The sequence below is a fragment of the Molothrus ater genome, chromosome 8, assembly GCF_012460135.2.
Source record: "Molothrus ater isolate BHLD 08-10-18 breed brown headed cowbird chromosome 8, BPBGC_Mater_1.1, whole genome shotgun sequence".
Lineage (NCBI taxonomy): Eukaryota > Metazoa > Chordata > Aves > Passeriformes > Icteridae > Molothrus > Molothrus ater.
The window spans coordinates 27,376,570-27,520,748 of record NC_050485.2 but is presented as its reverse complement, the minus strand read 5'-3'; the positions used below and the strand labels follow the sequence as shown (position 1 = coordinate 27,520,748).

Below are 144,179 nucleotides of genomic sequence, written 5' to 3'. Positions count from 1 at the left end.
AAGGCATAATGAGATCCAGTGATTGAAAGCTGAAGTTAGACAAATTCAAACTATCTTATCTAGGAACTTGGTAGATTCCCCATCACTTTTGAAGCCTTTAAGAAGATATCCAGTCTTGATGTAAAAGATATGCTCTAGATCAAACAGAAGTTATGGGTTTGATGCGAAAATTATTGGGTGAGGTTCTGCAGTCTGTGTTATGCAGGAGGTCAGGCAAGAGAATCATAATAGTCCCTTCTGGCTTTAAAATCTGTGAAGCCCAAACACGACTTCAATAAGGAAAAAGCAAGCCACCCTGACGACCTCTTCTGCCCACAGAACTTTAATTTTGGAAACAGAAGCTGGTTAAAGCAGTTCATCAGCCTTACCTGGACTCTGCTTAGCAGACTATTCGTAACACCTCGGGATCTTTCAAAGAAAGAAATTTAAAAACAGTCTAGTTTCTCTTTAATAAAAGAAGTTGGAAAGTGCTGACTGGTTTCTCAACCAGCTATTTCTTTTCAAACTGTAACAAATTTGCTTTAAATTTTCACAGCAAGACTTTTATGTTGTTTGTCATAATTATCAGCATTTATTTATTTGATACTCCTTATGACATATTCCTGCAAATGAAAAGGAATTGAACTAATTAGGCAACATTCCTCCATTTAATAGTATTTGTATAGCTGTTAGATATGGAATAAATAATGTCCTATAACCACATTATTTTTATTGCTTTTCTACTCTGTAGCTAAGTTACAAAATAACTTTAAATTTGAGTCCCAACAATACCAGCTTTCACAGTTTTATCTTGAGTCCTGATAATTTTCCCTAAATTGCCAGCTCCAGGAATCATATGAATATATGAAATTCTTGTCATTTCTTAAAAAAAAATAGTCTCTCATAGTGGTTGCCAGTAAGGTTTGAAAAGATGATACTCACTCCTCAAAAGACCTAAGCAAAGAGCTAAGTAAATAAGCAACTCCAATTCCTTTTTCATCTTATAATTTTAAGGCAAATCTCCTGATTCTGGAATTTAAACATTTGAGGTTGGCAGTCACCCATTCTACTGAGACTTGACTGCTCCCATGGGGAAGGAAAATCTGTCTGGGCTAGAAAATGCCACCTCAGTTTAACTGACTAGGCTTAAAATACCTATTTTTCATAAATAAACAATCTAAACCAAAGACGAACACAAGATGAAACCCTGGACCAATCTGATGGCTTTGTCCAGACCGGGGACTTGGTGTGGCTTCTCTGACAGCACATTTCCCTCTGGTTTGGTTTGGAGGGCAGCCACTCAGCTGGCCCTTTGAGCCATGATGACAATTTGGGCAAAGATGCAGCAACACACACCACAGCCCTGCCCCATTTCTGCACCACTGGCAGCATCAGCCAGATGTTTCCTCACTGCGGACTTAAAGTTTTCAGAGACACAAAATGTTTTGCTGACGTGGGGCTGCTGCCATTCTTCATGCAGCATTTGGGCAGGGGGTCCTGTAGGTGTCCAGATGTGTGGGGGGCAGTGCAGGGTGTGCCCACAAAGTCCTGGGAGTCATCACTGCATGGGAAGGGGGCTGTGGGAGACAGGAGAGGCTGTAGGTTGCAGGAGAGGGTGGTAGTGGGACTGTCCCCACACTGGGGCTCCAGATGCTATCGCAAGATTTAGGCTGTCAAACCTTTGTTTGAAGGATAACAGTGTGAATCAGCAGCAAGGTGGACAGAAAATCAGGGCTTAAACACCTTCAATGCCACGTGAACCTGCCCACAGTGGCAGCAGCAGGGCCTCCAAATGGGCTGTGATGCAGAAGGAATGTGAAAAATGGCAATAAATGTAAAAGCCTCCTTAAAATCTCCAGTCCTTGCAGAGGCACGGACACCCTGCCAGCTCTCCAGCTCTTTTCTGTTGTCATCTCACTCCAAACTGTCACAAGATGTCAGTGTTTTCAGATACTCCTGCTATGGCCGAGCAAACAGCCTCTCCACACTGCCTGGCTGACTTTCAATGGCATAAAATTCATCCATAAAATTGAGCCATAAGGTTCTCAGCAGAGTGGCAGTACGACAAAGGAACTTGGTGCAGGAACCACAGCAGCCTCTGACAGTGGGATCAGGTGCAATTGCAGTTCACCCTTGTCCCTGGGGTAGCTGAAAGGCACCTGGCTGCCCAAGCTGAGGTGGTGATGCTTATGAGGATCACTGAGTTCAATACAGCCCTGGTTTTGAACCAGATCTTTTTTTTTTTTTCTTTCCTCTCCTTGAAAAATTCTTTTAGAGTGTTCTGGAATGTGAAGTTTGTTTTAGCTGGTAAATTCCTTAATCCGAGGTTTCCCTGCATGACACACAAGTCACAATATCCTCTGGTGGGTAGTTCAAAATCCTGTCTATTGGCATTTTCCAAGTTCCTTTTACATCCAAAGACCTTAATCCAGACCCCTCTCTTCACTCATATGTACACAGAAGGATTTTCAGGGACCAATGTCATCCACACTTCCCAGAAAATACAGCATATGCAATTTCTTATCCCCTAGTGACCCTGCTACTCTGAGGCATGGGAATTGTAAAAAATGGTGTTTTGTGGTGAGAGCCCTGGGCTTTATCCTTCCAGTGAGTTGTTATTTCTACAAATGTTAAAAATCCACTTGTAAAATTTAAGAGGAACACCTTAATATGAAAGGCATCCACAATTACAGAGCTATCTTCAATGTCCCTATAAAACCAACATTTTTATGAAATTAGTGTGGGATCCTACTTTGGAAGCTTTGAATTACCTTTTTAAGGGGTCACTCATTGCCATCATCTAAATAAGAATATTCCACTAGGCAACAGACAGACTCCAGCAGCTGGATAACACTAATGTCCCCTTGTCATACCAGACCTTCCTGGCAGTATTCAGTGATCCCTGCAATGGGGACAAATGGTGCTGTATAAGAATTTTTTTCCCCATCTTCTTCAGGGGAGCTTTGTCCTTTTGCAGACTAAGAGTTTGTTTGTTCTTGGTTTTTTGTTTGTTTTTTTTTTAAGAGACCTTTGTGGACACTGCCTGTGATAATTAGCATCATTTCAGATGGGAGTGTGTTATGGGGGGGGGGGGGGAACATCTGGTCCCATTGCATAGAAAATTCCTAGGAAAAATGAATAGGTTACAGTAATGTTTGCAGCTCAAACAGACCCATCTGAGTCGAGCCTTTTGTGCTAATACCAAGGTGTTTATTTCAGAGAGATGCTCTAGGTAGGCTGTCTCTGTATGAGACAGCTGATTTATGCCGGGATTGTTTGCCACCAGCAGTCCTGCTGCCTCGCAAGCCACACCCTTTGCTGCCATCCCGAGGTTTGGATTTGATTTCCCTTGAGAAAGAAGCTTCTGTTCACATTCCCATCCACCTGTGTTGCCTCAATACAGCATTCTATGTTTCCTGCTTTTTTTACCCTCCCCTCCCCACCCCTGCGAATTTGCTCTCATTGAGTGGCATGAAGAAAAATAAAAATAAAAAAAAAGACCACCTCCTACTAAGAGGACTAAGACCTGGGGAGCCAGCGAAGAGGAGAGGCCGTTGCCTCTAAAGTTCAGAAATAAAAAAAAAATGACTTGTTCTTTTGAGCTTGCTGTTCCCTGATGTGACACTGTGATCAGTATCAAATGCTTGGTGGCAAGGATTTTTGTCAAGCTTTCCCAGCTAAAATAGATTTAACCTACCAGTTGCTCTTTGTGGGTTTAACAATGTGTGTGACAATAAAGGGCTGCTGCCGCTGCATTGTTAACACATGAATAGTCCCCGTTCTCTGTATTTACTATTGTGCACTGCAGATTTCCAGGAAGGAGTGTTTGGCTCTGGCTATTGATACATGTCCTGTTTTGCAGAAGGAGCTGAATCAGCCCCTCAGTGATTAGGTGATGTGAAGGGGCAGTTAGGATTTAATTGAAATTAAGGAAAGCACCCGATTGCCTTTGAACTGCTCTCTGGGCTTTCTCCCCTGGTCAGAGATGATGTGCCTGGGTTCCACACTTTGCTGTCACTGCCTTTGCACATGAGGAGTTCACCCTGAGGGCAGGAAACTTGCAAAATGCCAAAATCAAGGAAGAAATATATTCCTTGATAGCAGTTTGTAGTTTGTTCTTGGCTAGGGCTGGTCAGCAGTGCTATGGACAAGAGGAAGAGGCAAAGAGAAAGAGACTGATATGCTCTGCTCTTCCAGGAAAAGCACTGTCAGACAGGACTGAATGAGAGGGAAGCTTCAAGAACCCCCAGGGATACTGCTGGTGACTCCTGTGCATGTAGTTTTGTTCTCATTTTATGTTACACAGCACCATGAGCACGCAGGCTGGGACTCAGTGCCTGGGTTGGAGAAGGATGGTGAAGGCAGGAGGGCAGGGTGGGATGAAGCAGGATGCTGGCAGCATCCCCCATCACTCAGGAGGGTCACTGACTCCTGCACAATGGTGGAGGCGTGTTCCCACAACTGTGCCCTTCTTCACTCACCTGAAATACCCTCACATCCTCCACAGGGCAAGGGAACTGCCCTTGAACCCTGGCCAGCCCCAGTGAATGTCCCCTCAGGAGCAAACCTCAGCAACACCTTTTCTCCATCCAGCTTAAGGGAGCCCTTGTGGGCAGCGGGAGCCACATCTGGCTGGGTGGCAAGAGCCAGATGCAGCCTCAGGTGACCCAGAGTCAACCCTGGGCAGGAAAGAAAAGTTGCACTCAGGTGCTGAGAAAAAAGAAGGAAAATCCCCAAAGGGTGAAACATCTCTCCATTCTGGAAGTGATCTTTGCCGGCGTTTCTCTCCGTTTCATTTCCGTAACAATCAGCCACTTATTATTAAATCAATGCTGCTGGGGAAATGGAGTTAAATTAAGGGAGATCAGAGGCAGGAACGGAAGCGACGTCTATATAAATATCTGCCTATATTATATAGAGTACTGTAGTTAATCAATCCTGAGAACAAAGGGCTTGGCTTGAACCAAGGAACAGCCTCAGCCAAGTGAAGGAGCCCTGCTGTGGTAAGCAAGCAAACAGCGCTATCGACAAGGAAAATGTTTATAAAGACTTCTCTCCCACTGAAGGAGTTGAAAAACAAGGGTTTCCAGTCCCTGGGGCAAGCACTGGTCCCCTGGCTCTTTGGGCAAGCACTCCTCTGAAGGTTAGCTAGCACAGGAGCCAGATGAGGGGACAGCAGCTTCTCTTAACCGAGGCAAAAATCTTATTGATTATACGTTCAATAAAAGGTCAAAACTCCCTTTGAGGGTCACCACAGTTTCAGTAAAGCTCTCCCCAGCCCCAGCTCCTCTCCCTGTCTGCAGAGTGTTTTGTGCCAGTCTCTCCAGGTGGACACCTGGGGTAAAAGTGAGCTGCAAATGAGCTAATCATCATTAATGTGCCGGTAGAACCTACCAGCCTGACATCCCTCCTAATGGCTGACAAATGTCAGGGTGACTTGTATGCTTTTTTTGTTAATTGAATTGGTTAATTAGGTCCCAGAGGCCTGGCTGCTAATTGTGAGCTGCAGTGGAATATAGGTTTAAAAAAAAATGCCACAACAACAAAAAAACAAAAACCCCCATAAAATCCAATGCAAGGAAGTTAAAACAAAAGGGAGAGATGGGGGGGGGGGGGAATAACACCCCCCACTCAGTCACTCACTCACATGCACACACAAAACCTCCTTTGTGTTCTTTACAATCTGTACAGTTACCTTCGCTTAATTTCTGACCTGCCACATGCTACTGCCTTCTTGATGTGTTTTTAAAAGGAGGGTTAGAGAAATTCCAAATCTGCCTTTTTTGACGAGAGCATCTGCTCAGTCAGAAACCCAGTCATTAATTTTCTGCCAATTAGCAAAAAGAAAAAGAGAGAGAGAGGGAAAAAAAAAAAGAAGAGGGGAAAAAAACCCCTCCAGATTTGCATCTTAATTTGTTACTTTGTAAAGATGTTGGTTTTTTTAAAAGTTAAATACTCCCTCCGGTTTGCCAGCCATAGAAAGTGAAGAGATGATAGCAACTTCCCACCAAGAAAAGGCAATTAATCATTATATTTTGCACTTCTGTAGCAGCTTTCATCCCCTGATCTCAAAGCACTTTGTGAAATTATTGTATTAAGTCTCCTGCCAAGCCCCGGTGAGGGTGGCAGTGTACCAGCAAACTCCTTGGGGCCAAGGTGGTCTTAATCTGCATCTGCTGAAATATGCCAAGGACACTAATAAACTTTATAGGAAATAATTACTAGTTTACCTGTTTCAGTGAGGGTTAAGCAGAGGCTCACGGGGCACTTGGGGGCTTCCTGGAGCAATACAACCTAGAGCTGGAGGGGACATCTTGAACCACCTTCCTCCAGTCTCAGCATTCCCACTCCTTCTTTATTAACAGCCTCAACTGGCAGCTACAGGCAGAGAGATCCCTGGCATTGTGGGCATTAAAAGTATTGGATCTAGAGTTGCTCAGGAACTGGCTTCTCTTCTGTGCAGAATACCCCACAGACCATGAACACCACATCCACTCTGTTCTGAAACAAAAACTTGGGAATTCAACCATTTCCTTCCAGGCAAAAGTTGAAAAACTAATGCCCAATCACTTGAAACATCTTTTCATAAATGGCATCACTTTGCACCATGTGTCAGCCTTGAAAACTTCTCTATTCCTTCCCACCTTGACAAAAGAAAATTTATTTTGTTTCAAAAATCAAAGCTATTTCTTCTGCATGAATGAAATGAGGGTATTGCTGTTCATGGAATTTGCATTGTTTTTAATCAGATGCTTCCCCTCTATAACTGATTTAAAGTAACATGTCAAAATCCATACTTTTCTTCAGAAAAGGAAAAAAGATCTAATTATCATTGAATGATTATTGGTCCTACAATAGTCTTTTCCTGAGCCAGCATTGACGTGGGAAACCTAGCTGTTAGCCTATTTCCATGTGTATTTTAGATTTCTGTGTATTCTTCTTCCTTCACATAACAGAGGGATGCCAGTGACTCAGAAAATGGGAACCCAGGTGGTTGCTCCCTGGTGCTATTCCCTGTGCAGGCTGTCACAGCAGCAGGAGTCAGCTTGCCTCAGTTTCCCCTTTCCCCAGGGGAAATGGATGGTGCCCCAGGTGCCTCCTTGGCCAGCCAGGCACATGCCTTTACTCTGCTCTCTCTCCTCACCCCAGACTCCCACGGGCACCTCGGGGCTCTCAGGAGGGGCAATTTGTGGATGCTGGCAATGGACTCGCAGCCCTCAGGTGAAGATAAAATGCAGCGATTATCCTGCTCGCTTCCCCACCCCCCTACCTGTCGGATAGCAAAGTTGCCTCACGAGTTAAAATAAATTGCCTCACGCTCCCCACTGAAAGCATTTTGACTTTGTCTTGAATCGCGTATTCCAGTAGTCATTATACTTCAGCTCCTTCTTCTTCTTCTTCTTAGCATATGACATACATAGCAGTTCAAAAGTTGCAGCGAGCTGCTGCCAGGTCACATTCAAAGGAAAGTATCTGGGAAGCTGGCAGCTAAAAGTATCTGATAAGTTGGCACTGTTACTGCTCAGCAGGAGGAGGGAGAAGTGAAGGAAGGAAGGGGAGGGGGAGCCAGGCATGGGGGAACAGGGAAGGGGAGAGATTCAAAGGGCTTTTGTTTCTGGATCAGATTCTTCCAGACTCTGAAACTTTTGCAGAGATGTATGTGCCAGGGATTTTTTTTTCCCCCTTCTCTTCCTCCTCTCCATAGTTTAATGCATTAAAATAACCTATTAAAAGGCCTATATTTGCTTTCAAGCAGACTCTGAAAGGCGCTCAAGATGTCACTATTAAAACCGGCGCTGTGCTTTGCAGGCGAAGGTCTGTGGTGAGGAGAATAAAGCAGAATTGATTAGCTGCTCCGACTTTGCCAGCCTCACAAAGCCTGGGGTGTGCCACAAGTTGCTAGAGAACAGATCAGCAGCTTCTAACCAGCTCGCCTGTACACAAGGGTGCGTCACTTTGAAATCCAGCTTGGCTCTGCAGAGCCTGGCCAGCCCGGCGTTCCCACAATGTCCCCACATTTCCCACTTCCCCATGTCCTATTTTCCCCCTTTTGTGAGTCATCTGGGAAGAGTCCAGATTAAACCATCATGGCATTGCCTCTGAACCCAGAGAACAAAATGCCCCCCTCCTGGGAGGCTGTGGAGGGTGTTCGATCCGAGGAAGCCACAGGACCCCAGTGCAAACACCGCGGCTGCTGCCCCAAGAGTCTCGTTGCTGGCTACTTAATTGACAATGAATACTAGAACAAACAGACTGGAAAATGTTGGAAAATGCTGCAAATGGCCAAAAGCATAAAGCCAAGGCACAAAGGTAACGAGGGGATCGGAGCCCTTGTGCTCTGCATAAAAATGATCCACTCTGCACCTTTGAAATTAGGGGATGGTGTTCGTGTCATGCCGTGCATCAATCTGACAATCCACCCCTGAGTAGTCATTGTCATTATACCACGGGTCACATTTGTTACAACTCTATTAATGTGTATGAAGTTACTTCTAGTCTAACACTGGCCTAAGAAAATCAGGCTTAATTAGATTCTCCTTGTAATTAAATGCAATTTATTCTTATGCTTTGTGTTATGCTTCTGGCTTGCCCGTGCTATTGTCTGCTGATTATTAGAAATGTATTTATGAAAGGTGTAACAACTGTGTAAGAGCTGTGTTTTTAGCCAACATGCAATTAGCTTTGCTTGTATCAACCCCAGCACAGCAGGGCCTTGGCCCCTGAATGCAGCTGGTGTTGGGAGTACTGCACAAATAAAGAGAAGGCACAGGCAAGACTGATCTCATTTACCTTGGTAGGTTAAGGTTATTTCAGATAAAATCAGGCTGAGGCTCTGTGTTCCATGTTTAGGCCTATAACTCTTCCCAAGGAAAGCTTTAACTAGCCCTGACTAGTGATTAACTTCAGCTCTGCTTTGTCAGAGGTTTGCACATGATTAACCTGGCCTGTTAAAAACAGGGCCGCTGACTTTAACAGAGATGAGAGCAATAAAATAAGCATGCATCAGTCCTTTAGGGGCTCAAACTCTGTACTATTCAAACCTTTGCAACTCATCAGGAAAACACCCTTTTCCCCTTTACAATTATGCCAACAGCTGCCCAAGGTACAAGCAGAAGAACAGGTCCAAGGAGATACAAGGCTGCAAAAGCAGGTTCACATCAACAGCTGCTCTATCTGCGTATCCCCTCACCAAAACTTCCCAGCCACTGGATTTTCATTCTTTGTTTTCAGGGAAGCATTTGCTGAATGGTTCTTCCATGCCTATTGAGGTCAATAGAGTAAATTAAAAATAATCCAATACCTTCAGTAATTTCAATTTAAATCAATGGCAAACTAGGTGTAAAGACCAAGCCAGGTTCCCTTGCTGCTACTTAAAATAGTTTTAATAGAGGGGAAACATCTTTTCAGGTGAGCTAGCTCAGGGAGAAAGAGAGTCTGAAACAGATTGTGGGAACAGTGATTTCCCCCACCACCACCAATGTTCTCAAATAACCTGATTATTCTCATTAGCACTGCATTCGGATGGCTGCAAACGAATAAAAGAAAGCAGGGGCAGGAGCGGGTAGTAAATCCTCCATATATGAATATGATGAGGAGTTTAGGCAGCTCCCTCCCACTCCTGCTAAAAAAAAGTTTTAATCTTGGCTGCTCCGTGCATATTGACTGGCTGCATATTGACAGGCCACCTGCTGAGGCTGCTTCAGCTATTGATAACCAATGCCATCACACCAAAAGTTCAAACAGCCACCGGCGGCTTTCATGTTTGTAAACAGTATTGATCTGCATAAATCAGCCTGCCATTAGACTGCCGGATTAAACAAGGACCAAGACAGAACATTTGTGAGATTAAATCCGGAAACAGTTAATTAAAAGCTGAGCAATAAACCCAAGCTGTAAACAGCAGGCAATTAATTCAGGCATCTGTAGTTGTGTGTGCGCAGTCCTTCGCCACGTTCCTGGCTGTGCCCCACAGCCCTGTTCCCTGTCCCCACACCTGCCACCTGTCCCCAGCACCAGCATTCTGCCTCCTACACCCACCACCAACACCCATGCTGGAGTGCTCCCTCACCACGCTGCTGCAGAAGGATCCTGAAAAGGAATCTTGAGATGTAGGGACATTTTTTTGTGAGGGGGGGAGATGGAAGCCTTCAAAGCTTTCCTTTGCTCAGCTTGGTTGAGTTGTTCCAATGTCAGGACCCAGGACATTCCTCTGGCTGTCCTGGGTGATTCAAGACCCTGGCAAGGGGCTCAGAGACCTTGGCATGGAGTCAAAAACACCTGTGCCTTCAATTTTAGTCCATGGAAAAAATTACCAACTTTGTGTGAAGAGTTACAAGCTACAAGAGTTTGAGTAGAATGGTAGTTAATTTGTCACAGGGTGAAAAAGTAGAATTTTGGGGTTTTAGAATAGGGGTTCAAGAAGCAAGATGGAGGAATCTGGGCATGTCCTGTCTTTCTCCTTCTCCTTCTTGTCCTCCGTCTTCTGCTGTGATGGTGGCACTTCTGGATTGGTTTAGAGTAGAGACAGACTGTCTAACATAGGTGATAGGTATTGGAAAAGTATTGCAAATAAAGTACATGTAGCTCTTAGTATAAAAACTAACACCACCCCAAGGATGGACAGTGTGCCATGAACTGACCTGCTGGACAGATCTCAGCAGGTCAAAGAAAGAATGTAATAGATAAGAAAATATAAACAACCTTGAAAAGCAGAACCGATTAATCTCTTCTTCTACGGTTGCGGGGCTGGGAAGGAAAAGACTTTCTAATACCTTGGGGGTCATCTCAACCACAGACACCCGAGAGCAGAAGAGCTCACGTGGCTGCCTTGTGAGCAGTGATGGCCCAGACCTGGGAGATGAGACAGGGATTCCTCTGGTCTAAGCATCTTTTCTGACACTGGCCCCCACCACGTGGCCTCAGGGTCATCACTCTGGTGCTTTACTTCAGTTTCCCCAACTGCAGTGGAGAAGATCAAGCCTGGGCCTCTTCAATTCAGCCATACTTTCCAGTGACAAACAACCCATTTGATGAAACAGAATTTTCTGGCATTTACATAAATATTCATTTTTGAGACAAGCAAAAAAACCAGCCCAATGATCTCAAAAAAATAACCAGCAAGGTTTGAGGATTTCAGGTTTTCACTCTTCCCTATTGACTTTCATCCCCTTCTTTCCTTCACTTCACAGTGAAAAAATAAGAAAGACAAAAGAAGGAGAGAATTAAGGCTGCTTAAAGGAGGAAGGAAAAGTTCATTTAACTAAAAGCAAACAAGTAAATTTGGATAAAAATAAATGCAAAGGTTATTTTTAATTCTCCCTTGAAAAGTTTCCCACATTTTCTGACCAGATCTGTTAGTTACATGTCCTTAATCCATGCCTTATAGAATTACAGTAAAGTTGGCTTCATTACAGATGATTTAATGGTTATTTTACACTGCCTGTGGAGAACTTGGAGGCTCTAAAAACAGTGCAGTGTGACTGAGGCTATAACTGTGTGGGATTTATAGGGTCATATCCCTCACAACATTCAAGAAGGTTGTGCATTCCCCAACCAACTTTGCTTTCAGAAGTGAGGAATTAGGGCACAAAAATATTATGGAAAACCAGAAAACGAAGTCAGACCTCTCAAAACCTTGTCCAACACCATGACCAATGAGCTATCACTAGCAGCAAGCAGTGTGAACTGTCAGCAGATCTGCACTAGCCCCAGGGGCTGTTCTGCTGGGCTTTTCCTGTCCTGGTGCTTCCTACACAGTCTCATGCTGATTTTATAGAGGGGAATTGAATCCTGTTATTTGTAGATGGGCAGATGAATGTTTCTTACAGGGGCTGGCTATAGTCCTACAAATGGTCCCAGTGGATTGTAACTGGCAGCAGAGGATGACAGAAACACCTTACTTCTCCAAAGGTGGATTTGTGATGGCACCAAAGCCAAGGGTTCATCCAACACTGGCTCCAGGACCATGGTGTGCTCTGCCAGGTGAAACACCTGTATCTTAGAACCCCATCCATTTTCCAGGTGTAATCCAAAGCACTGCTAACTACTCCCATTGAGGTTTTCCATTTACATAATTTTCTCTCCCCTGGGAAGAGAGGAAGAAAAAATAGCCATGATGAGCAGCTCTTGAAATTAAATGCCTGCTATTCATCTTTCTGCAATGGTGTTCTGAGATCATGTCCCTAGTCCTCTGCTCTGGACCATGGCAAGAAAATAGTAGACAAAATATTGTTTTGTAGGGATTTCAGTTGCCTATCAAGTGTATAGGCAAATAACATGCAAAAGGAAGATTGCACAGAAGATGGGTGAGAGCTCTTTCTTTGATACCCAGCATCGGGAATTGGTATCATCACATGAGTAGTTTTAAAATGGTGAACAGGCTTCAAGGGCATAGGGAGTATTATTTGTATAATAAATGTAAGATTTTCCCAGCCTGCAGAAATCACCCCACTTTAGTAAGCAATGCCTGTGCTACCAGCATCTCACCTGGTTTCATAAAAAGGACAAAAAACAAACCAAACCAACCCAAAAACCAGGAAAAACCCCACCAAAACAAACAAACCAACTAAAAAAATCCTTTATTTTGAAAAGTTTAAAGTTGCTAACTGCAAAAAGCCAGCTTGCAGCATAATGCCAGGATGCTTCACTGGTATAGTTGAAGAACTCTGAGGAGGAAAGAGAGAAATGGTGCTGTGAAAACTGCAATGATTCTTCTGGGATAAATGGCAATGACTTCAACATTTTGAATCCATGTTTTGCTGCTAATGCTAGTTTGTGTGATGCCAGAGCTGCTGCCCTAAACCTCTGGATATCAGCACATATGTGCAGTATGGGCAGCCAGAACCCCTGGGGACACTGTCACAAGGTACAGCACTCTGGAGCTATTATCAAAGCCAATGGCAAATAAAGAGTAAAAACCACATTTGACTTTTTTTACCATTTGAATTTGGTCTTTTTGATTTCCCCATTTTCAAGAAAGGATTTGGAGTCCTTATAAATCCTTCCCACAGTGAGTCAGAGAATCAGTGGTGGGAGCAGTCTGGTCAGTACAAAGGATGTGTCTGTTCTGCTCCCTGCTCCACAGAGATCAAAGCTCCCCTGGAAGAACCTGGCTGGAAGTCAGATGTTCAGCCAGCAGTGACTCCTTCCTTCAGTCCAGGCCATGTGGGGCTGTGAGCTATTTGTTTAATGGACAGAGACCCACGTGCTGGGAAATTAACTTTTACAAGTGGATGTGTTGACAAATGTGGTACAAATTGCTGTTGTCAGCAGTGACCTGTTCCTCCTTACTGGCCCTGCCCAAGGCCTTCAGCTAAAGGGAGAAGACAGTCAGGGATGTTTTTGAGACCTAATAAGCCTCAGCCAGTCACTGGCTTTGCTTTTGGCATCCCTGAACATGAGCAGCACTCAGGAAATACAAATACAATGCTAAATCATGATATGATCTTGAAATGACCAAACCAGTGACAAGACCTGGCACTGCTCTGGATGGTCAGAAGGACATTGTGCTGGGCAGGAGGGGAAGGTGTAGGGGCTCAGCAAGGCACAGACCTTTCTCCCTCCTCATCCCACCCCCAGGTGCTGTGACCACACACTAAGCAAGAGCCTTGTTTCTTTTACACGTCTTCACTTCACTTAGGGTTGAAGACCACGTACAATGCAGAATCAAGAGTAGCAGGGGGCAGCACAGCCTTTGAAGACCCTTCCACTTGGCCTCCCTCCAAGGTTTTATTGCTACTTATTACCTCATGATGTTATTACTGGTATTTAATGATATTATTTTGGCACTATAGTTGCATGTCAGACATCTGTCCTGAACCAGAACCCGACTGTATTAGATGCTGTACAACTCCATGGGAAAAATAAATGCACCACTTGTCCCCAAAGCTCAGAGCCTAAATACAGTTCAGCATTACAGCCTTTTCCCTTCATTCAGAGCCTTGTTTTTATCCTCCTGGATTCAGCTTGCAAATTCAGGTGCAAGGACTGTTTTTTTCTTATAAGAAATCAAGTACTACCAGTGATGACCAGGAATGTTTTTGCTGGAATTACAATGCTGCTGCCTGCAATGTGCAATGGAGCCCAGCCACGTTCACCCACAGCAGAGCAGGACCTCTGAAATCAATAGTTGTTCTTACCTGGGTAGGGTCAGGCTCAGGATAAGACAGGTCAAGGAAATTTCAGACACCAGGTATTGGATAAGACAGCAGAGAGTTAAGGATGCTGCTGCTCCCCAAAGGCCACGAGTAAATGAATTCCTCTCCAGCTGGAGACTCTCATAAATGGCCTTCAATCCGAAGAACCAGGTCTGTTTAAATTACAATGTACGTGTCACAGTATGTAAGAACCTGCTCAAATCATATGGAAATAACTATTCCTGGAACACCCAGGTCTCCTGACATCACTTCCTTGAGAAATAGATCCAATTAATTCCACTGAGAGACCAAAAATATGGATGGGGAAGGAGGAAAGGAAAAGAAAAGCTCTGTCAGTGGAAGGTCAGAAATGTCTGCAGGTGGAGACTCTCTCTTTTTCTTCTTTCTTTTCTTTTTTTTCTTTTTATTTTTTTTCCTTTTCCCTTTTTATTTTTTTTTTTTCAGAATTGTTTCAACTCTTCAGCATAGAGGAAGGAAGGATGGCCTGGTGGATAAAGGTAGAGGAACTGCTGACAGTTCAGAGTTGGCTCCTGTTCCACTCTGCTGCAGACATCCTGTGCAACCCTGAGCAAGTCATCACCTCCCAGTGCCCTTCCTCCTTCCCTCCAAAATGGGTTTGAAACCATGTTTGCTTGTTTCTGGGAAGGACAAATGGCTTGGGGCTTCTTCCTCTCAAAGTCTGGAAGGATCTTGCAGAGAGGGGAGGGAAAAAGCATCAGGATCCAAATTGCCAGCCAGCAAATGCTGGAGCTGCCTTGTGCCCTGCGAGGGAAGCAGAGCTGAGGAGTTGAGCTCTTTCTTTCAACCCCACATCCTGATGTTCAGCCTGCTCCAGAGGTGCTTGCAAGCAGAGGTGATGCAACGTGACTTTGCTTTTGGTAGATGTGTTCAGCAAGATAAAAGATGGATTGAGACGAAATATGTTCAGCAAAAACTATATGCCTGAGCAGCACCAGGGCACAAAACTTCCTGAGCAAGGCAGGATTCTGTGTTACCTCTCCACAAAGTAAATACTACCATATGTGCATTAAAAGGCTCCTATTATTTACAGAGTGCTGACATGCAACCCCCTGAAAGAGTTAGTATTTTGTTAGGTAAACGTTTTACCCTCTGAGCATTTTCCTCTCCTCCCTCTCCCCTCCCCCTCACCCAATAACTTACAGATGTTAGAACAATAAATTGAATGAATAGTTTCCCACACTGGAATGCCTGCATGCTGAAGAATGCAGAAATGATTTCTGGCCAGTTTCTGACACTGATCTACAACTACACTGCATATATTCTGTTGCTCTTGTATCAAGTCTTGAGCTGCTCCCTGCCAAGAATTAAGTGCTTGTTCCATAAACCTGGTGTAGATTATCACTTAGCTGTATAGATGTATCTAATAGAATTAAATAGTTTGGCTCCTGACCAGTAACAGATGTGCTACATATAATGCAATAATAATGAGACTGAAAGCACCATGTTATGCCAAGGGAACATTGTGAGATATCTCACATTTCTTCTGTTGCTCAGTCAAAGCTCTGTGAAAAATAAATTGAAAGTCCCATATTTATATGAACAAAACAAGCTTTGGTTTTCCTTCTTTTTTCATTTTAATCTTACAATGGGTTTGTTATCCAGCCCATGCACAAAGACGAGCAAGGGGTCAGCTTTCGTTTCGATGGAGCAATGGATTTGCTTTACCATAGTTTTATTTTTCACTGAAGTTCTGCTGTAACTTAAATGGTTATAATAAAATAACGTTGAACCAAGACATAACTATCTGCCTGGGACATGTGAGCCCATATAATTTGATCCATTGGGGACAGAATGGGCTGGGTAGGAGGAAGGAGGGTTCAGCTGTACACATAAGCTGACCTTTTATTTTCTAAAATAAAACTTAAAAAAATTAACAAATTAATTTTCTAAATTTAAAACTAAAAAAAAAATAACTAAATTAAAAATTATCAAGTCAGATCATACTCCTGGGATGAACTATATGGTTCTTACAAAGCACCCAAGTTCTTTTGGATTTCTATTGCAGGGGAGGTTCTGAGTACTCCAGCAATGAGGTTCTTCCAGCTTTCTTCAGGGAAGAGAAGGGAGGGAATGCCCTGGAGGCCAATGCCCATGTGGAAAGCCTCGCCAGCAGAGACAGAGGGGCCACATCCACCTTCCCACACCGCCACTGCCTCACTTCAGGTCACAGCAGAGGCTCAAAGAGGAGCAGTGGCACTGGTGGCAGGGACGTGACCTGCCCACCAGCTGAAATGAACCCACATTGTCCACCACAGCTTTTGATCAGCTTTGCAGATGCCTGGTGGCAGGGCTGGGGGAAGAAACTGCCCCGCCTGAAACCGCAACAGGGCGGATGGGGGACATCTCTGGAAGGTGCAGAGAAGGTGCCAAAACAAGCTATTGCTGAATGCTGGCCATGGGCCTGTGTTGTTTTTGTTCTTCAAGTGTGGGCATGGTTAATGAGGAAGTTGTGAAGGGAAGCGAATTCCCCGAGTGCCTGACAGTTCCAGCCTTCCCTGACCCGCGCCGGTCTGGGTACAGACAGAGAGGAGCACAGAGACTGCACTGCACGGGCAGCCCAGGTTACAGATGAATATCAGGGCTCCAAGATGTTATTGTTAGATCTATCAGCTGTCTTTGATGCCCTGAGGTATTGTTGAGTTGCTTTTGATCCTCGGCAAGAATAGATGGGACTGTGCTCTGCTCACTTTTCCCTCAGCTTTCAGAGAGATCTCAGAAGGTAATTTTGGATAACTGCCCCAGTTTATTGACCTTCAGGGATCACTGCCTGATGTTTCATCAGTAATGTACACAAAAACAGTGGGGGTGATTAATGAATTGATACTTTTTTTGTAATTCTCTTGGACAGACAGAGCTATTATTAGCATTGGACAAGTGCCTCTGATTATATATATTCTGTGACCGTCCATTCAAATGCAACATGGAAAGGCCAGGCTGTCATGGCGATATTCAGATAAAACCAGTCTCTCCAGCTTCAGTGGGAAGACCACAGAGGGGAATGTTAAGAGGGCTGGTGCTGTAACAGAGAGGAGCTGGCCCCTTGGGAGAAGAAGTTGAGTTGAGTTCTCTTATTGCTAGAGCCTGCATTCAAGCCCTGGAGAGGATGATCCAGATGAACAGATGTGACTGCTCCTTCTCCCTGCTTTCCCCCTTTGAAGGGAAGCACTCTGGGTGACAGAAACATGACTGTGACCACTTTTTAAAGAAACAGTTATAGAAAATTCAAGCAAAACTGGATCCCCAGAGTTATGACTGACAGCAACAGTGTGGCCAGGGCCATGATACTCCACCACATACCTGATTAAAGTGAAACCACCCTGCTTGATTTTTCAGGATCAAATGGCTGTAATGCGTTGTACAGACCAAGAACCAATAATCAGTGATGAGAAATTCTGGACCAGGCATCAGGCTCAAACTGTGCTTACAGATAGTTCTACAGGACAAGAAGCAGCAGCAGCAACAAAATTTGGTAAATAAATGATTCACACAGCTCCATTAAAAGCAAAAGAAAAGGATAGAAAATAGCCATCTGGCAAACAAGGAAAAGCTCAAGACAATTATCCTTACTGTACATCACCCTTGCAATCATACTCAGGGAGAATGTGACAATTGATTAAAACTAATTGGAGGTTAAATTAAATCATAATTAGCATTAATCAATAGCAGTGTTGGCATGCCAGTGCATCCCTCCTTTAGGCAGTTCACCTCCAATCCCCCACACTCCAATAAGGCTGGTGACCTGCGAGCCCAGCATGTGCTGCTGCCATCAGTAAGGAAGCAAATCCCAGCAGCACTGACCTGCAGGGCTGGAGGGAAGAGAGCATTTCAGGGAAAGGCAGCCCTGCCAGGACTGGGGATGATGCTGCACCTCTCCTGCAGCCAACATCAAAGGCTGGGGTGCCCTCAGATGATGGAGGCTGGTAACAACAGCTCAGTGCCCGCCTGCTCTCGAACAGCACATCACAAAGAGCCTTGCCTTTAGCATGGTTTTGATAAGGATGCTTGTTTCTCTTCCTCTCTCCATTTATGGGGTTTTTTTGTGTTATATCGTTGTGTGGCCCGCAAGGAATAGCCATGGAATAGCACAAGGAATAGCCATGACTGTACAAGCCCCAGTGAGGCAGTGCTGCCTCTTCTCAAAGGGCTGGGTGACTGGGAGCTTGGGGAGCTTTCTCCAGGGGTGGCATGTGCAGACACAAGAGACAGTGAAATTTTTGCTCTATTCTCAACACTAGGTCCTAATTTTTGGATGTGTTTAAGGGGAGAGGAAGAGCCATTTTGTCATCTGCCCAGAGCTGTGGTGCAGCTTGAATAAATAACATGCAGGCACCTTCTGAGAGCACTTGAACAGCACCTGTATGCTGTGTGCTCAGTGCCCTGCACACATCCATCAGCTCTCCAGACCCAGCTCCCAGCAGATGCTGGTGACTCCCAGTCTGAGGCAGGAGGATTTAGGACCAGCCACACATCCATTGAACTTCCACCTGCCTACAGTCCAAGAGCTGCCAGTTTCCACTGCACTGTTGAAAATAAATTCTTCTCAGGAGGCTTTGAGCAAGGATTTGTCTAAACACTGTCAACATTCTGATGCCAAATTAGAACAGTTCTTGGGAGACTCTTTGGCCTCTCATGCTTCCCCAGGCGTCTCCAGTTCAGACCCTGGAAGCACAAGGTTGTGCTGAGTGGACACTTGCAGGAAAATGAAAGAGGAAAGTGTTTAAAAGCTGCTCACATCTCACACAGTGCTTTAGGGTGAGCAAAGGGAAAGGAAGCACAACTGCTTCCTCTGACTTCCATGACTTGTCCCTGCCAGGAGCAGGTCTGGAGGGCAACAGCCCATGCACAGCCCCCAGAGAATATCTCCCCTATCAGTTACCTTTGTTTTCTGACGTAAGCAATGAACAAGGAACATTTATTTGAACTCAACTAACTTCTTGTCTCTGTCCCCAAAGTAAGGGAACCAGGAGAATGAAAGAAAAACTTACCTGCCTTTTGAATTTTCATCAGCACAGCTCATAGAAATGTATGCTCCCACCCAGTGTAAGAAATGCCAGTATCATCATTTTTATGCCAATGCTAGGGAATTTTGTTGATTTCACAATGCAAAACTTTTTTTTGGGGTGTTTGCCAATCCACATGATATAAGGTGGGAAAAAAAAATCCCAATTTTAGTTGATGCCACTATGCTGTGAGAAATCCTGATGCCACTCAGTAATGGAAATGCAATCCTGCTGGTAAGGGTGGCTCATTCCTGCACTTTCAGTCCTTGCATTTCTGCCAACTGCCCAACTTTCCTGTGGACCCCCACATGGTCCTGTCCTTGGGCAGTCACCCAAAAGCACTTCACACATGACTCTGCCATGGTTTTGGGGACCATCTCTAGTCCACCTGTCCCAGTTTGGGAACTGTTGGGAATGGATGTGCTCTGTCATCAGAAGAATGCTGTTGCCTGTAAAAGACCATTTACCCTAGGTGGAATTGCCACTGCAATGGTCCTCAATTTTAGCTTTTTGGTGCATATTAAGACATTTATGGCTGTAACCCTTGGCTGTAACCCTTGGCTGTAACCCTTGTCCTCTCCGTGTGTCATGCACACTGTTGCTCAGCCTCTCCCAAATGAAGGCCATAAACTTTCATTTTCTGGTGTGTTGTGAAAGAAAACAGATGTTGGAATGCATCTCTAGGCAGCACACCTTGGCAAACTCTTCCCAAGGCCTGAATGCCTGGAGGAACCAATTCAACTCCAAAAGCTGGGGATCTACTTCGTCACACAGCAGTCCTTGAGCTCGCAAGTCACCTGCTGAGAACAGACTTACCAGCTCCAGTAAAGTCCTGTGTTACACACCCAACTTCCAGTTCAGAGCTGAGCTGCTCATAGCGCACAGAGCAAGTGCAAATTTCTCTGCAAAAGGCTGTGGTGACCTACAGAGACACCAACCCAATCTTCTCTGCTCCACCAGCATGAAAAGGAAGGGCCCGTGCAAGTAACAAGACATTTAGATTGCACCCAAGATAATGGGAAGGGGACAAAGATAAACATCTCTCCAGCCTAGAGGAGAGCATGGCTTCCTTTGCACTGACCACACACATCAAGCATCTTTGATCAGGGGAAAAGCAGGTGGTAAAAGACAGTATATAAAAAGCTTGGTCATGCCTAACACATCCCTTTCCAGATCAATACACTCTTGTGAAGATATAATCTTCCTGCTGTAATGCTGACAGGTTAATGACAGCATGAGTTACCCACTATCTAAATGCCTGCATCAGTACCTGAGTTAGATTAACCCCTGACACACTTAACTCCATAGCCTGTCATCACAACACCCTCACCTGTGACTTTTCCTGCCTTTTACTTATTAAACCATTCTGCTGCAGGCCCTCACCTTCCCCTGTCTGTGCAATGCTGGGTGTTGGGGTGGCCAGGGAGTCTCTCCATCTCCTCTGAGCTGCAGCCTGGGCAGGTCTGTCTGCAAGATGAGTGTCTCCAGCAGGGACACTCCAGTGTAGGCACACCCCTGGGTGGGATGGACCCTCTTTGCCATGGGGAGGAATAGAAAAGTGGAGATATCAACTCTGTCAGTGCATCTGAGAAGTGAAATAAGAAGCAGAGACCTGATTCTATAACCACCCCAGCATGCGGCTCTTGTAAATTTGAGTAGATACTCTATTTTAAAAATTAAGAATCAAATTTCTGTCTGTGCATTTTACGGGGTTCAGGTTTTAAGTGCAATCCTGTCCTTCCCTGGCCCCATCCCCCCTTCCCCCCACTCCCCCCCCAAAAAATACAGACAGCATGCTGCAACATTCAGTGGGCTGGAAGAGGAATGAAACCTGGCTAGGCAGCATCCCCAGGATCCTGCCCTGGCTTTGGCCCAGAATTTGCAAAGTGGATTACTACAACACATAGCTGGGGTCAGGATCCAGTAGCATTTGCAATGAGTGGTCTGCACTGTTGCTGGCTTGGGACTCAGGGGATTTAGGCTTTAATCCTGCTTCTGGTCTTGACCTCCTGGATAATGTGGGAGAGAAAGGCTGAAGGTGCAAAGATTTAACAAGGTAATTGAAATCTATTGGCTTAAATCTCATCAGAATAGCCCTGCCACACTCCCATCAGCTGCCAGAGGAACGCCACTGTCAACTTCCAAATTGCCTCGTGTGCTCCATTTATAAAGCAGAGACAAGTGCAGAGAGCGCCTGGCTGGGCCTGAGCGTGTCCTTTGCACTCTAACATCCAAAAAAGACAAAGAGGGCAAGTGGGGATGAGCAGGGTGCAAACATCTGCCTCGCCTGCCTGCTGTGTTTGGGCTGGAAAGCTCTCACACTCTTGCCTGGGAATATTGGTAGTTCAACTTGTAACTGAATTAGCGGCGGGAGAAAACAAATCCCATGTGACTGAGTCTTCTGACAGAAGCAGCTTTGATGTCCTTCTGCTCAGGCTCTGCCTCTGAGCCCAGCCACCCCCCACCTGCACCCCACCCCACCCCGTCAATAAACTGTTTGTTTAGCCTTACACAGATTATTCATTTCTTGGCACGCAGCTCTCAGCTCCAAAGAATTAACATTTGGATTGTATTTGCTGGCTAGTAAAGTACCAGCAACACAGCTGGGATTCGTTGCACAAACTATTTTGATGGGGGAAATCAATGACAAACTGAGAAGAGGAGGATCAAGCAGTAAACCCTTTTGCAATCCTTGTTTGAAAACTTCATGTTGGTGATATTTGGGGTTTCTAAAACTGGGATGGATGGCAAATAAGGTTTGGCAACCTTCTCCCAGGTCATCTTGCTGACTTCCATATGCAACAAACTGACCCCAGCCCAGTCCTAAAATAGGTTAGTCACAGAATATTTCATTTTAAACCCAAGCTCATGAGTTTTTTCCCCTACAGAAGAGGAGACTCTCTGAATGTTTATTGCTGTTTTGCTGGAATTTCTTTTTTGGTCAGAGAGGGATTTGAAAACGAAATACATTTCCTGTTGGAGGCCAAGGGCTGTGAGCTGCAAGGAGAAGCATAGCCTTTGGCTTGCTTCAGCAGTAAATAATCACTTGTGTTCCAAAAAGTCATTCACATTGGCAAGGGATCCCAGCACCTGCAGATAGAAGTGCCCGGGGCAAGTCCAAGCACTTCATTTAGACTGTCCCTTATTAGGATCAATCAGACCCCATTCCTTGTAGCCAGAGGAAATTCTAGGCTTAACACACTTGCCTTTTAAAATTAAAAAGGTGGAAAGATGTGCAGTTAAAGACACAGAAAAAGATACAGGAACAGAGGACTGTTTTTCTATGTTTGCATGAGAAACTTTCTTTTTTACTTTCCCTGTAAATTGTAAGCACACAAAACCTTCATTTTATCAGTATTTTGAGCCTTGGAGAAGTCTAGTAGTTTTCCTTCCTCCCCATTCTACCTGCATGGTTTTTTGTCACCTTGTTTTCCATAATACAGGCACTGAGAGGATATTTTATATCTTCATCTTCCTATTTTTTTATGTTGAACTTTTGGTGCTGCACGAGGTAGCCCTTTTGGCAAGTTCTCAGTAAAATGTACAAGTGGTGTCAGAGCCCATCAGGCAGCATGTTTGACCCTAACTTTCTAGTGAAAGGCTAACACAGCAGGACTATTCTTTTCTGGGGAAAAAATAGTTAACAACCAAATAGTTAAAAGAAAACAAAAACCAAAAAACCCAAACAGCTGAAGTCCTTTATATCTCAAACCACAGCAGTACACTGACAGACTTCAGCATCAGGACCTGACAAAAGTCTGTGAGATGTGTGTATGTGGATTACTGCACGAGCAGGGTTGGGGGTCACATCTGGCTGTGCTCAGGATACTCTCCCACTTCCTCACATCCTAACAGAATTCAGTTTCACACAATGTATTTCCTAGCCCAGGTGTCACAAAACAACAAGTGCTGCCAGCAGTCACTTAGGGCTCTGCTATTGCTCCTTCTAATTTCTAAGCTGTTGCCAGAAGAGACAGTATTTTTTAAGGCAACAGAGTGAATTGTTTGCATGAAAAGCCCTGGAGCTTTCACCACTGCAAGTCTGAACCATCTTCCTCTCCTGACCACAGTGCTGCAGAGTCCAAACTGGGTGTGGGCTGCTCTCTGTCACAGATGGAGCTCTGACTAGCCCAGAATCTTTCAGTCCTGGCTGTGCCAGGGACACTTGGTGCATCCTGGTGCTATTTTTACCAGCACTAGGAACATTGAGTTCAGGCTGACTCTGGCACCAGCCAAAGAGGAGCTGGCAACACCTCTGGGAATGTGACTCAAAGTACCTACCTCAGCACTGTGGTGTCCCTGAGTACCAAAGTAACCATGGATGTAGGAACATCCCAGGCAGAGACAGGGAGCCATGATTCACTGAGATCACACAGTGTCAGGTTGCTTTGCTGTACAAAGACAGTTCACAGCACCATAAAGCAGCATCTGCTTCTCCCCAGCACGCCAGAGATGCTAAAGGATTGTAGCCTGGGACTGCAGCCTCACTTAATCTGCTGCTGGATTTTGTACTAATGCAAACCTGTCACTGCAAGTGCCTGGTTGTGCATGTACTGCACCACAGCTAAAGTTCACTTCAGCAGGCCACTGCAGGCAATTAGTCTGAGCAAAGCTCAACCTCCATCTGAAATGCAACAAAAACACCAGAAAGGCAGCGCTGGGTCCCACTTGGGCAGACTCCACAGGTTCCCCTTTAACCAAAGCCGGGTAAGTGGAGGCTGCCACCACCCCTGCTGCTCCGTGGGCATCGGGGGCACTGTCCATCAAAGCAACACCTGAGGAACAGCCCTGTGTCAGCACCAGCTGCCAGGACAAGCAAACTCTCATCCCCTGCTCAACAATACAAAGGGCTGCTTTCCTCCCCCTCCACTAAGTAAACTGTTAAAGACCATGACCCCTGGAAAACATAACAAGAGCAGAGGAATCTACAGTCACATGTTGCAGGTCAAGGCATCGAGCGTTTCACAACCTTGTGATTCAGCTAAAAGATCCTCTGTCTGTCTGCTCCGTGCAGAGGCAGCTCCCATCCCCACAGACACTCATACCCATGGATTCACAGGGTAAAGAGGGTAAATGAAGGCTCAGCTTTTGGTTTTTTGACATTCCTGCCATAAAAAAGTGGCAAAGACATGAACAGAAGGGCAACTTCCTCACAGAGCGCTGAAAACATCCAGTGGGCATTTGCAACTATGAAAGTACATGTCCCATCATACAGTGCCTGAACACAGCTTATCATGAGGTCAGTGCTAAGAGTCAGTCTAAAACAGAACAGAAAGTGGACATTGTGGCTTCATTTGAGATGTGATGGGGAATTTCTTGGGCTAGGAGAGCTGAGGAAAGCTGGAGCATCAGACCAAGGGGGAGCCAGGTACAAACTAAGCAGAAATGCTTGGGGCATGCTTGGGAGCTTCCTCCTCATTTCCATTCAAACAGTGCCACAGGGTGGATCTGGGCTTCCCAGCTGAGCCCAGCACACTCACCTTGGAGGGGATACTGGGAATCTCAAACCCTTGGACACAGCAGCCTTGCATTAGCAGAATGAACACAACACAAAGCAGGGCTCAGATGTGGGCTTTGATCTACTTTTACAGACCCTAAAAGGGAGGTTTGAGTAGAGCAAGTAGTGTGAACAAGTTAAGAGCTTTTTAATTGTTTGGGCAGGACTATTTCATTTTAATGCCTTATGAATATTTGGGATAAAGTACTTCTGTGCTAGGGAATGACACCCATAAGAAAACACCAAGAGACTTCTTTACTGACTTAGAGACGAGGTGTTTGCAGTACTGCGAGAGCAAAAAACTGAATTGCAAATCTCCCCTTGAAGAAATAAAACCTTGTTATTTTTCTACAGTGCGACATAAATTAACATTTAATATATCAATTAAAAATATTTATATAAAAAGTAAGTCCTACTCAGTGATCTTTTAGAGTTCTTCTAGAGCGCTGTTGTATGATATTTTCAAACCATTGTGGAAGTTTTGTACTGAAATTTAATACTTAAGACATGGTCATGTCTGGATTTCAGACTGAGAGCTGGACTTAGGTACATCTAGGTGAGGAGGGATATATTTAAAATGTATTTGTATTTATATTAGTTATAGGAGTTAGAGGACTAAACATAAGATTTGATGTATAGACCCAAGGATGCACCACCCAGGATCAACAGATTCTTAAAGCCAAGTTAGCCAACTCCCTTTGCTCAGGCCTCTCACAACAAGCACAGGCAGGCTGGCAGCATGAGCCCATATTTTCATCCCTCTTGCATCTCAAACTTCTCCATCCAGCAATTACCAGTAATAACAATTCTAGCTGCAGCCAAACAAGAGGCCACTGCTGGCTTAAAGCAAAGAGGAAGCAGAGCCTGTTCTCACAATACAGAGTCTGCAGCAACATTTGCCAAAGTCCTCAAAGGAAATGTGCTGGCAGCATCTCAAGGGCAGAAAACACCTCCATGTTCTACTTCCCACCTTCCCCTGCAGGCACTTACAGACATACACAGAGCTGGAAAGAAAGAGGCAGATTGAAAGAGCACTGACAACTCCCATTTTTTTAACAGCTCTGTGTGATTCCCTAATGCCTTGGAATATCTGTGGATACTACTTTGGAATGCCAGAATTCAGTGAGGAACCCACCACCTGAAAAAATCACTAGAGCAAACTCAGCATTGTATCCCAGCTATAAGACCAAACTCCCTCCTCAGCATTTGTTCAAGTTTGCCTCCAGATCCAGTTTTCCTCTAATTTCACCCACTCCTTGCCCCAAGCCTTTTAACATGAGATGTAACCCAAAACCAGAACAGAGAGCCAGAAGCAAACTTCTGGATGGTGAGAGGTGTCATATTTGATTTTTCCAGCTAACAGGAAAGTGAAATATTTAACGCTCCCTTTCAGATCCCTTTTCTCTGTTTCTTTGCCTTTATAAAACACGGCTGCATGGGGAAGAGGCCAAAAGAAGAAAATCGATTGTCTTTCTCAGTGCAGAGACCTTTTCAAAAATGGTGCCCTGTTCTGCAGGAGCCCAAATGTTTTTTTAAAATGCTTCTGGCAGAAGAGCACAGAATCCTTCCAGGACTGTGCTTTATGTGGTGAGATGGCTGTCTGTGGAGTTGAGGCAGGGAGGGCTGCTGTTAAACTTTCTTTTTTTCTTTCCCTTTCTGTGACTTTTTGACAAGAAGAATAGCTAGGGAAAAAAAAAAAAAAAAGAGAAGAGAAGAAACAAAACAAAAAGCAAGAAAGCAAGAACATTGCTGTAATGCAATCATGGAGCTCCTGCTCTACAACTTTCTGGAGGTCTTCCTCTTCCAGGCCACTTTGGACTGCAGTTGGAAGTACCTCTATGAATATTTGAAGAGTTTTGGAGCAACAGGTGTTTTTCCTCCCTATAAAAAAAGAATTAACTAGTCTTTTCTTTAAATTGTCTAAGCAACAATTTAAAAAAAATCTGAGAAGGATGTTTCTGGCAATATATTACAAGCAAAGTCTGTCAGAGGCCCTTGGTCGCTCAGTGATAGTTCCGTCATAATAAATAACAGATTTCTGGTTTTATGGTTAGGTATTTTCAAGGCAATTCAGGTGATTTGATTTTACTGTCAACACAGGGTACAGCTGCAGCCTTAGGATCAATTTTAGGTCAATCCAGGGCAGTCTACCACCAGAAGAGGCAATCCTGCCCTCACTCCTGCTGCTTTCCTCAAGAATGTTCTGATGCTAGTAAAAAAACCTGATCCTCCATGAGAAATTATTGCTTTCTGATGGATCACAAGCTGCAGGACAGTGTTATATTTTCCCCCTGCAGTTGTGCACATGGAGCTGCTGCAGGTGGGTGGCCCTGAGGCCATGGGCTGCCAGGGGCCTTGCCACCTGCAGTGGGATGACATGGCAGAGAACTGCACCTTGGACATCTACACAGCAGATTGTGTCTGCAAGCACTGAGATTTGGAGCTTAAATTGCTGACGTGTCTTTAAGATCCTTTTGTCAGCCTTAGAGATTTTATTTGTTGGTGGTCTTCATTTATAGGGCAGGCTGGCAGTGGTGTGGGACTCAAGTGTGGAGAGAAAAGAAGAGCAAGAGGAAGCTCTTCCAGCTCCAAAAGATTCTCCTCTTTGGTTTAGGGTGAACAGAGGTCAACGTGAGTCTTTCTCTGGATTTCAGGGAGCTTTGGATCAAGCCCAAGGTGCCTCATTATCCCATGACAGAATAAAGACACATACTCATTTTTATGAGTGAAAACTATTCTTTCTCTCCAGTGAATGGCTGAGATCTGAACACAGCTGCTATTTTGCTCTGTGCACTGAATCACTTCTGATTCTTAAGTATTGAAACAGTGACATGCATTCCCCCCGCCTAACATGGGACCTTTCTCCATTATTGTACCATGAGAAGAATATAGTAATTCATGCTGTCTTTATTTTTTAGCTTTATTATTGTTGGGACTCCTTTCACTTCAGGCTGAAAAAGCAGGCAACCGGGGCAGAGAGGAATGCTGATGTTGTGTCAAAATATGAAATTTCTGAGAATGGGAGATCCCCAAATGTACGGGAGTACTCAAGCATCTCTTCACCAGCTCTTAGGCAGGAAATGCAGAATGGTTTTATGTGAACTAACAAAGAGATGTGGCCCAAAAAAAAATCCACTTTATATTAATTCTTAAGTTGTGGTAGGTTTTGCTCTAAGGATAAGTTTCTGGCAGAAGGGGCTGTGCAGAGGAGCCTTCAGCCTCCTCCTCGCTCTGGCATGTGCCAGGGATTCGACAATATCTGCCTGATAATTCTTAATATCCCACTGCAAGAAAGGATTGTGGAGACTGTAAAGCATTTAGGAGAGATAAACAGGAGTGATCAGAGACCTGGGGAACAGAAGATATGAGGAGAGACAGAAAGAATTACACTTTTTCTGTCTAGAGAAGAGGAAGTTTACAGGAGACAGCCACAGGAAAATAAGGCTAAGGGGGATCTTTGGAGGTCATTCAATCCATTCCTCTCCCCTGAATTAATCTCAGCAATTCCTAAATCACTGCTGATAGACATTGCTTTGACCTGTTCATAGGGATCTCCAGTGGTGCACAGTCTACAAGCTCCCAAGGCACCCTGGTTTACTGCTTCTTGAGTGACACTACTAAAGAATTTTCTTATCAGCTGATTCTGAATCATTCTTTCTTCAGTTTAAGGCCTATCACCTTATCAGCCATTGTCAATTCCTAAACAAAATCAGACTTTCATTTCTGTTCACCACTCCTGTCTAAAAGGAAATAAGATTACATGATTTTTTTCTTGACAAACCCACACTGGCTGTTATTCTTCTTCTTTTCCCAGATGCACCCAAACAACTAAATTGCTTGATATTTGCTGGAGCTAAAAATAAAGATGAGCTGGTGTGTAATTCCCATGTTCCTCTGTTTCCCCTTGTTCTGTATGAAGATAGGTTTGCCCTTTTCCAGTTTTCTGGTATCTTACTTAGCTTTTCCTGGCTTCTCAAAGGTAACCACAGGTATCTAAGATCTTTTTAGTCCACTTTCAAAATATTCTAGGATGAAGATCATCAGGTTCAGCCAATTATAAAACATGAAGCTTATCTAATTTTCTCACTTCTTTCTTTATTCTGTGCTGAACTCCCATCCTTTTTCAATTAATTTTCCAATACTGTTAGCCTCCTGCTCTCAAGTGATCTTTTAAATGAACACTGATACAAAAAAAGGCTTTAAACACTTCACCCCCTTGGTATCATCGGGCGATACCTTTCTCTTTTCATCTTATGATAAATGTATTTGTAGAACAATTTCTTGGTACTCACTCTTCATATATGTAAAAGAGCTCTGCAAAGAGAAAAGAAACATGCTATTCCTCACAGCCACCAAGGGCAGGACAAGAAATAATGATCTTCAACTGAAGGCTAGACATTAGGAAAAGTATTTAACCTGTTAAAAGGGAAAATACCAGGAATGCATTATCTTGAGAGCTTGCTAAATTTCATATCATAGGCAGTCTTTAAGCACAGGTTACACAATTAATTTTTAGCCTTTCCCAGTCTGTGAACTCCTAATGTTGCATCTCACAGGGCTTCACATACAGCTGGTATAGCCCAGTGTTACTGAGATTTCTCATGTTTAGATTTGCCTGAGACACTCCCCCACATGCACCTCCTCCTAGAAATGCTCTACAGAAAAGCAAGGATCTGTGGTTTGCACTTTAGGAATCCATGGATTAGATAAACTTTTGTCAGGAGCTGGGTCAGGGACTCCTGCCTATCTGCTTTTCTACAATTCAGTGATCCCAAAAATCCCATGTACTGTAGCTGCATCATTTGTGATGTCTCAGAAGTGAAACAAATGTTGTTTGCAGTTTCAATGGTTCCCTTCACTGAACAGAAGCTCTGAAATGGACTTCAATTTTTTAAAAAAACTTGATAATAACTGTTTTATCTGCCTTATAGACCAACTAATTGGTGACTATCAATGTCCAGCCTATTACCTCCACTTTATAGTGCTGCAGGTCATGGAATGATGCTGTAGCAGAGCAGAGACAGATCTTCTGAACTGGCTTCTCATCCTCCAATCTCCAGATAATTTTCTTTAAATCTCACCCTTTTGTATAACTGCACTGATGTTTGGATAATTTGCATATGCAAATCTGAACTAAAGAGAAACCCTCATGGCTACTGCAGAGAGGCGCCTGTTAAACGCTGTAAATTGAAATGCTTTCCTCCCCAAGCTAAAATGAAAAGTGCCCTGGAGGGTAAATTTCTGAAGAGTTTGTGACTAACCTGATTAGTCACTCTAAATTGTGATAGATGGAAGGAAAAAGCAGTTGTCAAACAAGGAGGAAATTCCAATAGAAGAGTAAATTTAAGGATGACAGTGATGATAAATTCTTACAAGCCTTAGAAAAGATCAGCCTTTTGTGTAGCTCTCATAAGGAGCATTGGGTGCTCACTGTATAATGGGCTGCTTTTTGGGTAACTGTGGGAATGTGGTGGTGATTGGTATTGAAAAGAAAAAGAACACCTCATGTCCAGATTATTCTGCATTTATTTTAAGGTACCTGTAACTAAATTTTATGAACTCCCCTTCCTTGCTCTTCCTGAGCTTGAGACTGCTGGGCCAGGGAGATGTGCTACAAGAAAGGACAGTGTTCAGGGTTAAATAATTTCAGATGAAATCCAGGCATACATTTTTATCTGCCAGTATTGGGGAAACTCAGCAAAGTTTCTGCTTAATTTTTGTCACTAATGATTTCTAAATAGAAGTCAGATGTTTTCTAGTGGATGTGTTCTATTTGCAACAGGAACTGGATCTGTGAAGAACAGAGATTGAACAGTGAACTCTTCTAGGTTGATTATTGCTTCATGCTTTCTTCTTACTGAAATAAATAAATAATTTTCATTTTAAAACCTATCTAAGAAGGCAACCAGTGTCCTGTTCCACTCTGAACAAAATTTATCCCCTGGAACTGGTTTAACAGGACATGGAAGAAAGGAAAATAAAATATATCCCCTCCTCTGTCCAGAAATGCATTTGTTTAGCTGGCTGAAAACTAAAGGGAAAACACCAATACATTTCATTGACTTTTTTCCTGCATTTCAAATTTTCAAATATTGCTAAAACTTAACAATTCCAGCCATTTCTCAGATCAATATCACATGGTGAATACAAGGGTCTGATATTGCTAGTGTTGATAGCAATCAATTAGTTTGGGACACATACAGAAGAACTGCATGAAGAATTGATCTGTTCTGTTTTCCAATTAATTTAGTTGCTTCAGCATTTAAATTTTCACCAGTATGTGCACATTAATAGCACCCAGGAGCTTCAATCATGGGACAGAAGATTATACATTACAAAAAGGCAGCCCATGAGCCTGCCTGGCTGTCAGTCAGCTTGGCACCAACTCTTAATGGGTCTGGCTAGTTCCTGGCTGTGAATTATGTGAAGTTCCAGCCAGAGAAAGTCTGAAATTTTCTTTACTCACGAGTCTTTCCTCAACAGTTGAACTCTGTATCTCTAGTAATGTGGTAATTTCTAACCAGCGAGGTCAGAAGTGGCGACCTCTCCCATCCATGACAATGAGTTTTATTTTGAGCAAGCCACGGTTTCTTTTAGGGAATGGGAAGATTTCAAAATGTAGAAGTGAAATTGTAGCAAGATCATAAATGAATCATGCTGTTCCAGGGCTTGGAAACAACATCATCCTCAGGTACTGGTGTTTCCCACTACCTGAATATCTCAACCACCTGCTGTTCCCTCAATTGCTTTTTTTCTTTGTTTTGGGAAAAAAACATATCATTCTATCTCATAAAACTGCTACAGTGTTGTCAACACACAAAAGCTGTGGACACTTGTCACAATGGGCAAAATACTTCAAGCATCTCTTTGGAGATCAGGAACACCACTACAACCCAAACACAAGGGTTCTCTATTATCTTGCTGACTTAGTCTGAATCAGGAAGCAGATCAAATCTCACAAGAAGAGCCTGGTTTTGTGAGATTTCGAGCCAAAAAATGCATTTTTAAGAAGTGTGTGTGCACTCAGCTCCATTTTCTGATATGCTCACCACAATTCCAACCATTGGTTGGATAAACTGATAACTCTAAAGGATTCCTTCAACTAAGCCTGGCTCTTGGTTAGATGGGATAAGTGCTCTGTTTCTGCTACTGCATGTACATTTTTGAACAGAGAATTAAAACATCATGAGTTTCACTCCATCCAAGATTTGGCACAATCCCTGCAGAGCAGTAGATTAAATCAGGATTTCCCAGACTTCCGGCTAGATATATCCTGCTCTAATAAAAGCTTTTTTTATTTGTTTATTGCTTTAGCTCATTTCCACTAAGAAAATGATACTTTTGTCTAACCATAAATCTTTCAGGACTGCAGTGTGAGGATTCTATCTACACACTGATAGACTATAGGAGAGAATTTTCTCATGTTTTCTGTGGTAACATTCAACACAAACTATAAAACAGGATCCATGGGATTTCCTCTGTCTTTCAAGGACTTACTGTATGTGTCCTTTCCCAAGAATAATTCCCCCTGAAGCAAAAAAATTTAGCAAGAAAACAAATGAAAGCCAATAATATCTTGGTTTATGTGAGAACATATCAGATACAGGGGTGGGCATCCTGGGTAAAACCTCATTGCAGATGTTAACTGTAGAAATGTGTATAGACATGCTACTCTACACTAAAGGAGGTGTCAGTGAAGCTTCACCCCCCTGATTCAAATACCTTTGCAGCAGCAAAAGACCTGGATTTTGGCTGAATTTTTGTTGTCTCCATTGGTCTGCAAATGACTTTGTCCATCTTTGTCTGTGGAGTGGTGGTGGTGGTTACACTTTGCAGCAAACACTCTGAGGTGTGACCCATCTAGTGAAAATATAAATTATTTCCTCATCTAGTTAGATGTCCCATAACTCTAAGAGCATGATAAAGTTCATCATGTAGTCATGTAAAGTCATGTGAAGTTTCATTACTGATGAGTGCAGTGCCAGGCATGGTGGGAGGCATCATTCCAGCTCCTCATGCACATGACTGGTTTCTAAATTAACTGTGGCCACTCTGGAAGATGACCAGGGCATCACTGCACAGACTTAAGTGGAAACTTCTGCTCCCTGTACAGGAGAGAGAAGAAAATACATTCTTTACAAATACAGGCCATGAATTCTTAACGTGACAAAATTGTCAACAGGACCTTTCAGGTGTTTCAGGCTTGCTGGATTAGCAACCATATTTTCCTAATCACGGAATTCCCCCTCTAAACTTTCATGCATCTTTTCTGAACTATGAAACATCCTCCTCCCACAAGAGTAGAGCATGGATTGAACATGATGGCAGATAAAATAGCAGCAATCATGTATTTGGTAAGTGACCAAGATACCCCCATCTGTGCTCAAAAGTCAGAATCTTGCTTTTGCTAAATGCCTTGACTCCAACACATTTGTAAGCCATTCCCTGGCAGATAATTGGGCATGGAGAGGGAGGATTGCTGCATACGCTGACCACAGCAGTTCCCTCCATCAGACCTAAGACCTCTGCATAGATCTTTGACAAAAAATTCATCTTCCTTACTGAGTGTGCAGAAGAGATGATACATCCTTGAGCAGCACTTTGTTACAACAACATGTCACAGGAGCTAATATTGCCTTTAGCAGTGCATGCATTAGAAGTATGATAGTTATGATAGTATGATAGATATGCTAAGTGATTTTTTAATATACCTTGTTAAACATGTTAGCTTCAGAGACCTCAAGCTATCTATCACTAGAGCAAGTAATTTTTTTTGTCTTTCTAGGGCTTAGCAAAGCGAACTAATTTTTTTCTGTAGATTTTCTGTACACATTTATTTTCAATAAGACCAGGCCCTCTGAGAGGATGTCCTCTCACAATCCTCCTCTACATGGCAGTGGGAACTCCCAAAAACATCACCTGCAATTGTAACTGCAATAAGCCATGAGGGGAGATGGAACAATGGATGGAGTGTGCCAACTTAATTAGGGAAACTAAACCGAGGATAGGACAAGAATATTTCAGAGAGGTAGGAGTTTGCCAGCAGCTGGAACAATTGAAAGCCTGAGGAAAATGCAGTCTGCTTTCCATCTTGTGGATGAAAGCCACCTCCTCCTTTCCCACTCATGTCTTGGTTTAAAGACTCGTTTAATGTTTATTAAGAGCACACCACACTACCAAGGCTGCAGCTCACCCCTATATGGGAATATGCCTGTCCTCCCCACTTCCACAGCTGGCAGTGTTGCTGGAAACATGGTGGGGTGGGTGAAACTGTATTTACACTGAGTTTTACAGCTGAACTCAGAACTGAATTCCAGTGTGGACAAGTTCTGAGACAATAGAAGAGGGGAGGAGGTAGCCAAGAAGTTCAGGATACTTCTTCTCAAGGGGCAGCTAGATTGGTGGTGTCTAGGGCAAATCATCCCCCCTAAGGTACAGGACTTCTGGCTTTTCTAGCAATAAGCCAAAGCAAATGGTTTAGAAACAGAAGTAGGAATTCCCTTTAAATCAAACAAATAGCCTGGATTCCAGTACAAAGGGTCGGGAAAGAGGGTTTACTTCTGGTCCCTGGAACTGATAAAATACCCTGAAACTATATAATGAAATGAGAGGAAAAGATACAGTTTCCCCACTACTGCTGACACACAATTAATATAAAATAAGGAGCTTGTTTGGTGTTGGTTTGCAGTGATCCATCCCCATGGACACAATGAGGGCTAATGAACTAAATCTGAAAGCATCAGCATAAGATTTTGACAAATGCATTGTTTGCCTATTGAGAGGGTAGAAAATGATTATAAATGACAAGCTGGGCTTGTTTTCAGGCATGGACACTCCAGGAGCAGTGGCATTATGGCCTCAGTTGGCTGTTCTCTGTGTAAATGATTTCACACTTCTGCTACTGAATCAATTGGGTGTTTCTCCATTTAAGAATTGCCAAAATAAAATATCTCCTGCTCCACAGTCAAGGCATGTTCTTGGCTCCCAGGAAGGAAGAACAGTTTAAAATACCTGCATTTTTTTATTTTAAAGTGAAGCATTGGTCACAATGTAGTGCACTTTCACTGCTCAAGATTCATGAGGATATTGAAAATTTTAAGTAATTATTAGCAAACATGGTGGAAACACAGACTACTGTACTACAAAGTTGAATAAAAACCCATATTTCATGCCTTTTTTTTTCCTGAAAGGACAAGAAAATATGTATATTTCAATATTTTAGCTATGAAAAGTCTGGACACCAAACTAAGGTGAAGGTTCTGGTAAAAACTACAGATCATATAATAGTCAAATGTTATTTAAATTCTGAAATCTCTTATTCCAGAATTTCTCTCAAAGAAGATAATGACCTACATAGACATCTCACAACCTAGCTTTGCTTCTTGTTTCTCTGGTCTGCCAGTTCTTGGTCAGAAAGTCTGTAACAGTTAAAATTCCCCAATGAGGTAGAAAATGTTATAGAAAGAGCAGGAATGAGAAGAGTTTTGGCTGATTTACTGCTCCCCATTGCTCAGTTCTGCACACATCTGTGCCATTATAAACATAATGAATAATAAATCCAAGCTCATTTTTAGGGCTGCATCCATTGCAAGTATAAATACACAAAGGCAAAGGATTTCCCCTTGGAAAGTCAGCGAGAGAGAGTTTTATGTAATTCTTATGAGACTTAATGAAGCCCTGAAGATGAAACAATTTCCATTTTGCCTTCATGGGCGCAGACTGAAGTGAAACGGTGCCTTTCATTCCTCTTTACAGAAGGAGGTTCAGAGCACCAGCAGGTGGGCAGGCTTAAATCAGCACAGTGCAAACCTGGCAAAGCCTGGTGTCTGGGCTCAGTGCAGCATGAAGCCACATGAAGTTTGGATGCTCTGAACTGCTGTCATGAGGTGTCCTACATGCTTGTCCAACCTCCAGACTCCCAGGGGATGGATTCCAGTGTGGGGACTCCTCTGGGCTGTGTGACTCAGCCAAGCCAACCTACAGCTCTAACCCCAGGCATGATGTTGTTGCATGTGTGGTCTCAAATCACCCTGCTCAATGAGGCTATTAGCATTATTCTTCATGCAAAGAAGCAGAGCAAAGACCCCAAAAAGAAGAGATCCACTTTTCCTGCACCCCAGTCTAGATTTCTGCTAAATTCCTCTGCCCATGGATTTCCTATCACTGGCAACTCTTGACGTCTGCTTATCAAGGAGACTTGTCACTGCAGCTACTCTTCCCTAATTTCTCACCAGGGAATGCATTTCCAAAACTTCTGTACCTGTTTGCTCAGGGCTTTACTGTCTGTTGTACAGGGAGAGGAGGGTTTTTGGAGTCCATGTGATGTTGAAGGGATCCAATGCTAGCTCTCAAATGCTCATACACCCTTGGAGATACACCTCTAAAGATATCTTCCTGCAAGCCACAGGTGAAGCAGGCCTGGAGAAAAGGTGTGCTGATCCTTTGTCCAGCAGTCCCTCTAAATGAGGATGCTTAGTAGCATGAGGAATATCCTTCTTCACACCTGTGAATTGGCACTCTGTGTTTCTGGCAAGCCCAGGTTTTTCCCTGAGCCAGCACACAAAAACGCCCAATGTGCAAACTAAGAAACACTGGCTTTGCTTAGCTTTAGGTAGTGCAAATTCAAACAAAGTTACTAGTGTGCCATTTGGGGAAGAATTAGGAGGATAAACTACTGAAACAGTTTTTCAGGACATGTGCACATTCCAGGAATCCAATGAGGTTGAAATGAGTTTTCCTCCTCCCTGCAGGGTGTTCTCAGAGTACTGGTGTCACCCAAGAGAGCAGAGGTGGAAACCTCTTGGCTTGACCCTCAGGCATAATCCTACAGTCCCCAGGCCAAACTCTATCCTGACAAAGATAAAATGGAGAGAAGAATTTTTTCCTACAAACCTCTGGCTGTTTCTGACTGTTGCCTATTGTCTCAGGTTCTGACACAGAGTCCATTTTCTTACCCCCCTCTCTCAGCCATGCAAATCAGGCAAAGTGGAGCGCACAATGGAACTCCAGCATCTTTTCAGATCAGTGGTTCTGAGCCCCCTTGAGAAATCCATAAAGGCCCTCCCTGGAGTATTTAGCAGATAATGCTCCCTCTTTCTGCCTGCGGTGTTTAGAAAAGTGCAGCCCATAAAATGTGTCTGACATTGTAGAGCCAGCCCAGCTTCCCCGCGAGCGCCGCGGCCTCCGCGGCACCAACACGGCTCCCATTGTCAGCCCTGACCTGCTGAATGCAGCCAGGCCAGGGGAGGTTTCTATGCCCTGCACAGCAACAGCACATGACTTGGAAGGGAACTTCTCAAGGAAAGTACATTTGATCAGCCATAAAAACCTTCCCAGAGATGCGTGCTGAACTCTGTGTGCGTATTACAGCTGGCACTGTTAACACCTATTGCTATAAGCTTGCGTGAGATTTTCCCACACAAGACCTGGTTTGGTCGCTTATAACCTACTTGGTCAGGCTTTAACAGTTTGGACTGATTTTTTTTCCATGCAGAATAGTTGCTTCAGGAGGAATATATATTGGAAATTTCTGCCAAGACAGATTGGTCTTTTTTCAGAGTGAGTTTACAGGGAAATACATTATTTTTGCCCCTGTTAAATCTTACAAAGATTTTATTGAAGAAATGGTTTTTTACCTCATTGCTTTGGTATTTGTAGGGAAGGTTTCTGTACTAGAGATATTATTGTTAACCCTCTCTTCCTCCCTGTTATACTTGGGTCAAACTGGGAGCTTACTAAAAAAGAGCAATCTCTTCAGACATGCTAGAGATAGGCAAAGGGTATCTCAGAGATTGGACAGGATTTTAACTATAAATATGTCAGCTGAGGTGTTCCTGCACACTAAAACAGAGAGCTGGCACGCACAAAGTTCCTCTTGCTGCTGCCCAGGCAAGGACAGTGCCCAAAGAAGAGCTGGAGTTTTGGGAAGAGCTTTCACTCAAGGAAATTCTCCTCTGAGATGGAGTATATCCACCTCCAAACACAACACCTGCCCTTGCCCATCCCCAATTCTCAAACGGAACACGCAGGAGCGTAAGACGAGCTCGGGAGGGTCAGGGATATCCTTCCTTCCACCTCCCATGCACTGCTTTGCCTCCCCCATATCTCAAGTCCATAAGCTCTATCAGCAATGGAACGAATTGCATGAGAAAGTGCAGGGGGTGGCAGGAACATCTGGGCCACATACTGCACATGCCACTGCGAGTTAACCTCTCACACGCTGTCGGATGCTGCGCATGTCAGGGACACAGCTGTGCTCCACACGCACAGCTCCTGCAGGCAGGACCCACCTCGGGCTGCAGAGGAGAAGAGGAAGAGAGAGAAAAAAATGAAGAAGAACATGGAGATGGGAGATGGGAAGATGGGAGGAAGGCAAGGCAAGACAGGATGGATCTTTTTGGCTGATCACAGCATCACAGCCAAGCAATGCAACAAATCCTTGGAGAAACACCCCTTGCACACCCTGCGTGCAGTGCACCAGCAATGCTGTGCATGAGCCAGATTTGGTTTAAATGGAGACAAAAGGGGCAAATCCCAGTGGAAAATGGGAAGGAGGGAAGGGAAGGTGCAAAGGGAAAGAGACTCTCAGAGCACTGAGTTTTTGCAGGCTCTCCTCGACCCAGATAATCAGCAGAGCTCAAGCTGACAGCAGGGGATTTAAACACTTATAGGGGGAGCTCAGCTGGATGTCTCAAGGGAAAAAGGGTTGGGAAATGCAGTTCTGTAGAAAAGACAGAGAGAGAGAAAAGAGCTGTTAAGTAGTGAGAGAGACATCTGCAGCATAGCTGTTCATTTTGGTTACACTCTGCACTGAGCTGGCAATGGGAATGCATGAGGAAACACCTTCAGCATCCTGAGTCTTTTGAGAAGAGACAAAGGAAAGGGCCCAGGCAGAAGGTCAAGCCAAACAGGCATCAGCAGCCCCAGTTCTGGGCTGATCTTAGGTACCAGAGATGCCGCCTTGCAGAAAGGACCTCCCAAGTTCTGCAAACTGATTAAAGATGCTTCCCACAGGCCAATGTCCCTGTTTTAGTCTTCCATACTCAGATGGGCCAACACACGAGGTCAGGAGGGATGCAGAGAGGCAAAATCCAGAGCACAGTGCCTTAGGAGGAACTCTAAAACAAGCCACTTGTGAAATCAGTTCATCACGAGGATGAAAAATGGTCCCACTTCCAGGCACCATCTGATGAGAGGCCCTTCAGTGGCAGTGCTCCATAATACAAGTCATGTAAATTTGGACAGTTAAAGATGGTTTACTTAGAGATGGGATTAATGTCCTAATTTATTAACAGGCACACAGACATGTTCTAAGCAAACAGGCATATCTGCAAGGAAGAGAAAATACTTTCAGAACCTCTGAAGGCTGTTTAACCCCTGAAACTGCACCCTGGGTAAAATAAAATTCTCTGTTCTCCTGGTAGCAATGGCAACAGAGGATTTTCATCCTGCTCCTGCCATGCCCACTACCAGTTATGTTCTCTTGAGTGTCCTCTGATGTCTTCTGGAATCATTTCCTTTGCAAAAATCAATGGGGTTGAAGAATAGGTTAAAAACAGAGACACCCATCCTAGGACATTTTTTCAAACAGCACTTTCTATTTCAGAAACACTTCAGGTTTTAGGGACCCTCAGTCTTTTAAAACTCTGTATCAGTTACAATTTATTAAAAGATTTTTAGATATTTTATTACCTCTTTAAGCATATCTTTAAAAGTATATGCCCTTAGAAGAATACAGGTTTATATATGGCATTTAGGATCCACTATGCAAGTGGATCCAGATATGGGATTCTTCTCACATTTCTCTGCTTCAACAACAATATACAACTCACAAATGCTCTAAAGACAAACTCTGCAGAAGCACTAGACAAAGAAAGCACCAGAAGAATTTACACACACACATGCACAGTTAATTTTCTGCTTGTAAAGCAAATGAATGCTTTATTTACTTGTCCTTTCTCTAGGTCAAATTACTCCACAATGCTCATTAAATCTGACTTTTTCTACCCAGGGTGTTTTAAGGAAGCACAACAAAAGGGCATAGTGACCACTGTTAGAGAATTACAGAAGCATTTGGAAACAGCAGCTGGGATTTGCAGTAGGGTTGTTGGGCAAACATGGGCTAGGGCATCCCAAACTACTCTTTCCAGTCCTTTCCATGGCCATCCAGGCCATGGGGGCAGGATCGGAGCCTGCACGAGGTGGGAGGTTTCTCTCTGCCCCTGCAGCCTGCTTCCTCTGGAGGGTGTGTGGCTCACCCTCGGGGCTTCTGGAACACCCTGTAAATGTGACCTACAGTGCTGTTCTTTAAAGACACCTTTATAAAGCACAAATTTGCCTAAATGCTTTTGCAAACAAGACTCCCACCTGCCCACGGTGCCATGGATCAGGCCTCACTCCTGTCCCAGCACCAGCTGTGACCTGGCCCAGCCTTTGCTGGCTACCTGTTGGGCTCAGTCACTCACTACCACTGCAAAAGTGTTTTGCCTGTCAGTGGGGTCAGCCAGTTTTCATGCCACAAGAAGGGAAGTAATCCATTTACCAAAAGCAACACGTTTTTATAGCTTCTGGAAACACTTCTGTTGCAAAAACAATAAGGTGAAGGAGCAGGAGGGGGTAGTCCTAAGACATTTTTCAAACAATGGGCCTTTTCTTTTAATAGGTGTTTATAGAACGCAAATCTTTCAACGCTGTGTGTCCCAAAATATATTAAAATGCACTGCATGCAGCTAGTTAGGATTTTTTATTTTCTACTTGTTTAAGTTATTTACACTGGTGCCTATTGATACAATGTGAGTGCATCAGGTGCAGACTCCACTCTCCATCCCCCAAAGGCCATGGCGCTGCTCTTCCCTGCTCAGTTCCTTTCCAAGGGCTAGGTTAGGTTGGGCTGGTAATGTCATGCAGATTACCTTCTTGGTTTAAGAATTATTTTATATTATAATGACTGAGGTAATATCTCCCTTGGCCCCTGGTGTCCATGTAAGGATTCTGCTGGCTGTACCCAAGGTGAGCATGACAGCATCCATACAAGGAGTGAGCAAGAGACAAAGTGTATAGTGCCAAATAATTTAAACCAAATAATTTAAAGATTAAACACATATTGCCCAATCCTACAATAAAGGATTACCACTATTCCTCTTACCACTGACTCTAAAACCCTTTATTCTAAAACTGCACTATCTAGGGTAGGAGATTTGGAACAACACACTGTTATTTTGGGATCTAAGAGCACACACACACAAGGAATTAATTCATCAGTAGTTAATCTGAAATGATGTCATGTGCGGACAACTCCCATTTCTAAGACTGTGACAAATATGGGGGAGAAGAGACTGTGAAGTGTCTTTAATTCCTTTTTCTCCTACTCCCTGTATCCTGCAGCAGTTCCATCCCATCCTTCGTGCCAGTGAGAGTTTCAACAACAGATGCTCACTCCAGTGCCTGATGTGCTCTGCAAAAAGAACAAACCGCATTGCCTGGCAGTCTGGGGGTGAGGAGGAGGAGGGGGGCTAAGGTGGGGGTCTTGCAGGAAAAAGTGAGTGGGGAGGTTGGAGGGCAGCCTTTGCAAGAGACTTGCTTAGGGGCCACTTTCCAGTGCTCCAGGGAGGGCTCCAGAGGAACCAAGGGCTGCCTCTGGCTCTGCAAGGTGGTGTTTGGAGACACGTCCCCTCAAATGGCCACCAAACCTGGAGCAAGCCATTTGTTAAAGAGGAATTTTTTTTCCAGTGTCCAGAGGAGCATGCTGGGCTCCTCTGCTCCTGGGTAGTGGTGCTTGGGTTTTATTCCTCCCCTTCCCTGTGCACTTTGGGAGAGCCCCAGGAAGAAAGAGAATTGCTGGTGTGGAGGCAGCTGGCTCTATCTCTGTTTACAAGTCAGGGGGTGTGCAGTGCCCAGCTACCTACCTCCCTGAAAGGGAAGGCTGCTGTATAATGGGGACCTAACAGACTGCATCTGTTTTGTCTTAGTCTGAAACATTCCTTTCTGGTGCTAACTGGGAACAATTTAGCTGGAATTTCCAATTGAAATGTGCTTTTTCAACTTCTATATTGACAATTTAAGTTCTTAGGCAGGGGATCTGCCGTGTGTTTTACAAATAGGCCAAACGAAATCTTGGTGTTTTTACAAGTTTTTATTCAGACCAAATCTATTTTTCTTAAGTACTGTTGTTTTACTCAAACATGGATTTCAATGCACTGTCACAGAGGGTGCCCAGTAACAGCCTATGCTACAGGAATTTGGATTTCAATCAACTTGAAGAGATTGAGGAGGTGGGTAAAGGAATAGTCCTGGAAAATACTTTGAGAGGAAATTGTTTAGATGCGTCTGCAGTTATGTGCAACACAGCCAAAGAGCAGAACTTCTACTTTCATTTAGATAATAACCAGACTAAAGGTTCAACACTGTGTCTAACAGGGAGTCTCATGCCCTGGGAAAGCATGTGAGTAACAGGGCAGGATTTCTCCTTTAATTTCTCCTATCCTTCCTCTCTAGTCTTTTCCAGCAGTCACTGATTGTGGCATGTCTATGCACTGAATCCTTCTCCTAAAATGTCATTATCTCATCTCCTTTTCCAACCCACCTCACCACACCCTGCAGTGGATGCTTGTGTGCCCCACAGCATGGCCCACCTCCCAAGGACCTTTCCATCCCAAATCCCAGGGACCCTCAGGGCTGCATTGCAGGGAACTAGCTGGGATGGAGCAGAGGGAAAACCCCTCTGAATATTGTCTATTCCTGTCACCTCAGGAGAGGCACAAACACTGCAGAACACCACATCTTCTTAGAGCCTCTCTGCAGAATCAGCGAGAGAACGCTGGCCTTGGAGATTAATTGAGGCAAAATATGTGTTAAAAATTACAGCCACTTTGCTTATGGACATAAGTTCAATAAACTTCTTTAAAATTAGGCAAGCCAGTAAGGTTTGGCAGATGGGTGGCTAAGAATATGAGCCAATTTGTTTGAGACAAACAAGGAATGGACACAGCAAAAGGAAGCCATGCTGGCAGCAAGTGCACAGCCAAGCTAGAATTTAACCCAGATCTCCTAAACTCCATTTCAGACTTAAAGTGATCTGTGATGCTTCAGGATGGGTAAAAAAGGGATATAGCAGTCTTGTGAGAATAAATATGTCAAAGAAATAGAGGTGTTTGGGGACAGGTGACTTAGAAAAATAATACGAGCATAGAAGAAAAGATAAAAGCTCCTGCACAGTAGAGGAGCAAAAGGAAAAAAATGACTACAGAGATAAGAGGAGTAAAGAGGAAGGGGGAGGGAGATCTTCCATAAACCAAAAACTGATTCATAAAACTTTGGAGGTCCCACATGACACCAAGCCTGCAGATGCAAATCTAATCTTCCTCCTGGAGCAGGACCTGATGACACTCTAAAAAGTCTTTGTTCATTAAGGATCCCTTTGCCCAGGACCTGGTAATGCTATTCCTCAAAAACAGAGAAACCAAATATCTTGAACTGCTTCCTTCTCCCTGCTCTGCAGCATTTATCTGTTCATGTGAATATCTCTATTGGTGACCTGGATGAGGGGATTGAGTGTCCCCTCAGCAGATTTGAAGACAACAAGGTGGTGTTGATATGTTGGAAAGCTCTGCAGAGGGATCTGGACAGGCTGGATTGATGGGATGAGGACATTTCTGTGGGGTTCAACACGGCCAGATGCTGGGTCCTGCACTTGGGACACCACAACAAAGCACTACACACTGGGGGCAATGTCTGGAAAGTGGCTCACCAGAAAAGGGCCTGGATCAACAGTGGTTGAACAAGAGCCAGGTGTGCCCAGGTGTTCAAAAGGCATGTGGCACTTAGGGGCATGGTTTAGTAGTGCTGGGTTAATGGTTGTGTTAAAGATCCTTTGCCTCCTGAATGATTCTGTGATTCTGTGAACCTTGCATTTCTTTCCTCCCTATTTTCAGGCTGCCTTTGCTACTCAAGGAACGTGGCTGCTGCTCTGCCACTGCCCTCTCTGCCTTCAGTGCAGATTGATTGCAGTTGGGATCTCTGCCTGAAGCCAGTGGGCCTGAAGGGTCATGTTCCCCTCAAGTCTTGCACTGGGACCTCACTCCAATGAATTCTGCAGCTGTGCCAGAGAGTCCCAGGCTCCTGCCTAATTCACTACCCACATGTGCAGGGAGAAAAAAAGAACTACTTCCCCTTGCCAAAAAATTGAATAAGTTGTAGGCATCAATCACTCCCTAACATGCACATTTTTATTCTCAAAAAGCTTCATTAGAGTGTTTTAATATAGAACAGCCTGACAGAAACAATGCCTCCTAAATAGCTGTATGGGACTCTTTAGTCAATAGTACATACAGTAAATATTTATTATAACGTAACACAGGTTCTGTTTGTTTCTGCTTGTTTTTGCTTTTTATACATTGCATTTGATGTGAGTGGGAGACACACCAAATATTGTAAATATTTATAAAGTATTCAGATTTGATATTATTTGCTCAGATACAAATGGCTCCAGTTACTAGACTGTCACAAATGAGAACACCACAAATACAGAGCAACACTGAATGAAAACACATTGGAAACATGACATAACCACATCTACGGACTGCAGTAAACATTCCTCACAAGAAGGAACTAAATAAAGGTGCAAATACCTTTTTAAAGAGCTGTTTTGGCAGATATTTTAGAGACATCAGCTTGGTGACAGGTGTTTTGTTCCCCACCTTCTAAGTGTCACTAAAATATCTTATGTCTAAACTTTCATGCAATTAGCTTTTGGCTATTTTGTTTCTAAAGAAAACCTCACCCTGGAGAGCGTGATAGATGGATGAGGTGGGGTTCTTTTTTTAAGACATTCAGTCTTGCTTTACAAAATAAACACTTCTTTAGATAAGTTACCTGAGGAGCCTGGAATTTTTTTTTTTTTTTGTATGAGACAGATGATCCAGAGGGTCACGGACCTGCCGTCATTCCCAGTTCAGTTGTGGGGACACTACCAGATATGTTCTATTAGCCAACATGTTCTGGTTACCTTAGTGACTCAGTCCATCTCTGATGCCTCTAAATCTTTCACCATTTCAGCTGAATCCTCTTTAGGCTGGGGATGAATCAGAGGACCTGGCACTGAGCTGTCTTGCCCAACAGCAGTTTGGCCATGCCAGGAGAGATCCCTCTTCATGTCCTTGGAGCCAGCCCAGCATTGTTGCCTCCTGGCCTTCCCCAGTTTCCCAGCACTGGGCTCCAGGCCTGCTGACCCCAGCAAAGATGAGGCTCATGTTGGTCATCCTGTGGCAGGACACAGCAGGTTCACGTGGGTGTTTCACCACCCTGCTCTGGCTGAGGGGATTCCCACTCTTGTGGTCCGGTTCCCCAATCCATCACAATTAATTTTGTCTACAGTTTTCATCAACCGTGATTCTGAAGGATTTTTCTAAGAGTGGTTGGTTTGAGTCATAACCAAAGATCTGAACTGCAGACAAAATTTCTGGCTGGTTTGTGTTTTATCCTGAGCTATTTCCCCAGTGCTAGTTTGTCTTTTATATTTGCACAATCAATAATTTTCTTCACTGATCATACTTGGTATATCATTTATTTCCGTTGAATAACCCCTCTGGATAAAGCATGATGAAGTAAATACCAGAGACAAACACAGAAAACATCTGGAATATGTTTTTCTCTCCAGCCAATTCATAATTTCAAAATGTACTGTAGGCTGAACTGGTAGCTCAAACAAGACTAGGTATTGATAATATGTTTCTGCCATTTTTGTTATTATTCTTTATTATAATAAAGTTCTGGTTTTCTCCTCACTGGAAACTCTTCTTTTGTTTTATGGTTTTTCCCATGGTGTAGTAACAGAAATGTATTATTGGCATGGCCTGTAGTTCAAGGTCTTTGACATTTCTTTTTTCAAATGTATCCCTTACAAGGACCAAAGAAGAAGTTAATAAAAGCATTAAAACCACCTGTGAATGGTCATTTAAATGCCACATTTAAATTAATGACAAGTAATCTACACCTTCAAAAAATCCTGACTGGCATGTAGGTTTGCTTTCTCCCCTTCCAAACTATGGGCTAAGTACTGAAAATAAAGTGAAATAACACTCAGGTGCTAAATAGATTATGACTCACAGCTGGAGGCAAAGAAATTGTAACTTTATCCCAATTACACTAATTTAATTGGGTGTTAAAAAATCATGGGTTCCCAACAGTAGTAGCCAAGGCAAGGTTATAGACATCTAACAGGTGAGGGAGCCATCTCTAATTTTTTTGTTTTGTTTTGTTTTAAAAGGTTCTTCCGGTGCTGGTAGAAAGGCCTGTGCAGACAGGAATTTCTTCATGTAAAATTAGTTCATAGCAATAATGTGTGTGTAAGCAGCAGCAATACCTTCATGTGGGAGGTGAGCTCACAGCTGTCTGACACTGCTACTGCTGTGGGCAGAGGCTCTGTGCTAGAAGAGAAGGGGTCAGGACACCCCCAGTTTATCCCTTCCACCCCCCAGCTCTGCCATGCTAAAACCAAACCTTGGGATGAAGAACAAGGGCTTTGTGCCAGGCTTTGCCACCTCTGGGCACAGGGACGCTGATGCTTTCTTTTCCTGCTCAGAAAATGAGGATGATGACACTGAGCAGGGTCCCAGCACCCAAAGCATGTATGTACTTATCCCCATATCCCATCCCATCCCATCTCATAGAGTCTACAGCAGGTGGTGAACCTTTTCAAAGCCCCAAAAGGGGCTGTGAGGACCTTTAAACCCACCCAGCGTGGAGGCACTCTCTGGTGGTGTGGGCAGAACTGGCAGCACATGGCCCTGCTGGCCTGGGAAGCCAGGGAGCAGAGAGCTGAAGGCAGGATGCAATCTCCTGCTGGGTGGAAGAAAAGGGAATTACTTCCTCCCTGGGAATACCCTCCTGAGGCTTTTTCCTTCCCCTTTGGTAAAGATAAAAGAAACACGGTCCACCTCCTGTGCTGAAGAGCTCCCATTCCTCCCCAGCCTTCCTCTCCTCCTTCTGCTCAGCCTCCCAAAAGCAAAGAGCCATGGGCAAGAGGAGTCAATAAGTAAATAGCAAAGGCTGGGGAGAGGGGCACTGTGCTTTTGCTGAGCACCAGGAGCGAGGATGCTGGAGGGATCAGCCAGGAGCCACCTCCTGGTCCAGCACCCCTCCTTGCTGAGCACCTCCCTGTCACAAGGCATCACCTGGGGAGACCCCACAAGCATCACCTGTCTTGGACTCGAAGGGGAGGGTGTTTAAGGGATTTCCTCTCAAAACATAATAAGCAAAGGCTGCTGTGGCCACACACATAATGAGTTTGGCACCAGGGGAGTGTGTTTCTCTTTGCCTTTGGTTCCTGCAGATTGAGGCTCCTCATGGCCCGATGAACATGGCTGTGCCTGTGCCTTGTAGCCACAGTGTCCTTTTAAAGACTCTCCTCTCTGTGATCTGCACATCCAAGAGGAGCCTTCTCTCACCAGTCGAAGTTGCAGCCTTGTGTTGTGACAATTTCCATTGTGCCAGATGCTTCTCCTTCAGCTTGGGATTGGGCTGCAGTGAAAGGGAGCAGCCCGAAACACATTAATTCTTCAGAATATAAAAAGCAGCCATCAAACTTTCTGCATCGCTTTCTAAGAGGAATAAATAGCTTCAGGGCCAAATTTTTTTAAAACCTGAAATTAAGAATTACTTTACAATAGTAATAAAAATAATAATAATTGTTTAAAAGCAACAACATCAACAACAAAACCTCAAAACCATCATACAGCTAATGCAGATATTCTGCTAACAAGTTATATATAAAGAAGCTGTCAGTACAGCAGCGGAATTATGGCAATGAAAGCTCATGAAGACCCGTGCATCCATCAGTGCCGATCCGCGGGAGCGGCGGGAGCGGGGGACGGAAGGTGGCAGTGCAGCCTAACGAGAGCCGGGCGCGCCTGTCTGCAAAAGCACCGCGCTTATCGTTTGTTTATCCTTCCCGAGCTACAGGGCTAACAAGTTTAACCATTAAAAAAAAAAAAACAAAAAAACCCACCTCTTTATGCTTGGCGGTTGGTTTTTTTTTTGTTTTGTTTTTATTTTGTTTTGGTTTTTTTTTTTGGTTGTTTTTTTAATTATTATTTTTTTAATTTGTTTTTTTGGTTGCATATTTTTTTGTGTTTTGTTTCTTTTTTTTAAATGCGCAGAACAAGCTAAAATTAAGGGGAAAGGAGGAGAATAATTTAAGAAAACAAGAGCGAGAAATGCAAATAGAGATGTGGTCTGGTTTATGCACGCACACAAAACCTAAACAAACATGAGACCTTTCGTTGAGGCAAGCAGAAATTCTAAGAATTACAGTGTATTGTCACAGTCACTCACACATCTCTATGCATTTGGTATTTTTTCTGAACAACAATCAGAAAAAAAATGTTTGAAAGATATTTCCCATAGGCTACATTCATATTGATATATTCCTTTCAGATTTGTCTTTATTTTCAAACCTTATTCTACATTTTCCCCCAAATACTTTATTACAGCATCTTTATCTTTTCTTTCACAAATAAGGGACAGTAGACATTGAGGGTAATGAAGAAAAACACTCTTGACTCCGTTTACTTCCCACTGAGAGCCAATTGAATACACAAGCCACCAGAAAAGAACGATTTTTCATTAGCTTTCAACTTCCTACGACTGAAATAACTTCAGTGTTCAAAAAAATCCTTACCCTTCCCAAAAAACAGAACAAATGAAGTCCAGTTCTTGCTTTGTGTTTGGTTTACAGCATTCAATATTCATGAAAACAGCTTTAAAAAAAAATCCAAGGGACATTAACTTTCTAAACTTAAAAACATCTATCTATTTTATAATTATTTTCCCACATTTTCCATTGTTTGATATATTAGATATCATGAGGATAATAATTTAGGGCCTGATCCCATTTGTCTTTCCTCAGAGAAATACTATTCTTCAACAATTTTTTTTTCCCTGGGTCTGAGGTATTTACCAGGTGGAGCATTTCAGGGACAGGGTGGTTGGGGTCAGAGCCAGCATCCCTTGAGCACTGAGCCCACTGGGCTGGGGGTCCCTGATTCCAGCAGAGCGTTGCAAGGTGGGTTCTGCACTCTGGTCACACAAGGCTCCAACAGAGATGCTGTGGTTTCCTTTGCAGCATCCATGGCCTGGGAAAAGGGGACAGACTCTGACTTGGGACCAGAGCTGGAGTGAGCGTTCCCAGCTTTCCTGACCTGCCTCGGGAGCCTCCGCACTGAGTCGCCCAGGAGCTGGATCCCAGTTTCTAAAAAATACACAGCACGGCTTAGCATTAAAGATACCCTCCAGAACATTTAAAAATAAAAGGGGAATGTATTAAATATAGCTTTTTACGGGAAATTATAAGCTTACATAAAAATGCTTCACACAGTGGGGAGAAAAAAAAAAAAGAGAAAAGGTCTCAAGTTTTTTCCGAAGCTTAAAATAAGTTGATTCTGCTTTAGAAATTGCACCCTTTTGGCTGAGGATGTTGTTTGTTTTAGGCTTTTTAACACAGTTTTGTGGAAATATACAGGCTGCAGAAGGGAGGAGAAAACATCAAGAAATGTGTGTGCAGTGGAGGGGGGAAGGGAAGACTGACAATAAAATAGATCTCCCGCTAAATGCATATTCTTCTATTTATGTATTTGATAATGAGACAGAAATGCCCTTGGCACTCTGTAAACAACAGCTCCACAACCAGGAGGGAAGGGCAGAATAATGCATAGCTACGTTTCAAATCAAAAACTATTTCAAGAGCTATTAGCATGCCAGCCTGTTAGATTATTGGGGATTTTAATTTTATTTTAAGCTAATGTTTTCCATTCTTAAGCAATTTTGCTGTCTTACTTAATTGCTGTATTTGCAGGTTTACAGAAGATTGTTTCTTGTGAAGCTCCTCTCCTACAAGAAGTTCCTGAGAAGGAATAGTTGATTTAACTCTAATACCCATAAGAAAATTTTTAGCTTTTTATCAATACAGGAAAATGTTTATATAAATGTTTTTTATAATATAAGGCTTAATTTAGGGGTTATTCACCACAACAAGTTGGCAACGCAATTCAGAGCTCTGTAACTTTCAGAAAAGGAGATAGGAGAAGTTCACATTCATAATAAAAATAGATTTTTTTCCTTTGCTTTTAAAGATGCTTTTTGCATTTTCAAACAACATTCCCTCCTGATAACAAAATGTGTTTGTGTGTAATGTTTGCAGAGTCAGATGGTATAGCTATCGTATGATTTAAAATTAAACAATGTAATTACCATTTGGCAATCCATATTTAAAGCTGTAGCAACTATTTCTTCAGATATTATTTAGACTGTATTTAAAAATACAAATGAAAGCATTATTTTTCCTGTACATTAATTTCAACACCTTGGAGCTGAAGTGCTTCTTTCTTTCCTTTTTCTTTTTTTATTTTGCATTTTTTTTTCCACAAAACTACAAAGTATTTCTGTTTAAGAAAATTTGGTTTGTGATATCCTGAATAAAAAGCTTTTCTACAGCTGTTCAAGAATCCTGCTGCACTGAGATGGGGAGTGGAGAGCTGCAGAAGAAGGTGGAATATCTTCAATTGGATTTTATTACCGAGTTTGTTCCTGTGTTCTGATTACTGGATATGGAGATGGGAGCTGGGGATGACTGGTAACCATTTGGAATTAACATTTCTTCAGTCACCCGATTCAGGGTGTTTAACAGTTTCTAAAATTAACACCAACAACGATGAAAAACCACTCATTTGTATTACAAGATGCATATAGGCATCTGGTTTCTTTGAAAGTGGCTCATTACCAAAATTTACCACAGCTTTATCTTGGTCCTCTGTTTATTCCAATAATTAACCAAGTCATCATTATCTGTTAGTTCCAACGAATTTTTCCAGGATTATGGGTATGTAGAATTTTGCACATTTATTTTTAGAAGCCCATCACATCAATTGGAGAGAGAAAAGTAGGATATGGAATTTCTCCTTGCAGCTGCAATTCTTTTCTGAAGCTCAGGCTATAGAAAACAAAGGCATTATATTTCCACGAATCTACTACAGCCAAACTAGGAATCAGAAAGGCATTTTACTTCAAAATATCTGTATTAATTTTGAAAGTGATTTTCAACTGGATGTGTGGAAATGCCCATTCTTCTATTTTCTTGGTAAATATTATGTTTATTTAACTCATCAGGTTTTTTTTTTTCCTCTCTCTCTCTCTTTAATAAAATATCATTTTTCTCATTCGTTTCTGAGCCGTTTAATTTTGTTAAAATAAAAGAATACAAATCCTCCACTGCGGTGAGAGGCAGAACTTTTCCTGCCCTGTTCCTGGTGCCATTTCAATCCATAAAGTGTATCAATAAGCAGAGCAAAAGCCAGCAGAGAGACAGTCCCCGGCAGCAAAGGCAGCGCTCCGACCCTGCCTCGCTCCCCGGTGCGCGCGCAGGCTCCAGCACAGCTCCCCAAGCTAAAACCACATTTCTTCCAGTGCCCGTCTCACATGGTAATTTGGGATAGAAAAACACTGCTAAAAACATCTCATTAAGGGCTGAGAGGGAAGCAATTTTTATAAGGGGTACAAAAAAAGACAATAAAAGGGACATTCTTACAATTCTTCTAGATGCTTGAAGACAGAGACATTTTTGTTTTATTTTGTTAAGCTTTTCCCCAATGTTCAGAATTTTTCCATCCCAAGCAAAAGATTTTATTTCTATTTTATCTTTTTACTGCCTCATTGTGCCTGTAAATGTTGACTTTCAGGGATTTCATAATAGTAAAAGTATCAGCCAGAGACATCAGCACTGCAGAAGTTTTGCAAATGGTGGATTAAAATCTTCTGATGCAGACATTAAAAATCAAGCAAGTCAAATTATGTCAAGCAATGTCACTTGCATGCTAACTTACCTAATGGGAAATACTCAGTGCACTCGCACTGCAAAGATCTCGGCTCAAGAACTTCTCTTGCTAACTGCAGTGAGAAATAACCAACACTGAGGAATTTATATGAGCAATATCTCCTCTCTCTACTGATAGCTAGCCACATGTATGCCAGGGTGGCATGAAGCATTGTTATCTCGTAAAACACCGCAGAGCTATCAGCTTTTCAGCGGGTGTTTGAATCATGAGGCTGCCTTAGCATGAATGCATTTAATTGTGTGAAGAGTGTATTTCCCAGCATTTGCTTAAACCTTTGAGAAACAGCTTTGCTTGTCAATTGTCACTCAAGTTTGTACTGGAACAAACAGGGAGCAAAAGCACAAGAGAGGAGTGTTGTGGGAAAGGGTCTGGGGATAGGTTCAACTGTAAAACTCCAGAAAAATGCTGGGAGTGTTTTCTTGTGGTTTAATTTCTCATTCCCCAAAGTGCTCTACTAGTTTTAAGTTGTTACTCTCAGGCTGGAGGCCAAACAAGCTCTTGTGCCATGGGTGGGAAGGAGGAGTTCCTCCTGGTCAACCAACATGACATTACAGCCTGGCCAGGTTTTGGGGCCAGGCTGCTCTGCTGGGGCCAAAAGAGGTGGATTTTCGTGTCAATGGACCCCAGCTGGGTCACTGTGGGGTGTCCATGGCACAGAGCCCTACAAGGTCGGCACCTATAACCAACTTTTCTCAGGAGACTTTTGCAGTGTGCAGGACCCCTTGCTGCTCTTCTCACCCCCAGAGCCATCACATGGACAACACACGGTCCCCATGTCACCCCCAGCAGGACTTGTCACCCCGTGGGGACACTGTGCTGATGGGTCAGGACACAGCAAAGCCCAGCCCAGAGCACATCCTTGCTGCCCCTGACCCAGGCAGTGGCTGCATGTTGAGCCAGGAAAGAGAAACATGGGCTCCTGCAGCCGCTGCCTCGCATGTGCCAAATGAGAGATGCTTTTCCCCTTTTCATTACACGGGTTTCCTAATAAAAACTGAAAGAGCTTTTTTTTCAGAAAATGAACCCCAGGGGCCCAATCAGTGAAATGCATTAACCTTTCAACTGTCAGCCCCCCCCCCCTTGAAATTAAGCAATACCAGCCCTTGAAACGGCTAAATTACCTTCTTATTTTTTAATTGTGTAATGATGGTCCAACAAAAAAAGGAGCAACTCAGGACTAGTAAATATTCAATGAAGAAATTTATTGTAGTTCTTATAAAGGGAATACCCACAGCTTTCTTCTCATGGACTTAAGTCAGGCAGAAACTGGAGCGATAGGCATAAAATGAAATAACGGATGCACTATTTCTAGTGGGATTTACATCACCATTTGGTCTAATTATTCCTGATATTTCACCCATCATATTAGAAGCTTCTTCAGGGAAAGAAATAACAGTTTGTCTCCTTGAGAACAAAGAACAAAGTGTCTCTTTGCTCTCAAGAAACTCAGCTATCATTATGAAGAGAAAGAATCTGTCCATTATCAAGAAATCCCACTAGAAATCTTGAATATCTTACCAAATAATTCCTGAGCACACTAAAAATACCAGCAAATGAAAGAGGGAGAAACTATGGGACCTTGGAAAATAAATAAATAAAGGAGGCATCATGGATGCTCCACAACCCACTCATTTTTTTTCTCACAGAATGATATTGATCCAATAACCAAACTGTGCCTGGCATGTACAGTTAATCTAAGCAGGACAGCCACCACCCCTTTATATTCCTTGTTCAGCAAGGCACACTTTCAGCTCTATCTGTGGTCCTGGATTAAGTGGTGGGAATGCATTTGCATACATTTGCACAGTGAGTAATTCACCATGAGTGATTATGTTCAGGACCCACTTCCAGAATACGTGAACTTTTTGAGATTGGATTTCATGAGGACTGGATGGTAAGCTTTAGGAGGAATTTAATACAGACCTAGGACCATGCACAGCTTTCAGGAAAGTCATTTCTTAGGACATACGTAAGAGTTCTTTGTTCTGGGTCTTGTATTTAATACTGCAGTATCTGGTAAAAAAGCATTTTAAATGAGCACATGGAGCCGTGGGGTTCAGGTGCACTAATTTGACAACTTCCTAAACAGGATCTTGCTGGGTCAACTTGTGAACTGGGAATATCCCCGGGTCTGAGAGAAAGAGCAAGCGTTTCCCAGCATCCTGCCGTGATCCTGCACCTCTATAGGCAGTCGCACTTTGAAAAATGAAAGAAAATAAAACCTCAGCATGCAGAGATAAGAGGGCTGAAAATATCGGCTTGGTGAAGAAAATGTTTTGCCTTTCTCCTAAAATACAGGAACTTCTCCAAGTCTTTCCAAAGCTCTTTTCCAGTCCCTAAACACAGACAAATGCTGCTCAGTCACTGCCAAAGGGGATATTGAATGTATTTGACCTTGTATTTAGATGTTGTTTAACTACATTCAGCTTTATTGCTTGTGAAAATCATTGGTCCTTGAAAATAGGGTTCTTAAGTTTAGCAGCAGTGGCACAATTTATACTGCTATATGGTGCTCAGCATCTGGGAAACTCCACCAGTAAATCAGGGGTGAAGTGTGCAACTGCAGATCTCTGGTTCAGTGTGTGGGAGCGGGGTTCTGCCCCAGCAAGGAGTTTCATGGCAACAGGCTGTTATGTTATGTTATGTTATGTTATGTTATGTTATGTTATGTTATGTTATGTTATGTATGTTATGTTGTGTTATATGCTGTGTTGTGTTATGTTATTATGTTATGTAGAATTGAATACTCCCTCAGACAGTTTGCACAGTTCTTGTTGAAATCAGGAACAAATCTGCTCCAAACTGTGAGAGAAAATAGCATGGAGTTTGGATGTGGACTTTCTGTGGTTACTGTGGTCCTATAAAGCATCTGTAAAGGATTGAGTATCTCAAGGAACTATCTGCCTTTGCCTTCTATTGAAAACAATTGCAAGTGGGATGCATGCCCTAAATTGTGATGTTAGTGAAAGCTGAGCATAGTCCCAGATTGCAAAATCAGGCCAGAATGATGAAAACATTTGTAGATGCGCTACCCTTTTATTTTCTTTGGCATGCTCTAAGTAACCTCTGACCTTTTCTTTCCCCATGTAAAGCTGCTCTTTGTTTGAATGGAAACAGAATGTGAAAATGATGACAAAGGGATTTTTGAAATAAATACAATAGCAAAAAAACAAAGGCAAATGAACTTTCACTGAAATCTAGTACCCCATCAAACTCTTATAAGTGTACAAAAAGAGCAAGTTTCAGGATTATGAGATAATTTTTTTTAAGAAAAATGATAGGCTGAGAAATATAACTGTACTTGCATGTGATGTAGAGGAGCCATGCCAGTCTGTGGTGGTTTGGTTCAGGAGGCAATGGAGCTGCCCCAGGCTAAGCTACGTCTCTGGGAAGTGGTGTCACTGGCACCAAGAAACTTTTACTGGATTGATAAATGTGAATGTAAATTATCAATAGGCCAGTGGAGCTGCTGTGTTAAGAAACTACTGTGGTTTAACCCCATACAGCAACTCAGTGCCATGTAACCATTCCTTCCTCTCCAAGTGGGATGGGGGAGAGAAACAGAAAAGTAAATATTAGAAAACTTGTGGGTTGAGATAAAGAAGCTTAACAGAGAAAGAAAAAGCCACATAAAAATGAAGCATAACAAGGAATTTGTTTCCTATTTCCAGTGGTCAGGCATTCAGCCATGCTCAGGAGAGCGGGGCTCCATAACACCTAAAGGTTTCTAGGGAAGACAAACACCATCACTCCCAGCAGCCCCACTTCCTTCTTCTCCCCCCAGCTTTACATACTGAGCATAACTGAGCTTTACATACTGAGCATAACTCTGGTCTGGACTACCCCTGTGGTCAGCTGAGGTCAGCTGTCCTGGCTATGTCCCCTTCAACTCCTTTTTAACATTGGTGGGGTGGGTGAGGAGCAGAAAAGGCCTTGGCTCTGTGTAGGCACTGCTCAGCAGTAACAGCAACATCTCTGTGTCATCAACACTCTTTCCAGGACAAATCCAAGACACAGCCCCATACCAGTCACTGTGAAGGAAATTAACTCCAACCCAGTTCAGCCCAATGTTTCCTGGGATGTCTCCCAAGCTCTGCCTGCAATACACACATCAAGAAGTATAGAAACAAAATTCCTCCCAATTTAATTATCACAGCTTTAGAAGAAGGAGAATTGAAGTGATCACAACTGGTTTGAGGTACATGACATCATTGTATGGGAAGCAAGAGATTGGTGGCATTTCCTAGAAGGAAATGCACAGAGGAGCACTGTCTCCAGTGCTGAGTATGGAGAAGGCCATGGCGTTTCCCCTGTGGGGTGCACTGCTCTGCTAGCAGTCACCATTCACCAATTGTCAAGGAGAAACTCAACACTTGCAGGCATGAAACATCTTACCAGGCCATCAAGGTGATGGCTCCTCCCTTTTCCACATGAGGAAACATAATACCATGATTCTTCAGTTTATAGTTTCTGCTCCAAAGCCTGGCTCTGTCTGTACCCCCTCTCTCATTCTGCTTTCACTCTCCCCTCCCCAGTCTACCTCTTTTTAATGGAGCAGACACAATAACTTTGCTTTCTCATTCCTCTTCTAGAAAGATTCCTTGCCAAAAAGTGTTTTTGAAATCACCCGGGCCAACAGGTCCTTCTTAGCTTATACTCCTCTCTTGAGCATAAAATGTGTTTAGCTAGACTCATTAAAATATGAGGAACTCCCTTTCTTGATGGTACAGCTTCTTGCAGGCAAGGCACAGAACATGTTAATGTCCTTGTCAGCTGGTGGCTGGGGGCTTTCTGCACTTGATGAATATTATCAGAGTTCATTGATGTGTCTGAATCACCATCAGCTTGAACAGCCTCCATGTTCTGTTTCAAATGCTTTATGTGCTAGACAAGCCTGTCTGTAGTTAATATCCCAAAAGCAAGGGGTCAGAATCACTTCACCACAGTTATACTGATGTGTTTTTTTTCCATGGGATGGGTTGCTGAGTGAGTCTTGCTTCTCTCATACTTGACTCATTTAAGAAAATTTACTTTCTTGCTTTCAGGACCTGTCAGAAAAAAATCAGGGGATGATATTCCACAGATCAAAGTGGACTACTGCCAAAATTCTATCTCAAAATACATGAATTGTTGTTCTTAAAAAGATTTTTTACAGGAAATGTACAGTGTCTTTTAAATGTGTTTATTGAAAATTGAATTACTGTATGCAACACATTTACTAAGAAGTTTTAATTATGTTGGTGGAGAGAGGTCACATATGCATATCTGTGTCAGTGCTGACTCTCACTTCCTCTGTTCTAAAAAATATTTAACAGTGAATAAGGAATCTAATTCTATAGTTGTATATTAGACATGCACTTAAAAATCTATCCCAAGTTCCAGATGCTCTGGGAAATTTTAAAAATACAGTGTTTAAAAAAACCTCTTCAATGTTTAAGCCCCAAAAAGGTAGAAAAAAATAGCCAGTTTCTTGGACCCAATTACTTTTTGTGAACCACAGATAGTCAGGATTAAAGGCAGTAGATGTGGAGGAGTCTTTTTTAAACTAGAAGTGACTGTTATACTTAGAACAAGGAGTCTGTAGGTCAGCAACCAACTTACTCAAAAATTATTGACAATCACTGAATTAAGGAATGTGTCAACCAAACAAAGGAAACGAAGAAGGAAAACATAAATATTATCTCCAGCCAAGAGAGGGAGGTACAGTTATTAGATGCAGACTGATTCCTTTAAGTAACATGCTTCTGTTTATTAGATTTAAAAAGCCAGGAAGGCTTGGTAAAAGCTGAAAGATTTCCTTCAGTAGAAAGTTTGTTGCTTTTAAGACAGAGTGAAGGCATCTGGAATTCAAATCAACAGTGCTAAGAGCCCCCAGTGCTCCAGGAACTAGGGATTTTGTTTTGGTATCCTGAGAATTAGACACAAAGGTTAAAGGTGTTGAATACAGATGCAAAAGTGTAGGCTGAATTTCCAGGAAAGCTGGGTGTACTGGGGAGATTGATATCTGCAATCCACTGTGGGAAGCTGAGCACTTTGGGTAGTTCTCCATCACATATGGCACACAACCCTGGGATCTTGGGTAGTTAGTTGGGTGAGCTCATCACAGTGTGGACTGAAGAGCCACATGAGAAAGTGTCCTTTCCATAGAGCCCTGGAATCTGGCAGTGCCATGCCTGGAAGCAAGGCTGGTGCAATGCTCCATCAGTTGCAGCAGCAGCTCCCATTGCTGCCCCTCTCATGGTGGTAAAACGGAGTCACAGCAGAAAACTGAGCCATGCAAGACCTCACATCTCCATTGTTTGTAAAAACAGTGCAACTGAGGAATGACTGTTATTTTTTGGGAATGCCATGCTTAATTAATGTGGCACCATGAGCTTAAAATACAGCTTTTCTTGAAATATAGAGAGCTGACACATATACTACATGCAGAAGTACCCTTTTCAGAAGTACCCCTATAAAATAAAAATTTCCCTTTGGAAGAGGGAAGTCAGAGGACATTCAAATTCAAATACAGTAGTCAACACATATTGTAGAAATTATAGGAGTAGGAAATTACTGCACAGGTGCTCATGGTTACACTGCAAGAAGATTAATCCACAAACTTTCCCTTTGATTGCAACCCTATTTTTGGCTACAGGCCACATGACTGCTGCTTGCAGAGGGCACACTCTGTGGTGCACCATTGCCCATCTTTCCAGGCTTTTCATTTGCCAATGTCTCAATTAAGCAGATTTGAGAGATAACCCTCCTCAAAGGGCTGCAAACTTCCTGGTACCACAGTCCCAAGGAGTAACTACCTTTCTTCATATACAGGAGCCACAGGGCCCCCTGCAATCCCCTATGGCTGTGTCCAACCAAGCTGTGACTAATTACCTCATTTTCATAGTTAATACATCTAGGGAGGAAGGAGTAGTGAAGACTTTGAAGGAGAGTTCCTGATGGCTGGACTTTGATTTCTCCACTCAGAACAGAGCAGGGAGCCTGAAAGTGTGTCTACTACAAAAATAGTTACTTTAGGGAAAAGTGGGTAGGAAGAAGGGTGTTTCCACGGACAGTGCTGGGCTACCTGGGGTGCTGGAAGTCCCACAGGGAGGTCACTGGACCAGAGGTTGCTCCTTAGCACATAGCCCTGTGTCCTGTAGGTTTTCCCAGTTTCGGGTACTCCACCATCCTTTTCCACTCCTTTGTCACCACAGGCAGTGGCACAGGGACACCCAGCAGATGATGCAAACCTGGATGTAATTTTGGAACACTTGGTACTATTTTATGTGTCTGCAGATGCTTGTGCACCTAAATGTCATTCAATAAATACCTAGAAGTGTTCATGGAAGGAGTGATCAATCGAATCCCATCTGAGTTGTCTCTTGGTCTCTGTTTCCCTGGTTCCTTTGTTACGCTTGTTGCATTTGTATACAGACAACTCAGAAACTTTCCTAGGTGACCTTTGAATCTCTGCCTTTCTTCCTTTGTTCCATTTCCTGAGTATTTCACTTAATGTTCTCTCTGCACTTTTTTCCTTTTCTGTGGATCTTGTGCTACCTGTGTCATCACTTAAGAGTTTTTTTCTGTATTGTTCAAGTATTTACTTCAGCAGCCTCTTCTTGTGGTCTCTGTCCTTGCTGTAATCTTGGCCTCACCCTTCTGCCCATTTCTTTAAATGCTTCAGTTTCTCTATGGGGCTGTCTTGAGTTTTCTTTCTGTTCAAATTAATTCCATCCTACCACTTACTGACCTGTTCCAAAATAAGCCCTAAATGTCCAATAAAAGTAAAAACCTCCTACGTTAGGTCCTGCTCCAAACGTGATGAAGTCAATGGAAAGGCTCCATCAGCTTCCAAAGACTGGGTCTGATATGTGCAACTTTCTGATTCTCTCTTGTGCACTTGGGCCCTGTTGCTATTTTTAAACCATGGATTTCACATTGCAAAATATTTGTGACTCTGTTCTTACAACCTTGGAGAAGTATGAAAAGGAAAAAAAAAAGAGAGAGGAATCTTTTAGGATCAAAATTAAAACTGGATCTAAAAATAGAATGGGATTTTTAGCCAAGAATTTAACCTCAGATGCCAGTATTTTTGTCCTGGAAAACAGACTAGGTTTGGGTTTCTGCCATTGGGTATTTTCTCCTCCACATTTAATAGTATAATGCATTTATTTTTCACATTCCTAACATATTTGGAAGCATCCCTAGTGACTTCTGAAAGGTGTAAGATTTCTGCAAAGCCTGAGCACTTTCAACATGTGCTGAATTAATATCTTCATGCCCTAAACTAAAAGGACCCAAATCACTAATTGGTTTTGAATTTTTACACCAACGCATTTTGTTCTTTAGTTCAAAATTAATGAAGATGTAAAGGAAGTGAAAAATATTCTAATGATTAAACTTTCCAAAACAGCTTCAGAAACATTTGAGAAAATCAAAAAAATTTTAGTCTGGGGTGACAAAGTCACTTGACACCTCCTTGCAGCCCATGAGATCTGGTTACCCTTTGGAGAGGCTTTGATTCAGATTCAGCATTTTGGTCTTTGCAGAAAGCAGAAGTCCAAAATTGATGAAACACAGAAGTTAGGGAACATGAAACTCTCCTAAGATAGCCAGACAAAACTTATTCCTGGTAACTGCCCAATAGAGGCAGTGAGATTTATTATAGTAGTAGTGAAATATTCTTAATATCAAAAAAGAAAAAGAATGTGGCATCTGAGTTACTGTGGAAATTTTACTTGCAAAGCAGAAGTCTAGAGAGTCAAAGGAAATGTCGTATTCTTGCAGTGTGGCCTTTCTGCCACCATCCATTCCGTTAACTACTTTGTTAGTGACACCTTAGTATTATTACCTGATAAGAGCTGAATCCTTCAGCTTTAATGAAGGGCCCTGGAATAAATTCCCATTTGGAGAGAAAGGGTGTTTCAGCATAAGGTATCTTAACCTCCTCAAGGTCTTAGGCAAAGATTCTTCAAGATTAGGATGTGGTACACCTCACAGAGCTTTCTGTATTTTGTTCTTCTAAAGTGTAGAACTAAATAACAAAAAAGGTGTTTCTATTTCTTGATAAAGACCAAATTCCTTCTTTTATAACAATCTGAGCACATTTTAGTGTCTGGTTCCAGCTAAAGGGGAAGCTGTATCAAGTCCATGCGGTTATATTGATTTTAAGGTTTGATTAGCAAGGTACTTCAACCTGGGTTTAATTTTATGTCTGTGAACAGTCACTGGACTCAGCAGGAAAACTCATGGCCACAATCTGATGTGTGTTCATGTGCACTTTTTAAGGGCAAACTAAAGGGCAAACACCTCAACCTGTTTTGAAACATAGGCTCAGGCACAGTGGGTAGTATTGCTGTTACACTAAATAAGAACAGGCCTTCCACTGGTGCAGCAGTGAACAGGTTCACTGAAGCCAAACATAACAGGTTTATGAGACTTGCACACCTGTCCTGTTGTTATCACAGGTTACCAGGAGTAGCTGGGCAAAAAAATGTAAAAAATTATTTCATCCTATAAAGTGTCTTGGCACTGTTCTTATTTCTTGGAGCTTGATTAGGAAGAAAAATGCTGTCCAAAAAGCCCTGTTGTGTCATCTTTTGTTTCAGAGTTGGACAGATAACCTGCAGAGGTTCCTTCCAGCCTCAACCATTTGGTCAGTCTGTTTTATTCCTCTTAACACTTTTTTAACTTCTGAAAGAGATTTCTCTGCCAGGGGAAAAAAAAAAAAAAAGAGCAGAATAATATTCAAAGGAAAATGGGAGATGATGGGGAGACTATAACCACTACAATAGCAAAGATAGTATAAATCTGTACTAGCTGATAGTAAGGAAAAAAAGAAAATAGAAGAAAAGTGGCAAAAATAAAAATCCCAGGTGTTTGAAATCTTCTGATTCTCAAGAAATAAAAGTGGCATTATTTCTGTTTCGTTTCACTTGAGAGAGATTTTTTTGGGAAAAAAAATTAAAATAAAAGCTTAGAAATATTAAAAACCTAATTAAAAAATGGTTTTTTTAAGAACCCAGTTTTTGTCAGGAAAATTCTGAAGTATTGTCTGACATATCTAATGTCAGTATCTGCGTTTTCTCTCATTTTTCTAGTCAGGATCAGAAACAAAACCAAACAAAACAGAACAAATGTTAAAATCTGTAATCTTTCTGACAACCTCTGACAGCTTGAAAGAGAAATGTGATAACCCTCCCACAATTAAATACCTCATTTTGGTAAGGGAGCTTAAAACTGAACTTGAGGATCCTCATCTCGAGAACATGGCTCAGCATCATCCCTATGGAATGATGCCTATAGAAGTCACACTCAGGAACCAACTGCCAAAATGTACAGGCAACTGAGCCAATGATAGAGAAAGGGAAGAGATTGGAAAAGGGAGTGGAAGAAAGGGGAATATTTTGTTGCCTCTCCCTCTCCGCCTCCCTTTGTCTGCTTTGTCCCTCAAGGTTCAGCTGCGTGGGCTGCACTGTGTGAACTCCTCTTTGATATCAATGGGGACATCTACTTAAAAATTGATGCCATGATATGGCCCCAGGTATTTAAATTAACGAGATGTTAAATACTCTGTAGTTTTATCTGTAATTAGATGACATCGATGCAGCTTGATCCCAGGAGTGATTTGTAATATTCTGGATTGTCCACTTAAGGCTTGGGGCCTGATCCAGTCTGCTGACATCTGTACGAGCCTTTCCTTTGTAATTTTTGGAAGCAAGGCTCCTGGGTCACTCACACACAGCTCTCATTTATTTTTCTATCTGTTTATCAACATCTGTATGCAGATGTTGGATCTCTCTCCCCTATCTCCAAATATTTGGGTTTTACATTAGTGAATGTCCTTAATTTGGGGGTAATTTCAATTAATTTTTAACTGCTTTTTCCTTTGTAACTATATTTTACTTTTTCATTCCTGGTTAATTGTCAGTTTTTGTTCAATATTTACAAGTTTTGCATTGAGTCATATTTCTTATGCTAATCCTCTTCATCTAATATGCTCACTTGAGATGGTTGAAAAAAATTGAAATTTTTTAAAGAAAAAAAAAATATCAGTAACATTCAAAGTCCTTTCAAGCAATTTTTTACTCCAAAGCTTCCATTGTTATCTTTCTTCTGCCCTGTTTAAGACAGTTTCAGTCTCAGTATATATCCTAAATTTACCCACATGACTGCAGTATTTAAACATATCCTGGTCAGTGCTGCCTGTGGCTGGCAGCATCCTTGGCAGCACTTTGAGGGATGCAGTTCCAGGAGAACTCATGGCATGGTCTTGTCTACTGGTCAAACAAAAGTCAGTCTTGTAGTCAAGCACGGGAACCCTCTTAGAAACTCCATCTCTGCTTGAACTAGATCCTCTGGGGAAGTAAAAAGGCAAAAAGTCAGTTACTGCTGCTCTGATCACCCCATGTTGAACTTCTCCACATTTGAGAGAAGAATTGATGAGTCTTTTGTGGAATGAGAGTTCCCTGGCTGGTAGTAAATGTCCTTCAGAGCACATAAAAGGCATTTGAATTTTAGTATCAAGAAGCTTCAAATTATGAACTCTCTGAGTAAACAAGCAAAAAGCCAACTAAGGGGGAAGGAGAAACAAAAGGCAGGAGTGTGTATGCCTTGCTGATGCACCCAGGGCATCGCCAGGACTTCTCCCTCTGGGAATTTTGTCACGCTCAGCTCAGCTCCACTGAAACATCCCCAAGGAAGGACTTTCTGCAGCTTCTTTGAGGACGCTCACTGTTCTTTCACAGCCAAACCCAGAAGCTCCTGAGGTTTCCCTTGTGTCTCCCTTCTGCTCTGTATCCCTCCATTTCTCCCCAGCAGAGTCCCTCAGCCTCCTGGAAAGGATTCCCCTCCCTGCAGTGCGTGGGGAGCAGGGCTGCCCCGTCACTTGCCCTGTCTATACATATTTCAGCCTTTTAATCTTTCTCCTCATCATGCCCTCAGCCATCCCTGGCTCCTCCAATTTGCCTGTGGTAATGAGGTGCCCAGTGCCGAGCACCGCGCTCCAGGTCCCGCCTACGCGTGCTCCCAGTGAGGGGACCACGGGTCTTGCTGACACATCCTGTCTTTTCTGTTCCTTTTTTTTTTTTTTTTCCCCTTCAGTCATCATCATTCAAAATTAAAATAACACGGAAAGGCAAAGCAACTGAAATCAAAATCTAATGCATAATAAGATACAGCGTGAGACAACAAACATGTCTTTGCTATCTGCCTCTGTATTGTAAACAATGATTACTTTACATGTTCAGTGTGCCATGAAAGAAGAAAGAGCCTCTTGTGATGTTTTGTGAGAGCTTTGACTACATTTGCCCACTTTTCAAACAACAAAAAAATAAACTCACACTAACAAGGTGTATGTTTTCAGTCCTAAAATATGGGGTCACTCTCTGTTAAGGGGTCCATTCAATGATGAAATGAGATCAAAATGGTTGAGGCCGCTGAAAGAAAGCAAGAAGGATTTGTCTGAAGTTCTGGTATACTGGCTATTATTTCAACCAAATAAGGATGCCTGGCTTTATTCTTCATGCTCCCTTGCCCCTTTTGAAAAGCTGAAAAGAGAAAGGAAATGGCTAAGTTGTATCATGTATTACCTTGATGAGTGCTTATAACTCTTCATTCAGAGTTAATCATTAACCCAGGTTTTTGTGGTGATTGTTTTAGCTATGAAGTTTCTACATGAAATTTGTGCAGCACATCACTGTGGAAAAGAAAAAGCCAACTGCAAAAATCAAATAAGGTGATTAGAGAGGGTGGATGTGCATGTGTGGATAGATCTATATATCCCACAGGTTTTATTTTAATACACATGTGAATATTTGTATATGTCTGTCAAAAATGCTGACCCTTAAATTGGAAGTGCTTTCTTGCTCAAAACCAGATTGCTTTGATCTATTATTTTTAATGTATTTATTCATTTATTCTGTCCAGCCTCTGATATTCCTGCTTAGCCTGAGCAGTATTTTCAAATTGGGCAAAATAATGTTCTCCTAATCTCTTGTGTATTTAAAAAAAAATATTTTTTTCTCATTTTGACAAACAATGAAAAGCCTGAAAACTTCTGTAAAGCAAAAAAATTATATCACTTCAGGGCTGTAGAAACCTGTTTGTGTTTTGATCATTCTGAGACATTTCATTTTAGTACTGGGATTGTTATTTTTGTATGCTAATTAACGTACATTTCAAACAATCTTGTTTTGAACTGAAAATCTGGAATTTTTTTGTTTTGAAACTTATGTTCCAACAATTAAAAAACCCTATTTAATTAAAAATGCAAAAACATAAACATTTTCCATAGAAAGCCTTGATGCCAAGAAATCAGCATTTTCTGACAAAAGGCTTGTTTTGTGGGGTTTTTTTTAGAAAAAGTCATGACTATCTCTAGAAATAAAAATGTGATGTGGAAAAGGGGTGATCTTTATCTATTCCTGATGTAGCATAACCTAATCTGTCACCCACTAAAACACAACAAAACTTAACGCAAGGCAAAAATATGATTAAATGCTAGAGTATTCCTTTCTGACCCTTAGAGTGCAATAAAATATACACTTGAAAAATATACTTTATTTAAATGCATGTGCATGAGTGTGGGCACATGTGTGCCTGTGTGCACCTCATATATAAATTATCTCTCGACCCATCCATCCATTCATCCATTCATCCACTCATACATGATTTTTGCTCAAGCACAAATAGTTCAGCTTCCTTTTGGAAGGATCTGTGCATCGTATTTGTTTAAGGGAATAACGTACTGTTGTTGACTTGTTTGTACTCCATCCATGCACACAGCTATTAATTTATTAATTAATCCTCCTCAAAAGTCTTCTTTCTCTATTAGTTGTCCTCATTTTCTATTATTTGACATCCATCCCACTAAACCATCACATCTTGTTTTACTGACTCAGATCCTGAATCAAACAGCCATTTCTTAAGGGTTTTCCAGCAAGTATATTGCATCTGTGCACTAAACTCTTGTGGTTAGATTTAGGTCTTGAATGATTATTATTCAGAAACAGCAAACTATTCAGCTTGAAACAAGAGCATGACTTTTTTTAGGTTTATTAAAATTGCATTAAGAGGTTTGGATTTTTCTAAAGCCAGTACTTAGAATGGCCAGAATTGTAATGTTTTTATATAAACTGTGTTTCTGCAACCATTGACCTGGGTAATAAATAATTTATTCAGTATTTCTTTAAGTACTATTTTGTTTGGTTTAAGCCCAAGGTTAAGCATATATATTTGCAAGTATTGTCTTCCTCTGCCTTTTTATATATATACAATAAATATTTACAAGGTCATTATGGTAAAGATGAATGAAAAAAATCTTGTCTTTTCGTCTCTGCCAGCTCATATGCTCTGACTATTCTGGTGGCTCCAAAAATCTATTTCGTGCTGCAGATTTTTCATAGAAAATTAAAAATTGATAGCTTAATAGACCATTATACTTACTTTATGCATCTCCTCTCACAAAGTAAACAAATGGATTTAAACAAACACAAAAGTGGGCTGAGTGCAACATGCCCACTGTGAATAAAACACAGGGGGAAGTCGTAATAGCTCTAGCTTGCTTGTTTCTGTTAAATGTGAGGTGAAGCCACCTGCACAGGACCAGGCAGAGCAGGAGGAGGTGCTGGCATGGGAGCCAGCCTTGGGCCACCCACGTGCCTGGCAGAGGCTCTCTGGTACCTGCACATCCATGCCACGGTCACTGGAAGAGCATTTTCTGCAAGAATAACATAGATTTTTCTTAAAAAAAAAAAAAAAAATTCTCAGAACGCAGTCCTTGTCCTTCTTCCTCCTTCTTGCACAAGCATGCAGATGCACACACACACACACACACACACACACACACATGCAGACACTCGCCACCCTGCCCTAACCCCTCGGCACTCCCTGCCTCCTTTCAACTACCTCTGCTATCCTCTGCCCCCATCTGAATAGCACAGTCGATTAAGAGGACTTGAAGGATCAAGGCAAAATGCCCAGCAGCTATAATTTTCCCATCCTACCCCAGGCAAAATTTTTCCTACGTGAATGAAGCTGGGAAAAAAAGGAGGGGAAAAAAAAAAAAAGGATTTGACAACGGCTCCCAGAGAAAACTCGAAGAAGCTGGTACATCCATTTGATTAAACCTCACAGACAGCACCAGCTCCAGGGTTTTCCCAGATCTGAATCCCCTAGCACTTCTCATCGGATTTAAAGCCCCCATCCCTCAGCATCTCTTCGCACTGTGTGCAACAGCAGTGAAAAAAAGAAATAACCAAGCCATCCCTTGAAACAGCTTCTATCCCTCTTGTTTCTTTCTGCCTCTGTCTGAGAAGCTGTTTTTCCCCCGTGGGGGCTGTGGGTTTGGTTTGGCCCCAGCTGGGGTGGCCGTGCTCTGGGTGGGCGAGGGGACAGGGCAGCCCCCGCCCCGCAGCGCTGCCGAGCGCAGAGCGGCTCTCCCCCGCTGCTTCCACATGTCACCAACAATTGCTCTCATCGCTCATCATATTGAAGTTGTCAGGGCTCTCTGACGCCGATAATTTGTGTGAGTTGATCATACTTTGGTAAATCAACAGGTCACGACCCCTGACCCATCAGCCTGGTGGCTGGCGGAGAGCCACCTACAAATCTTCCGACGGGGACAACAGAGAGGCTGTGAACTGCTCAAGTGCTCGCGTCTATCAGCTGCCACCAGAGAAGCCTGTCCCCTCTGCCCTGCACCACTGGAGATGTGTTTTACTGTGAGCACAACCTCCTCTGCAAATCCATCTTAATTTCTTCCCCATCTCTTTGGGTATGTGTGTGTATGTGAGCGCGTGAGCATTTTTTTTTTTTTAATTTTTATTTTCACTGCAGTCACTCGTAACGAACTTTAGCCTCCTCCATATGTTTTTAATAGAGGATCCCAGCATGGGAGATAAGAGGAACGCTGCTCAGGGTCCTACTCCAGCACCAATGAATTGCTCTCAGCCTAGATGCACGCAATGGTTAAGTTTCCATGGCAGCTTTATGGGCTTCTTTTATAAAACTTTATTGACTCACATGTTCTCAAGTGGTGGCTCTGACTCTTTCTTTTCCTTTAGTTACAGTGTGTACATTCAAGATGCCTTTGGTTCTTTGCTGCCCTATTTTTTTAACATACAGGATGGAAGCCTTGAAGTAGAGACTGTTGCAAGGCAGGGTAACACAGGCGTCTTTCATTACCCATGGTCTTCAATAACTCAGCAGCTAAACCAGCCAGAGGAGAGGAGAGACCTATGAACTCCAGCACGAAGGATTCTGTCTGGATCAGCTGGAGGGAAGTCAGGAATGAAGTGGACTCAACTTCCAAACTGCAAAGTTGTTGAAAGTTGCATGCCCTGCAGTAAAGACACAGATAGAATTCTGTAGCAAATGGGAGTTGCAGCACAGCTGGCTTAAAAACTATTGCTTCTTACAGTGAAAAGGCAAGGAGAGTTTCTTGAGTTTCTTTTTTTAGCAGATAGCCCAAACAATGTCTTTGGCTGCTGCTTCTCAAGCATATGCACCCAGAGCTAACTCCTCTGCTTTCATGGCTGGTGTGGGTGCAGCAGGGAGAGGACGGATGGTGTGAATTTGTAATTCCAATTACAAAGGCAACAGCTGGCTCTCCCTGCTTTGATTGCCAGGTGTTCATCTGATGCCACATGTTCATTTCTGGGCCTTTTATAAATATGCTGAACAAATGAAAGTGCCCATACTCCCCTCTCCCACACTTGAATTTAAATGCAGTGATGTGAAAAATAAATAGTATAAACTTAGCTGCGTGGGGAGCCAGCAGAAAGCCCAGCTGATTAGTCATGCAAATAAAGGAATTGAGAGGTTTCCACTGCCCTACACATTTTCCACAGAACTTTGCTTTTCTTCCCATACTTGAGCTCTCCTGCTTCACTGTTGGCTACTCCCCTGCTGTGGAGCAGGCAGAGCCCTGGCACACGATGTGCTCCAACCTTGGGCCTGGATTCCAGCTTCAGTGATCCTCCAAAATAAGCAGAGGTGGCAATGGCAAAATCCAAGTTTCCCTCAGTCATTACCAGAGATGCTGTGGGCACAGAAGCAATTAACAAATGGTTTCCTACCTGAAAATGCTCATTTTTCTTTGCTACATTGCACAGGTTTTTGTTTGTCTCTTTGGAATAAATTTTGGACTAACCAGAAGCATCTGCTTTTTCATTGATTTTATAACAGTGCCTAGAGAGCCCCAGGTGCCCTGAGGACCCAGAGTGTGAGCCATGTGAGAGAGCAGCTTGCTGCTGCCCCAGGGGGCAAAGCTTTTCCCTGTGGCAGAAGGAGGAGGAGCAGAGCAAGAACGTGAAGGAAGAGAAGACAAACAGACAGTGAAATTCATCTGCCCTGCTCTGCAGCTGGTGTGATCCAGCTGTGCTCATGCTCAGGAGCCACTTCACTCTGGCAAGCCCCACAGTGCAGAGGAGGGAACATGAGCAGTCCCTTGTGCAGTCCTCTGGGTGCACATGGCTGTGAGGAGACCTTCCAGCCTGTGGTTTCCCAGGTACATGCATGGCAGATGTCCAGGATATTAATAAATTTCCAGTTCCCAGGTCATTGCTACATAGCTAGGTCTCCACCATTTCAAGCATATCTCTGTGAGCATCCTGCATTCTTACTGCTGGATGACATACCCCAAATTCTCCTAAAAATGCCAATCACTGTGTTCTCACCACCTGTCCTGAAATGTCTACATCTGTGACTCCCTTGCTTGTGAGACTGGACTAAACTCACAGCCTCCAGGCTGGGGTGATGCTTACAGCTGCTGCATCCCAACATCTGAACTTCTACTGCCTGAACAGGAGCACCCATCTTCATCAGAGAATGGCTACAGCTGGTCCAGCAGGATTTATCCCAGCCCAGCTTCCAAAACCAGAGACTGGTCACAGAGGAAGACATCAGTGACATCCTAAACTGGCAGCAAGGCTCCTCTCCTCTGCCCTGGGTGAATGGGAAGTGCTCCAGAGAGCAGAACACTCTGGGGTGATGAGATGCACACTTACCATGTCACACTAAAATCACAGCTAAAGGAAAATCCTGACCTGCAGCCATCCGTGCAAAGATTATTTTACATGCAAAAGAGCAGCTGAGCACAATTGTTGTGTTGATAAAAACCAAACAGAGGTAGGAGAAAGGCAGAGTAATCCTGCACGTGAACTGGCACAGCCACTGGAAAAACATACAGATTGTCTCCTCCCAGGCAGAAATGAAATGCAATTGGCTCTGCCACACTAGAACAGATGCTCCAAAAACTATTCACTGAATAAATAAATGTGTGTATGTATAGGTGCACACTTGTGCACAGAAAACTGTTTATAACCCAAAGTTCTTTCTTTTTTCCTGTGAAAACTTCAAGTTTTTGACCAAAATTATGGTTTGAGGCTGGAACCACTTATATTAAAATCTCAGTTTTTTAAATGCTAAACTAACATTCAAACATTACATATTTCAGCTTCCACTTTATCTCATCTTAATTAATGTGAAGCTTATAATTTTTTATTGCCTGAAAAAAATGTCTTTTTCAGCAGTACTTTCCCACTTTGTTACCAGTACATTTTCACTGTTAGTTATTGGCAATGCAAAGTGGCTGAGCAGTTGTACCAAATGAAAATGTGTAATGGTTATTTGATAGCAGAAATGAACAGAGTTATCAATAAAACAAAACCAATTTCAGCCTGTGAACAGAGGAAATTGTCTCTCTGTCAAGCCAAATATTAAAACCACAACAAAATTAGATTCAAGTAGAAGAAATGCAAGATCTGAGAGAAAAAATATTCCAGTGCTAGTAATATTTAATGGAAAGATGAAGCCAAGAGAGATAAAAGAAGTCTAGGAGTGATAATAGGCAGAAAACTAAGAATTGTTGCCACAGAACATGGCACTGAATAAAAAATTGGCAAATAGACATTGGAAAGATAAATGCAAAGAAATAATTTTACTGTGAAGAAGTTCTAATCCATGACTAGTCTGATCATAACCACATTACACATTCATTTTAGGGTGTCATGTTGGCAGGGAGGGCCTGCAGACCTAGTGGAAATCAGATGAAAAGCAGTGACAATAGCAACTTCAGCTTTCCATGGCTGTGGAAACCTATTTTCTAAATGAAGTGTAAGGGATTACCATTTTTATTTCTCTTGGCTAAAAGGAGAAGGGTTACAGGTACTGAAGGAAATTCTCTTCTCTCCCTGCCTGCCCCAATATTCACATCAATTTGAGCAGAGTATGCTGGGGGTATACAGGAGAGACTGGGATTAAGATGCTATCTTGTGGAGAGCAGACTCTTGTGGGGTCATAGGAAATGAGAAAAGGAAAATTTTAAGCAGATTTCAGCCTGGCTTATTAGGAGCTTGACTGGACCAGAACCAGCAAGTCTGCTCCAGGCTACATGCAGTGCTCTCAGGAAGCTGGGAGAGATGTTTGTGTCACAGAGAACAGTTTGGAGCTTTTCAAAAGAAAACCTCTTACCTGTTCTGTTGGGGTTTTTCTTTTCAGAAAGAGAACTTTTTCCTTTTTTGATTCTTTCCTCCCTGTTTTAGTAGCTTCCACACACCTATATATTCTTAGCATGTTCTCTTTTTCCAGCTGGTAATTGTATCTGGCTGTAATTTGAGCGTTTTGGGCTTCTGCCTGACTTCTGGGAGCCATCAGACCCAGCTGGAACAGTGGCTTCTGAGGTAGGTGGGATCCTCTAAACTGGCATTGTGCAGCAGGAGCTCTCTCTCTCTCTCTTTCCCTCTCTCTCTCTCTCGCTCTCTCTCTGCGTTCAATTATGAGTTCTTAGTACAACTACTAACACAGTAATTCCCTTCAACAACAAAAAAATATAATATAAAGCCTTAGCAATAAGGAAAGTGTGGACCACCAGGGGTGCCAGCATCAATCAAGTGTGTCCCCTTGTATAAATCCTGATTGTGAGACACAGGGGCTGCCCCAGACACCTCAGCTTTGCATCATCCACGCCTAATCCACCTGAGTCTCTTCTCACTGCCTTGCTTAAGGTTTTGCAAAGTCAGAGCCAAAATGGCCTTCCCATCTCAAGTCAAAGGCAAGAGCCATGGGAGGGTGGATTCCCAGAGTCCTGCCTCACTAATCAGCAGCCTCTCTCCTGATAGGAACAAAGTTTTTCTGCCCTTAAACCTAGACCAGAACGTCTGTTGTGGGTAATGCTGAGTGGTTTTGAGAAGATAGAGTCAGTTTTTTCTTGTTTGCTTAATCAAATGCATGTGATTTTTATGCAATTTGTAGTGAACAAGGGAAATATTCTGTTTGTGTTAGCTCCTGTTAGCCTGGAGGAAAATAACCATTAAATTTTTTAAGACAAGTTATTTTGAAAAGTTGGGAATCCAATTGCAAGTGGAATGGCACCAAGTGTAAATCCAGTATGAGTTAACTGCGAATCCTGATGTTGATTTTGTACTACATGAGAGGGAAAACTGAGAACTCTGAGGCAATGTAGTCTTTGTTTTTGAGCTATACAATTAATTAATGGCAAGACATTTATAATTTATTCTTTTATCAGTGATTCTCTAGAGTATCTTGGTATAACACCATTTCATTTTTTTCTGTAGTCTGGGGCTGCAAATCCCCAAGTAGGTTATACTTTCTGTCTTCACTCCTCCTTGTGTCCTTTGCTGCTTTTAGGAAAGCAAGAGTTTTCTGTGTTTTATTTTTTGGTAAGATGCACTCTGCACTCCACAGTGACTTCCTGGACATCAGCCTGGGTCAGGGTGAGCTAGAGAGGAGCTTAGGACTGCACAGCTGAGATCAGTGAAGGGCCACCCTCAAATCAAGGCAGATGAACCAGGTCATCTCAGTCTCTGTCCACCTCCTGCTTCTCCCTGACTGGTTAGAAAATAGCATGAATTTCATGTCTGTCTTCACTCCTCCTTCAAACAAAAGCAGGAGTTCTTCCTGACAGCTGATGAAACAAAGCCTACTTCATCCCAAGTGAGCTATTTTTCCCCCCTTGAAATTTCTCCCTGTGTTGAGAGCTGACCTGGAAGGGTTTTTGATGTTCACTGGGTGGGCTGGGTAAACCAATTAGCAGGGGCAGGAGGAAGGACAGGCTTTATGCGGCTACAGGTCAAGGCTGGGATTTGAGACTGAGGGTCGGTTCTCAGCCTTCTGGCGGACTTCACTCACCTTGGTGAGCATATTTATAGCCTCTGCACTTCACACCAGTGAAGGAAGGAGATCACACCCCCCTTTTAGTCCTGCTTCCTTTCTCTGTTGGAGCAGAGATCACCTCTTGTTGTGCTTACATTCTCCAGCACTATAAACTGGCCCGATTTGGTTTGAGACCTGTAAATGCTAAAATTTAGTGGATGTTTATTCACAATTAAGTGAATCAGATGTCCAAACACTCTGATGTGTCTGGTCAGACACAGGTGCCTGGGGAAGATCTTCTGCACTGATTGTTACCTGTTGCCTTTCCAATATTACAGAACAATGAGGTGGCTGCCTGGCCTAGCAAAAAGGTGATACCAATTCTCACTAATTTTCCCTATCCATATTTCCTAACTACAGCCCTTGACAGATGATTTAACTGCTCTATTTTCCTAAGCTTATCTGACTACTGCAGGAAAATAAGAAACCCATATTCATTGCCTTATTATTATTATGACAACTGCCCCAAACGGTAAACTGAACTAAGACAGAAGAGCACAAAGTCCCAAGTCTTACATAAAAATCAGGATATCTAATACTTTATGTAGTAGTCTGAACATATTAGGTACAGTTTCACTGTCACTCTGAAAAACTTCTAAAAATGCAGCCTGACAATAAAATTAGAGGCTAAGAAAGAAGCAAATTCTTCACTTCTAGAGAGGTAAAGAATGTTTGCCTTGAATCCCTAACCCCTCAGAAGTTTCCCTAGCAGGTTTAATTTGATTAGCAAATACAACTCTAGACCATAATATTATTAACCTTTGGCTGTTTTCAAGGAAACAGACTTTTCTTGACACGTTCTGCAAGTCTTGCACAAATGATGTCACCTTTATGAATCATTTGTTTCCCCACATGTAAAATGGCATGAATCAAAGAATCAGGAAGCAAAATCTTAACATACCTAAATGGCACTTGGTGCCTAAATCCTGTCAGTGAGCTGCTCTGCATTTGTAAGGAACCTCTCATGAAGTATTTATACTAATGATAACAAAAGTCAAACAATGGGAAAGGTGGTCCTCCTTGCTGTAGGGACTATTCCTGGGAAGCAATGTAACTCAAAAGCTTTACAGACTGAATTAGGTGTAATTCTTACGGGATCACTAGCAGCTCATAAATAACTTTTAATGAGATTTCCAGCAAGTAAAATTGCACATGGGAGGGGAAAAACAGAGAAAGCAAGGGAAAGAGAGAGGAAAAAATGCAAGAGACAATCTCAATAAAAAATTCAAGTGTTCATGCTATCCCCCTGTTGTTTTGTATGTGTACACAAAAAGAAAACTGGGCTGGTTTAAGTAAGGCATTATTAGTATCCAAAATATTTAATTAACTGATCCAAAAAGGGAAAGACTTGCTAAAGGTCACAGCAAATTCAGTGACACTGGCCACTAATCTATTGAAACTTATAGAGCTAAATCTAAGGCATGTTCCAGAGTTAAGCAGGGAAATAAATCAAGGTTTGCAAATGTCATTTAAGTTTTCACCTGTCCCAAGATTCAAAATTATTGGCTCCACAATGAAAAGCATATGTTGCGCCCCTTGCCTAGGGAATAGTAATGAAGTGAGGCAGACACTCTCCAGTTCTACACTACCATCTCTCCCCTCTTTATTTCCCATCGAGTAAAAATAATTACTGTATACTTGAGGGAGCATTTCTCTCAGTCTGCCGATAACTGCTGCCATGTTGGCTCTTCATGAGCTGCTCTTCTTCCTTGTGGGACTGTGATTTGATTTATGAGAAAATAGTTGGCAAATTGCGATGTCCATCTTGATGGATGACATCATTTGGGCCATTTTGCTGATCATGTATGACTAACTTTTTTTTCCTAGTGCTGTTGCAATTGATCAAGTGCTGCAGCACAGCTGAGTTAAGGAAAGGAGCAGGACGGGGGGGACCAGGGGAGAGGGGAGGAAAGAGGTGACAATTGCCTGTGCTCTGTAAGAACTGGAATGGCATTCACAGAGTAGAATCCCCTCTTTTTTGGTTGAGCTGTAATCTAATTGAAGAGGAATATAAATTTTATAGACTGAAAATAACTCAATGTATATGCAACAACGGGATTAAGTACAAATGCCCCAGCCTACCACATTAAAATTAAAGGGAAAAAATAAATAGAATAAACCCTGTACTGTGTTTTATGCTGGACTCTCTATGTCTAATCCCTTTGGCACTTGAGTTATATTACCACTCATTACAGTTAACTGCTACTGTATATTATGTAGGAAGGGAGGTGGGTGTATGTCCTCTAGGTCAGATTTGACATCTACTGGATTACTGTAGATGCCTGCTTCAAATTTAAGGAGATTTTGATCTGGATAGGTCCCTGTTTTTTAAGTTGAGATCTCTGCAATCCTGGGTCCCTGAAAGATGACCAGGAAACCAAACCCCGTCCCAGTGAGCTGATCAGAGAGCCTTCCGCAGCACCCACAGGTCAGTCAGGAAGGGCTGGCAGCCGTGCTTACCTCAGGCAGACCCAGCCAGGCTGCCCTGCAGGGTCTCCTGCAGAACCTGCAATGTCCTTTTCAGCTGGGGGTGGGCTCCTGGCTCCTGCATGGCAGTGGACACTCCAGCTTGACCACAAAAGGATCTGTGTGGGAAGCAGAAAGAAAAACTTGCTGCAGTTTTTGGGGAGGTTTGCTTTAATTCATTTGCAGAGGTTCTCAGTAGACTTTGATTAGTTTTTCAGTTATCCCAACCATGTACATGTGTGTGAAATCAATCTACATCCTCCAGAGTGGTTTAACCTCCTCCAGTAGCTAAGAGGCTGATATTGATAAGACATGATCAGAGATCCAGAGGCCTTATGACAGCAAGAGCCACTGCAGGATGACAGGAGACAACTGACATTATTTGAAAGAATTTTTTTACCGTGAAGACAATCAAGCTGTGGGATGTCCTGAGAGACAGAGCTGTCTCCATCCTTGGAAGTTTTGGAAGCACAACTGGATAAAGCCATGATCAACCTTCTCCAACCTCATTGCTGAACATTCTTTGAGCAGAAGATTGGACTAGAGACGTGCTGATGCTGTTTCCAACCTGAGGTATCCTGTGATCCTGCATGGTGGCTTTACAGAGCAGGGACTGTTTGAAGGCACTCTGCATGGACAGGAAAACAGGGAGTCAGGCAGCCAGCCTGCAGTTCCCTTATGCCAATCTCCACCTGATCCAAGGCAACTGCTCCTCAGAGATGGATGTGCTTTAATATCTGGGAGATCTTGGTGGCAAGGTGCTAACAGTTCATTTATCCTTGCATGTTTCAGATCATTTCAGCCAGCCAAAGGTTTAAGGACACTGCAGGCAGCAGGGCTCAAGCCAGAGCTGGGATGGTGCTTCAGGCTCTACCAAGCACAGTGGAGGGCAGCCAGCCTCAGGGAGGATGGAGCCTGCAGAAAGGAGGGATGTACTTGAGGCCAGCTGCAGTCCTCCAAAAGTTCACCAGGCAGAGCCTGCTCCTGTATGTACAAAGGGTGTTCGTGGTGCTAGTGATTAGGAGAAAATTAAAAAATTTTAAAAAATAAAGTATTTGATAAATTTGAAAGAGCTTCATATCATGCAAAATTACCTCTCAGACTAATGGATTCATAAGTTGGAATGTATTAGCATTGCCTCTACACAACACATGTGCTTTTAAATCAGTTTATCCAACTGTTGCCTTAGTTTTAAAAGAACTCTCTTGCCTATCCTGAGGCATATTTGTAGATTGGATTTTTCAGTATGGTACCTTCCAGGGGAATTTTTTTTTTAATTATGAACAAGCTATGAAAATCTAGGATCCTAGATGTTTTTCTCTTCCAGAGACTGCTCTGGATTTCTGGTTGACTCTAGGGCAATCATTTGCCTGTAGACTTCAATAGACAGTTGATAAAACTGTCTTTGTCATGTCTAGGTGACCTTCTGAGGATGTACCTATAGAAGATATCCATTATTCAATATTTCCAGCAGATTGGGCTTGCCAAAAGGAGCTGGAAAAAGAAAAAATCTGTTTTATAACTGAGAAATAAAAACTACGTTCAGGAGAATTAAAAATTAGTATTTTTCTATGTCTCAGTATTTCTGTTCTCAATATGTCAATAGTGGTTTTTTCCTAAATTCTTTTTTTTTTTCCTCTTTTGACTAGGTCACCTAATTCTTTTTATGGACATACTCAGTGGGTTTGGTTCTTTTGGGGGTTTTTTGGGGCGGGGGGGGAAGGAAGGAGCTTGGGGTTTTTTGTATTTTCTTTTAACCTGGTTTTCATATTTTGCTGCAGGGGGTAATGCATAAAAATTTACAAGGTTTAAGTTTTCTTTACATTTCCTAAATGCATGGATCTGCTTTTCTCATTAGCTAACTGCTGCTCACTGATGAACTCTCTGCACTTTTAATTCATGGTAAAACACATTCTGCGCATTTCAATGTTTCACTGTTTTATTGAATGGTCACAGTCTTTTACTAAGGCTGATTTTTATCTGTTGCTGCACTTCTTCAGCCAACTTTATCATGTTGAAATTATAATTTTCAAAGGAATTTCCTTTCTCCCCCTTCTCTCTCCTAGTTGTAATCTAAAGTGCTTAACTTTACTGCTATCTGAATCCTGCCAAAAGCACACTTTTATGGTACCAGTTATCCAGAATGTCCTGTAGAAGTGTGGGACACAGAGAGAACAGAGTGTTTCATATAAACTGCTTTTCCATTAACTATAACAATAATCATCTTGAAATATAGTGTTTCATCTGAGGATATCTCACTGCCTCAGAAAGCCTCCAAGTTGGTAAATTAAATCTGAGTATCTCCTGGCTTGGTGGGAATGAGCAGGCTGGCTTAGGCTAGGCCTGAGGTCACCCTGACATATTGATGAAAAAATATGGGAAAAGGCTTGGAACGGATGAGCCTTCACTCCCACCATTGCCCCAACATTGAAAAGATTCCAAGAGTTTATTGGCAGATCATGCCAGTCCCATGGCACTGGCCTTGGACACAGCTTCCAGAGAGAGCCAATGGCCCAAGCCCTGAAATAATATGTTTGAGAAAAAAAGGACAAAGGACATCATCATTTATCTGTTATAACTCCATGGGCTCTGGATCTCACTGGGACACCTGAGGCTACCAGCCTGTGGCTACCAAGGGACCGGGCTGGGGATGGGAAATACTGCAGCCCTGATGCCACCAGTCTCTCCTGGTTCTGCATCTGTGGAACACTGGGGACTTCTCCATGATTTGTCTAATTGCTCGTGACTGTCCTGCTTTTGCAGCCCAGATAAGGATGAAAAGGTTAGACCAGCATGGTGGGACACAGAGATCCATCCTGGTGAGTGAGGAACAGTCCTGACATGAAAAATCCATCTTGGAAAACCAAGGCCATGGAGGAAGAACAGACCTTCCTCTCTCCATCCTGTGGGTTCCTCCCTCATCTCCATCAGCCACCCCAGCTGGTAACACATAACCTCCACATATTCTGCAGGTTTCTGGGCATGCTGAGTCCCTCCAGAAGTGCCTCCCTGGAACAACCCAATCCAGCTGTCAGGAGCACAGGTCAGTCAGCCTGAACCCAGCCCTGAAATCATCTGTCCAGTCCCCTCACCCCTTACCCTGTGGGAGACACTGCAAGGAACCCTTCTATCTGCTTAGTCCCAAGGGCTGCTTTCTATCCCAAAAGCCCTAACTGGAAGTCAGACTATTTGGATTGCAGCCAGACATTTGTCAAGTCCAAGAGCAGAGTCTTTGCCCCTGGCTGAATTTTAACTTTTGTGGATTTTTCTTCTTTAAATATGGGGGTAAGAGCTCTTCATGTTAGTACTTCAGGAAAAATAAAAAACAAAACAAAACAGAACAACAACAAAACCAACCAAAAACCAAAGAAAACCACCCCAACCTAAAAACCAACCAAAACTACACATGTCAACATTGCCCACACAGAGAAAATAATCCCAAGATGTGAAGGACAGCAGGATTTACCAAAACACCTGAGCGACAAGCTTGGTTTTCAGAAGTACTCTACCTCTGGACACTCCCCATGCAGCCCATTTAGGTTTTTCATTCATTTGCATCAGCAATTACTTGTGTCCAGGCTTCTCATCTTTCTTGGAAATGTCTTATTAATTTCTCAAACCTACTGATTGTGCTGGAGAAATTCCCAGGTAACCAGTGTTCTCACAGGCATGCCAAGACTCACTCCTAGGCTCACTCAGGCCATAGCAACACTTGTTTTCCTCCTTATTGTCAAGTGTCCTGCTACCCTTTACCTGTATTAGAGCCTGTTGCTTGCAGCACTGAAATACTTTCTGAGGGCCAGTGGTTTCTAGGTGCGCTCTGGCACAAGCAGTCCTTGATCTGAGCAGGGTTTGCCTCCAAGACAGATCCTATCATGCATGTGCCTTTTAGATGCCAATCCAGTCACACCATAATGACATCCTGGGTATCACTTTTCTCCAACAGACACCTAAGCTCTGTACAAATAAAAACACAAGCACAAGCAGAGTGAAAACACCCTCCTGGGACATGCACATGAACAAGGGCAGGAATCAACAAGGAGAAATCATTTCCATGCCAATACAAGGCCTGGGAAGGAGGGCACCCAGGGATGCTCTGGCTTCCTCATTCCCAGCCCACCCTCCCACCTCTGTGCAGTCTTTGTTCCTCCCAGAGATGGTCTACACTGCTGTCTGATTGCCAGCACAGGGGGTCCCATGATGCAGGAGCCTGCAAGATCACAGTGCTGCTCCTAGGAGGCAGCAGGGATGGCGTCTGATTTTCCACAGAGAAAATTCAAAGCGGAGGGAGGGGGGACGGGGATAAAATGACCCCGCGGTTCTCATATTGTAATGGTTATTTATTTTGTTTAGAGAGCACACATCCCAATGCATCTGGTTAAAAAAGAAACTTCCTTAATTATACATAGGGCTTTGACTCCCAAAAGATATGTTATGTAAAAAAAAAAAAAAAGAAAAAAGAAACCCAAGAAACAATCTACTGTTTGTTTGGATGCTCGATACATTCCATTGCAAAAGAACTGTTCCTCTCCAAGCCATCATTACCTATGTCTGTGCATTTTTATTTGAATCTCAGCTTACTGCAGAAGCCTTCTGCTTTGATTCTCAGCCTCTGTACCTTTCTTTCTCAGACTATAGTTTTCAGGGGGGCTGCAGTAGAGAAAATCAAGTGCTACACAGAAACTGCCTGATTTCCCCAGGAATTTTTATGTGGAATCAATCTATGATTTGGAAGAAAGCAGAATAAATCAAACCAAATTACACTCACACTAAGCATATTGATGAGGGCATGGATGAAGCAGGACAGACATCCAGTTATGTAAATGATAGCGTGGAGAGCACAGCTTTGTTAAAACAACTCGGGATGGCTCCCAGGGGCAGGCCTTGAGCCAGAGTAACCTAGGATTTCCTCTTTGAATAAAGGTACCTCAGTGTAAATGAGAGCAGATCCATGTACTGCAAGCCCAGCATGTTTTCCCCATTGGTAAGGGAAGTGACAGCAAAAGCAGTGAGGACCCTTCAAGTTTCTCCTGGTTTTGGTGAATTTTTCATTAATGTCAGCGGGGCCCACAGTGGCTGAAGCTGCTCTTCCAAGGACACTGGTGGGTGGTGGCATCATTTTGGCAAGAGGCAGCTGCAGCCACTTGTTTCCTCCTAGCCCACAAAAAGCCATTAGCACCAGAAGCCTTGCAGGGAGGCCCTGCTCCCCTGTGGCAAGACAGCCCCAAACTCCCTGTGAATCCAGCACTGGTGTGGTGGAAAGGCAGAAACAGAGCAGCACATCCCTTTGTCTTTACTGTGTGGGCGACTGGCACTGGAACAGATTGCCTAGAGGAGCTGTGGAGTCTCTCCCTCAATGGAGGTACTCAAGAACCATCTGGACATAATCCTGTGTCCTGTGCTCTAGGATGACCCTGCTTGAGCTGGATATTGTAACAGATGACCCCTGTTGTCCCTTCCAACCTGAGCCAGTGTCTGGCCAGGAAAACCTGCTGGCAATCAACCCCTTTTTGGGAGGCCAGGATCAGCCCTGTCTTACAACTCGCTTCCCCAACACAGCCTGAGTGTTTATCACCCATATGACAGCACCTTACATTTGTCTTTCCACCACAGGATCTGTGGTGCTTTTTAATTTTCAACTCTAACTTTTTAGGAATATGGACCATATCATATTTAAAGAAGTGGAGCCACACTTCCAACTTCATTGGCCAATGGCTTTATAAGACATTAAGATAAATCCTCTTGGTGCAACAGCAAATTCCATTTTTCCTGGCTGCTTTTACAAAATTATCCAGATATATTGCTCCTTCTGAGTTTTTTTCCCCTGCCAGAGATATTTAGAAAATAAAAAGCAAGCCAGACCAACACACCTGAAAAATCTTTGGCAATTGTACTTATCCTTTATTTGTTTCAAAATAAGTTATTTTTGTAGTGTTTGCCTGGTTATTTTATCAAGCAAGTGAAGTCTGTGTTTGAAGCAAAGATGATATTTGCAGGAACAAGGAGTAGTTTCTCATCCCTTAAAATGAAGGGGGAATGAATCAAAATAAAAATGGTTTTGATTATAAAATGAAGGCTTAGGGTGAGCAAGCTGTATGTGGTTTTTGGCAACACTATTTGAGTGAGTAAGAATTGGAGCCAATCCTGCAAGATGAGTAGGTCTGAAGATAATGTAGACTATAAAGAAATATTTCTGTTCCCTGTTTCAAAATCCATATGTTAGTTGACTTATTTGCACCTCTGAACAGCTCTGAATTAACATTCTCTCTTAATTGTTTCTGAGCTGGTTTTTTGTAGGTTTATAGGCTAATTTGCAGTGTCAGTGTCAGCAGTTCTGGTTTGGAGCATATAAAGGCATCTAAACAAAGGGATTTTTAGTCTGAAACAATGTATGTGTTTGGTATGTGTGGAGAAGTAGTGCAACACTGGAAACACAGAGCACAAAATATTACAGGTCATTGTGTGAGGAAAATGCCTCTTTTGACCATTATTTTTAAGTTTTAAAAGCATTTAAAAACCTCAGAGACATTAAAGTACTTTTTATTTGAAAAAGAGGAAATAGGACAGAAAAACACTGTAGTCCAATAGATGGCATAAGTGTAACAATGGAAATTCAGGGAAATAAATTAGAAAAGAATCTTTTGTCTTGTGGATTTACTATTGCCCATAGCTTGTGGTTTCAAAAGTGAAGGGGGAGGGAGAAAGAGAGAGGAAAAAAAAAAAGCAATTATAATTTTCCACATTTTAAAATGGAAATCCAAGGAAAACTGACTCAAAATTCCAGCTACAAACAACATTTGTCATTATGAATATTTCGTTGTTACTCATGGATATGTATTAATAAAATGCACTGATTTCAGCCAACGCCCCTAGTCCAACTTTAGAAGTGTTTAAAGGTCAGGTCTGGATTCATATTGCAGCAAATGAACCTTATCTCTGCACTGTGCCAAAAAAAAAAAAGCCACCTGAGTCTGAGCAATCCTGAACTTTAAGCTGCTTAAAACCTTTAGCCAGGCATGACTCTGGTGAAGTTTAGTCATTTCTAACCATACACTTTCATCATGTGTAGAGCCTACAGCATTAACCCTTTTGCTTGCTTGATCTTTAAATGGGTGAAGAAAGAAAAATACTCTCAAGTAACTATTCTATGTCTGGAAGAATAGGAGATCATGGACTTGGTCATAGGTCTTGCTGTCTTGTGAATAAAAATAATCTACATTAAACCAAAAAGAAAATTACCCATTAGGATTATGTAAAAAAGCATTACATCTCCGTAAGCATCAAGTTACCGAGATACGTTTTTGCAAAAGAAAAAAGGTCAGTTACAACTATTAAACTTGTATATTGTTTTATACTAAGCCCTTCCAATGGCCTCTCTGAGGGACTGTTTAGTTTGTATTACACTCTAATAAACTCCAGGTGTGGAGGACAAACTGAATAATAAGAACCCGATGGACCAGACTAGTTAAAAATAATGTGGTACATTCCTAGTTCTCTGCATTTAATTTATTGTTAATCATTGTTATTACTTACATTTATTGGGTAGTTTTTCTGGATTTATTAGGCACTACATTTAACAGTGTTATCGCTTGTAACTGACTATCAGTGGAATAGAAAACATATTTTCTTAAAGAGTCTTACCCTAATTAGTAAGTTGTTTCCCTATTGAAATAAAACAGACCCTAGGAGAGTCAAGTTGACTCACTTTATTTATTTATTTTTTTTTTAAAGTCAGAATAAAAGCTAAGAAACCTGTGTTTTCAAGACCACCTGTCAGAGCAGACAAGCAGAATTATCCACATTCCCTGCACAGAGCTCTGATAGCTGAAATACTTGGCTGGGAACTAGCAAGTCAGAAGCTTGAAGGTTTTCAGCTTCATGGCTCAGGTATCGATGGAATGTGTTCCTGACCAGTGTGATGTGCAGGGGAGAGCCATTAAAAGATGAACAGAAGGCAGTCTGAGCTGTTTACCCAGCAATGCCATACTGCACAGCCAGGGCAGTGGGGCACATGCCAGGGTCGATGATGCTCCAGGGTGGAAGGTGACCCCGGAGGCAGGCAGTGGCAGGGCTCCTGGAGAGCAGTCAGGGCCAGCAGCAGCTGCTTCACTTCTGAAAGCTGCTCATGCCCTGGGCAGCAGAGCCCCTTGCAGGTCACCTGTGACAGCCTCGGGGTGGGAGCCAGGCACACCTGCAAGGAGATGGAGCCCTGCAGCCAGATCCCCCCTGTGGCTGTGTACCTCACCCACCCAGACCTCGGGCAGCAGTGTGAGCTGGCTGCCAGCTGCCATCAGCACCTCCTCATGAAAATAAAAGGCTGTGATCAACACGTGTAGCTCTGTGGTTATCTGCCTGGATGGACAAATCAAAACTGCCCCTTTGGTGGCAAGATCATTTATTCAGCACTGATGATAAAAGCAATGACCTCCTTCCAAAGGCCCAGGGCTTAAGAACAGGGAGTACAGTCTGAGCTCCCCTCTGTTCTAACCAGGAAGCCACATTAAATTAATATATTCTAGCTGATATTCTTAAGCACCTTCTGTTTGGAGATGTGAAAGGATTTTGCACACAGCACAGGTCACTTTGGAGGCTCAGCATTAGAGATACCTTGGCATGGTCTGTGTTGAAGGTAAAGTCCGGAGGAAACTCGGAGCTCCCAAGCTCTCCATTCAGCCACTGCAGCCAGAGGTAAAGGGATTGTTTTTAGAGCTTTACACCACTGTAGGCACCATTACATTTTAGCAGTGCCTCGGGCACTCACCCACACCATGGATTCTGCTCATAAGAGGCTAGGGGAGCCTCCCGGTGACAATCATGGCTTTACTTCACATCCATCATGACCATCCAAAACAGCAAAACCCTCAACAACTGGGGTGGGAGTGAGGACAGGAGGTAGGCTGGGTTTCTCTGGCATCCACACAGCTGCTCTTGCAAGCCATGATCTCAGCTTCAGGTCTCTGGTGACTGTGATGTCAAAGGTTGAAACCTCCCCAGTGGCTTTTCTTCCCGTGGAACCGAACATAAATCACTGCTGGAGGAAGTGCTGCTTGCAGAGAGAGATGGAGAGGGAGAGAGGGGAAGCAAAAGCCAAGAGATGATTTGCTGCTCTGCTCATCCTAAATCCCTGGTATTTAACTCACAGGAAAGCAGCAGGAAATTTTACTAGTTAGAAGGAAAAGGGGATGGAGAATAGTAGGTCAGATGAATCCCGATGACAGCTCCTCTATGCTGCCAAAATGGGAAAGTAGGGATCACCAGAGCAGTTCCTCCACTAAAAGCACTTAAGTCACTGCTGCTGGAGACAACAAATATAAGACAATCCATTCCCAGGTCTACAGGGAGCAGATGGTCCCTTCTAACTTACAGAAGCCAGGATATGTGGTCATAGGTGGAAATGGACTGCTGCTCAGCCCCTTGGCTGTCTGTGCCTGAGATCTGGTGCCACAAGCTTTGCAATGTCCCCTTCTACAGCTGGAATGTCTGCTGCCAGCTGGAAACCCCCATGAGCACCACAGGGCTTGTCTGAGTGCTCCAGCTTTCCATGGCTCAGCAGCAATGTGGGTAGTACTTGCACTTAGGGGATGTAGAAGCCAGGTTAGCCCAGAGTGGCTATTCCCCTTTTTCCCCTCCTATTTCCCTTTTTCCCAGCCTCAAGGAAACCCTCCCCACAGTCCTGCTTTTGCTCTGATTTTGTGGTATTCTGAGTCTCAATAGTTTCATTTTGTGCTGGCTGCTGGCCTTAGGTTTTTTCCCTTCTCTCTGCCTCAAATTTGGTGGTGCATGTTTGTAGAGGTACAAATTGCTCAAAGGATAATTTTAAAGGAGAGCTTTTGTTATTGGCCATTTTACATGTATGAAAATATGTATTGCTTTTTCCACTGATGATATCTTAGTGCTCCATCTTGCCCCATCATCATCACATGTGTTTTCTACAACTCTCCCAGATTATAAATCACCCTAAAAGTCCCTCACCAGGAAGACTGTTTTGTATGCTGCTCCTGTTCAAAGCATGCTCCTCCTCTGCTCTGGCATTGTGCAATTTGGTCTGAGATCCACATACTGGAAATGGGTCCCCAAATGTTCCATTCAGGCTGTAGGTGCACTTATAGCAGGGAAAGAAGGCAAATAATTGCATCACTTTGCGTGTGCCAGTAAAATGATATCTCAGGCAGTGAGAGTGCAAGTTAGTTCATAAATAATAATAATATTTAACACTTCTATACCTCCATTAAAACCATCCAGGCAGACTTTGCTCTGAAAAAGCCCTCCCTTCCTCCTTCCTGTTCCTTCCTCACATTCTGAAATATGTTGTTAGTTTGTGGAAAAATGTATTTTAATGTCCAAAAAAAGCATCAGGTCTTCCTAACCCCCCTCACAGAGGAGTTGGGATGTGCTGGGTGGGTGATAAGGACACAATGGGACATTTGGGGACATCAGCAGTGGTGGAACCCAGAATCTCCTCTCAAGTCAGGGTGAACAGGGAGGAGTCAGAAAAATGGATTTTCCTGTAGAACAGGAGCTGCTCAGAGGCAGAGAATGGGGAAAGTTGGATTCCTTCCTGTGGACTTCCAGCCCTGAGGAAGAGCTGCCCCAGCAGAAAGGGCCTCAAAGGAGGGGAGCCTCTCGAGTGGTTGTCCCCACTTGGGAAGGAAGAGGGGCGCACACATGGAGATGTGCTTCATTCAGCAGTGTGGCAGGAATCGATGGTGTAGCTGAGGGCTGTCTTCCCATCATTTGGTGTGAAAATTACTCCCAGATGTTGGAGGGTAACCTCCTAAACATACCAAAATGTACTCTCCCAAAACAGAAGAAGAAAACAAAATAAATGGAATTCCAACCAGTCAGCAAGCCATCTTCTGCCTCTCCAGTGGTCTGCAAAATTGGCCTTTTTAAAATCCTAATGGGACCTCCTGAGTTGAGTACCTGAAGAGGCAGGAACAGAAGAAATCCTAACTTTCCCTCTTATTCACTCTCAAATAGGAAGACAGACATGAGAATTCAGCCTAGTGTGAATAAACTTATACATTCCTGATATTTCCCATCATCTACAAAAGCAGTTTCTCTTGCTGGTTGTTGTTTGGTATATTTTTCCAAACAATACCCTTTGGCAACAAGACCTCCCTTTTTTTTTAATTCATTTCCAGAGGGATTTGAGTCCAGATCACACACACACAAGGCAAGTTTCCAGCATTCTTATTCCTCCACTGGAAGAAATAACCAGAGCCAGCATCTCTGTACCATTTCCCAAACGGTTCTGTTCTTCTGCCTTCAGTGACAGCAGTGCACTGTTTCTAATCCATTACAGGAATTTCTCACAGTACGTGTCAATTTGTTTCTCTTCTTGCCTCTTCTCACTTTAAAATGACATCAGGAAAGAAACTTTACAGCAGGGCTGCTTCAATCCAAGTTTTAGCGACAGAGCACTTAACTGGATCCTAACTGTGCACATTAAGTTTTAGGGGCATATACTAAACAGATCAGGTTTTACTGTAGTCTAGAATTTCCTTTGTTTCCTTTTTGGTGGTGATCTGTGTTACAGTTTGAAATACTTGCAAAAAAGCATCTGGGTTTCTTTTTCTTTTTCTTTTTCTTTTTCTTTTTCTTTTTCTTTTTCTTTTTCTTTTTCTTTTTCTTTTTCTTTTTCTTTTTCTTTTTCTTTTCTTTTCCTTTTTCTTTTCTTTTTCTTTTTCTTTTTCTTTTTCTTTTTCTTTTCTTTTTTCTTTTTCCTCTTTTTATTTTTCCTCTTTTTATTTTTCTTTTTCTTTTATTCCTCTTTTTCAGTTTCCTATTTTTCTTTTTCTTTTTCTTTTTCTTTTTCTTTTTCTTTTTCTTTTTCTTTTTCTTTTTCTTTTTCTTTTTCTTTGTTTCTTTTTCTTTTTCTTTGTCTTTTTTTTCTGCTTTCTTTTTTCTCTTTTATTTTTTTTAAGCAGCTCATCCTAAATAGATACTTTAGAGCACTATAATAGGGAGCACCCATGCTGTAACACAATAGGATGATCCCATTTGGCAATGGTCCTAATCTGACACAGAGGAGAGACAAATCTATTACTGAAGAAATCTAACATGCATACCTGTATGCTTTTTGGATCAAATCCTTCTCTGACAAGTTACTACCTTCTTTACGTGATGCAGTAAGGATTAAAAAAAATCTCTGTTCTGAGTATGTTTTTTCTGCCTGAATAGCCAGTAGTTAAAATCACATTAATGAAAGAAAATGCTGGGGAAAACTGCATCATTTCAAGATTCTGAGGGGCCCAATCCTACATCACTTATTTTTATGACTCATTGTGTGAACCAAAGCTGAAAGGATAAATCAAATGTGTGAGGATTAGTGTATGAGTAAAGAGTTCAGGATCAGGACCCTAACTCTCAGCCTCATAAATTTCCTACTGGAGATGATTCAATGTTATTCATTCAGCTTTTAAAGAGGGAGTTGGGAGGCAGTTGTGTTCTTTTTCTTTTTAATTAGATTTCATTTATTTAGATTGGTATGGAGATGGTCAACCACAATAGGGGACCAAAAGCAGAGAGGAGGACAATTCCTAGAAGCCTGTAACAATCAGCATGGGATCATGTTAAGTGCTGGGCACTTCATTTCCATGACATGTTGTTTGATTTCCTCAGAGACAAAATAAAAATGGACATGACTGAAGTTTATGAAGGGAGATATCTCAGTTCAAGTGGGAACATTAAGACATCCCCAAACCAACAGCCACAAAGGGCCAAAGAATGAAGGAGAGAAAGAGATTCAGCTTCAAATGCATTCCCCAGAGTAATTATGGGAGAAACTGGGGGGTGGGGGGCAGAATTGGGGGTGGCCTTTGAATGGGATGAAAACCATGAGCATTACAAAAAGAAAAGGAGAAAAGGGGGGCTATGGGCAAACAGGATGGAGGAAGAGAGCGTGAGTGGCAGATGTCACTGATTTCATTCCATCATCTTAACTTACTGTTTGAAAAAACTCCTCATGTGTGACCTGAAAAGAGAGAGAAACAAAATGAAAACAGGCATCAACAAAGCACTCGCTGTACGATTTCAAAAAAATGTAAATTAATGACTGGCAGTAAGAATCTCCAAAGGAAACAACATCCCAGTTTAAGCACTGCCATCAACAAAAGCTCAACAGCATATGGTAATGTTAACTTTAATATGAAAAGATAATAACAATCTTTAAAAAGTGACTTGAGAAAAAACCTTGCTAGGTGTTCATCCTTTTCAACTTGCCTAAAAAGAAAATATGTTGGAAGGTTTTATGTTTTTCTTTTTTTTCTCCCTCTTTCCCTAAACTGTTCACATTGTATAGTTAAATGAGGTTGAGATTAGTACAAATTTTAAATAAAAGTGCCTAGGATGTCTGACTAACAAGGCAAAAAACCAGATTTGTAATGGATAATTACATCTAAACTTATTTAAATGTAGGTCTATTGATTGAAGTAAGTTTGTTAGAGCAGATTCAAGGCAACATTTCCTCCCCTACCCTTTTTCTAAGTGTTGTTGTTGTTGTACAAGTTGCAGCGTACAACTGCAAGTTGAAAAATGAACATCCTCTCATGGCCCATCCTGTGCACTTCCAGCTGTTGGCTGCAGCCTTGCTCAGCACCCTTCCCTCCTTCAGAGGCCACCCATTAATTATTGCATCTGTGAGATGTTAAACACACATGCACATTGCATGCTAAAATATTTTTTGCTCATGTCATTACTTTGTGGGTTTATGCAAATTTCTGCCTTTCCAGGCACAATCTTCGCCTTTTGTCTTCGAAAATCTCCCCTCTGTCCTATGCTGTAATCAAACAGAAGGAAATTACTTTATTCAGGTCACCTTATGAAGGCCTGAGAATGCTGTTTGCTCACATGAAAGATGTAACTTCAGTATGAAAATGGGCAATTGATGTCACTGTAGCACCCAGAAGCTGATGCAGCCTCATATATCACTTCTGACCCCTGAAGAATATCACTTTCTTTAACATGCCTACAGTGGGCCAAAGTGACTAATTTTAAAGGTAAATATTTCAACCAACAACACCTCCATGCAAATGTTCATTACAGTTGCATTTTAACCCATGATCCCACAGTGAGGGCTTGGGGATATCATTTTGCAATAAAGAGGCATTTCATGGTCAATTGGCTTTATCCAAAAATAATAGGAAAAGAAGCTTGCAGGGGGAAAACCAACCTAGTTTGGCACAAAATGCTAGCACTACTGGATGTGAGTAGAGAAGAGTTTAAAGGACTCTTGTGTGCTTAGCCGTGCGCTGAAAGAATCACACACAAACAACAGCCACCACATGAATGCATCCATTATATCCTTTATTGAAGATCACAACAATAGTAGCACTTCATTGAAGAAAAGATGATTCCTCTATTATAGACAGGCCCCTCAGATCGCCTAGCTCAGCGTACAACTGCAAGATGTACAGTTCTCTCTGCATTTTCATGTCATTGCCAAAACACACAAAGTAGATTCTCAAATGCCTGGGGCTAAATTACAGCCCCTACGAACCACGCTGGAAGTTTGAGAGCCCAGAAAAAGTTCTGAAGGTTTTCTCTCTCTCTCTTCATGAGAGAAGCCAAAGCTCGTGGGTACAGTGTTTGTCATGTGAAACAAGGCTATTTTATATCATTTGGGGTTGTTTTATTAATGGTGCTGAAAAATTGTTCGCTTCGTTTCACTTTTGTCTCCTTTTGAACGTAGCGGGATGAAGGTAGAGTGTTTTTAACACATCCAAGATAAGAAAGAAATAGACCCTTTTGTCTCTAGAGCTGTATGCCATCACTATTAAAAATCTTTCATCTCATCTCAGACAACAAGCAGAGAGCATGACAAAAAATAGAAGAGTCAACAGTAAAAAGTGTATGGCAGGGGTGTGGGCTGACAGGTAGAGAGAGGCACCTCTTTGCCTCGAGTTTCATCCTGGAAGGGTTGGCCAGGGCAAAATCTGTTCTTCTTGGGCAGTCCTGCTCATGTTTTGCATGGGACAAATGTCAGAAGCCCACTCACAAGAGTCACCCACGAGCAGGTGAGGAGAGCTGTCCTGCAGGAGGAGGAGGAGGAGAGAGGGGATCATTCAGCAGATGGAGGGATCTTGTACTGCCCTGGCATCATCACTGTCCTATAAAACTGCAGCTCCTGGAGCCCAGCAGGATGTTGTCAACAACATCAGGGGTGAAGGAGAACCAAGGAGGGACACTGTGGGCTAGGAGGGAGATCAGGGGCCAAGAGGGGAACATCACAGCAGGTGCTGCAGTTGGTGACTGCAATGGAATGCTCTGGGGCTGCCACAGCCTCAGAACTGCCTGTCCACCTGCTTGCCACTGGACGGGTTTGCCCCCTGACAGCTGGCAAGTGCCATCAGTCACCACCTGTGGGAGATGGCACTGGGTGTCAGCTGAGACACCCTGACATTTCAGCATCCCTACCACCTTTCCCCACCCTGGAGCAGCTCCAGGAGGAGCTCTCTGTGTAACAGGATGAAAATAACTCCTTTCCAAGTCAACCAAAGGTACTTGTGGATCAAGCCGAAGGTCAGCACACCATCCTAATCCACCTTATAAATGAAGTTTCAAAGCATTTTTCTTTGACATTTCAGAAATCAATGCTTGGATATTTCCTTTTGAAAGAAAATGTAATTTGGAAATTGAAATTAAATTTCCTTTGTGAGAGAATGAAAAACAATAATAACAACCAAAAAGGAATTAATTCTTTTTCCCCAGGCAGAAATTGCTTCCTCATAAGGTTTAAATTTTTTTTTGTTGTTCATTTTGGGGCTACAGGAAGGATAAATGTTTCTTTCAGTTACCTTGAAACAGTTGTACAGTCAATGACTAAAAAAGAGGAGCAAATGCACCCAGCACCTGTGTGCAGGGCTCTGCTTAGAAGCCCTTTTCAACGTGTCACCTGGTGTCATCAGTCCTATTTCTCTTCAAAAATTTGTCCCTCATTCAGTGATTAGAAGTCCAGTGGCATCACCTGTGGGTTTCAGGGCTGTGTGTTTGCCAGGGGGGACCCCACAAATTTTATACACAAACTTAGAAATACCTACAGAATATAAGATTTTCTACCAGGACTTGTAAGCATCGATTTATAGACCTCCTGCCCACAACAGTAAAAAAATAAATCAGCAAAGTATAATTTTTGGCAAAAGAAGTCAGAGCTGAGGAGGTTAATGGCAAATAGAAAAGCTTGTAAAGTCTTGGAGGTCCCTTCAGCAACTCTGATTTATCTTTTGACTTTTTATGTTTATCGTCACATTTTGCCAAAAAAATTGTGTTTGCTGTTTCTAATATTTTTTTAAATAATGTCGTTCATCTCAGATTTCCCCGAGATGGCAGCACTAAACTCAACAGTGCTATTGAAAAACACACTATGGCCTTGAAAATGTGTGTGATCAAGAGGAGCAAGGTTTCTGCTCCTTCCCTGTAGATGCCTTGGTCAAAAATTGGTGTCAGCTCCATGTCAGTTTGCTTTCTAAATTGGGGGCGACGTGCAAAAACTCTGCTTGGAAAACTGCTGGCCTTTAAAGGAGACACTATATTATTCAGTTCAATGGGGTGAGACTGGTTTTAAAGGTTTATCAACAGAACTAGTACAAAACAGATTTTTCAGCTCATTGAACATTTTGAACATTTGTTCTAATTCTTCCTGTTGACCATCAAGTCAATTTATACTTTCAGTTGACCAATTAGTTGAATATATTAATCTTGAATGGTTTATTGCTGTGTAAGTTGGAGAAAACTTACATTTTTGATCAGGTGGTTTGAGATTGTAATTAAAAACAAGAAAAAATATTAGATTAAAAAAAATAAACCAAACTGTAACACGGAGAAAAACCCCCAAGCATAACTTTGTAATATGTTGGCATCACTCCAAAATGCATTTTTAATTTAGTGGGTTTTGCCATGAAAAATTTAGACCAAAAGCTGAACAGAATTTCAAGAAGGAATGTGAACAGCAAGAAACTTTTAGCCCTAACAGTTAGATTTTTCTCAGCAGGATCAGTTACTATTCTAAACAGTGTTTAGTCATCAAATCAGTTTGAGGGGAGTGTTCATGATGCTGCCAAATAACCAATGCAGATTCAATGTGTGTATCTTGTGTGGCAAGTTAATAAGCATGTTTATTGTTCAGTTTTTAAACCAACTGTTAGGTCTGGCATCTTTAAAAACTAGTGTTTACAGTCAAAGTCAAATCACCAGATCCCAAATGACTTAACTGGATGGTTCCAAAGTTCAAACTGGTTTCTGAGACAGAAACATGGCAAAGTACTGGCAAGGGACTTTCTGAACACAAGAGATTTTGACATCTTGCAGTTGAAATCCCCAAACTGTGACTTGGATTACCAACTCTGAGCACAAATCTTATCCTAATTCAGTCTCAGAAAAGAATAGTAAGACCAACTGGGTCCTCAACATGAGGCAAATTTTGAGGAAGGTCTCTCTCTGCATCAGCCTTACTCTCACGCTGTGGTTGATGACCATCTCAATAAAAAGTCAGGCTGGGTTTAGAGTCTGAGCAGCCAAAAGTGCTTGCAGGATTTTTCTGGAAGAATGGACCCATTTTTCCCATTGCAAAACCTTATTTTTGATACATTTCTTAACCCCTGCATCAGGGGCCATGAGAAGTTGCTCTCCATGTGGTTGAAGCCAGTGTGGTCTGTGGGGGTTTCCTTATTACATTTGGTGTCTTCTAAAAAAGAACTGAGGATACAAGAGGGCATATACTCACCCAAAGCAACTTCCTCACACTTTGCAAAAAATTACTTCTGATTTCGTTTACAGTTTTTATCCTTTTACTTGTAGGTACTGAGTGTGACTCCTGCTCAATGGGTTGCTGAAGCAAATGGTTTTCCTTCAGTCCTGTTGGTCTGCAGGCAGGACCATGGTGTCCTACAGCTGCCAGCAAGACTGGGAGGCTGCTGGGAGCTTGTACAGGGAGAGGGGGAGCTGCCTGAGGATGCAGATCCCAGCTGGCCTGGCTCTGTCTTCTGCCTGGCTCTGTGAAATGTATCTCCAAAACGTCCTCTTCAAAATCTTCTGGAAATAGAACATGCCAGAACATTTTTACTTAACAGAAGAGAAAAGGAAAAAAAAAGGAAGAAGAAGAAAAAGAAAAGGCTTTATGACTCAGTGCTGCCTCTAAGGAAAAAATCCCCTTTCCTCCCCCACCTTGCATGGTTCTGAGTCACAGTGACCCTCCCAATTCCTGCAGGAGCACCCCTTTAAGGAAGCATCCGTCAGAGCTTTGGCACTGGTTAGTCCCCCTCTTACATTACCTGGTGCTTTGTTGGCAACCCAGTAATTTCTCTCTGCCTCTCCCTGCATGCTGGCTACTGTTGGTGGAATAGCTTCTGCAGCTCCTGCCATCTGCAACAGACTCCCCACCCTGCTGGTTTTGGCCTCTACTCATTTCAATTCTGAGATGAAACAATATTCATCTCCCTTTTCTATGATTCCTCATTTCTCCCTAGCCTTGCTAGTATTATATATGTATTTTTTATCCTAGTAACTGCTTGACAGTGGTCACTTGTTAGTATAGGCTAAAGAAAAGAAAGCAAAATATTTCCAGTCACAAGCTGGTATTTATTTTTTGGGATTTATTTTTTCCTAATGCGGTGACTTTCCCTAGGCAGTCTTCTTTTTGTGGCTGAAAATATTATTGCATGATGTCTCCTGAAATATGATTAACATTAGTTTGAATTTTTGACAAAGCTTAATCAAAGTCGCTTTCAACCATTTTTAATTATGTATGCATGAAAAAATATACACATTTCTACTGTGGAAAAAATATTGTCAAACATCCTCATCCCACTATACATTCACAAACACATCAGATGGCTCAGATGTTGGTAAAGCTGGAAAAGGGGATATCAAATTAGCAGAGAGTAACTTTTATGGACTAATTGGACATACAGATCAGGGAGGGATCTAGTACTGTGTCTCTCATAAAGGAGAAAGGATTTTTTTGTTTTTTCCTCATATCATAAACCTGAGAAATGAAATACTCCCAAGACACAAGCCCAAAAGCAAAGCTAAGCTTGCACTAATGAGAAAGCAAAACCCCAAGTATTTTGGAAAGGGTTTAAGCCCTCATTCTTCCAGGCACAAAGGAGGCTTCAGCACTGGGGTCAGGGAGGTATTTCGCGAAAGGTCTTGCAGAGCCTTGAATAACATCCTCAGGAGTATGGGGTAACAGCCTCTGCTTGAGACACTCTTGTCCTGCTGTTTTCTTCTGCTCTTGCCATTCTTCTCTAGCCACTGAACAAAGATGGGTTTTTGTCCCATTACAACTATGTCTCTTGGATTTGAAGGAGAGGGCAATTAGTCTTTGTGAACCCATCAACAGCATTCTTCATCAACCACATCAACCTCGCAGTGTCCTGCTTGCTCTCCCCACTTAATAAGAATGTCAGGAAAACACATTTCAAACTGAGTCATCAGTGACACTCATTGCCACATGGTACCATCAAGGCAAATTATTTAATAGGATTAAAAATTCTAAATTTCTATTTATTTGTTTAGGCACCAGGCAGTGACACTGGATGGGACTGAGAAAAGACAGAAGGCACAAAGGCCTTGGTGGGTGTAAAGCAGCAACAGCTGTTGTGTTAGGACTCCACATCCTAATTGTGGATGCAAACCCATTTATAAAAGGAGCTGTGTGAGCATGGAAAGAGCAGCAGGAGTGACCTGAGATGGTGAGATGACAAGGGATGATGCACTGAGACTGGGCTCCTCCAGCTGGTGATACCAGCAGGGGCTGAGCAGCAGTAAGCAATATTTAAGGGACCCGTGTTGGGGGAAAGGAGAACTCGTATGGAAAGGGTGTAGCTGGCTCCAGGCAAGAGGGAATGATGGCAGCAGTAGAAGTGAGCAGAGTCCATCACTGGCGGAGCAGAGGGCGCAGAAAGCAGCATAAAGAGGCGAGTACAGGGAAGCTGAGCTGAGAAGAGCCTTGTGTTTGAAGAGAAGAAGCCTGAAGGAGAGATTTGGTACTTCAGGGCTCCTCTTGGCCTGGAAAGAACAAGACCTTATTGAGTAATTGAGCTGGGAACCGCAGGGTACCACAGGAATGAACCACTGGACCCCGATGGCTTCGCTTGATTTTTCGTCTTCCATTTGCTGCTCCTCTGTGTTCCTCTCTTGTTTGACTGTGGTCGATTTGTGGGGTTTGTTTTTCTTTACTTCATTCCACCTTTTCTCTTTCCTTTTATGTCCTAAATTGTTATTCAGCTGTTTTGATTTAAATTATGTTTATGTACAGTTACTCACAGCTCTGACTGTTGCCTCCTCCCTCCTGCGACTGTCTCTGATGCTTGCACATTCGCTTTGGCTCCTTTACAGCAGATGCCTGGAGCAGTAAATGAAAGCAGCTCTTTTATCAGTGAGCCCTTTCACCTCCAATTTTTTTATTTCTTATTAAGGCTCCAACCAGTCCTGGCTTTCTCTTCAAACGTAGTACATGCAACTCAGAACAACAACAACAACAACCACCACAGCCACCAGAAACCCAGATAAACTGGGAAATTATTGGCTCTTCTAAACCATCCCTCATCCCTCTCCCCCATTTTTCAGCAGTGCAACACTGCTACTCATGGAGGGTGTTACAGGGACCCCACTGTGGCACTCTGAACACCACATGTGGCCAATCTAATTTAGCCCATGGCTAAACAAATCCCCAAACGTGGAATAAACCTGCTTATGTTATTAACAAATGCTGTGAGAAAATGTTTTACTCAGCTCTGTGAACCAGAAGCTGGGGGAAAAAAGGCTCATCATTTCTTCCAGAGCACAGAAAAGTCATTGTGGTCAGCAATTCACCAAAATGTGAATATTCAAATATGTATATAATTCAATATTAAAGAAAAATAAGGGGAGGGGCATTTTCTTTTACTGGAGATTGCAAATATCAGCACTAAAAATCTGGAGGCTCCTTGAAGATTTTCCAAGAAAAGTGGACAGAAGCAGTTCAGTTTTGAAATGAAGGCCTCTGTGCATCCTAGGGGATTTGTGGGTTTTTCATAAAATGAGATGTTTTTCATAATTTTGAAAAGAGATGCATCCCCCCATAAATCCACCCTCAAGAGTGCCCTTCTACAGATGAACTCTGTATGCCAGTGTTTGAAAGGAAGATGAAAAATGCCAGCAGTGTTAAACATATTACTAGTTCAGTGAAAGATAGTTTGTTGGGGTTTTTTTAAATTATTATTTGTAATCTGGTCATTATGCTACAATGCCAAGGGGAAAAAATAGAAAAGAAAAAAATACCATATTAGAAAAAATTTCCATCAACAGCGTGTTTAAAAGATAAATATAACCATCTTTATAACAAAGTGTACTCAGCAGCCAATGGATACTTGACTCAGGAATTGAACTCACAAGTGCTTACTCATGTGAGTTGCCTTTCTCATTCTTTTCAGTGATGGGAAGATTCCCTGGTCAGCCTCACTAAAGCTCTTCTTTGTCCTTCAGAAACCTTTGTTTCACCTTGCATGGAGATAGTTTCATCCTGCATCTGGAGTGAGCTCTAACAGGTGGAGAGTTACAAGATCCGGATGCAGAGGCTCAAACTTGCAGTAACAGCGAGATAAAAGAGCATCACAGCTCAGTATGCTTGGAATGCTATCAAGACATAAGTAATAAAGAAAAGACATGTTCAAGGAAGCATAATAATAGAGTAAATACAGCCAGTTAACATGGATGAATTTCAAAGAGGGAAGAAAGAAAACATCATGTAAAGAACTGCATAACAATGGATCTGAAAGATATCCAAGTAAGAAGGAAATAAGTCCTGTCCCAAACATTAGAAGGCTTCTGCCTGTCATTATGGAAGATTATGCTATTATTCAATTACATAATGGATGCTTATGTAATTCATCCAATTGTAAACAGATACTTCAAAAATCAATTTTATCCCACCCACAAGAACATGACTTTTAGGAAAGAACCACTTAAACCTTTCTTCTTCCCTGCCTGTACAGCTTATGTTTTTCATTCACCTGGGTTTTCTGCATCCTTTCTGACCAGCACCAGAATCCTCTCCAGATCAGAGGTTGGAGCATCTGAGAAACAGCATCCTCTGCACAGCTGGATCTCAGGCTGAGCAGGACCACACTGTTGAAAAGGAGCCCAGCAAAGTCTCTCAAAAGCCCTAATCTAAGGAAACAAGAGAGAAGAGGAGCTAGGCAACAGTCCCAGTGCAGAGAACCTAATGATAGAAAAAAATAATAATAGAAATAATAATATAAAAACAATTACAAGAATTGCTAATTTTAAAGGCCTGAAGAGTGCCACATTGAATACCTTTCCTCAGGCCCAAATGCAGGGAACGGTGGAAGTTGGAAGCAATTAAGAGAAAGGAAATCTGCTTGGAGTGCTCATTCCCAGGGCCAACAAAAAGAAAAAGAGAACTGTAGCCAGGTGCAAGCTGGTGTTTAAGCACATGTCAAAGCAGAGTTGTGCTGAGGAGCAGGGGGTGCTCTGAGGTGGCTGCTCATGACAAGGCCCTGCCTGTAGGCTTTGCACGTGCCCAAGCAGGCAGACATGAACAGGACAGGAGCCACCAGAGGAGACAGACAGACAGAAAACCCTCTGAACATGGAAAGGATTCAAGAGAAAAGAAATTGACCCAGCTGAGTTCAGCTTTATTAACAAGGAATAGCTAAAGGCTAAACAAGGGGAAAAGCAGGGGATTATCAATATATAGATTTACCATAAAGGCTGAATTATTAATTTCTTTTTTTTTGAAACCATTTAAGACACATATGTACATAGGTGGCAATACTCCATTCACACATATGAATTTGAGTGAAATACACTGCTATTTGGAGGAATCCTGTTGCAGAAGCCACAGAAGATAAACTATTTATTGTACCTTAGTCATTTTATGGCACATATCTCTTGTTCAAGGTCTCAAGTATTGACTTGTTCCTCTACCTAGCTAAGTGGAAAAACACCAGTTTTCCTCTTCTCCACTGGTAACTTTCTAGGGTCACACAAGAAGCATGTGGCAGGGAGAGGAATTGCTTTCACCTCCCTGAGTCACTAGCCAGTGCTGCCATTTCCCAGCTATTCTTTCTCCCTATTTGTGATCAGTGTTTTCTCTTATAAGCTGTGGAAAGACAGGGACAAAATGCAATAGCTATCTCCTCCATAGATGGCGGTTCTATTCAGTTTCACTGCTCTAAAACAAAAAAAAAAAAAATAAAAGGCATACAGAATTTTGAGGAAAGATCAATTAAAAACAGAAGAAAAGATTGGGTGCATTAATCATACTGTTTTTTAAGAGATGACTGGCAGACAGCACAGGACAAAGAGGATCCTTTTGAAAGGGATTCCTCTCAGTCCTGTGTTTCTAAATGGTAATGGTGTCTAACTATATGTCAACTATTTCCAACTTCATTCATCAAACAGAACCTCTAGAGAGACCATGTTGATCCCCATGGCTATAAAACTCCCTCAGTGCTGTAATGATCTGAAGGTACAAAAATTCCATGGAAATAAATCCCAATTAAATACCCATTAACAACGATGGAAAGATCACTGGGGCTATTAGAGGCAGCCCTAAGACACAGCAACCACACACACAAAATTGTCCAGATTCTTATTTATCTGCTTTAATCACTGTAGTGCAAAGAAAAGCCTTCCTAATATTTCAATAACTAGTGCTAATTTATTGCAACTGAACTCAGTAGCATTTTCATAAGGCTTAAGTACTTATTATTTGTATCATGGTGCCAAGTAGCACTCTCAACCCAGATCATTCCCTTTTTCTCAGAGTTATAAGGCAAGCTGCTTCTTCCATCCTCCAAAGCAAGACACAATGGAAGATGTAAGATCCCAAATTCACCAGCACAACACAAAGAGCTGAAGCAACTTTTCCCATTTTACTTGGAAGGTTGTGGCAAAACCTGGAACCGAGCATGCTTTTACAGGGTTTTAGCTATAGGAGACTCCCCTTTACCAGTGGGATGCTTTAAAACTTCTTGCTGATAATAGGCTTGGATCACAAGGATGCAGTGCTGGCTGATTTCTGCCATGGTCCAGAGATTTAACACAGAGTTGAGAAAGCAGATTATTTTTGAAATGGCTACTCCCATGTTGCTGTTCAAACACAACTTTGAGCATTCAGACATGTCTGATCCCAAATCTAGCGATGCATCACGTTCCCATGGAAAATATGACAAGAAGACAGTCCTCAACCTCACTGGCAGTCAAGCACCATTCAGGAAGATGAGCAGAGGGCAGCACCCACATAGGTTTGACCTTTTTATTTACTGATATTACAAAGGCACTTTCCTGCTTCACCTTAAACCTTTCTGCCTTATATGAGCAAAAAGAATCCTCACCACTCTGTGAAAATTTACACCAAGCAAAAATCTGGGCTTTGCAACTTCTTCAAAACCTCACTGCAATTATAGCTACAGACCCACAAAAGTCCAAATCCTGAATATTCCTGAAATTCAAATAGGCTGTGCCATCCTAACTACACTATCACCTAAGAAGAGATGTGATCTGGGTGATACACTCTAGTCCAGGTTTTGATCTCAACATAGCACACAGAGAACATCGTTGAAAGTGACATGTGATATCTTACTGAATTCAGGCTCAGGGAAATTGCCAGTACTTATCTTCCTTGACCAGAGTGCAGCCTTCAAAGCAGTAATCATGAAATCTTATTACTGTACAAAGATTGCAATTATACACTGGTATCTGTGGTTCATACTTTTTTGATTGGTTTCGTCCTTACCTGACTGGGAAATACCAGTTTCTGTCTCTAGGAAACTATTCCTTGGTGCTGCCTTCTTTCTGCCAAGCACCTCCCTTCTCCAAAGGGGGATGCATTACACATGGCTCCAGCAAATTTTGTCCTAACCGGTAGAAGCACAATTTATTTGTTTTCCCTTAAATCCGAAAGGCCACTACACTCTCATATCCAAGTGACATGAATGAAAGTAAAAAAATGAATGCTTTGCAAGCACTGTTAAAAATTAGAACCTGCGGTTCTGTATTTTCATTCACTGCATTGAAACACTTACTTCCTCTGCAAATAATGGACTAATCAAATTAAAACTTCCTCAGGAAAGCAAGTGGTTCTGACCTGGCCCATGTACTTTTCACTTCACACTAATAAATCAATATTTTCCTACTGTCCTTTGCCTTTCTTCCTGCAGGTTACCAGTAGTCTCTTTGCCCAGTGCTATTGCCTTTGTCAGCTGGATTCTGGCTTTTCCTTTCTTTTTGCTGGCACCTGTTTTAAAGGTCACACATAGCTCCAGAAAACACTGTCCATCAACTGACTGCATTAGAGACTCCTGTTTGCAGTGCTGCTGCATCCCCTGGTGCACGTTTCTGCCCCAATGTTCACATCTGGAGGGTTTCATGCATCAGTTTTCAAAGAACAAATCTTTGTGTACCCCGCCTAACCACCTTTAGCTTATTTCTGAAAACCATCTCTTGGTCTACATTTCATTAAATAAGAAACCCTTAGGTTTCATTCACAGCCATACAAGAGGCCTGTAGAAACCACAGCAATCAGCTCCAAGAAACAGGGTTCTTAAGAAACTGTGTCACATATTTTTAGTGACTTTCAATACATTTTGTCAGTTGGAAATGAGGACAAGATAAGATTACATGACCAATGTTTCCTTGCAGGCACCTCAGCATCACTGTGGGGCAAAGGCTCCTTCTCAAGCACCAGATTAGAAAATCAGCTTTGATCAAATTCTGACTATTAAAAGAGACCAAATCCTGGAGCTGGACACAAACCCTTGGCTTTTGTTTCCTACTGAGAATACACTTGCACAGATGTGAGGGTTTTGGGGGGGGGGGGGGGTTTAGTAAGATTGATAATCCGAATTTAAGATTTTCTAGAGCAAAGACTTTTAATAAAATCTGTGAAAACTGAGATACAGTGCTGCTGGTAAAATAAATAGACTTTGCTGAGCTTCTCACTGTAAATCCTTGATTTTTCTAGACTTTAGATTCCCCTAAATGTAACTGTTTGGGATAGGTTATGTTTACCAAATGTCCATCTCATGCTGATTTTTCTTGTGGAAAAGTTCAATCAAAACGACCTAACCAATAACCTGAATGGGCTTAGGAGGATCTGCATTTCTTTTTCTATTGTAGTAAGTGTCTTTCTGGATACTTCTCCTCCAGTGTGTTCTGCTGTGTGCCAGGATGCTCCCTGGGAACAGATGCACTCAGGGTGAGGTTATGAACTCATAGCCCTGTTCCTTTTCTCGCTGGTGAACACTGGGTAAGATTACTTTTTTCATTGCAGATGGAAACATACCCAAATGTGACTGTGTTGAGGGTCTTTGAAATGTTACAAACTCCAGAATTTTGCATGGAGACTCATTAGATGCTGCAGTTTGATTCTCAACAATTCCACTGCACCACTTTGTTTCCTCCTCACCTCAGTCTTCCCATCCAGGTTATACAGATGTTGAAGAATAATGAAGTGTTTTTCCATCTGGACTCGGTGGCCCCCTTTCCCCTGCCCTGAAGGAAGTGTTTAGCATTGGAATTAATGTGGAGTACTGGAAAATCAGAGAGCAGGAGGGGATTTGTGCCATTGGGCTGAAGCAGTAGAAATGCTGCTAGAGGGTCCTGGGAGGTTGGATGGAGATGATCAGGTTTAAAAAAGTAGCTACAAATTCAAAGGAGTGCTTAAAAATGAGGAAAGGTGGGTGGCTGGGTGTTTGGGAGGACATTGTAGGCAATAGCAGTCCTTAGCTGCTGTAGTCTGCCAGAGAGTAACAATGAAAACACACAGACAAAACAGCTTGGTTAAATTAATGCTAAATCCCGGAGAGATTCTTGAGTCAAATCCTCTCTTGTGCACTTCAAGCCATGTCAAGTGCCTGAAGAGATGTGGGACTGTGGGAACCTGTGACAGCACTGCCAGCACATTGGGCCAAATGCCTAAGGTATCCCCAGTGTGATATAATGGGGAAAGCAAGGGGAACAGGGAAAGTCTGACATTCCCACCCTACATGTCCAGCACCCACCACTGCAGACCCCTTCCCTGGAGGCACACAGAGGACTGAGCACAGCTCATTGCAGCAGTGATAGCTGCAGAGCCACCTCCCACAGAATCTGCAGCCGCAGTTGGCAGTGGAAGAGCCGGGACAAGAGCTGGCACACCCCAGCCGGGCTTCCTCTGCACTCTGCAGCACAGGGAATACATGATGCCCACGAGAAAACTGCTCAGCTCCAGCCACAGAGCAGAATCTCTGTGCATGGGAGGCAGTAGGAAACACTAGAGGGGACAAAACTGCAACCAATGGATTTGGGATCTGAGCGAGCCATGGGAGCCCTTGGCTTGACCCCAAATCCGTTGATGTTCTTTGCATGAAACAGTCACTGAGCAAATTTCTTCAGTACCCCAGCCTCATTTGATGAATAGCGAGTTATACCGTATTTCATTGCAACCCATAACTCCATTATTGCTAAGAGGCATGAGGTGAAACTATAGATATTCCTTGACTCCCATCCTATTACTAGTATGAGACAAAATGATACATGTGCTGATAAAAGGATTTGAAATGATGGTCTGTGTGTCAGAAGTGCCAGTACAGTCAGAATTATTTTTAAAAGATTATATTAAAGCATAAATTAAAAGGCTACCCAAAAAGAAAAGTACATGACTTCCAATAGGGTATAACATCTATCAAGGTTTAGCATACACTGTGTAGTTACCCTTAATGGGCTCAGTCTTTCTCATAGATTATTCACATATTCTGTGGGAAGTCAGGCTGGATCCTTTTTCTATCCCCTGTAAACCATGGTTGATAATATCTTTCCATTATATTCCTAAGGTGTAGCTATTTCATTTTTACCCAAGGGATCCCAGAGCTATTGTGTCGTCCCTAGAATGCTTTAAAACAATTTGTCTGTGTAGCAATTCTTCTTTATTCCTCCCTGTTGCACAAAATCTCACATTTTCTTAATTTGATCACATGAAATGTTTGGGCTTGACTACTGAAAGAAATTACAACCTTTTCAAGGGTAAAAAAAAATCCCAAATGTCTTGAGAGGTTACGTGTTGTCTGTGTAATGCATGGACAAACAGTGCTCGGACAATCAATTGCTTGATTAGATACTAATTCCCTGTGGTTTATCTTAAAGGTACACAGTTCAGCCTTTTAGCAAGTTCAGCCTTAAAAGAAGCACATAAACCTGGACAAGCCAATAGAAAAAAGTAACAATGCTAATACAATGAAGATGTCCAGTCTTCCTGCAGAGGATTTTGCCCCACAAATACTTTTATTTTTTTCAATTTCTTTTTCTACTGGGATTTCCACAAATTACACAAATAGAATATCTGCTGGGAGAACAGTATTCCAAATGACTGTTAACTGCCTAAATATTGCCAGCAAATATATTTTGGCTTTGTTATGCCTAATAATCATTCATTATTGAATCATCCATTTCTTTATTGGATATGAAGACAAATTAACAAAGCAAGTGGAAGTGCTCTAGACTGAAATGCCTGTTATCTTAGGTTCATTGAGGTTATTTCCCCCTCACCCCGACTTCCCGGAAAAACTCTTTGCTCCCTTATGGTGTCAGGTTTTAAACCCAGCCACCAGCTATTTGCTCAGTCCCCCACCAGCAGGATCAGGAGAGAACTGGAAAAGTAAAACCTGGAAAACTTGTGGGTTGTGATAAAGACAGTTTAATACAGAAAGCAAAAGCAGTGCACACAAGCAAAGCAAAACAAGGAATGAATTCACTGCTCCCCATGGGCAGGCAGATGTTCAGCCATCCCCGGGAGAGCAGGGCCCAATCTCATGTAACAGGGACTTGGGAAGATAAATGCCATCACTCCAAATATCCCCCCTTTGTCCTTCTTCCTCCCACTTTGTGTCCTGAGCATGATGTTATTTGGTCTGGAATACCCCTTTGGGTCACCTGTCCTGGCTGTGTCTCCTCCCAGCCCTGTGTCTCTGGGAAGCCAGGGCTGCCCTGCCTCTGCTCTGGGATGCTGGTGACACTGGTGACCAGGTTGTCCTGGCAGGGACATGGTGGCATGACATTTTCACAGGAGCCAGCTCAGGTTCTCTGTGCAAGCCTAGGTTTTGACCTGCTGGGCTGGGGCTTCTGCATCCTCAGAATACAGAGCCGGCAAGGACAGAGCTGCCTGTCAGGTCTGGGAGGTTTTTGTCCCACGTGGGAGGTTTGAATGCTGCTGTGACTTTCTCCCCTGCCACATCTAGATCCCAGAGGGGCTGGTTGGGAGCACTTTAATTACAAGGGTTGCAGCATCAGCAGTCTCCAGTGTGGCTGGTGGAAAGCATCTGACCAAGACAGCTGCAAGCTCAAAGGCTGGATCCTGATGTGTTAAAAGGGCTTGGAGCTGCATCTTCTGTAGCTGCCCTAATTCCCTTTATCTTCTCCCAGAGAAGAGTTGATGTGCATCCTTCTGCCTTGCAGAGTTTCTTGGTAAATCTAAAGACCAATAAAGTCTTTACAGCAGAGCCTACCACGGTCTAATATTGGCCATTAAAAAAAAACAAACCTGAATAAGTCTTACTGTTAGTTTCATCTACCAGCCTTCAAGGCAACAGGTATTAGTCACAAATGCAATTATTATTATATTTAACTGTTATGGTACCTATATCTCCGTGATTTTGTGTCTGTAACAAAAAATAAGAAGAAATAAAATAAGAAATAAAAGAAAAAATAAATAAGAGAAAGAAATAAAGAAAAGTGAAACCCCATATTTTTCCTTTTAAGGCAGTGAAAAGGGCATGGACCTCTATAAATAATTCTTTAATAAAAAGAGCAAAACTTCATTTTCTTCCTCTTATATCTCTTGAGAATATGTCTTGCCTGAGAAGAGTCTGTTTTGAATGAAAAACAACAAAAACCGTGGCCAAGAGCAGGAACACCTCCTGTAAGAAGTAGGAATGAAGTAGCTTTTCATGCAACCATGCAACCAAAAGCTCAGATCAGAACTTCAGCTTGCCTAACCCCAACTTAAGGAAATCCCAAACCTGAATCTTCTCCAAAACTGAACCATACAACAAGAGATATGATGTCCCAATCTAAGCCTCCTGGCTTTCAGAGCTTGTACCAAATCAACAGGTCTGGGTGTTTTTTTGGGTGTGTTAGTGGGATAGTGCTAGTTCAGAACAATGAAACCTCTTTGACTGATAGATTTCACACTGGTGCTGAGGGCTGACACTGGACCTGCTCACCACTTAATTCTCAACTAAGCCCTTGGGCTCAAGTGAAACCTCTTTGCCTTGTGCTGACTTTCTGCACAGGGGTGAATTTCATTCTGTGTGAGATCTGTCCATGCAAAGATGTAAAGAGGAATGAGAAACATCTCCCTCCATTTCCACAACGTGTCCCCAATTTCCTCTTAAAATGTCTCTGCTAATTGCTTTCAAATGCTGGCACGTAGGCGCTCTTTGGAGGAGGCACTCGTTCAAGGAAAATGTGGAAATCTCCAGGGCTGATTTTGGTTTTCAGAGAATAGTGTCCCCAAAAACAAATCCTAAAAAAAATAAGTTGCTATTTCTCCAGTGAAAGTATCTGAAGAGCAAGGCATCTTTTTTTTTTTCAGCCTGACAGACTGAAACATCAATACTGAGGAACATTTGCATGTAATTACGTAACTCATCCAGCTTTTCCTGATCGAGCGATATGGCATGCAAGCCAAGCACCAGTGTACAATAAAACAGACTAAATCCTTATTGCCAAGATTAGCTTCAACTGCTTTTGGGGTTTCTTTGTGAAAAGGTACTTTCAAGTCAGCTGATGGCTACATATTATTGTCCCACTAAAAAGCATCACAAGGGCTAAGCACTCCACACTCCTGCTAGTGCAATAATTTATTCCTTTTGCTGATCTAAAGATGCAAAAGTCCTCTTCTTCTCATCATAACTGACTTAACAAAAATCTCCAGTGACAAATTGATTTTTTTCAACCTGTCAAGTTCCTGTTGTGGATTTAAAGTGAAACAATCTTTAATTTATTCTTAACATTTAATCTCAATAAAACACTCAAACAGCAGCTTCTGCTGGCATTTGGAATGCAGCAGTTTGTGGATGGATTCATTTCTCTTTGTCTCTTTACACAATAGACAATACCCATGGTTAACCCAGTAACATGGTTCACCCCTGAACTGATTTTACCATGGTTTGGATTATGATACTCAGGCCCTCTCCTGCACAGGCTCACTGAATTCATGTTAGGCTAAGGCTTTAGATACACCAAAGAAATTCATCCAGTTTGGTGCTGCCACTTCATCAGCCTTAAATCAGTTTGTGGGAGAAAGCTGCTCCCAGAAGCAAAGCCAAACCTAATGAAGTTCAGAGTTTTCATCTCTCATTTCCACAGGACACCCGTCAGAAGGTCACTCCTGGGAATGAGCACTAGATGCATGGATCTGTTCCTGTGGCACAGTGTTTCAGGAAAGAAATCTATTGTTAGCTACAGAAATACTCTCCAACCAGACACAGACACACCACGAGTGAATATTCTCTCTTTCTCAGTCTCTGTTGGTTTCTGACATGGCTCCTCCACACAGTAAGTTCACATTTTGCTGCTGTTTAAGTGTCCAAATGCTGCCAGCAATGCTGCCAGCATTGACTCTTTTGCTCTCCACAGAGCCTTTCACAACTATAAAGCACATTTTCTTTCTTCCTCCCTAAGCTTTTTTGTTTGCCATTGGCCAAATAATGTTGATAATAATCCCTTCAAGGGAAAGAAGTTTACAAGCATAAAAATTACCTTTGTGTCTTGTAAGACAACACAATCTCTAGCTCCCTGTGGTCATTTGTCATAGGAAAATGAAAGTGTTTAATGGTATTGACCAATGCCACATGCTCAATCATCTTTGAGAGCCCAAAACTTTCAGTCACGGGTTAGATATTAGCCAGCCATGCATGCTACATCTATATAAAACAGAGATCTTTAGTTCAAAATTTCCCCTTTAAAAAAATGTTCATTGTTCTGGCTTTTTTCAAATAAGTACTACTAATTACTGTGTGTATGTAATATTTTTTCTGACATAACCTCTCACCTCTCATAGAAAAGCCACTTGAGAGGGAGGAAATTGCACAAGGGGCCTTGTATCTCTTACCAACCATTTCTGACCTTCTCAAAGGTGATGGTAAAACCCTGTCCAGAACTACTGGAAGACCTGGATGCACAGTCCTTTCAGAAGGGTCAAATAAGAGCTTTTTTGGCTGTGGTCAGACATGAAAGTGTTACAGACAACATAAAAAAGATGGGTCTGCAAGTTCTGAGTTCGAGCTGAGGAGGAAACCACTGAGAGTACTGCCATCAAGCTGACCTGTTGTGTCTCCTGGTTTCTTTGCAGTTCTCCATCTGTCACTGTCCACCTGGCGACCCTCGCCTTCTACTTTTGTTGCAAGCTCTTGAGGATTTGAGGCTTCTGGCAATTAGGGACTTTTGGGGCCTGTATTGCACTTGGAACCAGTACATAGGTCCTAGTCATGAGTGAGGGTTCCTCATGTGATGATATTGGTGATAGTGATGGTAGAATTGCCATCTTTTGGGAAATCCTGATGTTGGGATTATTTTCTCTGCTGGAACCAAAAGCACATATTTCCCTCACAGAAAGGAATTTATTTTTTTTTAAATAATGAGCACTATGAAGTTATTTAATCTGAATTATATCAAGCATAGGTCTGTTAAGTACTGCATGTAAAAACACCAGCATAGTATTAACAGTTGTCAATCTGACCTAAGAGTCTGAATAAAATTAAATGAAATGCCAGTGACATAACAGACCTTTTTATCTTTGAAGGAAGGAAAGATTCTGTTTTACTGTAACAAAATGTTTCAGGATTACTAAAATAAAATTAGAGTGTCACAGTTATTTGTTTCAGCTTCTTATCTTTGAAAACATCATAAGAGTTGACACATTCCTGCAAAATATTTCATAGTATGAAGCCTTGCTTGTTGGATAGGAAGATGATCTTTCAGAAAAGCTCTTCTCAGAGAGTTTAGCTTTGGTCAAATGCTAGAACTCTGCAGAATGAAATTACGAGAGGACTTGCATTTCATGGAATCATAGAATGGTTTGGGTTGGAAGAGACTTTAAAGACCATCTAGCTCCCACCCCTCTGCCATGGGCATATACACGGTCTACTAGACGGGGCCTGACATTTCAGAGATAATGAAGAGGTACTGTGAAAACACCAAGTTCACTATTTCCACAAATGCATGGAAACCAATAATGATTTAAAAAAGCCAAAGTGTTAGTGCTGGGCTCAGAGAAGTACTTTGAATTCATTATCCTCAGAGGGCTTCACAAAAGTACTCAGTGTCATTCTTTGAGCTCTCCAATGTCACAGTCTTGCCTCGGTGTGCAAGTCATAACTAGATAACTTTTCTTATCTTTTCTTATTAAAAAGAGACAGAGAAAGAAAGATGCAGCAAACCCAAACTGATTCTAATCCAAGGACCTTTTCAATCTCCCATCAAATATTCACATTCTTTGGCCCTTATTTATATTAGCAGACTAACATAAATAACAGCCCTATTTGAAGCTAGCAAAAAGACGAACCACATCTGTGAAATGTGGCTCACCTCCATGAACCCAAAGTAGGCTGTGAAAATACAACCGACCTGATTCCATGAGACAGCCATGAAAGACAGTGTGCTGGGCCACCAGGCTTTGCCTTTCAGGGCACTCCTGCTGGAGGGCTGCATAAGACTGGGCATGTCTCCTTTAGGAAGGTGTCTCAGGTATAAAAGTGAGGGAAGAAAAGGAGGCATTAGAAGGCTGATCTATCACAGTTTCCATTAGAGCTCTGGGTCCCCACACAGATGGCAAAGGAATGTCAACACATTCAGAAGTGTGTATATATATATATGTACACACATATATGTATATGTATATATATGTGTGTGTGAGTGAGTGTGAGTGAGCTGCTGCTCCACTGAATTTCAATAGCCCAGCTTTATCTCACTTGCTTTCTGAGTCACGTGAACTGCTCTCTGCAGAAATGCTGAGGTGTAAATTTGCAACCCATCAGCTGCTCCACAGTAACTGTGTGAGCTTGCAAGCCATGATGGATGCAAGGCAGCCCAGCCCCTGCTCTTTGCCAGTTAAGCTACTTCATATTTAACTTACCACAGGCACCTCAGGGGCTTCATGCAAGTGCAAGTCACCACAGACCAGCTGATGTGCTGTAGGTTTGCACCATATTTCACAGCTTGCTGCAGCAGTAGACAGTTGTTGGGCATGAAGGGGATAAAGGCAGCAAGAGCAGCTCTGGGTTCAGGTTTCCATGCAAAACAAAGCCCATCAGAAGGTAGAGCACATTGTGGAATGAAACCGATAGGTCAGGCTGAGCTGGATATGCTGCGGTGCGGGGCAGGAGGGAGCTGATGTGAAAGAAAAGCAAATCTGCTCCTCAAAACCACTATCCAACACACTATGCAGTATTACAAGTCTCTTTCCCTGCTCATGTCCTCACCTTCACCCAGCTTTGCCTCCCCAGGTCCCTGTCACAACCTGCCATTGTCCCTCTGGGAGCCATGTGGGGACAGCAGTGACTGAGAATTGCAGCTGTATGGTACAATTTTGATTTCAGAGCTGAGAATCCCTCTTGGATTTCCCATTTGTTTATGTGAGCATATTCCAGTTTAGTCATCCAGCTACCAGCATTTGTGGAGGAACATTCTGACACATGGCAGATAAGGATACCCCTGATATGTTCTCAATATCCCCAAGTTAAATGATAAATGTAAAGAGTTTAGATACAGTCCAAAAGACATGGAACCCCAAATCCTGAGTCTGCTGTTCTTGGCCTTTCACAGTGACCTAAAGGAAAGCCAAATTTTTATGAGCATGATTGCTAAACCAAAATTGACTGGAGGTGTTGCCTTAGGTTGAGCTCTGACAGATTTCGGGCACAAACATTCCCTGACAGTGAAAAAGCCTTTTCAGGTGTCTCAAGCCAGGCATCCCAAATCAGTGACCACTTTTGAAAATAAAAATGTAGGTCTGGGAACCCATTCCCACTAAGTCTTGTTTATGTGAGTGCACAGCTACAATGGACTGCTTGTCTGTGTAATGGCCAGACTCTGAGTAAGGATTTGCAGACTCAGGCTCCTAATCACAGTCAGTGGAATCCTAGCTCTAACGAAATCAAGGGAAATTTCCCTTTGACTTCAGCTGGGACCTGGGTTTCACCTTGTGTGTTCCCACCTACAAAATGTGATTAACCAGGCTGCTTTCTTCACCATAGTGCTGGGAGGCTGTAGTCATTAGTGGCTACAAAGAATTATTTTTTTTCTTGGGGTTGAAGCTGCTGTTGAAATCTAAAACATTGTTAATCCAGCTTTTTAAATCACGTCGCTTCTTGAGCATTTTGCAAACAAGCAAACAAAGTGCCTGAAGCTCCCCAAAATAAAATAACTTCACCTTTAGCGCTTGAACTTGGAAGCACCATATGTCATCCTGGGAGTGCAAAGTCTGCTTTTCATGAGCTGCAAAAACTCCCTGGGGGAGATCTGGGGACCGCCAAAAGTTCTTTGGGGGACTCTCTTTTGTACTGAAACTAGGGAAGTCTCAGCGGGCTTACCCAGCTGCTGGAAATTCTTCCACAGACACTGATGTGCAGCGCTGTTCCAAAACAAATATCTGCGAGTCCCACACTTCATCCATCTGTTTCGCATTTCAAGGAGTTAGTGTTCCACACACAAGTGTGTTAAGAGACTGAGAGAGCAAGCTGGACCAACAAAGGCTCATTAAAGAAGGGGGATTAGAGGGGGGGGAGGGAAAGAGGAAAAAGGAAGGAAAGATAGAAAGCGAGCTATTTTCCAAATATTTTATACAGAGCCACTGGGCACGGTTAGCATGGAGCTGGCAAGGCCAGTGAAAAATCAAAGGATCTCTCCTCTAAAACCCCTCTGAAATATAAAACGTTAAGTTCCAGTTCAGAACAATACAGAGACCTCAAGCAGAAGCACATTAATGTCAGGGGATAGTGCAAGTCAAATTTATCCCTGATGTCTAATCAACTGTAGAGCAGTTATGCCAGGAATGAAGGAGGCTGCAGGTTCCTATCACTTGACCTGCTTTCTGCTACATTTAAAGTCATAAAAGATAGCTGGTTTTGACCAATAAAAATTTTTAAAAAAGAAATAATTCAGGGGCATTTCTGTAGTTCCCTGTGTCTGATCCAAACTCTTCAGACTTCTGGAAACCTAAGTGAACTGCTCCGCAGCTTTTGTTTTCTGTAATTGTCCCCCACACAGTGCACTGTGGGGACTGCTGAATGCATTTCATACATTTTTTGGCAGCAGCATTCCGTGTTGTGTTAAGGGTTCATTAATCTGCTTGCCACTAGGCCCCTGTGAAAAGAGGAAATTGTTTCACACTTGCTGAAAGACCGAGAAAAGAGTTTAGAGAGGAAGGAGAAACAGATTAAATGGGAAATACAAGCAATGGAGAGACAGGTTTGGGGCAGTGCTTTGTCACTCTCAGATCGTACAAAGGCTAATATGTGAACTTGTGGAATGTGACAGACTTTTGTTCAGGGAAACTGTGCTACTGTGTCATTAATTAGCCCAAGACAGGAGATTTGGCTGCAGCTCATCTCTGCACAGAGTATGTGAGCTGAAACAATCAAGGCCCGTTTCCAGGCTAGGATGGCAAAGGAAATGAGGGGTCATAAGAAAGATATTAGTAAAAGGAGCAGGGTTTCAATAAACTGAAATCATGAATCAAAGAAACAATAATTTCAAAGGAGAGAGGTCAGTGGTCTGGGAAGAAATTATTTTCCTGAGAAAGGCAGGGTGGCAGTGGCCCATGCCATGTCTGCTGAGTGATGCCCAGCAGCTCGAACATGTTCACCCAACTCAGTCTGGATTTGTTGTGTGGTACCCAAGGCATTCCTGCAGACAAGGCTTAGAATTAAACACCCTCAAGGCCTGGAGATACATTTCATCTCCCAATATGCTTCCTAAATCTTCTAAACTCCCGGGCACACAAAATGGTTGGAAAGAGCATGGAGTACTCGGGTTTCACACTGCTGTGGGAGTGTGGATGGCTGGAAGGGAGGACCAGGGGAAATGTCCTCCCAACCTGACTTAAACCTTGTGGTTAGCAGCAACTCCTCTGCAGAGACAAAAGCAAGAGCAAGAGCTGTTATCACCACTTTTCACAGCAAACAGGTCTTGGGGAACAGTCCTCTGGGTCCCACAGATTTGGATGCCTTTGGCATACACATAAGGGTTTCAGATTCAGGCCCAGTTCTGTGCTGAAGCACTGTGCATCAGACATGCAGTAAGGATGACATATAGTGTTTTGAGAAAAAAATAAACAAACCACTGTGGTTTGAGTTTACAGGCCTATCAAGTATTCCCCTAAATACGAGCGAAAATTCTGATAAACAGTTTCAGCATTGCCTCAGACAAAAATATGCTAACCAGGATGGGCTTTCATTTTTTTTTTTAGTGATTATGAGCTGGTTAGGCAAAGCAAAATTTGAAAATAATATGGATTGGAAAAATCTACTTTATCGGAATCATAAAAATAAAAATACGAGACTGGAGTTGTTGAATAAATTCTTAGTGCAAACCAACCCAAAAAAAGAGCTTCTTCCTTTGCTCCTCCTGAGCTTTAACAAAAGTTAACTGATTGCACTGGCCAGATGGCAATAAGTTTTGCAATACCAAGTTTGATGTGTTTTAACATTTTTGGCTGGTCCTGAGTGCAATCACCTCTTGCAGAGAGACATTTGGACTCTACCCATAGCTCAGCTGCTCAGAAACAAGATCAGACATTGTTGACTAAGAAGTACCAGCATTTAAAATTTCACCTTGTTCTTACAGCACAAGGTAGTTTGGTTGGTTCCTCTGCAGAAGGAGAGGATGTTTTCTCCAAAGCTCTAATAAACCTTCCTGCCTTGCCTGTTTGTGCATGAAGGTAAAGGAACAGGAGGTGGGCAGATGTACTTGCGCATTGACGTTGCACGTAGCATTTGGCAAGACACGCTGCTCATCCCAGGAGTGGCCTTTTTTTTCTTTTTTCTTTTTTTTCTCTCCCATTGCTGGTTCATGGAAATTTGCAACCAGCCAAATGAACAGGAATAACCCATGACATTATGCCTCCCACCAGTGAGTCACCGCTGGTAGAACTGGGATGGAGCCCTGAGCTCCTGTACCACAAAGGGGCCTACAGTTTCTCAGATACTTGATTGACTGCTAAATGAATGGCAAGCACTTCGTTTTCTGTAGTGTGTCATGATTAATTCATCTCCCTCTCATACCCCCACTGTACATGTTGTAGTGGGCTTCATTCATGAACTGAAAAAGACCTGAGTAATGCTCCCCTACTCACAGTTTTGTTTCTCCATAGAAGGTCACAAAATATACTATGGCTGCAGGTGGTCTTATATAAACAAAGCAATCTGGCCACAGTTCAAGGCTCAGCAATGTAATTTTGTCAAGTGATCATTTTGTTGAAATAGTTGGATGCCTATAAAACATCTGCAAATGCTAAATTTAAAATACAAATAAAGCCCAGAGTTGGAAACTCCTCAGACTTCTGGTGAAAACATTGTTTTGTAGAACACAGCTCTCTTGTCCCATGTAAATCTGATGCTGAATGTGGACAAACAGCTTAGTTCCTGATTGTGCCAAGAAAATGGGCTTTCTGTGGGTGCAGAGCTCTTTTATTCCTGCAGGATCATAGCACAGCTTGTGATGGGAGAGCAATAAAAATCAGTTTGGGAACTAAGGGGAGAAGGCTCAGGGTGATATTCTTGCAGATTGTGAAACTTGAATTAAACAGAAGAATGAAATCATCTTTCTGTTACTGATTTAGCACTTGGCTGAGATATTAGACCCTGTCCTGAGAAAAGTCCATAAATGGTATCACCCCAGGAGAGAAACGGTGAAGGCATTGAGTCATGGGGATGCTCATCTGAGACAAAGGTCCCTGCTGGCTTTCTGATGGCCCACAAAGGGACAGTCCCTCACTGCTGGAGCAGGGGAAGATGAAAATGCCTCCTCAGTCTGCCCCACTCTTGTCTGTCTAACTGTGTGATGAAAAGCAAAGGGGCAGAGCCGAGGCTCCCTCAGTGCAGCATCTACCTGCTCCAGACAAATTGAGGGCTTGCAGCAGCATGGCATCTGCTGAAGGAGCTGTGGGAACTGAGGGAGAGAAAAGTCAGGAGCTGGGTGATTTAGGAGGATACAAGATCTTCCACAAGAAAGGGCTTAAAAGGGCAGCTGCCACCTCACCTTACCCCAGAGATGAAGGATAATATGGTTATAGCCTCCCACTAGGTACCCAGCAGGAGCCCTTAGGTTTTGGTTTAGCACTTAGCAATCTGAACCGGGGAAGGAAAAAAGAAAGGAATGGAGAAAGGATTTTTTACGTATTTTTCCATGTTTGTTTTTCAGCCCTGATGACTTTTCAATTAACACCCTTACTCACATTTCCCAAGGAAGGCTTACTGCTGTATGCCAGGGGTGAGACAGCCAAGCAGCGCTGCTGCTCTCAGCACATCCCCAGCAATCTGAGCAGACACGGTGCATTGTAACAGCAGGTGGTGTTGCAGGTTAGGAGTGAGCTCCAGAGCAGAGTTTTGCTCAGCTCTTGACTGCACAATGCCTGGCTCCAAACACTGCTATCAGTCTCCCAGGCCCCGTCTGAGCCACAGCTTGAGCAGCGCTCTCTCGCAGCTGTGCTGCCTTCAGAACTGTCGGCACATCTTTCCTGGTATGGTTTTGCTATCCAGCTTTGCAGCCTGGGATTTCTCTAACAATTGTGTGAGCCAAAATCATGCTCTTGACTGTCCCTCTGGGTAATATGTCACTTAATTGGTTAATACGCTTGTAATATAGTTTAAAGTCATAGCGGGTGTGGACACAAATGGCTTTGAAAAACAGCCTCAAATGCAATTATAAGCCTTATTAGCTTTGCAAAGAAAGAGAAAAAAAAACCCCTCTTCTGTGTCTGGCACAGGTGGGACTGATCCTGTAGATAGGGCAAGAAAGGCCTTTGGCATTTTTACCGCGGCACCAGGTCATTGTTTCAAGCGGTGTGTAAGGAGCATTTTCTCCTCTGGGCAGCCCTCAGCAAGGTTAGGTGATGTGATGCCAGGCTTCCCGCACACTCTGCTGCTGGAAGCACCTTTTTTCCTGTGGCTCCCATGAGGGTGAGCTGTGGGCTGTGAAAAGTGGGCAGTATCTGAGGGCAGCAGCCCCCTGGGAGCAGTGAGATGGCCAGTGCTGAGATGCTGAGCCCTCCAGCAGCCTAGGCACTGCAAATCTGCAGTTTTGTCTGCTGTTTGCATGGGCATCTCCCCCGGAACTCCCACTGGGTGTCCCTGAGGACACCACAGGGACAGGCAGGGCTGGGGCAGCACTCCTGCAGCCAGTGCATCACTCCTGCTCTCAAACAGAGCATCTCACAAAGGCACAACTCTCCTATGACAGCTTTCATAAACGGATAAATAACCAAATTCTCTACTCCCAGTTACTGAAAAAGTGATGAGGGCTAACCTGAATTTTCTAAAAGTATAAATGTCCCTAAAGTATTAAGCAAATATTGCTTCCCAGTAGCCTACACACCCTGCTGCCCTACAGATGCATAAAATTCACTTCTTGCATGAGAAAAACATACACATTAATGATATATTCAAACTGTAACAAAGCAGTTAATTCATTTGCTAATACATCTTTTCTGCTTTAGACCCTATCAAGTAATGAACATTTAATGACCTATTCATTTTCCTAAGAACTGCTGCATGGCATGGTGGAATCAATACAAAAGATGACCATTTTCACGCATCAGATAATCTTATCTACAAGGTTAAGATAATATTATGTTAATGTTTCCTGCATTATCTTGCATGCTTTTGACTCCTTTGAGAGGTATTCATTTGGTTTTAGCAGATTTTGCAAGCATTTTTGCTTCCTGGATAATTTCTGTTTCATTTTAACTTTACAGTTATTCCCTGTGCTTGGTTAGTTCCAACAAACAGTAGTGAAAAAACAATAAAGAAATAAATATTAAAAAAGTAAAGGAAAAACAACAGTGCAGGCAAATGCTGTATTTAATCAGCTTTAACCTCCAGTTTACTCTGTAAAGATGAATCAGAGCATGCAGTAAAGAAAGGCCAAGCTGGAGCTCAGGTATGGCTCTTGAACTGGCTTCTGAGTGCTTGCTATAGATAATAATTGAACCTAAATTAAAAACAAACAAAAACAAAATAAAAACCCTTCAGACTAATATCCCTCCCAGCCTTCAGTTTGTTCAAAGCCAGGCCTGGAAGGCATGGAGACAGTGCCATCCACATGTGGATCCTCTCATGGCAAGGAACATATTCCCTTGGAAAACTCAATCTCCACCTCCGCCTGTGCCATCAACAGAGTCAGAGGTGCACCATGGATTTAGGGTGGCATTCCAGGGTGTGCCCTGGGGCATGGCTGTCCCAGCACATGGCCACAGGGAAGGGTGCTGGGCCAGCACATGTCTGGTACACTGAGCAAGGCTGTAACACCTCCCAGCAGTGACAAATACACCCAGAGGTGGCACTTGGTGTCATCAACACCTGTGCCATCAACAGAGTCAGAGGTGCACCATGGATTTAGGGTGGCATTCCAGGGTGTGCCCTGGGGCATGGCTGTCCTAGCACATGGCCACAGGGAAGGATGCTGGGCCAGCACATGTCTGGTACACTGAGCAAGGCTGCAACACCTCCCAGCAGTGACAAATACACCCAGAGGTGGCACTTGGTGTGCCCCAAGCTGGAATGCCGAGGTGTGACCAGAGCCCTCATGTGCATTCATGGTAGCTACATAATAACCACATTTAGGAGCCTCTGAATACTCATTTACCTCTCTAAACACAACCATGAGGCTAGTTATGGTCAGTTGGGTCAAAACACATTTTTTAAAAGTCCCTAAGCACTGATTTTATCAGTATGCCTCTACAGCACCAACAGACATGCCTCTAATGCACTGGATAAATACATTAAAATGCATTAAACACATTAAAACATCCCTGACTGACATTGTAAGGAAGGTGCATACGAGGCTGTGTGCAGTAGCTGGGCTCCACACTGCCCCAAGCCCTGCTGTTCACTGTGGAAACAAAGGGTGTTTGCACCACAGCCACCTCCACATTCCCTGGGCTCTGGATGAAACCGAGCCCAGACAGAGCCCCAGCTGTGCTACCAAAGCACAGAACCGAATTAAACACCACCACTTCCACCTCAGTGTGTCTTTGTATGGCCCCTTCTTCCTGCAAGTAGCACCCAGGTTTGGGGACCAAATGGGGGGACCTGGCACTTCCACAGGCTGCTGGCTGTGTGCTCCTCCAGGCAGCTCCCCTCTGCTCTGTGCAGCTCTTTCATACAGCGACCCAGCAGAAAGAAATACTTGTAAAAACTGGAAAATGAGCTGGCAAAGCCAAAGAAACCTGGCAAATGAGCTGCTCAGTTTGGTGGTTTTTGTACTGACACAGCCTGTTTCTCAATTCTGTTCTTTTGGAGCGCGTGTTGTCTACCATCTCTGACCAGGTCTCTAATGCTACTCCTCTAAAACAAATAAACAATTTTATTATTAAATGAATGCTGATACTATGTTTTTCAAGCTAAATTCCACATCAAGGTGTCACAGTTTGCTGGCTTTGAAGACATGAACACGTTCCCACCACTGGCCAGGGCTGCCAACTCTCTGGTTTTCCACTGAGTTTTGCAGTCCTGGGTGTGCTCCTTTTGTCCCTGAAGGCCTGCAACCCCCTGAGCTCAGCTTTTGGTCTGATTTTGCCTTCAGCTTCTGGATGGTACTGAAAACCCTGAAAATAAGGGTTGATCCAGACCTTCAGCTCCAAAAGCTATGGATAAACATAAACAACAGCAGATGTTGCTTCATGAGAAGGAGAAAAACATGCATGCCATCAAGGGGACACAGATATTACAGAAACAATGGAAGGAAAAATTAGCTTGTCATTTTGTCATGAAAGTTATTTTTCTTTCTTTAATTGTGAACTATACTGAATTTTTTTTTACATAAAAAATGCAATTGCATTTCAGGGTCTTGCTGTAGTGTTTAAGAGTAATGGGCTGGAATAGTATTACTGCCTATAGGTAAAATAAATAAATATTTTTTTCAATATTTTTGCTTTGTTTTAACTTTGCACAATATCAATATTTTAATTCTGCTGAGAATCAAGTAATTCTGTAAGTATGATGACTCTTCTATGCAGGCAGCCCTAGCAGGACAGAAGATGCAATCAGATGGGCGTCTCTGGGGATGCTTCATAGTATAAAGGATTTTATCCTGTCTGAGCAGAAATATCACTCTCAGATTCTTATGGGAGGGGAAGGGAGGGGAGAGGAGACATGAACAACAGATTTTGCTATGCACTGTAATAACAGAGACATGGAAAGTGAAGTGGAGGAACCACTAATTGTCCAGTTCTGTCAGTCCTGTTTTTTGAGGGGACTATTCACATAAACTTGTAAAGTGTTTCCAGTGACTTCCTGTGAGTTTGGACCAGATCCTTTGTCAGTGGCTAAAACTTTCCTGATTTACTCAAGCTTGCAGGTTAGTAGAGTGAAGGATTCTGCTTGCCATGGCAGTGTAGAGAAGCATCAGCCATAAGCAAACCCTCAGTTGCAGCAGGACCTAGGAGCAGCCTGCACCACCAAAGCGAGCCACAATGATTCTATTAAGACAAATATGTCCCCCTCCTCTGGGAAGGAAACCATGCTAGATCTGAAAAAGCCTTCCAGCAAGAGCTATTCTTTAGTATTCTTGCAAAACCTCTGCTGTAAAGCAGAGGAGAACCAAAGAGAATACTATAAAGAAGCTGCCTTGAAATGAGTGGAGACATCCCTTGGCAATTGGATGATAGGTTAGAATTAGTCCCACTACACAAAAGCAACTGTTCTGGTCAAACCCATGAGAATGAAGCTCTAACACTGAAGAAGAAAAACAGATAGAGAGACAGGTTGAGAACACAGTTTTTACATAGCTCCACAGATCAAAACCATCTACTATTGCTTGGAATAACAGTCAAAATTACTAGGAAGGGATTTTAAAGGAATAGGCGCTGGAGAGGCCCACAGGAAGAAAAGACTCAGATTCTCAACAGCAGGGATGAGGACAAAAAAAATGAAAAAGACAAGATGAACTTTTCCAGAGCACACCAGGAAAACCCTGTATGATAGGGTCTTTGCAGCTAAAAAGCCTGACAGGAAATGGAAGTTTGGAAGACTAATTGAAATTGAGGAAAACTAAGCTAAAATGGATGGGTTCTGTTTCTGTATCTACTCTTTCAATAGCTGACAAGGTGAATGTCTCCATTTTCCCACCTGTAACACATGAGGCCTAATCAGTTCTCTGTCAGCAGTGTGGCAGTCCAGTGTTAGATACAGTTCAAAATTGCTGTGAGAGCCTTGTATGCCAAGTGTTGTATGAATTGTACTGCACTTATTTCTGGGGCTGCTGCTTCCAGAGATGAATCTGTGAACAGATGGGGAAGTCCAGCAAAGTGACCTCCTGACATTGTTTCAGTTTCATACTCTTAACCTCACTTTTGCAAGCAGTACCTCCTAAAAGTAAATGAATGCTTTCCATTGCCCTTACTGACATTTCTGGAATTGCCTTCTCCATGGGCTTTCCTGTAAGAAAGCACCAACTCCCACTTTTTCTGCTCTCCATATATTCTCTCTGCTCCTTCTTTTTCTGCAGCCTGATCAGGAACTGGCCTATTGTCTTTTGAGCTTATGTGAATTGTTGTTTTTCCCCCTTACACAGTGGATTCTCATTGTTAATATGTGAGTTATATGATTACCCACAGCTGGTAATTCACTTCTGTAACCATATAGCTATTTCCTGTATTTTTAGAAATGGCTTTTTCCAGCCCCTCTTACATCTAGTCCCAGTAGTACTGGTTTTAAATAGAAACTTATATTTATCTACAATGTACTAAGTCCTGGCATCCCCCAAGGGACCTAAGAATCATTCCCCATCTCACATACATGACAGGTCTGCAGAAACTGGTTTGTGATGGTGAGAGGGACCTACAGCTTGAGCACTGCTCTTCTACAAATGGGCCTCACAAGCATCTTTGTTCTCTTGGGGCACAAAATCAACCTGCAACCTACAGCCTGTGCTTAGGCATTCCAGCAGTTACTCTCTAGAGGGGACTGCAAAGTGGTTGCTTGTCAAAAGTGTCTCAGACACATTGAGTGCTGCACAAGATAGGAAGCTCATTTGCTGTTTTTACAGCTATCAGCAGCTTTTACTTCTGATTTTACTCAGAAGGGCTCTTCCAGGTGTCCTGCCATGAGTTTATAGGGGAGAGACAAATCGATTTGGGGAAGGATGCGCTGCTGCATTTGGTCTTAAAGACTAGAAGAACCCAGTGAAAATGAGTGCTGAGACAAAGGCAAGATCAGGTGAGTGCCACAGAGGCCAAGAGAGGTCCCAGCCTGCACTGGAGGTTTGTCCCTTATCAGAAATGCTGTATAATAGAAGTTGAACATACCAGCACATGGCTTCCAAGCCCTGCAGGCCACTGCAACACCTCCAAGGTGTTGCATGTCTGCAGGAGGAGAAACCAGTGTATTGTTTGGGTATACTTTTTTAAAAGTAGTGTGAATAGCATGCATAAATGATCTGTGGGGTTTGTGAAAGGTTCTCTTACCCTGCAAATGGCTCATTCAAGAGGAGCAGTGCATGACAGAGGACATGCCAGAATAATGCAACAAGCAAACCTTGTAAACTGAACATGAAAAAGGGAAAACCTTTTTCATTTGCCCAAGATAGTGGAGATGACAATGACATCTATCAGTGATTCTTCTCTCTCCTTTCTCCTACTCCATTAAAGTCAGCTCTGTAGGTGCCACAACATTATGTGAGTAACAGCCTGACAAAATTGTCTGTACAAACAGAAATATTTAGCAGAAGGCATGATGTTTTTTCACAAAAGTATATCTGAAATGGAGCCAACTAAGAAAATGGCCCAATGGTCTGATGGCCTAAAGAGTATTCTCCTTTTTAGTGTTGTTAATTTGGGATCATGCCATTGACTTGTCTCAATACTTACTCCGAAAACTTCCAATAGCTTCAAAGGAAAAGGAAAGGTGTGAAGCAAACTCAAAATGCCTCCTCACTGGACTGCAGCAGGCACGGTCCCTGCTCCTATCACCTGGCATTCAAGAAACCAACCAAAACACCAGGTCCAGCATCTCCTGGACTTGGGCAAATCTAATAAATTCTGAGGTTACATCTAAAGATTGCCGTTCCCTTACAGAAAATTCTGAGGTACAACCAGCCCAACTGGAAAGTCTCCACAGGGCACTGCTGCCTGAATGCATTAGCTTGGGATCAGGCATATCAAAGTCACACAGGAGACTTTGTGAGACCCAGCTGTGGTGCTCCTGGAGCAAATATTGGCTCATATGGTGGGAGACATCTGCCTCTGTGCCCCACACCCTGAGCTCCTCTCATGCCATGGGGATGCTGTGCAGGACTCCCTTTGTACAGAGACGAGTTGTTTTAAAGCTGAGAGATCACATCCTGATCATCTGACTTCTGCTGTGGGATCTTTTCTTTTAGGCCTCTGTTACAAAGACATATAACATGAAAAGGCTCAATTTTCCACAAAGAAATATTTTGCTGTACAAGTGTTCCTGTGAAGACATCATTTCATGACTGCCCTGGTTCAGTTTAGAGAATGCGTGCGGGGAGGAGGGGTTAAAAATACTTAAGAAGAAAGTTTCCCCAGAACTACTCCCTGTTGAGTACACAGGGGGGATAAGCTTTGACAGTTTAGTTTTAAACGAGAGATAACATCAAATAGGCCCATGGGACTGGTTCCAATTATCAACCCAAACAAAAAGAACAGCTGCACCCAAAAAGGCCTGTGCTTACAGCCATATTTCATTTTAACCACATTACAAAGGAAAAGTCTCATGATATACAAGGCTTTTGGGTTTTCTTTTTAATTCCACAACGTATTTAGTAAGCCACCACATCATATGGTATAGAGATGCACAGTCAATTAAGCAGGCATTTCATTAACATTGCTTTTATACTCACATCAGAATGTCTTAGGTTAATCAAACCATTACATTAGAAGGGAATGCTACAAAAAGGAAATAACTGACAACTCTACCTACAAAACCCATGACTTGATGTGGATATTGTTCCTGGTTGCCTGTCAAGGTAAAGTATCTTGGGATTGTATTTCCTTGGAGTTTTCACAATGATAATGAGAACAATTATATTTCTCCATCTGGAATCCATTAAATATGATTATGATTGCTGACTTTCCTATCCTTATTACTATCTGGATTAGCTAACCCCATTACAAAGACCATGCTCCCAAAGCTCACTTGCAAATATTGTTATGTGATTTCCTGTCATCCAACCAGAGTGTCTTTCTCCTTCTCTCTCCCTCTCTCTCATCTTTCTGTTCATGTACCATTTTACAAACTATTTTGCCCTTGTCTCAATTATAAGAACCTTAATAGGTTCAAACTCCCAGATGACCTGCATTTGCAGGTGTTTAAGTGGGGGAAGATCAGCTGCCCTATGTGGTAATGATCCTTGCTTGCCTCAATCAAGCAAATGGGTCTGGCCTGTAACTTGCAGGTGCTACAGGGTGGAAATTTAAACATCCTGACCATTTATTTCAAGAAGAATATGCAAAGATTAAGCAAGAACTATTAAGAAAAATGTTATTACAGAGAAGGAAGAAGACAGGAGTTGTTTTACTCTAACCTTAAAAAGTGATCTTCTCTATTCAGAAAGCTGAGTTATTGGCTTAAGGCTTCCCAAAGTCTCTGATTTTCATACTGTGCTCATTTGCACTGTTAGTAAATGCTGAAAAACTCCGCTAGTTTTCATTGAAGTTGCTCTAAATTTACACCAGTATAATAAGGTATCCCTATTTATCTGAGGGTTTCCTTATTAAAATTCATTAAGGAGTCTGTCAAAAGCAGAAATGTTACTGGGTAAGGGTCAATTCACAGGGTTTTGGTCCTGTCCCGGATTTATCTCAATGTTTGTCTATCTTCAGCTGCACAGTTTAATGTGACTCTTTGTGAATAACAGTATCAGTAATAGCAATAAGAAACACCAGAGCTGTGTACTTACCTTCACTCCTTGACACCAGGCACGTGTCTTAGGGTCAGAGCTGCAAGGGTTTACTGCAGGGCTTTAGCTGAAGTTATGTCAGAAGAAGGTTGCTTCACCAATGCTCATGGTTCCACACTTTTTCCTCAGTTATTTCTTCTGCTGTACATCAACACTCATCTCCTGAATTGGGCATTAATTTAGAGGTTTGTTGATACATTATAGCTTTGCACAGCCAGCTCAGAACTTTCAAACTGTTTGCTTTGTGCTTTGATTATGCATTCATTTTGACTTGAAAAAGGATTATATAATAATCAGCAGCATTTTAACAGAAGCCAGTTGTAGCTGTTTCTATCTGTAATGATTGTTTAATGACTATTTAAGATGTGCAGCCTGGGGTTTTCTAATCAGCCAATTTTTATTAGCTTTCAGTGAATGAATAAAGTGATACCTAATCAGCAGTAAAACTTCAGTATTGAGCAAGGTAGAGCTTCATGTAGGAAAAGCACGGAGGTCAAAAAAAAATTAATTTCATAGAATAATTTAGGTTGGAAGGGACTTTAAATTAATCTAATTCCAGTCCCCCTGCTGTGGGCAGGTACACCTCCTCCTAGACTTACACCTTCCTCTAGACCAGGTTACACAAAGTCCTGTCCAACCTGTCCTTGAACGCTTCCAGGATGGAACATCCACAGCTTCTCTGGGCAACCTGTGCCAGGGCCTCACCACCCTCACAGGGAAGAATTTCTTCCTAATATCTAATTTAAGTCTACCCTCTTTCAGTTTAAAGCCATTACCCCTTTTATGCTTCTATTATTAATTATTATGGTGGGCATTTATGAGGCAGATACTGTCATGGCATCCAGGAAAGATGAACAAATAATGTTGTCCTGGCTTACATTTTCTTCACTAAACCATGGAAGGTGGGTTTGACATCAAACTTCTTGAAGTCAACAGAAAACCATCTTGGTGGATCCACTGTCTTTAGATCAGGCTTATGGTAAAAACAGTTCACACCTTGCTAATCTTGAATCCATTTCAGCTGCTCTCTGTCACAATCACTTTTTATTCTTTTTCTTACAGCTCCACTGTGGAAATAATGCCTTCATCAAATTTGAGGAAGTACAAATGTGAAGGAAATTTAGAAACCACACGTCTTGGGGAACATGCTAGGTGATCTGAAACAAAAGGTACATTTCTCACATTTTTTTTCTCTGTGAAGTCAGATACTTTTAATTACTGCACTCTACTCAGGAGCTGAGCACCAGCAATTGACTGTACATGTTATTTGTCCACTGCTGTGTGGTGTTTGTTTAAAACTCACTGGAAGAGGTTTACATTGACTCACTACCTCCTGTTTGGGCTGAGGGCATACACGTGCCACATACCCATAGCTCAGCTGACATACAGTAGTTCATTAAGCCACAGTAACGTGATCATGTTTTAAGAATCCTAATTTTCATAACTGTGGCTATCACTAATTTGCTGTGGTTGCACTGAAATCTACCAAGCAGCACCAGTATGAAATCTTCATTAAAAAGTAAAAGCTTTTTAATTACATCCCCTCTACTGCCCAGATTAAATATCCGACTTGCTCAGTGACTCATTTCCTAGTGCCAGCAACTCAGATCCTGTTTGCTGTCTAAAACCAACTCTTGTTTTCATTTTGTTTCTGTCCAGATCCTTGTGTTATTTATTCCTGGTGTTCATCCTTGCTAATGATAAATTTGCAAGGCAGAGCAAGTTGCCCAACACAAGCAGTAAGAACACAGCTGTAAGAGCATTGGCGCTGATGGGCCAGCAGAATCAGACTGCAAAGCAGAAAAATGGCCTAACTGAAATTACCACTGGATCATTAGTTGTCCTGCATGTTGTTTTCTATTCATGGAAAAACATCTTGCAGCAACATGGGCTTCTCAAATCCAGCACTTGTGAGAAATTTGCAATGTGAAGGACAACCCTTCTCTCTTGTGATGTGGGGCTGGAATCCACACAGCATTTGGACTGATGGTTTTCTGTTGTTGAAGTGCCTGGAAGAATTATAGCTTACATGCTCTTAAGACAGGGTGTAACAGGACATGATCACACTTCCCACCTTGCAATCATCATGTGACACACAAAAAAGAGAAGGTTTCTTCATGTCCTTATGCATATCTGCTTGGTGAGGCCTCCTCTTGGAGTCCTCTACTGAAAGACAAACCAAACCGGCAAAAACATATCATAAGTTGGAAGTAAAGTTTTTATGAGATGAACTATGAACTTTAAAAAGTCTGGAATCTTTAGCAATTGCTTATTGCCTGCAGGATAGATGCAGTTAGTATAGTGCCTTGTGGGCATGCCCTTAGCTGCAATCCTCATTGATGTTCTTTTGCTACTGCTTTCAAAACTGTTAAAATTCCTTTGCTTAGGTGTTCTTAGCACTTATGTTGATAGGGAATACTTCAAAGGATACATCTTTACTTTATCAAATCTGCTGTAATTTTGTAGACAGAATCAAAGAGGTTAATTTTAAGTCTAGTCAAGTTCACCAACTGTCCTAAGCTCAAGAAATCAATTCCATGTTGCCATGTAATCAACCCAAACAATAAGCCAGGAACACAACAGTGCAAATTTCTTCTTGATGAAACTACATTTGCTTGAGCACATTTAACACTAGAAATAATTTTGCCCCATTATCCTTACATTCTTTTTCTATTTCTCCCGTTCTTCTTAAAGCTTTCCTGATGTATTCAACTCCATGGCTGTATTGATAAGCAGCTGACACATCAGTCCCCAAACGCAGCTCTCAGTGGTGTCTGTTGAAAGCACAGCATCATGTACTTGCTTCTTTTTCTCACAGAAGTTTCCTCTGGCACAAAAAACTTGCTGGGTCTTCTCATGCCATTATTACAACAGCAAGGCATTTAATGAGAGTCCATGCACTTGGCAAGCTTTTATGAACAAATAGCAAAAGACAAAACAGGAGTTTTGCAGCTGAAGTCCTGCACCTACTGTGGCAACAAAAACACTTTTTCCTCTTAACAACTTGAATACAATTGTAAACCTTATGCCAGTGCTACTGACTCATCCCTCATGTTGTGTTTGGTGCCATACATAACTGTGATTCTAGCTGAAGCTTTAGTTTGGATTATTATGAATTCTATAGTTATGATACAAAAGGGAATTTTTTGGGTTTTTTTTTTTTCCAACTTGTAAAATATTTTTAGAGAAAATCTAAACTGAAGGAAGAGATCTGAACACACTAAAAAATTTCTGCAGGGAAAATTGTGTGCAAAACTTGGAAAGCTATAAATCTTTTTAGTGAGGCGCTTATTCTCACTGGGAACCAGATGAAGTATTCAGAACAGAAGTTACATAGAAGCATTATCAATAATCTTCATCCATATCCCAAATGTACAAACCTATCCCAGATGTATGAACAGACCTGTAAAAACCATTCTTACCAGTGTGCAAGACCTGGCCTACTTCAGAGTTTAGGAATCACAAGATCAGTTTGGTTCTGCTCCTTCTGAAAGTCTTTTCTCCAGTGTAGGCTCAGACAAGTTTTGTCTCAAGTGAGATACACAGCCTTCAGAACCATTATTAAGTTCCTTATGATACATCTTTCACCACAGACAACAGATTTCTGATTATTGCCCTCTTGGGAAACATGGCTCTCAGAAGATATCCAAAATCAGTCTGAATTCAAAGATGCAAAATATATGGTAGAACAGTTACATGACTTCCATTAAAAAGCCCTAGAGATGCAAGATTAACCCTGCCTCAGCAATAGCAGTTCACTCTGCAGAGTATCCCCAGTTTCCAGAAGGAAAATATTCTTTCCTTGTGAATTTAACCTCAGAAAATTTTCCCTGATATTTGTATTCAGTTTGTGCTTTCAGTGGTATTTTGATTTGAAACACTAAAAAATGTGTCCTGCTAATGCTATATTCACTTTAAAAATGCAGTTCTTAACATCTTCAGCATTGAAATGAAAGACTGTTCCTGATGCAGGCAATGGTCAGAGTCATGTTGACTTTAACAAGGTTTCCCTGTGAAAGAAGGCACACTCCATGTAGATTTTAATTCCTGTTTTGTCTTCTACTTACCTCTTCTGACAAGGAACTGACCTTGAATGTGTCCTGGAGCCTAAAAGAAATGTCAAACCAAAGGCAAGGAATCTACAGCCACTAACATTGGCTCCAACACACTGCTTTTTGAGTGAATAAAATTTCCATGTTCTCACCAGCTAACAGCTGTGGTAAAGTCCCTGGAAGAAGGTCAAACCAAAACAAAACAGGTGAAGTATGTACAGAAAAACATAAACATGTATTAAAAACAAACAAAATCAAGGGTTACAGCATAGCTTATATATCACTTTCTTTGTCTTTTGCTTCCAGCTGCCTGGCTCAAGGCCTTCACTACATGAGACATTTCTTGGCATGGAGTTCAGGTTTCACAAGGCTGGGTTTCAGAGCAGAAACTCTGTGTGTGTTTATGTACTCACAGATTTACAATTAAATGTACTTGTTCTATTTAAATACAATGATGCCCCCATCTTCTGCCTGAGTATCAAAGGATGGCCACTGAAGTAAATGACCATAAATTCACTTTGACATCACATGCACAGGACAGCAGATGAGGTGTAGGTGTATGTCCTGGAATGCAATAAACCAGTGCACAAAGGACAGATAAAAAGTATCTGTGGCTGTCATAGAGTCATTAAGGTCAGAAATTATTTTTAAGGTCATTGGATACAAACATTGTCTTAATACCAGTCCAGAAAGCATCTGTGTGCTAGTGTGGAGAGCTTTCCACCTGACAGGGCACTCTCATGCCCACCTACAAGGTGTGCACTGACAGCCAGAGGAGTGTATAAAGTGTGTGTGGATGTGCCAATTAGGCTGACAACTCCCATGCTGACAAGCCATGGCTCTGAATCCTGCAATTCCAAACAGGTAGCAGTGAGCAGCAGAGTGGCTGGATCCAGTGCTGTGTGGGAGACAGGCAAAGAGGGAGCATTGCTGTGATTGACACTGAGCACTGTGCTACCCTGAGAGCCTTTGTAGTGTGACTTTATGGTCTCTTTTTATTTTCCCTGGTGCTCCCTACAATTCATTTAGTCTCAGCACCACTTAAAGAGACTGTGGCATCTGGTGGGGGGGGGGGGGGGGAAAGGAGGATATCCACTTAAAATAAAAGCAATTTTCGACAAGAAAGGTTCTCTCAATATTTCAGTTGTCTCAATATTTCACAAATGCTTTTGTGCTTCGTACAAGCAAGAAAGTGAGGGGATTTGCACCTCTGTCCATGTGTGGTGAAAGCAAGCAAAGAGTGACACTGCTGTTAAATGGGCCCATTTCCAGAGCTTAGAAGAACTCTCACTCGATATTCCCAACAAGGGATGTCCCCTGTTATTAATCTTTACATTAAGTTTGTGCAATTTCTGAGTGCTTTCCCCAGACAGATATTCCCTTACCACTGTTTTTTTTTTTTTCCCTTTCTTCCCTTTTGAAATGGGAGTGCAACAAACATGCAGGCTGACCCTGGTACCAAGGCAGGCAAAATGTCCCCACGTCCCACAGCTGACACAAACCTCCCTTCTCCTGGGGCATGAAGAGGGGGAGTTGCCCTTCCAAAGGGTTAAGGCATTTTTGAATGCAGATTTGTATCTTGGGCACAGAAAACAGCACGTGGGGATGAACAAGAAAAAAAAAGATCCTGTTTAGTTTCAGTGTGTGACATTTGCCTGGGGGAAGAAAGTGCAGAGCTCATTGGAAATCCTATTGTTGAAACTCTGACCAGTCAGTTATAAAGTGTCATGATTTAATATGCCAGAGTTGTTTCCATTTTCAGGGTCAATCACTCCATGTGTGTGTGTGTGTGTGTGTCTGTGTGTGTGTGTGTGTGTTTGTGTGTGGTGAGCCTCTGCATTTAAAGAAACACTTTCAGGTTTTATGTTGTTAAATTTCCTTTACAAGAATCCTTTTTGTTTCCAGCAGAACAGGTCTCCAGCAAGATTTACTCCTTCACAGCACGTGGAGGCACATTTTCCAACATCAAATCCCCTGATCAAAGCAGCAAAAGTTAGAGATTGAAGCAATAATTATGACCTTGATCAGGGTTTATTCTGTTACATGATTAATCATACCCAGTATTTAAAAAATCAGGTGCCTGCCTGCTGAAATATCAACTGGAAACAGCACTTACAAAATAGCTAGAAGAAAGGTCAACAAATCTGAGCTTGTTACAGCAACCTGCAAGTCCTACACATTTCACTGTTTAGACATCAGTTTGCAATACCTGTTTTCTTTTATGACTCTGGGCTTTGTTACCAACTTACCATTAATAGGGTTCAGCCAATGCAGATCTTTTGACTCTTTTTCTCTCTCTGTCCTCACCTGTCAGCCTTCTCTTCATCAACTATATTTATTACAATCAAGCCCTGTCAACTGTCACAGCTTACATACAGTCTGCCAGTAAATATGTCTTTCCAGTCATTAGACATTCCTTCCAGTCACCTTGGGATTTCTACCTTGTCTATCTCACTCCAAAAAAACTTTTGTTCAGAAGTATTAGACTCCCACGGAGCAGTGTCAGCTTGGGGCCATTACTGTAGGAAGTGACAGAAAACACCAAACTGTCACTCATTAGGATCTAGTTTTTCCAGAGTTGATGTAAGTCAGATTTAGCCCCAAAACGAATCATGATTTATTTAATATATTTGCTTCTACAAGTGTCAGCTCATCAACTTAAAATGTTTCTCCTTTAACTCTATTGAGGCCTGTACAGAAAGTTTTCTTTGAAACCTGGTTTTTGCTCTGAGGCTTGATAATTAGAACAGAATTGAGAACAGTCAAGTTTCTGCTCTACAGGTGCACTTTATTGGCCCTCAGTTTTATAATTATATGTAGAAAGCATTCACATTGGAATTAAGGCTGGACATATGAGAAAATGCCACCTGGTGGGTGAGAGATTTTTATGCTGGCTCCCAAATCTGAGGTGAGATTATAAATCCATAGATCAGTTTAAAGAAAAAAAATTAGCTAGAGAAGGATGGAGAAAGAAAATAATTTCTATGATTTCCTGATTATGCTACAAATTCCCTCTTCAAAGGATCTATAGTCTTATATTCATAGGTGTTTCTGCAATTGCACCCTCAGTTAAAGCCTCTCTTGAGAAGCATAAACCCCCAAGAGTCCCCTGCCTCCCACAAGTTCCTGTGTCAGGTTGGTTGGTACAGGGATGCATTCCACTATTTTATCCCATGTGGAGTCAGGGAGTCAGTGGATCACAGAGAAACATAAAAGTAATAGATGGCATTGCCAGTGGAAAAAGTGAGAGGAAAGAAGGGAGGGATAAAGGTCCATGATTGTTAACTCAGAAGATTTGAATTGCTTGTACCTCATCACTACAGCAAAGAGTCAGCTCTGTCACTGATAGAAAACAATACAGCTCCAGTGAATTTACAGAGCACAGACTCACAGAGATAAGCAAAACACAGAAGATGTCACCAGCCAGATTTTGCTTCAAATAAGGATATCATCATTAGTGATTCACTTATGTAGCAGCTATTACAGACTGCAGGGCACTATGCAGTATTAGAAATAGTGTGTGTGTACTGATGGTTGGTTTCACTATCAAAAGGCAAACATCTTTGAGGTGGAAAGAGTGTCTATAAAATCATAGGTTACAGTACAGGAGTATACACACAAGTGGTGCAGAATAAATAAGCTGTCCCATAAATCATAAGCCACTTGGAATTTTTAGTGGACACAATTACAAACTCCTCATTCTTTCTCTTCTGTCTGTGGAAGTAATGATTCCTGCCACAAAATGCCATCTGAGATTAAATATGGAGCACAGATTATGACAGTCATCAAGGGGGTGGATAGGGTTTATGAATCATCTACAGCATTCCCAATAACTGTGACTGAGCAGGCTTGACACTGACAACAATGTGGGTGGAAACAGCTTTCACCATAAGGGATATTGAAAATTGTACATCATATGAGGTTTCCACCCTAAAACAAGGGCTCCATCCCAGTGTTACTGCTGACCACTCATATGTGGCTTCAGCAGCCTCAGGATGCCAGCACAGGGGCACCAATGAACACTGGGACATTTAGAGCTGCTTGCTTGGAACTACATTCTGGACAAAAAATATTTGGGAAGACACATTTGAGTGTTGTGTGTTGTATCAAAAAGGTGATCCTTCAATATTACTCTGTTAGCAAAAAAGATCAGCTATAGATGCTTCTGTCTGTCTCAAACAAATACACCAAAATGAACAAAGTTTTATGGATGCACATTTATGCGACTGGGAAGTGAAGATTAGAGGATTTAAGGGGTTTTCTGTGAGGAAAGACATGCTTGCTGCTGGAGATGCCCTCAGAATTCCTCCCCACATTTTGCCTCTCAGGTGATCTAGGAAACCAGCCTACAAAACCCTACCTCATCACAGCTCAGATTCCAGCAAAGCCAAGATGTTTTGGATCAGCCCTAGGATTTTAAGTTTACACATGAGATGGCAAATAAAGAGTCACAAAGCGATTTGAGCAAGGAAGAAGTGACCACAGTTATACCAGCCACAGTGGGAAACAAATAAGGGACCCAGCAGAGTCTGAAAAAGAAGAGGAGATGGCTGGGACATGGCAAATGCATCCTCACCATGTTCCTCAGTGAAACCCAAAGCAAGACCTGTAGCAGGAACAGCCTAAGGAGGTGGGTGTCAATAACACAGCATGATTTCCACCTGCCCTGCAGGAGCTGTAAGAGCTACCTTTTCATAGGAAGGCAATAATTCCTGTCTCCCTTGCTTCCCATAGGGAATCTGTCCAGCATGCTCTCAAAGGACACCATGACTCAACCAAAATCAGCTGCAGACCTTCCTGGAGCTCCAGTTCTGCACTGTCATTCCCATCACACCTTTGATTTTTAAGTACTTTTCCCCTCAAATATATCCTTTCATTACAGAAAAAATCCTGAACCAATCTAAAGCCCTTCATCACTGGCCCTAAAGAAGATGTTCTAAAAATGAGACACTGGATTCTGTTTGACAAATCATCTTAAATACTTACACCCACCTGACTGTTGCACTCTGTCTCCTTGGTACAAAAAAGGACTAAAGAAATGCCTGTGTGTTGGCTGCAGCAACACAATTACAGAAACTGCTACCAACAAAGAAAATAATAACTGCTGGAGGTACAGACTAGGGAAGCAGTGGGGGGAAGGAGGAATGAAGGGAACCTCAAGGTTAAATGAGCAATGGGTCGGGGCACACACAAACAAATGTAAACAACAGAAATCTTTCAGCATAATTTTGAAAGTAAAGGCAGACTGAATTGTATTATGCAGGTGTATGGAAAGCACTTTGCTGCATTATGCCATCTCAAGTTCTTGTTCCTATTTCCTTTTGTCAAGAGGTCTTTGATTGAAGACAAGATTGTCTTCCAAAGAAAGGAAAAATGTAATGTGAATAGCTCAAGTGATAGACTGCAGTATCTTGGATGCAGCAAGAAAAAGCAATGCTAATGGATTTGTAGAGCAAATAATATGGGGCAAGAGGAAGAAACAATCAGGCCTCACACAAATATAAAGAAGCTTGCTTGAATCTTCATAATTTGCAGTGATTGGCATTCAGCTCAATGTACTTCAGGTTCTAGTAGAAGCACTTCCAAATTTCCCCCATAAAAGTCAGGGACCCACAACAACTGTAATGTACCTTAAGCCCTGATTTTTGTATTATTTTCTCTTTTTTTCTGATTTGATAGTTTCCCACAACTGCTTGTTGCAACATAGCTGTCTTTGTTCCTGAGGAATGGTGCATTCCTAATGGACCATAGCAGGAGCCTGCAAGCTGGGACAGACAAGTCCCTGACTGATACATGTGGTCACAAAGTGTTTCCTCTGGTCCACAAATGAATGGACCAAATTTCCTAGGGGTCTCCTGTAACCACGTGAAGTGAATTCCGCTCTTCAAGAGACCAGTCTCACCCAAAGTTTTGTTAGTCCAGTGTGAGAAAAGGATCTGCTAAGCAGGCAGAGGTAAGGCTCTAAATGAACCCCAGGAAAGGAGAATAAAAATCAGTAACTGCAAACATCCTGCTGAATTAAACTTGTGTCGCAAAAAGTTGCACAGAGAGGCAGGGAACTGTGACTTTCAAGGCTGGGCTGCTGTGCTGTCTCTGGAGTTAAATGCACATTTCCTGCTGTGTTAGAATCACAGAACACACAACAACAGCTGTGCTGCACAACTGGCAGGTTGCTGACACCAAAGCTCGGCAGGTTGGAGATGTCAGAGGACAAGGAGTCAGCACAGCCCTGTCTTCACCCAGCCCAGACAAATGAGTCTTTGAGCATCACTCCCAGAGCAGCTTTGTGAAGGGCTGTGCTCTCCCCAGATGGGGTGTAGTGGGAAGGAAACGGAGGTGAGCTGTGGCTTACCCAGCTCACAAAGATCTGACTCCAGCTTTCCCATCCCCCCTTACCTTCACCCTGCCAGCCCCTCTGCTCCCATCCCCTCACTACACATACAATACCTGCCTTGCTCCTTCTGATCCTTCTCCACCAGCCTTTCTCAGTTATAGCCATAGCCACTCTCCCTGGCTCCCACTCCTTCTTCCCCTGCAATTATCTCCTCCTCCCAGCTCCCATCTCTCACCCACAGCACTGCTCACTCTCTAATCCACTCTTCTCACACCAGCTAAGCCTTCCCACTCCTGCTTCTTTCCGATCCTTCTTGTTTAGCTCTGGGCCCAAATGCTGCTCCTTCAGAGGCTTGTCCTTGTCATTGTGGTGTTCATCAGCATGGCTGCCTTCCCATTCCTCTGCTGTGTCCCAGGCACCAGCAGGAGATGTCAAAAAGAGACAACACAGTTTGGGAGGTATTTTTGCCTAAAGCTATTAAAGTACTTGACTTTGATCACTGTGATTTTTGTGCCACAGGTTTCACAGTCCTGGGTGTTACTGGGTTCTTTTCTCAAGCTTGTGAGGAGATTGATTTCTGCCTGCACTCTCTAAAGAGTCTCAGAAAAAAACCCACTTGTCTGGATGAGGAGAGAAGGCTCACTTTATTAGTGCCCATCATGACTCACTCTCAGGGACAGGTGGAAAAAGTGAGTTGCTCTGACCCACACTCACCACCAGCCAGGGCAGCACAGCAACCAGACTCAAGTGCTGGGCTTAGCTTTCTACCCACTAGAACACAGCAGAAAGTCTTTCTGAACCACTGAGAATACCAGGCTTCAAAACCAAACCAAAACAAAATGAAGAAAAAGTGCATCCATCTCCCTTTGGCCCTTTAGCTGAGAGCAGTTGTGGTCTCAGTTTGAGATCTGACATGTGCTGGAGCAGGAATGACAGTGCTCACTGTCAGGGACATGTGCTCTGTGATCTGACAGACTTTTCCTGTCTTTGACTCCTCTGATCCTGTGATTTGGATGGCCTGTGGGTACACTGTGCACTTACCTGAAGATGCACAAGGAGCTGTGGGATGCCATCACACTGTCAAGACCCTTCACAAAATTCCAGGGCAGAAGACTTTCAGGAAATGTCACCACATCATCATCCACTTCATGCTGCTGACTTTGTGGTGCTGCTTCCTGCAGCCATCTCGTCCTGTTATGGAACAACAGAAAGGGTAAAAGAGGTGAAATATGAACAGTAAAAGCACCATTATCTGGTTTTCTAGCTATCAAGAGCCCGGAGTGAGCACCAGGAATTTGAATGCCTCTTCAATCACCTACCTGACTCAGAAAGCTCAGGAAGTGGTAGTGGTAGGACACTTTGTAGACCACTAAATCAAACCAGAAAACAGGACATGATTCTCCTTAAGATCTCTCTGGAACACAGCAAGGGGAACAATTGCACTGTTAGGGGGCCCTCAATTTGGGAGGCATATGCTAGAGGTTTCATGCAGCTGTTAAATAAAGCATTACTTGGATTTCTTGACAAAATATGACAGAGAGAAAAAGAATTATAAAGGATAATTCTTTTTATGAGAAATGTACAGATTCAGTGCAGCATTCCTGACTGCCAGGAGTTAATTAGTTACAACCATGAAAGACGGTGGTCACTAGACACCTACACCAATGATACAAACAGGGGAGTCCAAGCAAGGAACATATGCAGTTGGCTCAAAAGAGCCAATTAATCAAAATAAATTGAAAGGAATAAGAAAAAAGACTGAAAAATGCAAATGAAGATTAGAGGTACTTTATAATGAATTTCTTAAGCAAGATAATTATGGAATTGCTGTTAAGTTTAATTCACATACTGTTTCGATTGAAATACTGGTATTTGCAAAACTGATAAGGCACAGGATGAATGGGTGAAGAGCTGGCTACTTGGCAGATCTCCAAAATACACTTGTCAACACAGAGTCATCCCTGAATGGGATTTCTCCTTAACGAATTTTTGCAATGACTAGTACTGCTCTGTCTGCAGCTAGCTGATGTTTTCTTGAGTGGATTCAGTTAGTAAACATCAATAGCCTCATGCATATGAATCAGGCTCAGTGAAAATTATGTCCACATTAGAACATCTCTGCAAATTGTTTTTGGAAATTTTGCTCTCTTTGAAAACATTTCTGACCTGCTCTCTCAAAGTCTTTGCTGATTACAGGTATGGAGAACAGAGATCCTGACAGGGGGACAAAGGAGAATGCTGATGATACAGGGCTGGCATTTGCAACACAGCCTCTTGGCAAGGTGGGAAGAATTCTAAGAAAAGGTGTTCTGATGCACCCTGAAGCAAAATAACCTAAATGGGAAAGCCTGCCCTTCAGGACTGTCCAACTCTCTCTGTGACTACAGAGGCATCCTGGCAGATCAGCTGAAATTTTGCTGATTTTTAGATACAAGAACTTCTAGTTTGGCTAAAGTTGGGTGGGATGATTCTCACCCTCCTGGTAAAGAAAAGAATAAGCAGTTTATAGAATACACCACAGGCAAGCATATGCTAGACTGTGGGATCCGGTTGTCATGCTAAAAAAGGGCATCATGAAATTGGAGGAAGCTCAGAGAAGAGCTACAGAAATGATTTACTGACTGTAGATAATGTTTGACAGTGCAAAACCTAAAGATCTCACACTGTTTAATTTATCAAAAAGAAGATTAAAAGGTTACTTCATTGCAAGCATTATCTCATAGGAATGCCACGTACTGAAATGTTCTTTAATCTAGCAAGAATGGCACAAATATTTAACATTGAGGGTGATTAGCCACTAGAATGAACCACCAAGGGAAGAGGTGGAGTCTCTCTCTCCTGATGTCTTCAAATCAGGTCTGAACATTTTTCTGGCCGATGTGCTTTAATCAACAAAAGCTCTGCTCTAGTCAGATGCACATTACTGGGTTGAATGCAGGGAAAAATGGGTGAAAAAAGGATGCACTGCTGGCCTCAAAAATCTACAAATCTGTGAATGCCAAATTTAATTTGAATATACTTGTGGGAATCAAAGTGTTCAAACTGTGCTCCACTTTAAGAGAGAGGAATCCCAGGGGAGCAGGTGGAGACGTGCTCCCAGTGTTTATGAACACCAACCACCTCTAAAATCTCAGTGTCTCACTCAGTATCTCATCCAAAACCTGGCACTATTTCCTTTCACCACCCAGCCATGTCCAGTGCTACAGAAAGGACTAAACCAGTCTGATTTTCTTGGGGGGTGGGCTCTACCCAAGTCAGAGGGGTTTAGCACTTATGGATGTGAATTTAGACATCTAATGAAAGGGGAACATTTCAGGAGTGATTTCAATAGCATCTGAAAGATGTGTAGGAAAACCACCCCTCACTTCCAGTCGTGGCTGTGCTCCTAGATGGGAGCAGAGCTTTCAAAATTCCTGTTTTCTGGCATCACCTTTCTTTGCCTCTGCTCTTTCAGTTGCAAAATAATCACATTTCCTGGACTGGGCAGCTGAAAGGATTAACATTAGAGTGTTAGTTTTCAACCCGGGGGTCTGCAGACCTCTGGGGAGCTCTGTGGTCTACTTCTAAGTTGTCTGTGAGAGGTGGCTAAGAAAAACAAGTCCATTTATGCAGTACAGCACTTAAGGAATGTGCATTTCAAAAGGGACCTACTCCTCTGGAAAACACTTCATGGTTCACAAGTCAAAAAAGGTGAAAGGCACAGAAGGAGAAAGTGAGAACCAGCCCGTAAGTGGCCGGTGATTGCGCTCGGTTTCCGTGCGTGGCAGCCGGGGTTTGTTCAGCATCATTTGCGGGGAAGGCGAGGAGCCCTGGGCTGCATCTCACCCGCAGCAGGGGAACATCGCCTCCTCTCCGGCCGAGGCCAGAAGCAAGTGCAAACAATGGCAATACGCAGGAAAGGCCGTAGGAAGGAATTGAATCTGAAATTCCCGGCACCCCGACTGCAGCCGCCAGGCGCGCTCCATCGCCCGCTCGCCGGAGGATGCCGATCCCTCTCCCAGCATTCTCCGACAACAATTCGGGATCACTTCTGATCTTTGTCTCAAGCCTCTGCCGCTTCCACCTATTCCCGTGAGTCTGAAGCACTTTTTTCCCTCTCCTCTTCTTTTTTAAAGAGAAACCTTTGCTTGTCAAGCAAGTTTTTGTCTCCCTGAACTCTTAGACTCCCAGCCCTGGCACAGACACAGAAACACTGTTCAAAAGGTGAAAGTTTACAGCATGGAATGACAATGCCAGCTGCTCTCTTGGTGACAAGTTCCACTTCTGATGTAGGAGGGATGGGAAGGTGGGGAGGAGGAGCCCGGGTCTCTGATGCTCTCCGGAGGTGTCTGCGTGTCCGGGCGGCCTGGGAAACACCTCTGAGTGTGAGAGGGACGGGGACACCGCACCTGGGCATGCAGCACCTGCCTGGGCTCGGGCAAGAGCCGCCCTCCTGCCTCTGCTCTCCAAATTGTCACCGGGAATGAGAGCCCTCTGTGGCTGCTTCAGGCTAAAATAAATGGAAAGGGCATAAGAGAATAGGGTGCAATAAGGGAAAGACATTCAAACTGCATCATTTGGGGCTTTGCTGCTCCCTCTAACATTAACTTTTGTCATGGGCACCAGAGTGTGGCTCATTTACAGCTGGAAGAAGACTTTTCTACTACACATGCTTTTTAAGGCGTTCTGGACTATTTCTTTTACTATGTTGATTTTTTTTTTTTAAATCTTTGCCAAAAAGCCTCTAAAATCAGACTAACTATACACATTTACAAGAGACATTAATCTCCTTTTTAATCTTGGAATCCTAGTTCTTCTTTAATCTTAATACTCCAGCTTTGCATTTGAGCTTTGTTTTTGCATACAGAGTTTAAGCAAACAGTCAAGATATCAAAAGCATAGAAGCTCTAAGAACTGAGATGGTAAATAAGAAACATATATCATAATACCCAGGCATGACACTGGACATTTTGAAATACCATTCTGCTCAAGGAGGTTTCACAGCACTGTTTCATTGACATCTGACTCCAAAATCTTTCGTCATTTTGACATTATCAACTACATAATAAAACAGGCCCCTTTTTTTGTTTGCTTTGTTTAGATACATAATTTATGATTTTATCAATAAAGGGCTATTCTTTTTAATAAGCCATAGCCTCAGAAAGCTTTGTGCTGGCTTTTTTAAAGCATCAATGGCACTAAGATGTATTTGTGTAGTACAATCACAGACCTGCCTTTCATATGTGTTGTATATGCATGTGAGTATAAATATACATACACAAATTTACTGTATTGATGTTTAAAAAAAATCTGAAGTAAATATTTCTTGGGATAAAAACATATCGACCCGACGTAAATCATATATCTGAACCAAATGGAAGATTTTGCTTTCTTAAAGGAGCTCACAATAGTAGCAAGGCAAAAAACCTGGGTGCCAGAAATGAGTGAATTTGTGGGTATATGGGTATGCAAGGACTGGCAGGGTGCGGGATGAGCAGAGCAAAGGCTTTGGCTGCCCACACCCCTCAGGCAGCCCTGTCCTGCACTGGTCCCTGCACTGGGGACACGGGACAGGGCAGTGCTGTCCCCACTCATCCTCCTCCACCTGCCAAGGGCAGGAAGAGTTAAACCTCGGCAATTTCCCTCCTCTCTCACACACACACACACACACACACACACACACAACTTCCTATTGCTGCTTGAATTGCTGGGGCTTTGTACATCTGGTTCAATTCGTTGCCAACAATTCAGGTTCTCGTTTTCCCCCTCCCTTGGGGACACCTTTCCTGAGCCTTGCTGCGGAGCCTGACCCCGGTGCCAGCAGGATGGAGCCCCAGGAAGTCCCAACAGCCTCATCCCGACTGCGAATACCCAGCTGGGTTTTAAATGCATTGCATCAGAGAGCAGTAGGTCACCACATTAATCAGGAACTCTGAAATCCTCCGAGACACCTTGTTGGGAATGGTTACCGGGTTCTGGCTAGTCTTAAACATAATTTAAAAGACTTTGGGGTTATTTTAAGGCTTTTCCTTTCCTTCAGCCCTGTGTCTATGTAAATGTTCTCCCTCACTTCTCACTGCTGACTGCTTCTAACAGACATATTATTGTGCTTCTCTGGCCTACTTTGTTGCAGACAAAGTTTTGACTATCCGAGTTCTTTTTTATTCCATTTTACATTTTTAATGCTATGTTGTAAAACGTCCTTCCTCTTGAGCAGTAATAAAAACCTTTTTTCCCCCCCTCCCCTCTTCAGATTTCTTTTATAACACATTCAGCATTTTCTGGGACATAATTAAAACATCAAACAGCTTTCCTGCTGGTTATGCTAAAATCTGAATGCTTGAGTCTGCTGGCATTATTGAAAATTAAAATGTACTATTCTTGAGTGTATTTAGGATGCCCTTAAATAACTATCAAAAATGATTTTGTTCTGTTTTATATACAGACTGGCACCATAATGCTAAAATACCTGCATTAAATAATGTCTCTAATTGGTAGCATGAGGATACTTTTTAAAAGTATAAAATATGCATTTTTGTTCACTATTTTTCTGAGGCTAATGTGCCTAATTTTCCCATACAACTTTATCCCCAAGGAAAAATATAGATGGAAAGACCATTACCAATACATGAAGTTCAGTGGTTCTCTCTCTTTAGATGTAATTGCTATCAAGAAGGCAGGCAGCAGGGTAATTTTAGTTCAAATGAGTACATAGCCTGAAAAAGGATAAATCAACCTTTGTGGGTTTGAAATTGGATCCCAGTGTGGGATTGTTCTAGCTAAGTGTACATCAGGTTCATAAAATACATTTGCCAGAATGAAAAGCCCCTAAAATTCAAGGGCAGCAGTGAACATGGGGCTGGAGGGGGAAGGTTTCAGGCCCGGCTAGAAGACCTCCTTCCTCCTGCCTTTGCTGGTAATGGCCTCAAATTACCTTCCCAATCAGTCCTGCTCGCATTCATGGCAGTGGAAAGACTCCCACAGTACCCAAAATCCCTTCCTCAGGATAATTAATACCTTCAGTCCACATTCACAAAGGGGCTGAGAACAGAAGAACTGATTTCATTGGGAAAGAAAGGGACACATTTGCCAGAATTAGGCACCTAAATACCTCTGTAGCCCTGGGTCCAGTAGCACTCATGGGTTTGATAGCTGGGATAGCAAAGCCTACATGTCACTTTAAAACAAGCACCCTTGCAGTGGAATTAATTCTCAATAAAGTTTTTGTTTATTGCACAGATTTCTATTTTCTGTGGCTGCCTTGGATGTGGTGAGCAATTTAAAAAATGAGGATGGCTGGTGCACAACACAGAATTTAGGTCACACCTCTGTTTTGCACTGTGTGATGCTTCTTGTACATTTTTTGAGCCCCAACACAGATCTGTGTTGGGCCAAATGCTGATAGATATGTTCCCTAGGTGGGAGTGGGTTCACATGAACAGCTGTGAAACTGAGTCCCCTGCTCCTGCCACAGTTATGGCAATGTAGTATTCCCCACCTTGGGGCAAGGAACGTCCCCTGCCCTAGGAAAAATCTAGGACAAAAGATTTTATTGAAGGTGCAGGATGGCTGTCTCTGCATCCCAGGTCTTTCCCATAGTGTGAGATGTAAGACCATGCTCATGCTTAAATTTTACCTGCCTTTTCTTTTTTTTTTGCTGAGGGCTCTGTTTTGGTCAGTAAAGTGACTCCAGCTTTATAACTGTAAATTTGCAGCAAGACAGGGTTCTGGTTTTTCTCCCACTAAAGAACATTGTATTAAAAGCACATGTGTCCCAGCCAGCATCACTTATTCACCATGACTCGGAGAGCCAGGATGCCTGGGAGGCAGCAAGGCCTCTGCTGTGTGCATTGCCTTGCTGCTTCAGAGAAGATCCCTTGCCCCTATGCTCCACACCTCTTCATCAAAGAATGAGTGTTGAATGGGAAATGTCATAGAGGATCAAATTTTAAAAAAATCTTTGCTGTTCAGTTGCTTCTAGAAAGAGTCTGATTTTACAGAAACAAATGGAACTGGAGATAAATGTTCCAAACAGTTATGATGCAATTTCTAAGAAAACTTCTGAAAGCCATTCTATGGACTGTATTCTCTCCTGGAGTTATTTGAATCTAAAAACCTGGGTCCTGCATGTCAGAGTCCACAGGCTGTGTGCAATTCACTTGTACTGAGGTTCAATATTTCAATTTGTGGTAGATATTTAGGCAAATTCTAACCAATTCCCAAGAAGTAAATTGATAAAAGCGTTCTTAGAAAAGTAGGCACATAACTGAAAATCAAAGGATATACTTGGCTCCTTCCCCAAAAATCAGCCTTGCAATTATAGCCTCTTATTCTGGTTATGAGAAGGATTTGCTTGGACTTTCCCACCCCTGCTCTCAGCCACCCAGTAAGCATGGACAAAATATTTTAAAGGTTAAAGAGATTCTCCATAACCTCATATGTCCAGTGTGTCTGCTCCTTGACCTCAGCTCTCAGAATTGTCCAAAGAGTTACTAGAGAGACAGAAATAAACACCCCCCCCCAAATGCAGAAGATTGCTGAACACATTTCTTAAGCCAAAGATTTCTGTCTTACTACAGTGTGCTGAAGTAAAAACATATCCAGGAGTTGTCCCTGGAGTCTCAAATCATTCTCTCATCACACTGGGTTCAAAGACAATGTGAGTTGTGTAGTGTAGCTGAAAGTATCTGCATAAAGCAATTCCTCTATGATGTTGTTTTGTTTCTGGCTTGCTTTTACCTGGGCTATCTGAAGACATTGTTTGAGGCTAAGGAAAAAAAAATGAATAATGTTTGGGCCTAGAGATCAAAAAATCAGGCTTATTTCCATAGTCGTTAGTAGCCAGTATCCCAAGTGAATCTCTTCTTTTCTAAAGCTGTGCTGAAATACTGGGTGTGTTAGGAAGGATTTCTTTTTATTTTTATTTTATTTTTCTAAGAGTTTGTTCTTCTTGATTTTTTGAAGATGCTGAAAGCTTTTTGATGTCACAAAACCAATCATAAGAGGGAAAACACAAATTTAAATGTGAGATAAAAGTGGCTTTGCATGCATGCATAACAAGAAATCCATTGAACAAAACAAATTACTTACCACCTCCACAATAGCTCTCTGCCTCCAAGGGATGGGCTGGTTCACAATGAGGAGGTGACGGCGATAAAGTCACTGTGATACTGTGATCAGAAAAGCTGCAGTAAGGAAAAAAAAAGTATATAGGGGAAAGCAAACTACAAAGAAGGGAGAGTGGAAAAAAAATGGATCACCGTTCCCTTGGGACTGTGAGTGACTTTCAGTATTTCCCAAAAAGTTTCACTTCAAACGTTGCAAGGCCGAAGAGGTTTCTTGCTGCTCGTTGCTTCAGGGAGCTGATGGAGGAAGGCAGAGGAAAGAGGATGGCTGGATTTTTCATTCAAATAACTTTGTTCCCATTTGGATATACCTTGTCTGAATCCCCGTTCGTGGCAATGAGGTGTGAATTTCCCTGATTTGGAGGGCAAGAGTATCTTGGATCTGAGTTTGTTTTTAAGAGGTTTGTTTTGGTTTGATTTTGTCTGCATTTACAACTTTTTCTTTTACCATTTTAAAGCCCTGAATGATGAACACTAAGGGTTGGGGAAAGGCCAAGCGGGAGAGGTAGCTATAAATTTTCTTTACTATTTTATGCTTCAGTGTTTGGGAGCCATTTCAGACAGGTTAGCAAAACCTACTTTTTCCTCCAGACTCTCACAGCTAGCCCTGGACAGAGGTTGGTCATATTGGACACAATCCTCTAATGGATTTTTTTGACATTTATTTTGTTTCCCAGGGGAAAGCTTGGGTTTATAGGGCCTGAAAGTCTGAGGACGCCTCAAAGGATACCATATCTATTACATAATATGAGTATCAAAGATTCTTGACTTGTAGGACAAAAGTTCTATCTTCATCTGACCATCTGTCATGTAAAAAAAAAAAAAAGAACTTTCTGAGTACAAATCCTTATCTATGAAGGTCTTATGCATTGTTTGTGCCCAGGACGTATCCTTGGTTCTCAATATAAAAAAAAAAATAGTTCTAAAGTGTGTTTACTACAATAGCAAATTGAAAATTATAAATTTTAATGAAATTTTACTTCAGAGATTCCCAATGTATTTTTGAGCTCAAATTTTACTGTCGGTCTGGAAAATATATCTCAAGGTGTATTTTTTTCAGGAGGAAAATACATCTTAAGAACATAGAGATTACACAGAATGTGTAACATTGTTGGAAGAAGCCTGAAGGATATTCAAGAAGCCTTCTGCTACTTTAGGTAAGCATCTCTCTGAAGAGCTGTTGCTTTTACCAGTGATTCTGTGTCGTGAGGATCTGAAGAGCATTTCCATCACTGAGAGGAGCTGCAGAGAGTTATACAATAATCACCTGCAAATTTGACAAAGCAAAGGCAGGATCTTAATCCTGCAATTCATTTCCTTTGATATATTATCTGTCATATCCCTCTTCCCACACAACCTCTTTATACTGAGAGGGAGATGACACACCACCTGTTCCCTTGACTGTTGAGACA

General features: G+C 42.5%; 1 protein-coding gene across 1 annotated transcript; it reads right to left on the bottom strand.

Annotated features, from left to right (window-relative positions):
• Positions 1-67,521: 67,521 nt before the first annotated feature.
• LOC129046747 (uncharacterized) lies at positions 67,522-137,667 on the bottom strand. The gene is made up of 5 exons (XM_054515675.1): positions 137,489-137,667; positions 134,705-134,854; positions 78,911-78,998; positions 75,152-75,276; positions 67,522-67,857 (listed from the first exon to the last, which is right to left on the bottom strand). The coding sequence occupies exons 1-5, from the start codon at positions 137,665-137,667 to the stop codon at positions 67,632-67,634; spliced, it is 768 nt and encodes a 255-aa protein (XP_054371650.1). The 3' UTR covers positions 67,522-67,631.
• Positions 137,668-144,179: the final 6,512 nt, after the last annotated feature.

Bases quoted from the DNA above. Each gene is read 5' to 3' on its own strand.
- LOC129046747 (XM_054515675.1), bottom strand. From the start codon at position 137,667: ATGCTGGGAGAGGGATCGGCATCCTCCGGCGAGCGGGCGATGGAGCGC. The intron at 134,855-137,488 runs GTGAGATGCAGC...GTTCCATAACAG, and splicing joins GCGATGTTCCCCTGCTGCGG to GACGAGATGGCTGCAGGAAG. The intron at 78,999-134,704 runs GTAAGTGCACAG...AACCCTGCTCAG, and splicing joins AGCTCCTTGTGCATCTTCAG to ATCAAGGACTGCTTGTGCCA.